Source organism: Malania oleifera, chromosome 8 (genome assembly GCF_029873635.1).
Source record: "Malania oleifera isolate guangnan ecotype guangnan chromosome 8, ASM2987363v1, whole genome shotgun sequence".
Classification (NCBI taxonomy): domain Eukaryota; kingdom Viridiplantae; phylum Streptophyta; class Magnoliopsida; order Santalales; family Ximeniaceae; genus Malania; species Malania oleifera.
The window spans coordinates 106,048,377-106,192,555 of record NC_080424.1 but is presented as its reverse complement, the minus strand read 5'-3'; the positions used below and the strand labels follow the sequence as shown (position 1 = coordinate 106,192,555).

The following is a 144,179-nucleotide window of genomic DNA, read 5'->3' as shown; positions in this document are numbered from 1 at the left end:
ATTGAGCTAGATAGAAAAGCATCCAGCTCAGATATTGTAATGACCCCAATTTACTACCATTTTTTATAATCCAAATACTGCAAAACTATAAAATTACTCTGATACCCATAATAATATTCACTATAACGTCTCAGACCCAAAGGGGTACCGAGGATACCTGTTCATAAAACATACCATCTATTTAGCGGAAAACATAACATACTTAAACCTTATTTACAATACCAGAGTTTTAGTATTTCCCAAAAATATACATGTACATCTCCCAAAAATCCACAAGAACTCCTAGGGACTACTCAAAATACATATCCTAATATAACACTTACCTTTCAGCTAGGGCAGTACTAAAGTCCCCTCTATCTTGGAGCTCGCTCCGCACGTCGGTCGGGATTTCCCGAAATGCTTGGAATTCTAGGATGAGACACCTCTCAGTAAGACGGAATAATTTATTACCAGTGTGTGACAAATGAGTTTTACCTGAATAACATATTTATTAATTAAGTTGTAACTGAGATAGCATTACAATGTAAAACATATCATAACTCACACCTATGTCATTTAAAATACAAGCTTTCTATTTGAACATACTTTTAGCTGTAATACATAATTCCTATTTACTGTAAATCTGATTATGTATACATAATATATATATATATATATATATATATATATATATATATATATCTGTGAAAACTTCCCTGGATGGATAACTGTAATTATGAATTAATCCTGCATGATCGGGTTGTGCGGCCCGTGGGCTAGACTTAACTATGGCTAGCCTATTAGGTTAAGTCAAACTATAAATCGTCTGTAGTACGATTGGCTTGCTCAACTTGGTCTGGACTGCCAGGGAGCTCCTCGACTCTCCTTTAAGGCACCATCGACTGTCAACACCACACTATATCTAAGATGTGTGGTTGCACTATCTATATTGTATTAGCTACGGTACCGTGCTCTATAATCTGTTCTGGTTCATCAGGGTTTTGATACTGTATAATACTATTTCTGTATATTACTGTTTTACCATGATTATGTATAAACTGAAATACCATGATTCCGTATAAATTGAAATATCATGATTCTGTAATAACTGTAATATCATGGTTCTGTACAAGCTGTAATATCATGGTTCTGTAAAAGTTGTAATATCATGGTTCTGTAAAAACTATATAGAATTATGTATTAAATCTCTGTACTATACCTGATATTTCTCATGCCACACAATTTAAATGAAACTCATATACTATAATATGTACAAGTAAAACTGTATTTTCTGCTATATGAAAATAATACATATCATTTATAAAATTTTTCTTGAAACCCAAATTTCTGAATTTTCCAAATGTATAACACATGAAAAATCATAATCTCATACTATAAATTTTATATCCTAAAATATCCAGAAAATCATATGCTAAAAATCCCATAATCACATGTTATACTTTAATTTGATAAAATCTCTAAAATTAACTAGCCTAACTTATTCTCCTTACCTGATTTCCTAAGGAAACCCACGCAGGAATCCTAACCTGTGCCTACAGCGTTCGCACAAAACCCTGTATTCCACAAATCCCAATTCATCGGCTCAAACCCAAAATAATAATCCCAGTCACATTTTCAAGGCCCAAATACTCCAAATTACCAATTAAACCCTAAAATATCTTACTTACCCTAGTTTTGGAGTGGTGCCCAGGAACCCCAATTCAACAATTTGCTCCAATTAAATTGTAGAGAATTGTCCCTAGATCCTCGTGGTGGTTCCTAATCATCAATTCGGGCTAAAACAGAGTCGAAATTGAAGAGAGAGAGTTAGGGCCGAACCCTAGAGAGAGAGAGTGAAGAGAGAAATTTTCTCTTGCTAAAAATGTGATTTTAGCCTATATATAGACAGTTGTCCACGTGTACTCATCGACGAGTACATAAGATTCGTTGATGAGTCAATGAAGAACACTCATCGACTAAAAAAGCGGGCTCGTCGACGATCCTTAAATACTCTGAAATTCCATGACTCTCGGGATCTCCTCGTCGACGAGCGCCCTCGAGTCCCTGCTGTTTGCCCCTTCAAATTTTCTTTTCCTTCTTTTTATTTTCCTACTTTTTCCTTTTCCTTGTTTTCTCATAAATTAAAATTTTCGGGTCTCTACAGATATAGTCATGAGCTTAGATTGATCCGAATAATCTAGAAATCGGCTCGAATTGAGCCAAATAGCATACCATCGAGCTAGAATTGAGCTGAGGAGTTACACCAACGGCTTGGGTAAATCCAAATCGCTGAGTTTTTAGCTCATATTAAGCCAAACTTTTCTAAGATCAGCTTAAACCGAGTTACCCATTAATTGGCTCAAGTTAAGCTGATAGGTTTTGTAATTGGGGAAGGCTAGGAAGTCCCATGGTTGGCTCAGATTGAGCTGAAACACTTGAGGACTGGTTCAAATTACTACTCTTGAATAAAGGAAATTTACTTCAAATATTCGAGATTATTTTAGGGGTGGGGGGCAACTGATACACCCAAAATTGGTACGCCCAAAGTTGATAAGTGTGCTCATAGAGGCGAGTAGTTGTAAAGCCAACATTTAATAGCATTTGGTGTCTTGCATAACCGCCTTTAGGTTATCCATAACCCATGATGCAGTTACAAGAGTTGCTATTAACCTTTAGGTTATCCACAACCCCTGATGCAGTTACAAAATTTGCTTTCGATGTTCTACATAACCACTATTGAGTTACCCATAACAGCCCAAGACATAATGACTTGTCATAAATCCCAAGCTGAAGGAGAGTCTACCTTCACCACTATAAAAGGGGATCCTAGGAGGAGGTAAGCATCTTATTCTCTCTCACTTTTCTATTACTGTTGTATCCTAGAGCCTCCCACAGTTCCTAACTTAGTCATCAAAGTGGTCCCTCGGAGTGAGTCCTCCAAACCATTATTATTATTATTATTTTTTTTTTTGAATATCGCCGGGTATCCACAACCGTCAGCGCACGTCCATTTTACGGTCCGCACGCACCGGTCGTGACTAATCCCACTCCCTGTAACAGTGCCCCACCCACCACAGAGAGGTTAATTCAGGAGCCCGCCGTAGGAATCGAACCCGGAGGGGGGGAGGGGAGAAATCCCTGACCTCGTTAAAGGCACCCACCGAAATTCGCCTTGCCAACTGAGCTACAAGTGGTCACGGTAGAAGGACGATCCACAAAAGTCATTCAATATTTGGTAGCAACAACATATTTTTTTAAGCCAAACAAATATAAATTGAAGACTTCTTCCAAACAAAGGGAAAGTGTTTTAATTTACTGGTAATTATAAATATCATACTGCTAATCCAATTGCTCCCAGGCCGAATATTGCAACTGTTGATCCTTTTTCCACATTTGCTGTTCTCCAAGCAGCTCCAACTCCTACACAAAAAAACAAAAAAGAAAAACAAAAAAGACATGTTATTTGGTATTTAATTTTACAAATTAAACAGTTTTGTACATTTTTAATAAAGAATAATCATTAAATTACCATGTGAATTAAAAAAAACAAAAATAATTCTTTTTAAAAAAAATCAAAAATTATAAGTCATCCAAAAAATATTTTCACTATTTTAAACCTTGGTATAAAGTAGAAGTGTCCTTGTAATACTACAAATTGAGTTCAAAATTTTAAATATTTAATTGAAATAATCGTAATTAATTTTAATTTTAATTTTAATTCTTTCAATGATATTTATAGGTGATTATTTAATTTAACGGTGAAAATAAATACGACTTTAAGGGATATCACACAGACTATAATTTATAACTTTTATATCAGAGGTGTCCAGTTCGAACTTGGGAAGGGCGGTTCTCCTGTACGGAAACCGAAACTTAATGGACCTCTAATAGACGAAAAAAAAAAAAAAAACATAGGAAAGGGTACAGATGGGAGATCAGTTACCTCCATGGTGTAGCCCAATCTTGATCCAGAGAAAAAAAATAAAATAGAATAAAACAGTGTGGTTTACCCGTCGAGACGCCGCAACTGAGGAGGCATGCCATGTTGGGCGGAATTGCAGGGTGAATTTTGGTGACATTGGCGATGTCGACTACCGTGTACTCGCTAAAGCTGGAGACGAATAAAAAATGGTACAACACTTCTCCATTCATGTCCCTGAATCTGCTACTCTCTTCCCTCGCCATCCATGGCGACACCTTGAAGGGCAGCTTTGAGCACAGGTTGCTCTTCTCTGACACACAGTCTTCGCATTCTCTGCATTCTGCTAAGAACGTTGGGATTACTACGTCTCCTTCCTCCACCTCTTCCACCTTCTCCCCCACGCTCTCCACTACCCTGCATTAACTCCACATTTAACATTGTAATATGTCATTTAAGTTGACCTAAAAATGGACTATGTTCGTTCATATAATTTTAATAATCTAACAAAGTAAATTGAATTACAAAGCAACAACAACAATTCTTCGAAAGAAAAGCTAGGTCGTAAATTAATCGACTGTACTTCTATTAAGAAGTCCTAAGAGGAGGGGGCAATTCAGTAAATAAAAATAATAATAATATTAAATAAAAAGGGACTAGAATTGTGTCTCTAAGTCCGTGAAGAAGAAGATAATGTTGTAATATGTCATTGAGTTAATCTAAAAATAAATCATGTTGGTTCATATAGTTTTAAAAATCTAAAAAATTTAAATTAAGCAGCAAAATAGTAATAATTATAATAATTCCTTGAAAGAAAAATGGGGTTACAAATTAATCAACCATTTACGTGATTCTTAATGCATCAACATCTGTTATATAGGTTTAGTCAACATTTATAACAGGCCATTTGAGTTAACCTAAAAATAAACCTATGTTGGATCATTTAATAATCTAACGAGAGTAAATGAAATAACAATAATAATAATAATAAAAAGTTTGACTAAAAAGTTCGATAAAAAATTAATCGAGACTATCTGTATAATAATTAAGGCATCAATCATGAAGATTTTTATTTTATTTTTTATGATTCAGAACTCTAAACTAGACAAGCTTTTCGAATCCACTCATATAATACCAAATCAAGAGATGAAAAATATTGTAATCCATATACTCAGACATCCTCAATAATTCGATATACAATGACAAATTGAGTCTAAAATGCCTGATTTTTTTTTAACTAAATTAAATTTGTTATCTCGTGGTTGGTAGTCAATTTAAATTTTCAAAAAGGCTACTCATTATGAAGCTAGTGATGATTTTTTTGGAGGCAGAATATTTCTTCATCCTGTTCTATAACTTTATCATGAGGTCACATTTTCCTTTATGGGGATAATAATTGAAACGTTGAAAGCCCCCACGTTCTCCTTTTTCCCCTACATATATTATCTTTAAACATTTGAAAAGAAAATTTTTTATGATTCCAAATAAGATAAAATATTTAAGTGCCTTCCGGGTATCGTGCTCCCTCTATTAAAAAATACACAAAATTTTAATTGAAGTCGAGATGATTTTATTTCTTAATTATTTATTTTATTTTTTATTTTTTTAATTTTAAAAGTAAAAAAAAAATAAAATGGAGGCAAATTTGTTATCACATTGTGTGGGAAAAGAATAATAGAATATTAGTAATATTTTTAGAGTGCCAAAAGCATCACATTAATATATTTTAGAGTAAAACTCGCAAGTTTTTACTATAGAGGCACATGGTACTCATGAGCATGCATTTTACGGTTTGAATTTAGGTCTATATGAACTTAGAATTACATTTTTACTGCATTTCGAAACATGAATTTTAAATTTTAAATTTGAATTTGAATAGATTTGAATAAATTCTAATATAATTTTATATTATATTTCATTCAAATCAAATATATATTCAAATTTAGTGTTTGTCTAAACATATAGTTTATGCAAATCAAAAATTTAAATTACATTCTTCCAAACGTGAAATGAGAAGATTTAAACGTGAAATGAGAAGATTTTAAAAGATAAATACTTAAAAGAATGGTATGTGTGTTTGAAATTTTATGTGCATAAATGGTAGTTATAAGGATTTCTATTTTTGGAAAATATCATCACAAGATATCAACCGTGTGCTTAGGTTTCTAATTCTGATACGTCGTTGTTTGTAGGAGTGTATAAAAATTACCGAAAAATCAAAAATCAGACCGAAACCAAATTGAAATCACAAGCGGTTCGTTTTTTTGGTATTTGGTTTAGGTTTCAATTTCGATTTTTAAAGTATAACTAAAACCGAAAAATCAAAAATTTGATTTTAATTTAAATTATATATATAAATTAATATAATTACTTAATTATGCTTGGTCTATATAATAAGTTAATTCAGATTACTTAATTGTGATTAATTTTTATTTATTTTTAAAAATTATAGGATTTCTAAAAACACATTTAATTTGCTCTGAATGATGCAAAAATGAAATTTTTTTTTATTTTTTTTATTTTTTGCAGAAATTGTTCTTCAGAATCTACAGTTCCAATTTTTTTTTTAGTAAAAAAAAAAACAGCCAGAGAGGAAATTAAAGTAAAACATTAAGTTGAAAATTCGAATATCAACGGGTAAGGAAGTCACGCTGTATGGAATTGACTTGCTCTAATGAGAACAAGTCTCCCCCGACCAGATCCACAGTCGCCAGAAGAAAAAAAGGAGGAATGGAACTGGAAGGAAGGACTAAAGAATTTGCAATTACCCAACAGCTTCATGGCCGAAAATTCTAGGAAAACAACCAGGAGGATCCTGCGAATGTCATAAATGGATTGAATGATTCAGTAATTAATCACAATTTGTATAAATAATGAATGGAGGGATTCAGATTTCAGAGTGTGAAACGATAGAAGAAAATTGAAAGAATGCATTACTTTCATTTTCCAAAAAGTGACGTCGCTGTGACATAGAGATGTGCAGATGATTCGAATCCGAACTTCGTGAGGCATCGGCGGCGCCACCTCCACCTCTTCAATCACCAGAGGCTCCCCCGCTCCCCGGCACACGGCGGCTGCAAATTATTTTGCGCATTAAGAAACAGTTGAGAGAAAACAGAACATCGATCCAGAGAGAAATCCAAAAAACAGAGCATGTTTGAAAAACAAACAGATTCGGACTTCGATTACTCACCCCTGCATCGTATTGGCTTGGCCTCTGTTTTCCGGCACACTTGCTTATCCATGGTGACTCTCTCTCTCTCTCTCTCTCTCTGTGAAGTTCAAGGCTTTTTTTAGGCAGCCGCCAGCGAAGGAAACGATGCGGTGGAGTGGTTGAAAATATGAAGCATGGAAGAGCCAAGGGGCCAATTTCAGCAAATAAAGAAATATAACTGGACCAATAAAACGGTGTCGTATGAAACAATAAAATGACAGGATGAATGAAGTATTGGTTGTCACGACTAATCACGGCGCCAATAGTTAATAGTCCTATTGCGTGTGAGTTAGTTGGCAACCATTTAATTAATCATTTGAAAAAGCAAGTTTTGTGATTAATTATTAAGCTTAATGAGCTTTAACAAAATTGGGGTTTACTTGTCATTTATGTAAAATTCTTCATGAATTTTTTTTTATGACCTTAAACTTTAATTTGGGAAAATCTTTTAAATTCATTCAAACCGCACCAAATTGGAAGATGAAAACATTATTGTTTGTCATTTATGTACTCTTAATAATTCAGTAAGTAAATCATAAGTAGGGAATTGAACTTGAGATATTGGAATTACTAAAGTTCAACTTTACCCTTATCACATGAGTTTTGAAAGACATTTGTCATCCTTACCAAAAAAAACAAATACAATTACAAATTTCTTCTTGTATTTGATAAAAAGTTTGGTTCAAGAAAAGATATAAGTGTCACAAAAATTAGGTATTAATGAAGGTTCGTCAAAATTTAAAAATTTAAATTGAAGTCCACATTTTTTGTCAAATTCTTTCTCATGACTTTTTTATAGTAAACAAAGTGTCATTAATGCAACTTCAAAAAGGGTTAAAAAAAAAGAAAAAAAAACACTTACCTGTATTGATATTTCAAAAATTCAAGAAATCTTTCCTAAGATTTCGAAAGGTCTTCCTAAAGTTTACCAAAAAAAGACACCTCATTAGGGTAACTCAATGGTAAGAGGAAATAAAAGTTGAAAGAGATCTTGAATTTGATTCTCCTCTAGGTCTCCCTAACTTGCTTGGAGGATGAATTTGCAGGGCAATCAGTTTCCTCGCGAGATTTTGGTAAAGAGAGAAGAGCTTCGATGACATTCCATGTTTCCGAGGGTATTAAAAAAATAATTAAAGACACAAACCACTTTTTATATTAATATACAGTCAAGCCCCAGAAGAAATATAAGTATTGTTGGAGTGTCAAGCTTAGAGAAAGGAAAACAAAGGAATCTGAGTCGTCCATTTTATGGAAATCCAACGGCTGCTGTTCCTTCCACATGTGTCCATTGAAAAACTGGTTTGAGTCCTTTACATGCTTAGAAGAAGGTCATGTTATCCTAGGAAACAATAAGTCATGTAAAATACAGGGTATTGGGACAGTGAGACTTCTAATGCGTGATGGGATTGAAAGAGTGTTAAGAGATGTAAGGTACATACCTAAGCTGAAGAGAAACTTGATTTCTCTTGGTAGCTTAGATAAGACAAGGTACACGTTTAAGTCTGAAGGAGGTAGCCTAAGAGTGTGTAGAGGTTCACTGGTAGCGATGAAAGGGGTGCTAAATAATGGGTTGTACACCTTGGTAGGAAAGACAGTGACTGGTGAGGCTTTACCTATCAATCACAGGGTAGAAAATTAGGTTTCCTTGTGGCATAAGAGGCTAGGACATGTTAGCCAACAAGGCCTAAAGAAGCTAAAGAAACAGGGGCTGCTTAGGGATAGGAAACTTGAGGAATTGTCATTCTATGAGGAGTGTGTCTTGGGTAAGTCTACTAGGGTTAGTTTTAAGAAGTTCACTCACACCACAAAACAGACTCTCGATTACATACATTCAGACTTGTAGGGGCCTACTACAGTTAGTTCTCGTGGTGGTTCTAGGTATTTTCTGTCAATTATAGATGACTTTTCTAAGAAAGTTTGGTTTTATATTCTAAAACATAAAAGTGATACTTTTGATAAGTTTAAAGAATGGAAAACCTTAGTTGAAACTCAAGTTGGCAGAAAAATTAAAACACTGAGAGCAGACAATGGATTAGAATACTTGTCAAATGAATTTTCTGAATTTTGTAAAGCTGAGGGCATTGCTAGTCATAGGATTGTTAGGGATACTCCCCAACAGAATGGACTAACTGAAAGGATGAATAGGACTATTCTGGAAAGGGTAAGATGTAAGTTAGCCACTTCAGGTCTGCCCAAGACCTTTTGGGCAGAGGCGGTGACCACTGCTGTATACTTTATTAATAGGTCTCCTTCCTCACCTTTAAATTTTAAAACTCCTCAAGAAATCTGGTTAGGTAAGCATGCTAATTATCAAGGTTTAAAAGTTTTTGGGTGCGTAGCCTATGCCCACATTAGAACTGATAAATTAGAGCCTAGGGCTATTAAATGCATTTTTATAGGATACCCAGAGGGGGTTAAAGGCTATAAGCTCTGGGTTGTAGAACTTGGAAAACAAAAATATATTATTAGCAGTAATGTAGTTTTTAATGAAACTAAAATGGGGGGAAAACCAGAAAATTCAGATGAAAGTGTTAGGCACTCTAATACTAGTGACCTGCAGCTTGAGGTGGAGCAACCCTCCACTTCTCATAGTTATTTAGAAACAGATGCTGCAGATTTTGAGGAGCAAAACTCAGAACCAGAAACCTCTAAATTAAGTAAAACCTACCTTCTAGCACGGGATAAAGAGAGGAGGGTCATAAGACCTCCTCAAAGGTATGGGGAAGCTAATATGACAGCTTTTGCTCTTTCTGTTGCTGAAACAGAAATTGAGGTGGAACTTAGGACTTTTAGAGAGGCCATGGATAGTAAAGAGGTTGAAAAATGGATTCTTGCAATGTAAGAATAAATGGAGTCTCTAAACAAGAATAAGACATGGGTGATGGTACCTAGACCGGAAAAACAAAAACTTATAGGATTCAAGTGGATCTTTAGGAGGAAAATGGGAATCCCTGGAGATGAACCACCTAGGTATAAAGCTGGGTTAGTGGCTAAGGGATTTACACAAAGAGAAGGGGTAGACTATAATGAAATATTTTCCTCTATTGTGAGACATAGTTCAATTAGAATTTTATTATCTTTTGTTACTATACATAACTTGCATTTGGAACAACTTGATGTTAAAACTGCTTTCTTGCATGGTACTTTAGAAGAAAAAGTTTATATGCAACCTCCTGAGGGTTTTGATACAGAAATGAATAAAAATCATGTATGTTTATTAAAAAAATCTTTATATGGGCTGAAACAATCACCTAGACAATGGTATAAACGATTTGATTCTTACATGATTCAAAATGAATTATGTAGAAGCAATTATGATGGTTGTGTTTATTTTAAATCATGTGATAAATGTCATATATTTGCTATTATATTTTGATGACATGTTGGTTGCTTGTGGAAACTTGATATGTTAAATCAAGTTAAGTGCATGCTTTAATCTAAATTTGAAATGAAAGACGTAGGACCTGTTAAAAGAATACTTAGTATGGAAATAACTAAAGAAAGGAATAAAAAGCTTCTTTACTTGTCTCAAAAGTCTTATATTTCAAATGTGTTAAAAAGATTTGGAATGAGTCATGTTAAATCTACTTCTATTCCTATTGCACAGCATGTTAAATTGTCTAGAAAATAGTGTTCTCAAACTGAAAATGAGTCATTGTCTATGAATAGAATACCTTACGCTAGTATGATTGGTAGTGTAATGTATGCTATGGTATGTTCTAAACCTGATCTATCTCATGTTGTAAGTCAAGTGAGTAGATTTATGAGCAAACCTGGAAAACCACATTGGCATGCTTTGAAACAAATTTTTCAATACTTGTTTGGAACAAAATAGTAAAGATTAATATTTGGAAAAAGGGATATGCATTGTGAAATAGGGTTAAAAGGATATGTAGATTCTGACTATGCTGGAAATCTAGATACCAAGATGTCTTTGTCTAGTATGGTTTTTTCTTTTTTAGGTAGTGCTATTAGTTGGAATCACACATGCAGTCGGTGGTAGCCTTATCTACCACGGAGGTTGAATATATTGCTATGACTGAAGTCTTCAAGGAGACTATATGGATAAAAGGACTGTGTCTAAAGTTAGGAATGTATAGTGGAACCGTTATAATTTATTGTGACAATCAAAGCACTATTTATTTGGCTAGGAATCATGTTTACCATGATAGGTCCAAACGTATAGATGTTAGGCTGCATTTTGTGAGGGATATTATTTCTAATGGTGAAATAGAAGTAAGGAAAGTTCCAACAAAGGATAACCCTTCTGATATGATGACTAAAGCAATACCTAAATCCAAGTTTGTTCAAACTTTGTTAACTTCGGAAGTTGCTAGTATTTGTTTTGCAAGAAGCGCCATAGGAAATGCTAAGGAGGTGCAAGGGTCACAAGCTTGCCAAGGTGGAGATTTGTTGGAGTGTCAAGCTTAGAGAAAGGAAAACAAAGGAATCTTAGCCATCCATTTTATGGAAATCCAACGGCTGCTGTTTCACTTTTACTATGGGGGCATGGGTGTAATTTTCCTTTTAATGATTGTAAATAGAAAAGAAAACAGAGGGGCAGGGTTTTTTTTCATCTTCTATTTTTTCAACTTCAGAGGGCAGCCGCGAGAGTCTTCTGCTTCACCTGAGCATGATAGTCTTCAGCGCACAAGGGAGACCTGCAACCCAAGGAAGCCATCACCCACTGAGAGAGCCTTTCAGCAGCAGCGCACAAGAGAGGGAGATGGCAGGAGGTGGGTGCGGCGCTGGGGATCTCCAGCCTCCAGCGGAGGTCCACGCAAAGGTAAGGGAAGGTAATGCATATATCTATTTCTTGGGAGGGTTTCTTTTAGGGAAATCAGGGAGGAAGATAGGAAGAAACCTACGGTTCTTCACAGGTGCGAAGAGGGGTTTTCTTAAGTTGTTCTTGAACTGATTTCCAAAGGAGATTGGTAAGTCAAGAAAGGGTAAATCTGTGTACTTGTATTTATTTCCACCGATTTAATATAGTGTCTCCGAAGGTGAGTTTCTGCCATGGATGTAGGCCAATTTTTGGGCCGAACCACATAAATGTGTTCTTGTGATTGTGTGATTGGCATGTTTATGTTTTGTTAAATAATGGATTGGTGAACATATATTTTTCTTGATCAGGCTTGGTACACACGCACACATTGAAATAAACAGGTTTTCATTTAGGTGTGATTTTGGTTGATGTTTAGATAAAATTATATTCTTATTGTGGTTTGTTGATAATTGAATAAAATCTGAAAATTAGAATTAGCAATCAGCTTATACACACAACAAGTATCACATGATTAAATGTTAGGGAAAGTTTGTACAATTTTTGAAATCTCAAATAATATGTCACTAAGTTTTTGCCAAATTTTAAGAAAGATTGTGAAAATTTTAAAATTTTAAGAAATGTCTTTTTTTTTTTCTATCAAATCTTATAAAGAGTAATTGCGCGTGTTTTGAAAGTATACTCAATGAAACGTTGAATCTAGGAAATTTTTTATATAATAATGGCATGGCTAAAAGAGTACAAGTCAATTTTGTTGGTTTATCAAATATTTCAACCTTTTTTTAGTATTATTTAAATTGATTTAATATTCCCATGAGCTAATACAATTAGAAAATCATCCATAAACAAACCCTTTTAGCCGCATGATTAGAATATCTTGTAGAAACTTCTATGACCATAACAAAGATATAGAAGAAACAGTCTCCTTACCTTTAAAAAAGCCCTAAGGAGATCCATTAATTACAATAAAGTAAGGAGTAATAATGCATTCTTTTATCCATTGAATGAACTTAAGAGTATCGATGCAATTTAGAATTTGAATAATAAAATCCTAGCACGCTGAATCAAAAACCTTCCTTAGATCAACCTTTAAAGCAAATTTGGAGGCTTATTATCAAGATGATTAAGATGAATAAGATCTTGTGTAACGACCTACCTAATTTTCCACATAATCAATCATATTAAATATCATTAACTTAAAACATAACACAGTCAACCCGAATCCGTGGGTAACAGGGACACACCTGTCATACACAGTGGAAACCTAAGCAGCAGTAAACATAAATTTCATTCATCCAACCATAGAATACAATATACCAGAGTTACCTACATTCCACCATATACTGTATATATATACAATCCTCAAAACGTTGAAAGATAAAACTAGGATATAGTACCAAAAACCAACTGATCCTAGCTCAAACTCACCCTCTTAGCGGGGTAGTAAAAACTGTCTCAACAGCGGGCTCAATGTGCTTGTCTTTTTGGATTCCCTGAAATGGTTTAAGTTAGGCTAAGACACCTGTCAGTAAGGGAAATAAACTAAATACAGTTGTGCGGCAAGATGAATATTTACATGCTATAATAAATATACAGTACATATTACATGCTTGGAAACACTAATAATATCATAGCTGAATAAATATACCATTTCATAATTATACTAAATCATATTGTATTTCACTATTCATAAAATCATTTGATATAACTAGTAATTCTAAAATTTACCTAGGATGAATAGCTGGTTGATGTCATGTATTACCCCCATGACGGGTTGTGCAGCCCGAAGGCGGGACTCGACAATGGTTGACCGACCACTTCCGAGTAAAAAATGTATGTAAGTACGATGGGCCCACCACACCCTTGTCACGCCCCGAACCCGAAAATGGGACCCGGGGGTGAATTTAGTAACCTAAACTATCTCTGTATCAATTTAAAACATACATGATACAATACAAATGGAGGGTCCAACCCCTTGGGGTGAACGGATGTTCACATACATACACACAACCATCCATACTCATCCAAAATACACAGCGGAATACGGTCTTTCTATACATAAATTGTACCATACCGGAGTTTATACCCTACAAGGATATACATTCCTATGAATACCATACATACTACGGGCGTCTACAAAATCCATCATGACAATCCGTTTACAAAAACTCGTACCTATCAAGCACTAGTAGTAGCTAAACAACACACCTTGCTTCCGGATGTTAGGATGCTAGTTATGGCTACCCAGAGGACCTGAAAAAAAAAAAAATTTGTCTATATTCGGGGTGAGACACCTCTCAGTAAGGAAGAAAACAATTTATATCAGTGTGTGGTATACCAGTGTCATTTTACACACTTCATGACACTATACATATGATACAGTTTGAAACAATTTGTACAGTTTCATACAATTCCATACAGTTCCAGTATTTTCACAAAAACCATTCTAGTCCATACGATACCCAAATATACATACATACATACATACGTTCAGTGTCGTCACACTAGTACTCAACTACATAAGGTCACCCCGTCTCACAGCGATTACATTACTACATACACAACTACGTTGCGACGCCCGAGGCCCAATAGCGATTACATTGCTCCATACGCAACTACACAAAGGTCACCTAGTCTCACAGCAATTACATTACTACACATGCAACTACGAAGTAACAACTCAGGCCTACAGTGATTACATTGTTACAAATGCAACTACATAAGGTCACATAGTCTCCCAACGATTACATTGCCACATGCACAACTACGCTACGACAACCTAGGCCCAATAGTGAATCCATTGCTTCATACGATGTAGCATATAACTCACACCACTGCGGTGACCAACCGAAATTAGACTGGTGATATTTCACACTCTCGGATATAGAGACGGTCCCTCTCGGCATACGGTAATTAGCCGCCCCTAGCCGATTTCATAAAACCTGGATGATTTTGGAACTCACGTCCCTATACATTTCAGCGTATGGTAATTAGCCGCCACATAACTGTTTTACAAATACCTGGAACAAATACATACATTCATATATACCACACTTATTTGCTTTATGGAAAATTATATCGTTTACAAATTCAAGTATACAGTTTATGCAAATATGGATTACGGTCACCTCAGTAATACAGTTTTAACACATCCAACAGTTTTCCAAACAAAATAGAGATGATACCTGAAATCCCCAATTTTTTCGAAAACTGTAACCCGGAAATCCCGTATTTTACCCTATAGATTTCTCCAAATAAGTAGCCAAAACATACATACGATCGTAGCCTATAAGCTTACCGATCCTGATTTCGAAAATGGACTGATATAAACAGAATCCCCTTACCTTAACCCAAATTCCAACTACGAACTCTATGGTCCCCAAAACTACGAACCGAGACTCCGAAACCTACAAACCATAGTACAGTACATGCTTACAATACGTACTACTACACATATACTGAATCAGAAATGAAAACCGAGCCTTACCTCAATTTTTGCCTGAAACCCAAAAATCTCCGAAACGAGATTCCGATCCGCTAGAAACGTAGAGAATCCTTCATTGATCTTTGCAGTAACTTTGGATTTGCGATTCAGGCGACAAACGACGAAGAAATTGAGGAGAGAGAGAGAGAGAGAGAGAGAGAGAGAGAGAGAGAGCTTGGAATCCTAGAGAGAGAAAGAGAGAGAGAGAAAGAAAAAAAAAACCAAAACTTAGCCAAGAAGCAACTGAAAATATCCTTATAAAGACCTTTGACCCGACGGGCTTCGTTGACTAATTGGTGTCCTCGTCGACGAAGTCTTCAGATATTTCGTCGACGAGACAGCGATTTCATCGAGGAACTCTGATATTTAAATTTTCCTGAACCTCTCGGCTTCTCCTCGTCGACAAACCTCTGAATTTTTTCGACAAATTCTTCACTAGCTTCGCCAACGAATTATGGCTTCGTCGACGAAATCCGTACAACTCAAATTTTACCCCTCTCTTTCATCTTAAACCCATATATTATAGTTCGGGTTCTTACAATCTCCCCTCCTTACAAAAATTTCATCCCCGAAATTTGCAATCTCTCTTTACAATCACATTCATACTACTACATACATACATACATACTCTAAAGTGAAACGGTGACTATCAATACGCAGTCCTTTTACGATACCTACATACACACTCTAAAGGACACAGAGGTCGTTTACACGCAGCCCCGTTACAATACATACATACACACTTTAGAGAATACAACGGTCATTTATACGCAGCCCCATTACCATACATACATACATACTCTAGAGCATATGGCGGCCATTTATATGTAGCCCCGTTACGATACATACATACATTCCCTCACTTATGGTGGAGGAATACCATGGTTACATACATACACGGTCTCGGGAGCTTACAATACAACATGACTCTCCCAGAGACCAACCACTAAATACAATACGATAACAGAGGTTTACATACATACATACATACTTATACCACCCTGCTATCCAAGTACTACTCAAATAACTGCGGATACTTCCGGCGTATTTCCGTTTCCAGTTCCCAAGAAGCTTTCTCAACCTCGTGGTTTCACCACAATATCTTCACGAATGGTATCTCTTTGGTACGAAGCTTCTAAACTTTACGGTCCAAAACCTGAACAGGTATCTCCTCATACGCTAAAGTATCCCCAATCTCCAACTCACCATAACTGATAACATGAGATGGATCCAACACGTACCTTCTCAGCATGGATATGTGAAATACATCGTGGACCCTCGAGAGTGCTGGGGGTAATGCAACTCTGTAGGCAACCAGACGTACTCCCTCAATAACCTCAAATGGTCCAATATACCTCGGGCTCAACTTGCCCTTTCTTCCGAATCTCATCACTCCCTTCATCGGAGCGATTCTAAGAAATACCTTACCCCCCACCTCAAACTCCAACTCACAATGGCAAACATCCGCATAACTCTTCTGCTGACTCTGAGCCGATCTAATCCTCTCCCGGATCAAGCCTACCTTCTTAGACGCCTGCTGCACGTGTTCAGGTCCTAAAACCTGACGTTCACCGACCTCATCCCAATACAAAGGTGATCGACACCTCCGACCATATAAAGCCTCGAAAAGTGCCATCCCTATACTAGTTTGGAAGCTATTGTTATAAGCAAACTCTACTAGAAGTAGAAACTGAATCCAACTACCACCGAAGTCCAATACAAAAGCCCGTAACATATCTTCCAAGATCTGTATCGTCCTCTCCAACTGTCCATCATTCTGAAGGTGGAACGTTGTACTGAAAGTAAGCTTCATCCCCAATGCTTCCTGCAAGCTTTTCCAAAATCGAGAAGTAAACCTCGGGTCTCGATTTGAAATAATGGACACCGGGACTCCGCACATATAGGTCTGCTAGTCTACTTAAAGGGTAGCTGACCTTCATAGGTACAAAGTGAGCAGATTTTGTCAATCTATCCACGATTACCCAAATAGCATTCTGCCCATGAAGCGTTGATGGTAATCCAGTAACAAAGTCCATGGAAATGTGCTCCCATTTCCATACCGAAATAGGCAAAGGTTGCAACTGCCCTGCCGATCTCTGACGTTCAGCTTTCACCTACTGACACGTCAGACACTGCTCCACAAACCGGGTAATATCCCTCTTCATACCACCCCACCAGAAAGACTCGCGCAAATCCCTATACATCTTCGTACTACCCGGATGTACCGTATACAAAGAACGATGCGCTTCCTCCAGAATCATCTTTCTAATCTCATCGTCGCTTGGAATGCACAGCTTGGTCCCAAATTTCAACACACCTCTGTCAGAGATTTTAACGTCCACAGCCAAACCCTACTACACTTTCTCCACAATATCAGCTAACTCCGCATTACTAGCCAACACTGCTTAAATACGCTCAAACAAGGTCGGTTGGATCACCAAACTAGCAATGAAGGCCTAATGATCACCAAACACCAACTCAATGCCAAGGCTTTCCAGATCTCGTCTGACATGATGCTGAGCTACAACTGCAGTTACTGTGGCATGCTCTGACTTCCGACTCAACGCATCTGCTACCACATTAGCCTTTTCCGGGTAATAACTGATTGTGCAATCGTAGTCCCTAATCAATTCTAGCCACCGCATCTGTCTCATGTTCAACTCCTTCTATGTGAAGAAATACCTGAGACTCTTATGGTCAGTGAAGATCTCACACTGCACCCCATACAGATAGTGTCGCCAGATCTTCAATGCATACACCACGGTAGCCAACTCCAAATCATGCGTAGGGTAATTCTTCTCATACTCCTTAAGTTGCCTAGAAGCATAAGCTACCACCTTACCCTTTTGCATAAGCACACATCCCAAACCCTTCAGAGACACGTCCCCCATTCCCTGAAGGAATGGTCAATACTGGTGCAGTAACTAGCTGGTGCTTCAACTCAAGAAAACACTGCTCGCAATCACTAGTCTAGTCAAACTTTACTCCCTTCTTAGTCAATCGTGTCAGAGGTCCAGAAAATTTAGAGAAACCCTCCATGAACCAACGATAGTAACCCGCCAATCCTAGAAAATTTCAAACCTTTTGTACACTCTTCGGTCTAACCCAGTCGACCACAACTTCAACCTTACTGGGATCAATGGAGATACTGCCCCTAGACACCACATGGCCTAAGAACGCAATCTAATTCAACCAAAACTCACATTTCTTCAGCTTAGCATACAGCTTCTTCTCCCGTAAAATCTGTAATACTAACCTCAAATGTTCCATATGCTTTTTTGTACTCCTCAAGTATACCAGAATGTCGTCAATGAATACCAATACGAATCGATCCAAGTACTCATGGAAAACCTGGTTCATCAAATCCATGAATACTATCGGTGCATTGGTTAACCCAAATGGCATAACCAAGAATTCATAGTGGCCGTATCTGGTTCGGAAGGCAGTTTTCGCTACATCCTCATATCTAACCTTCACCTGATGATACCCTGATCGTAAGTCAATCTTTGAAAAGACATGTGTTCCCTCCAACTGGTCAAAAAGATCATCTATACGCGGTAAAGGGTAACGGTTCTTCACCATCACTTTATTAATCTCACAGTAGTCAATACACATACGCATCGACCCATCCTTTTTCTTCACAAATAATACTGGAGCTCCCCAGGGCGAAACACTTGGTCGAATAAAACTCTAGTCCAGTAGTTGCTGCAACTGCTCCTTCAACTCTCGAAGTTCTGCTGGTGCCATCCGGTACGGAGCTATAGAAATCGATACCTTGCCAGGAAGCAACTCTATCATAAACTCTACCTCACGATTCGGACGTAAACCAGGTAAATCATCTGGAAACACATCCAGAAACTCGTTGACCACCCGAATATCTTTGAGTCTCAACTCATCTCGCGGTGGTTCCTTCACGCAAGTTAGGTACCCCTGACAACCATCCAAGAGTAACCTCCTCGCCTGTAAAGCCGATAGAATCTGTGGCGTCAAATGCACACACGATCCCACAAACTCATACTCCTGTTTCCCAGGAGGTCTGAACACCACTACCTTCTTCCGACAGTCAATCACCGCATAACTAAAGAACAACCAATCCATTCCCAGTATGACGTCAAAACCCGACATGTCGTATACTACAAGATTTGCCGGTAGCAGTCTCTCCTGAATCACAACTGGGCAGTTTCTTAACATCTTACTACAAGTCATTACACTCCCAATTGGCGTAGTCACAGACAACATTTCGTTCATCACACAGGTTTTCGCCCCACACAATTTCACAAAACTAGCAAATATGAACGAATGGGTTGCCCCCGAATCAAATAAAACAACAGCTCTATTCGAAAGTAATAACATGGTACCTGTCACAACATTCCCAGTGTGTTCTACATCTGCTGGAGCAAGTGAATATACTCTCGCTGGAGTCGTGGTTGCTTGGTAATTCACTCGAGGAACTGGATTACTTCTATAGTTCTGGCTCTGTGCATTTTATAATCTTCCTTGGTTCCTGACAGCTCTTCGCCATGTGGCCTAACTTGCCACAGTTGAAGCAAACACCCCAAAATGGCTGACACTCGCCCTAGTGCGATTTACGGCACTTAGCACACGATGCGGAGGATGGATCCCCCTGAAAACTCGGCTGCTCGGTGTTCTACCGATAACCATAACTATAATTCTTCTTCTTCTTCCACTGACTCTGCTAAGAACCACTCTAAGGACCAGAAGATACTGGCCTCTTTCCCTAAACCTACACCACCTCATCTCCCTGAAGGTCGGTCTCAACTATGGTGGCTTTATCCACCAGAACAGAGAACTCACGGATCTGCAGCATCCCCACAAGATGGCAGATGTCCTTCCTCATACCCCTCTCGAACCTCTAAGACTTCGCATGCTCATTTGGGACAAAGTACGGCGCAAATCAAGATAACTCGATAAATATGGCAGCATACTTCTACACCGTCAAAGTACCCCATATCAGACCCAAAAACTTATCGGTCTTCGCATCCCGAGTGGAGACCGAAAAGTATCTTCCGAAAAATACCTCCTTGAAATGGCCCCACGTCATACTAGATGGACCAACTCTCTGCCTCTCCAGTAGGCTCACTGTCGTCCACCATCGCCCTGCCTCTCCAGTCAACTGGAAGGTAGCGTACAAGACCTTCTGCTTCTCAGTGCGGTGGAGGACTTCCAAAATCCTCTCGGTCTTCTCGACCCAGTCCTCCGCCACTATGGGATCAGATCCTCCCATGAATGTTAGAGGGTGCATGCGTGTGAACCTCTCGATGGTACACCCCGCATCAGTAGGAAAGCTCTCGCGTCTCCTAACACTCCGCCCAATCTCTCGTATCACCTGTCTCGCCAAACCACGAAACACAAAAGGAGACTCATCACTTGTCGTCTCCTCGGAGCCACTCTCCAAGTTATTATCGTTGGGCTCGATTCTGAAAACAGAATAGGAATCGGTTAGAATTCCTATATCGTACACAGTTAACACAATCATAGACCTAATCATGTCAACTATTACTCTCACAGGTCAAAGCCTGTCCCGTCACTCCGACACGAGAGTTGTCAATGATCTATCCTGCCTTTACTGGAATCGTCATCCTAGGAAAAACACGGAATACCGCCAACAAATCCCAATCTAGCAACAGAACAACCCTCAACCAATACTACCCATTTCCTACATCTTATACTCTGGTATGTACACATTAATACTCCTAACCAAGTCTACAAGACCTAACAACGGTTAGCTTTGATACCAAGCTGTCACGCCCTGAACCCGAAAATGGGACCCGAGGGTAAATTTAGTAACCTAACCTGTCTCTGTATCAATTTAAAACATACTTGATACAATACAAATGAAGGGTCTGACCCCGTCGGGTGAACGGATGCTCACATACATACACACAACCATCCATACTCATCCAAAATACGCAGCGAAATACGGTCTTTCTATACATAAATTGTACCATACCAGAGTCTATACCATACAAGGATATACATTCCTATGAATACCATACATACTACGGGCATCTACAAAATCCATCATGACAACCCGTTTACAAAAACTCGTACCTATCAAGCACTAGTAGTAGCTAAACAACACCCCTCGTTTCCGGATGCTAGGATGCTAGTTACGGCTACTCGAAGGACCTGAAAAAAACATTTGTATATATTCGGGGTGAGACACCTCTCAGTAAGGAAGAAAACAGTTTATATCAATGTGTGGCATACCAATGTCATTTTACATACTTCATGACACTATACATACGATACAGTTTGAAACAATTCGTACAGTTTCATACAATTTCATACAGTTCCAGTATTTTCACAAAAACCATTCCAGTCCATACGATACCCAAACATACATACATACATACATACATACATACATACATACATACGGTCAGTGTCGTCACACTAGTACGCAACTACATAAGGCCACCCTGTCTCACAGCAATTACATTGCTACACATGCAACTACGTTGCGACGCCCGAGGCCCAATAGTGATTATATTGCTCCATACGCAACTACACAAAAGTCACCTAATCTCACAGCGATTACATTGTTACACATGCAACTACGAAGTAATGACTCAGGCTCACAGTGATTACATTGCTATATACGCAACTACACAAGGTCACCTAGTCTCCCAACGATTACATAGCCACATGCACAACTACGCTACAACGACCTAGGCCCAATAGTGAATCCATTGCTTCATACGATATAGCATATAACTCACACCACTTCGGTGACCAACCGAAATTAGACTGGTGATATTTCACACCCTCGGATATAGAGTCAGTCGCTCTCGGAGTACGGTAATTAGCCGCCCCTAGCCGATTTCACAAAACCTGGAATCATTTTGGAACTCACGTCCCTATACATTTCAGCGTATGGTAATTAGCCGCCACATAGCTATTTTACAAATACCTAGAACAAATACATACATTCATACGTACCACACTTATTTGGTTTATGGAAAATCATATCGTTTACAAATTCAAGTATACATTTTATACAAATATGGATTACGGTCACCTCAATAATACAGTTTTAACACATCCAACAATTTTCCAAACAAAATAGAGATGATACCCGAAATCCCCAATTTTCCCGAAAACTGTAACCTAAAAATTCCATATTTTACCCGATAGATTTCCTCAAATAAGTAGTCAAAACATACATACGATCGTAGCCTACAAGCTTACCAATCCTGATTTAAAAAATGGACTGATATAAATAGAATCCCTTTATCTTAACCCGAATTCCAACTACGAACTCTACAGTCCCCAAAACTATGAACCGAGACTCCGAAACCTACAAATCACAGTACAGTACATGCTTACAATATGTACTACTACACATTTACTGAATTAGAAATGAAAATCGAGCCTTACCTCGATTTTAGCCCAAAACCTAAAAATCTCCGAAACAAGATTTCGATCCACTAGAAACGTAGAGAATCCTTCACTGATCCTCGCAGTAACTTTGGATTTGCGATTAAGGCGACAAACGGTGAAGAAATCGAGGAGAGAGAGAGAGAGAGAGAGCTTCGAATCCTAGAGAGAGAGAGAGAGAGAGAGAGAGAGAGAAACCAAAACTTAGCCAAGAAGCAACCGAAAATATCCTTATAAAGACCTTTGACCCGAGGGGCTTCGTCGACGAATTGGTGTCCTCGTCGACGAAGTCTTTAGAGATTTCGTCGACGAGACAGCGATTTCATCGACGAACTCTGATATTTAAATTTTCCTGAACCTCTCGGCTTCTCCTCGGCGACGAACCTCTGAATCTTGTCGATGAATTCTTCACTAGCTTCGTCGACGAAATCCGTACAACTCCATTTTTACCCCTCTCTTTCATCTTAAACCCATATATCACAGTTCAAGTTCTTACAACCCTAGTTCGGACTGCTAGGTGGACATCTACAACTCTACACTGAAAGCCACATCGACTATTCATCTCCCAGCCCCTCTACTAGCAGGGGCGGTTAGCACAAGTTTAAACTAAACTGAACTGCATAGCTACGGTACCGTACTCCTGAAACTTATCTGAACTATCATCCGGGTCCTGATAACAGATAATACATGATAATATAATGTTTTAACATAAATAGATTGATAGCATTTCTTGAATTCTCTATTAACATAAATAATCACGGCTTTGCGCCGGATAACATATATAACTGCGTCCTTGCGCCGAATAACATACATAACTGCAGCCTTGCACCGGCTATCAATCACGGCCTTGCAACGAATATTTCTAAATACTCAACTGAGCATATGTATTATTTATCATATATCTTGAAATCATAACTTCCTGTATTATCATGTTATTCCTGAAAATAACTGTAAACATGTTTTTCCCTATTAATCTAACTTAACATAATATAATATTCATAAAATAATATTCATGCCACACAAGTTAAATAAAATCATGATTTCTGTTCTGAAATCACATTTCTTGATATTTCATACTAAAAATATATATTCCTGTGTAACAGCAATATTTTCTCAAACATACATTTTCTCAAATAAACTCATATTTAATACATGCTTTCTGAACATAGATCTACTAATAATAATTTTCATGGAAAATTACTGCTTTAATTTATTCCTTTACCTAACTTGTAAAAACTCCAAAAAGAGATATAAAAGATTAATAGAAGGATTCAAAAAAAAATAAAGATAAAAATAAAAACTTAAAAAAAATTAAAATTAAAATTAAAAAAATAATTAAAAAATATATATTAATTAATTAATTGGATATTAAAAAAAGAAAAAATAATAATAATAATAATTAAAATTTATTTTTTTATTTTTTTAAATAAAATATATTATTTTTAATATTAATTAAATATATATTTATTATTATTATTATTATTATTATTATTATTATAAATCTAACATCCTGAAGCTTCAAAGAAGCTTCAGGATGAAATTTTTTTTTAATAAAAAATTTGTTTCTTCTCTGCAGCCACCCCCCCACCTTTCTTCTTCTTCTTCATTCTTTTCTTTTCTTTTCTTATTCTCCTGCAACCTGCAATCTCTCTCTCTCTCTCCTCACGTTCTCTCTCCCTCTCTCCTCGATTTCGTGGCGGATTTTCACCCGATTGAAAATCCGAAGATACCACTGGACTCCATTCGCCGCTACCGTCATTTCTACCAGAGCGGATCTGTGGTAGGAGTGGCGTAAGCATATTCCCTGGGATAAGCCATTTTTCCCTTTTTCCCTTTTTCTTTAATTTCTTACAAAATATAAGCCCAATTGACGAACGGACACCATCACGAGAATCTAGGGATGATTCTCTACAAGACTAGTGGGACGGAATTCTCGTGGGGGTGTCGGGCCAAAACCCTAAATTTGGGGTGCGGCAATTATTAAGGGGCTTATTTTTAATTAATTAGCATTAATTTAGAAATATTAAAATATTAAGTATTTGGAACTGAAGTAGGATTTCTGAAATTTAGGGTCGGGTGAGCGTCGTGGGTGTAAATTTGGGACCCGCAGGCAAAATTCAGAAAAATTAAGTGGGGATATTAAATAATAGTTTAAATATAAATTTGAGGTATATGGAGCTTAGGGAAGGCTAGATAAGTATTATTTTTGAGAAATAGATTAATTAATCTGTGAGAAATGTAAATTGCAGGAATTAGATTTCGGGCGCCAAGGGTGTGAAATTTTGGGTCCTAAGGAATTTTTCAATAGCCAGGTAAGGGAATAAACTAAAGCAGTAATTTTCCATACAAATTATTATTGATTATGAGTAAATTTATTTTCAGAAAAGCATATGTTATATTGCGTATTACGAATGAAATGTACAATTGGGAAAATACTGCTATGATAATTAAAATATATATGTATGTATGAGGTGCCAGAAAATCATGATTTTAAAATATGAAATATGACTTTTAGCAGCATGTGTGTGGCATGAATATTATTTTATGTGAAATGTATTATGATGTGAAAGATTTTACGAACAAAGCATGATTTTAGGTATTATGAAAATATGAGTTATGTTATGATGGTTTTGACGATTATGTGATAAATAATGTATTTTCAGAATATATATACCTGAAACAATTTTGGCGCGAGGCCATATATTTATGTTATCGGCACGAGACCGTATTTATGTTTTTGGTGCGAGGCCATATATTTATGTTATCGGCACGAGGCAGTATTTATGTTATTGGCGCGACGCCATATATTAATGTTATCGGCACGAGGCCGTATTTATGTTATTGGCGCGAGGCCACGTATTTATGTTTTTGGCACGAGGCCGTAATTACTATATTTTCGGCACGAGGCCGTAATGATGTTATATATATGATCATGTATTATATGTTATCACCACTAGGATGTTAGTTTAGTTCAGTTCAGGGGCTCGGTACCGTAGCTATATGTGTAGATCAGATATCTACGTCAGATTAGTGCTAATCATCCCACGAGGGGATGGAAGATGGATAGTCGATGTGGCTTTCAGTAGAGTGTGGACGTCCACCTGGCAGTCCGGACTAGGGTGTGGCGGGCTCATCGTACTTACAGACATATTTGATTTGGCAGTGGTCGGCCAGCCATTGTCGGGTCTCGCCTTCGGGCTGCACAACCCGTCATGGGAGGTAATACATAACACCAGCTAACTATTCATCTTGGGTTTGTTTTCAGTGTTACAGTTATAACAGATGATTTTATGTATGTTATGATTTATTAACAAATGTGAAAATATATGTTTACCCAGTACGATATGATGATGTTTATAGAATTATGAAATGTACTATATACGTATAAATACATTAAATATTCATCTTGCCACACAGCTGTATTTAGTTTATTTTTCCTTACTAAGAAGTGTCTCACCCCCGAACATTAAATGATTTTCAGGAAATCCAGTGAGACCGGCGGGTTAGAGCCGCCATTAAGTGATCAGAGCTTCCCTACTAAAAGGGTAAGCATTGAACTAGGACCAGGAGATTTTTTATGTATAGAGCTAGTGTTATTTTGACTTTTTGGAGATTGTACATACAAACAGTACATTGATGTATAAAAAGCTCTGGTATTATGTTTTATATTTGGATGTTTGAGATTTTATGGTTACTGCTGCTAGGTTTTCCGCTGTATTTGACAGGTGTCCCCGCTACCCACGGGTTCGGGTTGACCATTTTATTTATTATGTGATAATTTATGTTAAGAAATTGAGGGACGTTACATAACTACTGAAAAGCCCCTAAAACCTTTAGTCCTACACCTGCAGGGTTCTCCATTCAACATCCCAAAAACAACATTGCCTTGAACAAAACTTCAATATTTCTTTGAGTACTACATTTTCTAAAATTGTAGGAAAGTCAAATATTAGATAACAATCCTTACCCTGAACTTGGAATGAAGTCCAAGTTAACCCCACCAATGATCCACTCCAGCAGACTTGAAGGGAAACTTCTCAAGTGTGACGACCTGCTTAATTTTCTCATTTTTTTTCATAATATAATAAAATAAATATCACAAAACTCAGTAGATCATAATCCACCTGGACCTGTGGGTACCAGAGATACATTAGAACACATAACGAAAGCCTAAGTAGCAGGAAACATGCAATCATAGTATCATAAATATAAAATCATTCATCAAAATACCAGAGTTACTACATCCACTATTTTTATATACACACGGTACACAACCCAAAAGATATCTTAGGGTCATCATCCAACCCTATCAAGACACTTACCCTTCTGGAAGGGCAAATCCACAGTACTAGATCAGCGGGGCTTTATCCGCTCTCCTATCAAGGGCTCTTGAAATGTTTATAAAATTTTGGGGTGAGACACCTCTTAGTAAGGGAAATAAACTAATACTAGTGTGTGGCAACATGAGTATTCCGTGTTATACATATATCATATAAAAACATATTTAGTAAACTGTCACGTTATATTTGGGAAAACGTATATATCATCATAGCATGACAAAATATGCTGCATTTTCATAATCATATTTCATCTCATAAAATATAATACAAAAACATCCCTGATAGGTTAACTGACTGTTGTCATGTATTACCCCTACATGACTGGGTTGTGTGGCCCGAAGGCGGGACCTGACAAAGGTTGGCCGACCACTGCTAAATCAAAAATACAATTTGTAAATCTGATGGGTCTGCTAGACCTAGTCCGTACACCAAGGGCACTCACACACTTATTATTATTATTATTATCATTATTAGTTTACTAGTATTATTATAACTATTAGTATTATTATTATTATTATTATTACTAATCTTGGTATTACTACTATTATTTATTATTATTATTATTATTATTATTATTATTATTACTAATCTTGGTATTACTACTATTATTATTATTATTATTATTATTATTATTAGTAGTAGTAGTAGTGTATTATTACTATTATTATTACTACTATTATTACTATCACTACAAAATAAAAGCACAAAAAGGGGAAAAGAAGAAAAATCAAAAAATAATGTAAAACTATAGGGCATATAAAATAAAATAAAATTGTGCAACCTTTTGAAATGGGTCACCCCACTTTTCCCCAGCGGACATGCAAAGGCCAAAAAAGACGAGAAAAAGAAGCTTATAAAAGGGGAGGGGTATACACTGTACACACACGATACAGCCTACACCCACAAACCCACTACCCACCTCACAGCCTGCTCTCCTGTCTCCTTGACCCCTGCGCACAGCCACCCTCGCCACTCTCCAGCAGCCCATCAAGCTCTCCCATCTCACTCTCCAGAAGCTCAGGCCGTACCTTCTTCTCCCTCTTTTCCCTCTGCTCACGCGCAGCTCCGGTGACTCGCCTCCATGGCCACCATCTCCTCACGACAGCCCCCACCACTCTCTGAACCTCCGTTTTCCCCTCCTGCAGCCACCTCACTTCCCCAGCAGGCCAGCAGTTCCACCACACCTCCCTTGTTCACTTGTATTTCTCCCTCACCATAGCCACACACAGAAGCTCCACCTCACCTCCCTCATTCACTCATCTCTCGCCCTCACCATAGACATACGCAGATCCGTCCAGACCAGCAAGCGACCATCACTGCTGGCACGTCGCCCACGCCGCACAACGTTGCCCACACCCCATGCTGTCATCGTCATCCACGGCCTCTCATTCTCCTTCGCCGGCTCTCGGCCATCCACAGTCCCTGTCTCCCGCTACTCCAAGCCACTTCTGTGTATAAGAAATCAATCAAAGCTCTTCTCTGAGTTGTCTCTTTAAGGGTCGAAGCAGCTGGGTCTTTGCTCAACTCATTCGGGATGGTGGTTTTGTTGATTTTCCGCATTATACGTATTTTGCATGAGGTCACTTTGAACTTAAACTCTTTGTTTTGGTGTTGTGCCGAGCGGAAAAAAAAAATAGTTGCAACAGGGGTAAAGTTTTTTTTTATTGGCCATGGATCAACCAAAACAGCAGCAGCAGCCGCCCACTTTCAGTGTCAAATCCTGGCCTTCATATTCAAGTTGATCTTATTCTGAAGATTTTCCAACTAGGTTCACCGAGATTTGTGAAGTTCAGATCGGTTGTTCCGCTCCGGTTATGGTGTGCGATGTTATTACGATCTGCTTGAAAATTTTCTTTGGGAGTTGGATTTAATTGGTTTTCCCCTCGGGCGTTCGTTTGGTCTCATCGGTTCACTGGAATAGTGAATCGGGCCCAGATCTGTTGTTCGTGATTTGTGACAAGGCACCGTGCTGGCTTTTTCGTCTTTGCCGCTGTGCTTGGCTCATCGGGGATATTTTTGCTCGCGTTGCTGCTGTGAGCTTCTCCCTCCCTCACACCTGCACACACACTGTTTCACGGCAATGCACACGCACACACAATAGAACACACACTCATGCGCACACACCCGGAGAACACTATACGCACATAGAACACACACTCAAATACACGCCCATGCACACAATAACACAAACACACACTGCTATACGCACACATCACACACACATTCACCCCATGCACACACTGTTACACACACTAAAACACATGCAAACAGCACATACACACCCACACAGTGCACACTAAAACACACACAGTACAGTCACTGGATGTAGCACTATTGTTTGTTTTCACTTTGCTTTATTATTATGTTTGTATTTTTGTTATGGTCATCTTTGTATTGTGGTGTTTTATTATTTTATTTATTGTTATGTTGTTCTATTATATATTGTGATATTCATGTTTGGGTTTAATATTAGGTTTACCATTAGGTTTATATGTTATTTAGTTTTTGTGTAGTTTATAGTTATTATTACATTAGTATTTTAGTTCATATTATATGCTTATAATTAGTCCATCCTCAACAAATTCTGAAAACCTCCCAAAATATTATTTTTCCTACTTAGAAAAATCTTATGAGATTTCAAAATCCGAGAAAGTATTTTGTACTTTATTTTCTCAATTTTCCTATCCCGATAATTGCAACAAAGGGCATAAACTCTTCGGGGTATTAGATTACCCCGATTCTAAGGGAATACCTATATAGTATCTGTTTTGTGCATTTTCTTTGATTTTTGGAAGGGAGTAATTTTGAAAGACTTATTATATTTATTTTAGAATAATTTTCGATTAATCTGGTACCAATCGTAAGAACGAGTGTGTAGGGGGTGCTAATACCTTCCCCTTGCGTAACCGTACTCTCGAACCCGAATCTGGTGACGCAGACCGATTCTTCCCTTAATGGGGTAGCAATCAAGTGTTCTAACCGCACTTCAAAAGGTTAGTAGAGATTCCATACACCATGTTTTCCATGAAAATCACATTTTCAAAATCACACATTCATTTTTTCCCATTCGCAGCCGCACCCATTGTCAGAGTGGTTTCTGGCGGGTCTAGATGTCGTGACAACTTAGCAACTCCGTTGGAGATCGTTGAGAGTCGAGTCGACGACTAATTGAATATTATCCCAAAATTCAAATCTAATAAACCTTCTTGATTGCTCCTTCCCTGTTTATTACATATAGCTCATATGATTATTTTAATTGCAGGTACTTCACAAATAACCATAGTAAGTAACTGAATAAATGCTTCACTTTGCTTGTGTTTTCATTATTTATTGAATAAGCATGCAACTAATTATGAATATAACGACCTGCTTATTTTATTATTTTTTTTATAATAAAACTGATATAATAGCCCAGCATATCATAATCAACCTAGACCCGTGGATACCAAGGATGTATCAAAAATACAACACGGAAGCCTAAGCAATAGGAAACATAAAATCATATACATCTCATATTACTATTCAACACAATACCAGAGTTACTACATCCATTGCAAAGTATATATAACCCAAAAGAGTCCTAGGGTCTCCTCCCACTAAATCCATCTAACCCTATCAAAATACTTACCCTTCAGAAAGGGTAGATCAGTTGTAACTACCTCTGCGGAGCTTTATTTGCTCTCCTATCTGGGGCTCCTAAAATGTTCATATAATTCGGGGTGAGACACCTATCAGTAAGGGAAAATAAACTAATACCAGTGTGTGGCAACATGATTATTTCTGTGTTTTACATAAAACCATTCCTAAACATATTTGGTAATAATGTCTGTATAATATCTGAGAAAACATATACAATCATAACATGATAGAACATACTGGATTTCCATAAACATCATTCATATCATATGATAATAATACAAAAACAATCCTGGAAGGTTAGCTGGCTGGTGTCATATCATACCCCCACATGACTGGGTTGTGTGGTCCGAAGGCGGAACCTGACAATGGCTGGCCGACCACTACCAAGTCAAAAGTACAGTCTGTAAGTACGATGGGTCTGCCACACCTGATCCGTACACCAGGGGTGCCAACACTTCATTAAACCACATCGACTATCCATCCTCACGCTGCCCCGTACGACAGCGATAACACAAATATCACAATGATCGTGATCACATAGCTACAGTATCGTGCACGTGTAAGCCTAAACCAAGTCAACCAGGTTCTGATAACATATAACATATTTCAAATTGTGATACATTGCTATTCCATAATAATAATAGTCATATCAACATAATTTTGCATATATAACATGAAAATCATCGGCCCGTACGTCGACATTTCATATTTTACCTTTCACGCCCTGTACGCCATATTACATATTAGATTAAATTCTTGGCACATATGACGTTGTATCATATTCAAAGCTCGGCTCGTACGCCGACATATCACATAAACCCTCAGCTCGTACACCGGTATATCATATCAAAACTCTCGGCCCGTATGCCGATATATCATAATAAACTTTGTAACATTTATTTTATTCCTAGAAATCAGTAAATCAAAATAAATTCTACTCATGCCACACAAAATGGGTATTACACATATTTAAAACATATTCTCATTTACAACTGTATTTTCCCAAACATAATGCTAATATATATTTATTTTTTTTGAAATTAGATGTTGTAAAATTTTACATACATTTTTATGAAAACAACTACCTTAGTTTATCCCCTTTTCTGATTCCTAAAAATCCCCTAAAGTAATCAGTCCTGCACCCGCAGGGTTCCCCGTTCAATGCCTTGAAAATAATATCTCCCAGAACAAAACTTCAGTATTTTCTTAACTACTACAATTTCTATAACTGCAGGAAAGTCAAATATTGAATAAAAACCCTTACACTAAATTTGGGATGGAATATAACCTAACCCCACCGACGATCCACTCCAGCAAACTTGTAGAGAATTTCCCCAGGAGTGTCGTGGTGGCTTCAGATCGTCGATCCGACGAAGAATGAACCCAGAAATTAAAAGAGAAGGGTGAGGAACTGAAGGGGAGAGAGAAAGGAAAGTCTGCGCGTAAATTTTTGGCCAAAAATGAAGTTTAGGCATATTTATATACTGACCTCCGTCAACGAGCCACGTAACCCCATCGACGAGGTCAAGAAGGATGTTCGTTGACGAACGTTTGTTTCTCCTTGACGAAATTCAGAGATGGGAAAAACAACCTCTCGATATTTTCTCGTCAACGAGACATGTCCCCGTTGACGAGCCCCCCATATGTTCTCGTCGACGAGGCCTTGTTTAATTTCCCAATTTTAGTTCTTTTCTCTCCTTCTCCCATTATTAAATTATGAAAATTATTCGGGTCTCTACATTCTCCTCTCCTTATAAAAATTTCGTCCTCAAAATTTGTTATTCATATGATTCACCATCCCTTAAAGGCAAAATGGTATACTTATTTTATTACTTACCCTCATTTATGGCGGAGGAATACCGTGGTTACATCCCAAGTCCTGGGAGATTACATAGATCAAATAAAATTCTCCAAAAACTAAAAGACTACTTATTAATTAAACTATTACATGTACCTGCAAAAGAAACATTACCTACTATTATACTTTCCTAAATAATTGTGGATATCTCTACCTTATCTTTTCCTTGAGCTCCCAAGAAGCTTCTTCTATTGTATGATTTCTCCATAAGACTTTCACTAGAGGAATCTTCTTATTACGTAATTCTTGTTCCTTCTTATCCAGAATCTGTACTGGCACCTCCTCATAAGCTAGTGAATCACTGAGCTCTAATTCACCATAACTGATCACGTGAGAAGGGTATGGGACATACTTCCTCAACATGGAAACGTGGAACACGCCGTGGATCTTGGACAACACAGGTGGCAAAGCTAGCATGTAGGCAACCGGCCTCACTTCCTCAAGAATCTCAAATGAACCGATAAACCTAGGGCTAAGTTTACCCTTCTTCCAAAATCGCATGACCACTTTTAACGGAGTTATTTTCAAAAATACATGATTACCGATGTCAAACTCCAATTTCCTGTGGCGGGTATCAATATAACTCTTCTGTCGACTCTGAGCTACACTGATTCAATCTCTGATAAGCCAAACTTTATCACACACTTGCTAAACAAACTCTGGTCCCACAACTCGCCACTCACCCATTTCATCCTAAAATAAAGGAAAACGACATCTCCTATCGTAAAGCGCCTTAAATGGTTCCATGCCAATGCTGGCCTGATAACTGTTATTATATGCAAATTCCACCAGTGGCATAAACTGAGTCCAGCTACCCCCAAAATCTAGCATGCACACTCGAAGCATATCTTCTAATATCTGAATCGTCCTCTCAATTTGTCCGTCTGACTGAGGATAGAACGTCGTACTAAAAGATAATTAAGACCCTAGAGTCTCCTGCAAGCTCCTCCAAAATCGTGACGTGAAACGTGGGTCTCTATCTAACACTATAGACACTAGCACGCCGTGAGAATGGAATATCTCCTGAATATATATCTCTTCCAGTCTGTCCATGGAGTAGATGATCTTGATGGGAATGAAACGAGCAGTCTTGGTCAAACAATCCACAATCACCCAAATTGCATTCTGGTCATGCAACGCCGACGGCAGCCCTGAAACAAAATCCATAGATATATGATCTCACTTCCACTCTGGAATAAATAGCGGCTGTAACTGACCTGCCGGCCTCTGGTGCTCAGCTTTTATCTACTGACACGTCAGACACTGGGCTACATACTCAACAATTTCTTTCTTCATACCACTCCACCAATAAGACTCTCGCAGATCTCTATACATATTTGTACTGCCGGGATGAACTGTGTACAAGGATCCGTGAGCCTCCTCTAAGATGGTCTTCTTGATGTCAGTATCGGCAGGAACACATAATCTGGAATGGAATCGCAACGCTCCGTCATCTCCAATACAAAATTCCTCCCCCCGACCATTCTGCACTTTGACTAATATCTTTGCTAATTATCGATCGTCTTTTTGAGCAGCTTTAATTCTTTCTTACAAAGTAGGCTGCACCACTAGATTAGCAATACAAGCCTGAGAACCACTCTCAACCAACTCTATGTTGAGTCTCTCCAGATCCATTATAATCGGATACTAAATCTCCACAGCTGCCAACGCTGGTCCCATAGACTTCCTACTCAACGCATCAGCCACCATGTTCGCCTTCCCTAGGTGGTAACTGATAGTGCAGTCAAAATCTTTAATAACTTCTAACCACCTTCTCTACCTCATGTTTAGTTCCTTCCGGGTGAAAAAGGACTTTAGACTCTTGTGGTTGATTTTGCACCATTCACCATACAGGTAATGCCACTAAATTTTCAATGTGTGTACTACTGCAGCCAATTCAAGATCATGGGTAGGGTAGTTCTTTTCATACTCTTTTAATTGCCTGGAAGCATACGCTACCATCCTACCATGCTGCATCAGTACACAGTCAAGTCCCTTCAAGGACGCATTACTATAGATAACATAACCCTCACCCCCTAACGGGATGATTAATACTGGTGTTGTGACAAGTCTTCATTTCAATTCCTGAAAAATCTACTCACAGCTATCATCCCACTCAAACCTAACATTCTTCCTAGTCAGTCATGTTAGAGGTCCTAATAGTGCAAAGAACCCCTCAACGAAACAACGGTAATACCCAGCTAAGCCCAAGAAACTCCTAATCTCCTGAACGTTCCTCGGTCTAGCCCAATTCACTACCACATCAATTTTATTAGGATCCACAGAAATACCATCTTCTGAAATAACATGCCCAAAAAACAGAACCTTCTCAAGCCAGAATTCACATTTTCTGAACTTAGTGTACAACTTATTTTCCCGAAGCTTCTGCAGAACCTACCTCAAATGCGTCACATGCTCCTCATAGCTCCTCGAATAGACTAGTAAATCATCAATAAAAACAACAAAAAATTGGACTAAATATTAGTGGAAAACTCTATTCATCAAATCCATAAATACCACAGGAGCATTCGTCAGACCAAACGGTATAACGAGGAATTCATAACGCCCATATTTGGTCCTGAAGGCTGTCTTCGATACATCCTCTGTTTTCACTTTCACCTGATGATAACGTGATCTGAGGTCAATCTTAGAATACACTCGTGCACCCTAGAGCTGGTCAAACAAATCATCTATAGGGGGTAGAGGATACTTGTTCGTAATGGTCACTTTATTACTCTCCGTATAATCTATACACATCCTCATAGACCTGTTTTAATTCTTCACAAATAGAACTGGAGCTCCCCACGAAGATACATTAGGCCATATAAAACCCTTATCAAGCAGATCTTGCAACTGATTCTTCAATTTTGCTAACTCTGCTGGCGTTATTCGGTAAGGTACTTTAAAAATTGGCGTTGTACCTAGAAGCAGATCAATAGGAAAATCTACCTCACGATCAGGTGGCAAGCTTGGTAACTCATATGGAAAAACATCTGTAAACTCCTTTACTATTGGTATACTAGTAAGTTTTGATTCATTCCCTGACATTTCCTTCATAAAGGCCATGAATACCTGACAACCACTCAGTAGTAGTCTCCTCGCCTGAATAACTGAAACTATATGATGCGGGGATTGTACCCGCGACCCTACTGATGGGGATCAACATTCCCCAAACATAACATTCACTGAGATGGTGTCACGTTGATGCATTCGCTGGGATGAAGGCAACTGCGCACCTATACAAAAAAAATTCATAACTTCATCTACAGAGGCCCAAATAACCCGATTCCAATTAGGTTGGAAAGAAAACTCTCATACCTTTCTTTGGGTATAGGGAAAAACATGAATTTAAAATTAAGCAATACTTGGCAGCCCAATAACAGTACCCATTTGTTCAGAAATTCTGCATCACATGGACAGCTGCACACCTTCACCAAATATGCCATAACTTTCTCAAGAAAAGTCCAATGGAGTGGTTCAAAGTATGTTGCAAAGAAGACTTCCATATATTTAATTTGGTATATGGTAGGTGAGCTAATTCAAAGTATGGAACGTATAGAAGGCCAAAGAATGAGACTATTTGTTTTGAAAATTCTACATTTTTGACTTTTTGGTTTCACTTTATCATTTTTTCATTCAAAGTTTGCTATATTTTATTTACTTATGGTTGGAGGGTTGTTCCAACATCTCTATATATAGCTGGCCATGTAAGTTATTAGGGATGTCGCGACGTCCCGGCACGCATGTGCCCCGGGGTGGCGAAATAAAAATTAATTTTAATTTTCAAGGAAAAATAAGAATATCAGAGTCGCCACTAACCTTTTAGTGTGGTTAGAACACATGATTACTACCCCGTTAAGGGTAGAGTGGGTCTACGTTACCAGAGTTGGGGTCGGGAGTTCGGTTACGCGAGGGGAAGGTACGAGCACCCCCTACGCGCCCGTTCTTACGAACGGTACCTTACTAATTTGGAATTATCCCTAAGTTAATCTAAAAAGTCTTTAAAATTACTCCTCTAATAAATTTATTAATACACGTGCAAAGTGAATAAATAAATAAATAAATGAGTAAATAAATAATACAAAAATATATGTAAAATCTAAATATTTACATATTCCCTCAGAACTAAAGATATGTGAAGCCCGAAGGCTCATACCCCAGCATTAAAATCATAAGGATAAAAATCAAGAAAATACTTAGGAAAGTATACTCCCAAATTTTGGAAATTTATAGGATTTTTTATAGGAAAATACTAATATGGGAGGTTTTAATATATGATAATAGGATAATCAGCAACTACTTAAAATATTACAAATTTCAAAATAGGTAATAAAATATCATATATATTACGATACTAAAGATACTATCAAAAAAATAATACCTTATATATTGAGAATACTAAAACTACCCTAATAGGTAATACTAAATATCCTAAAGATACTATATTAAGTAATATTCTATATGTTAAAATACAAAAAAAAAAATACCCTAATAGGTGGTACTAAATATAATAATAATACCATATAATTCATAATAATAACAATAAACATATAATATGAACTTAAATACTAAAAATACCATATAAACTAATAATAATACTAAAATGCCATAATAATAAACTAATAATTATAGACTAAAATATAAATACCACCACAAAAGTAATGTAAACATAATGATAAAGATAAACCTAATAAACTACGCCTAAAGATAAAAATAATAATATACGAACATAGTAATACCTATAAATACCACAATATATATAAGATGAACATAGGAATAATATAAACATGATAACGAACAAAATACCAAAACATCACCCAATAATGAAAAATCCCACAATAAGTAAAAAGTAATGATAATAACTCCCCAAATGATACGTAACTCTAATATTCTATAAACACTACTACACAAATAAGGAAATAATTAATAAATGAAATAAACCAAGTTTAGAATTAAAACATGGGAAATAATGAAAGGGTAAGAAATAATGAATATATTACATTCTAAAATGTGCATAATCACAAAAATTAGCATACGACCCTAAGAAGAATGAACTTAAATCCTACAAAAAAAAAAAAAACACAAATAGCATATTATCACATTAAAAGACAACAATATTCATTACTTAACATGCATTAATATAAACAATAAAAATTTAAATCTAAATGAATACTATGACGAAAACGAACCCTACAAAAAATAAGTCGAAGCCAACTATAAATATGAAACCTGAATTAATATTACTGCAAAAGGTAGAAAAAAAAAATCCTGCGAAAAATAGATTAATGTTAGATATACACATATATAAAACACCAATTAAATGTACAATTAAAAAAAAATTTAAATTTATATGTCAAAACCCCAAACAAACCCAAAAAAAAAAAGAAGATATGTATACATGCATGCATGTGACAGTGTGAGTGCGTGTGTGCTCTGTCTGTGTACAGTGTGTGTGTTTGTGTGTGTGTGTGTAAATACAGCAGAGGGAGGCAGGTGACTCACCGTGGGTTCTCATGGAGCTGCCGGAGGTCCTGGGGAGACTGTCGGAAGTGGGTCGTGGTCGCCGTGCGGGTCGCTGCTGTGGGAGGAAGCAAGGGGTTGGAGTTGACGGACGGTGACGGTAGTTGCTGCTGTGGCTGGAACAGGGGAGAGGGGCACAAGAGATGAACTAGCATCAGCGTCTGGCGGAAGAGGAGAGGAACAGGGTGGCCTGGCTGGTTGGTGGCCGATTGCAGAGGTCCGGTGGCTTACAGAAGGCTTCGGCTGGTGCTGTGGAGTTGTGGTTGGCCGCTTGTCTACTGAAACAGGGGTGGCGGGAGGAGTGTTCGGCTGGAGATGCAGAGGAAGGGGTGGCCTGTGCTGGAGAAGCAGGTTCGTGGACGGCGCTACGGGCTGGTTCGTGGTTGAAGCACCCAGCTGTGCTGCGTCTGGCAGGTGGTAACGGCATCGTAAGTGTTGTGGTCTGGTGCTGGCCGAGGGGAGTTGTAGGAGCTGTGACGATTGGTGGTTTTGAGGCTGAACGTGGGCGTGATGGGGAAAGGTAGAGGCTTTGGGTGTGTGGATGGAGAACTCGGGTGACTGGTAGGGAGTATGAACAGGGGGCTACCAGAGTGGTCGTGAGATGCTAGCTGGAGCAGCGGTGCGGAGCAGCAAGAGGCTGCTTGGGTAGAACGAGAATGAAGAAAAGAATTGTGCGCTGCGCTTTGGCCTCCGCCCTTTCTTTGCCTTGGCTGTGCCCCCTTATATAAAAAAATTCTAAAAACCCTTAAAAAAAACTTTCTTTTTGATTTTATTTTTATTTTTCTTTTCTTTTTCTGCTTTTACAATTATGGTAATAATGAAAATAGTAATAATAATAATTATTATTATAATAATAATAAAATCAATAAGGTAATAATAATAATAATAATAATAAATTGTAGTAAAATTAAAAATAATAAAGATACTATCAATAAAATAATAATAATAAGACTAATAATAATAATAATAATAATACTAATAGTAATAATACCAATAATAATAATAAAATAATAGTAATAATAATAAATTACTTATATCAATATAGGAAAATAATTAATAATAATAATAATAGTGAAAATAAAAATAATAATAATAATAATATAAATAACAACAATAAAAATCATAGTAATAATAATAATAATAATAATAATAATAATAATAATAATAATAATAAAATAATAGTGATAATAAATAATAATAATAATAATAAAAATAAGGTAATAATAATAATAATAATGAAAATAAGAATATACCCCTTGTTCTATCTGGTTAGGGTAAAAATAGGGTGTCTACAAGGGACATTAAGTATTTTGAATTGAATCAAGATTCATTGTCTTGTGCTTAAGCTTTAAGCTTGTTCCCTCTTTGTGAGTGAGTGGTGAGAGACCACATCCCTTCTCCTTTGGAGATTGAGTGGTGAGAGGCCATGAGATTATCATTCTTCATTTTCCATATTACCATTCCAGTAGCTATTGTGTGAGATTATTACTTCAACAATCAAGCAGATCAACCACAACCCCAAGAAGCACCGAGAATCACCATTCAGGATATTGAGCAAGGTTTGAGTGTGTTGTGTTCATCATTCCGAATAATTTTAGTAAGCTCATTTCAATCACTTCCAAAATAAACCCTAGATAGCCAACATGATATTTACCTTCCATTAGCCTTTTCAAAATATCCATTGCATGTCTTTGAATAATCTCTGCAGACAAACTCTTCAAAGCCCAAAAGGTTTTCATACTTGAATGCTTGATTGTGTATTATTTTAAGGATATATAATTTGCATGTTTAGGCTTAATTCTAAGGCTTGAATTTACCATCTTTCAAGTAATTATCTTATCCTACTTGATTAGGTCCTTAAGGACAAATCTACATGAATCCTATAACTTTTTGAATTTTCCACAACCTGTAGTTTTCGCATATAATTTATATTGGTCATTGTGGTTAATTAAATTCTCATCTTAAAGTGTATCTGGTGCGTGCACATTTGTGAGAGGGTCTTTGGTAGGACTAGGGTTCCTAGAATTGTCCTACATCATATTGGTATCAGAGCCTAGGTTTGGCTAGGTTGGCTAGTTTACATAGCTCGACTAGTGGATTGACCCTACTTTTCATTTTGGCTGAATGTCGTGTTCCTTGTGTTGGCCTAATACCCTTTAGATGGCAACTAGGTTTGGAAATACATACCGAGGACGTTGATCTGATTATGAACGGGATAACATCCTTAATGACCTCCAAGAACAAGTCCTTAGATTGAATAGGGACCTAGAAGATGCCTTAACTAGAATTGAGAGGTTGGAAACTCAAAACCCACAAGACCCACCTCAAGGAAGCATAGAGCAACCCTTAGAACAAGAAAATGAAGGCCAAGAGAGGCCTTCATCTAGGGAACAACCTCTATCCCCGAGGATTCGATCTCACTCTCCAAGAGGACGACCTCCTCCTCCACCAAGACGACCTCCTCCCAGAGCTAATTATGGGAGACCCTAACATCGTAATCCTTATGACCCATACTAGGATGATGAGGAATATGACTTGGATGAATTTCAAGGTCGGAGACCACACCATAGGGACCGACATGATCCTTACGAGGACATGACTAGGAAGGTGAAGATAGAAGCCCCTACATTTGATGGTCAAATGAATCCCAAACTTTTTCAAGATTGGTTAGCTGAGATGGATGCCTACTTTGAGTGGTACAGGATGATTGACCCTCATCGGGTCAAATTCGCTAAGATGAGATTAATTGGACAAGCGAAACTCCATTGGATGAATGTGGTGAGGCAAGAGGCTCGCCTACGTCATAGGCCCATTGAGCATTGGGATTTGATGAAAGATAGGCTCATTGAAAAGTATGTGCCTATTAGCTACCAAGAGCGCCTTATGGATCTGTTAGCTTTGGTGCAATCCCAAGAGGGGGGTGAATTGGGTATTTAAAAATTATCACCTAGGTTAAACCAGATAAGCAGTATTACTTAACCTAGGGTCTATCTATGAAAATGTAAATCTAATCATTTACAAAATAACATACACGTGCAGTAAGTAAATTGCGAAAATGTAAAGAACACGCACGATATGTTATCGGGGTTCGGCCAACTGTGCCTACGTCCCCGCCTCTAGCTCGCAAGCAGGAGGATTCCACTAATAGCTCACTTAAGGGTGGAGCAGCGCCGTTTACAATCAGTTCAAATTAACACAGGGCTGACCTCAACCTTAACCAGGTCAATTAGCGGGGCTGACCTCAACCTACACGCCTTAACAGGACGACGCACCTAGCTTTCCTAACTGGGTCTAAGCCAATCCGGGACTATTCCAGGGCTAGTCTCCCTCTTCAGGCCCGTGCTTGGAAATACAACAAATGTGTATAAAATTTGTACATGGAAATATGCTTCTAGAAAAGCAGATGTGTGCACCAATACAGCTCAATCAATAAAGCAAGCACGAATGATATGTAGATATGCTCAGTTCTCTAATGTGTGCTAAACATTCAATCAAGTATGATAATCAATCAAGATCTAGAGTGTGTATCTAAGAAAGATTTGAAACACAATATTCGAATATCACAAAATCAGATCAGGGTTTCAAATATGCTAAGCAAGATAGATCAAACAAACTCAATATGATATTTCAATTTCTAAAGCACAATGGAGTTGTTTGAAAGATTAGCTTTTCACAAAAGGATTTTTGCACACAAAATCTAGGTTTAGGTATCTTGCAACAACAATGCAAGAACCACAACCCTCAAAGTCTTCCCACACAAGATTTATCAAATGAAATCCGTGGAAGAACTTTAGGTTATACTCTCAAATAAAATCAATCAACCTTTATACCAAAAGAGAGTATTAGCTAGAAAGATTACGCACAATAGCCTTATAGAAATACTCACAATGCTTAGAGAAATAAAGATTTAAGAGTATGTGAGTGTTTGTAAGAAGTTTTTGGCTAATATAGGGTTTTAAGAGTTGAGAGATTTTGCCATAGTCAAGTTTGCTAATGTTTGCTAATAATGATAAATGAGTGGGTATATATAGGCAAGGAGGTATTTTTGACCGTTGGGGACCTATTGGGCATTATTAAGAAAGTTTTAAATCATTTTAAAATAATTAACCCTATTTAAAATATGTTTATCCACGGTAAAAATCAGGACAACCCGAGAGGTCCGGTCGACCAGAAATGGTTCGGTCGACCAGGACTCAAATGGCTCGGTCGACCAGGAGACTTTTGAACTGAAAGGCTCGGTCGACCAAAGAGGGCGATTTCCCAATTTTTCGAGTTTTGGTCAACCAAGGCATTTTGAACTGCCTCGTTCGGTCGACCAGACCGCTGGAAATTCTCCCGAGTACCTTCCGGTCGACCAGGTAGTTGTAGTTCAAAAGCTCTCGGTCGACCGAATGGTCAACTGTTGACCTAGGAGGGTTTCGGTCAACCAGGGCCTTTTGAACTACAAGTTTCGATCGACCGGGTAGTTAAAATGTTGAAAAAAAGGAGTTTCGGTCGACCGTAGTGAAGGTTCGGTCGACCGGGGCTGAAATCAACGAGTTTCGGTCGACCGTAGTGAAGGCTCGGTCGACCGGCCTTTACTTTTCTGCACAGACACTGTTTAGTGTTTTGGCCATAACTTTTCCTATACAACTCAAAATTGGATGTTATTGATACCAATAGAAAGGTAAGAGAAAATACCACAACTTTTATGTTGAACACATTTTAAGAAAATGACTTTTGGCTTGAGAAAAATGTCCATCAATGAGATGGAAGAAACATGAAGGGAGTTTTTCTCTTACGGACACGTTTCAGTGTTTTGGCCATAACTTTTTCTGTGTAACTCCAATTTGGACGTTCTTGGTATCAAACTCAAGCTATGGTAAAATGGCACAATTTTCATTTTGAACATGATTTGATATGACATCCAATTGAGTAAGAAAATTGTTCATTTCTAACATTCGGTCGATTGGCCGGTTGACTGACCCCTTTGAAAATTTTAGTTTTTGCCTTCTTTTAACTTTAGAACCATTTTAAAACCTTTGTATAAGTTAGGCATTTTATGACAAAAGTTTTTCATGTTATTTGGAGGTCCTATGGTCAATCTAAGGTCAATTTGAGCATACCTACCTATCATGCATGATACAAATTATTACAAGTCATATGAGTGTACAGTCCATAATAAAATTACATCCCAGAATGAAGAAACTGAAAAATAAATATAAATGCAGCACAAGGTTCTTCATTCATCGGCACGAACACCGCATGCCATCATAATAAGTCTTTTAGTCCTGAAGTGCACACAAGGTGAACCTGCATGCAATTCTCAGTACAACCATTAGTACCAAGAGCATTTGTCATAATCAAAACTGGGTGTGACCAATCAGGTCAACAGGATCAACTCTACAGCTTGCGCCAGGGTAATATGACTGTTTCTGAGTATATGACCCAATTCGATGAGTTGCCTATTAGGTGTGGAGTTGATGAGACAGAGAGCCAACAAATGGCTAGGTTCTGCACTGGGTTAAGGCCTGAACTAAGGAGAGAGATGTTTCCCCATCATATAACATCTCTTGAACAAGCATTTAATCTAGCTCATGACTTTGAGCAGATGAACAAGGGGCAAATGGGAAGGCGGTAGGGCAACCCCTCAAATGAAACCTATCCTAGGAAAATCCAGGACACTAACAAGTCTAAACAAGCAACTGCAGGGCAAGTCACTTCTCGTGGGAGCAACCCCACAGTCCAACAACCAGTGGACAAAGGGATAGCCCCGATAACGGGATCCTCTCGCCAAAATTCTGGCACATAAGTATGTTTCAAGTGCCACAAAAAAGGACACTTTGCCAGGTAATGCCCTAATAGGAATTTAGTAATTGAGAGAGAAGAGGAAGAGGAAGAAGATGATGCACCATATGATGCTGCAAATGAAGCGGGTGAAGATGTGCTAAGTAGTGAGGATGATGAGAATGCGCAGCTAAGTGTGATAAGACGCCTTATGGTAATGCCTATGGGAGAGGAAGATTGGTGTCGTACTTCTATTTTCTACACTTATATCAAGTGTGGGAGTAAAAGTTGCAAGATGATCATAGATGGTGGGAGCTGTATGAATGTGATTTCAAAGTCAGCAGCTGAAAAGTTGAGATTAAAAACAAAGCCTCATCCCAACCCATATAATGTTGCATAGGTCAATGCAACCACCATGCCAATAAGCCATAGGTGTTTAGTCCCCATTAAAATTGGAGAGTATCAGGACCAAATTTGGTGTGACATGCTCCCTATGAACGTTGCTCATATTCTATTTGGGAGACCTTGGCTATTTGACATGGAGGTCTCACATAATGGGCATGCCAACACCTACTCTTTTAAGTGTAATGGCAAAAGAATCATTCTCAGTCCACTTGAGCCCAAGAGTGGGAAAAGCAAGAGGAAAGAGGAGACGAAAGGAAAACAAGTTGGTCGACCCTTACATATTCTGAACAAGAAGGACTTTGAGTTTGAGAGTCAAGAAACTCAGGTCGTTTATGTGGTTGTTGCTAAGGAAGCCGAGCAGAAGAGTCTTGAGCAGGAGACACCTCCGGAAGTATTCCCCATACTTTCTAAGTTTGAAGATGTCATTTCTGAGCCATCGAGTGAATTGCCTTCGATAAGAGATATTCAACATGCTATTGATCTTGTTCCTGGTTCATCTTTACCTAATTTGCCACATTATAGAATGAACCCAAAGGAACATGACGAGCTAAAGAGGCAAGTAGATGAACTAAGGGAAAAGGGTTTTATTCAGGAGATCATGAGTCCATGTGCATGTCCTGCCCTTCTCACTCCCAAGAAGGATGGCACCTAGAGCATGTGCATTGATAGTAGAGCTATCAACAAGATCACCGTCAAGTATCGATTTCCCATACCTAGACTTGACGACATGCTTGATCAGATGGTGGGATCCAAAATATTTTCCAAGATAGATCTTAAAAATGGAAACCATCAGATTAGAATCCAACTAGGGGATGAGTCGAAAACTGCTTTCAAGACAAAGGATGGGTTATATGAGTGGTTAGTGATGCCCTTCGGCTTAACTAACGCACCAAGCACTTTCATGAGAGTTATGACCCAAATTTTAAGACCTTTCATTGGGCACTTCCTAGTAGTCTACTTTGATGATATCTTGATCTATAGTCAGACTAGGGAGGATCACCTTCTCCACTTGAGGAGCATCTTTGAGGTCCTAAGCGAAAAGAAATTGTATGCAAACCTAAAGAAGTGTGTCTTTATGACCACCCAAGTCATCTTCTTAGGGTTTGTAGTCTCTGACAAGGGAGTTTCTGTTGACCCTGAAAAGGTCAAAGCCATCAGGAATTGGCCCACTCCTAAAAACATTCATGAGGCAAGGAGTTTTCATGGGTTAGCCACATTCTATAGAAGGTTCATTAGAAACTTCAACACTATCATGGCTCCCATTACAAACTCTCTCAAGAAAGGTGATTTTTCATGGTCAAAATCTGCAACTAAAGCTTGTTTGGATATTAAGGATATGATGACTAGAGCACCAGGGTTATGTCTTCCCGATTTTCAAAAACTATTTGAGGTTGCATGTGATGCATCGAGAGTTGGCATAGGAGGAGTGCTTAGTCAAGAAGGTCACCCAATTGCCTTCTTTAATGAGAAGTTGAATGAGGCAAAACAGAGATATTCCACTTATGACGAAGAGTTTTATGCTGTAGTGCAGTCATTGCGACATTGGAGACATTACCTTCTTCCCCAGGAGTTTGTCTTATACTCTGACCACCAAGCTTTTAGGTATTTGCATACTCAAAGGAAGTTAGGGCATAGACACATAAAATGGGTTGAGTACATACAACAGTTCACCTTTGTGCTCAAACACCGAGCTGGTGTCGAGAACAAAGTAGCTGATGCTTTGAGTCGGGTCGTAGCCACATTGCAGACACTTCATATTAAGGTTATTGGCTTCGAAAGCATCAAACATGAATACCCTCAGTGTCATGACTCTTCTGATATATTCTCTGATCTGCTTCAAGGTACTTCTATTACTCACCCTAATTTTGTCATTCATTATGGGTTCCTCTTCAAGGGAACAAGACTATGCGTCCCATCCAAGTCTCTACGTGACCAGTTGATTGAAGAGTTACATGCAGGGGGTGCCGCAGGTCATTTTGGTAGGGACAAGACAATTGCTATGGTAGAAGATAGGTTTTATTGGCCTAGTATCAAGAGGGATGTTGCTAGAATTGTTTCCCAATGCCGCACATATCAGACAGCTAAGGGCAGGAAACAAAACACTAGGTTATACACTCCATTACCAGAACCACACGTACCTTGGCATGACATTAGCATGGACTTTGTGCTAGGACTCCCTAGGACTGTGAGGGGAAATGATTCAGTATTTGTTGTTGTGGATAGATTTTCCAAGATGTCACATTTTATTCCATGCAACAAAACACATGATGCATCTAAAATTGCAACCATATTTTTTCGAGAGGTGATGAGACTTCATGGTCTTCCTAAGACTATTGTTTCTGATAGAGATCTTAAATTTGTTAGCTACTTCTGGAAAACTTTGTGGGCAATGCTAGGTACCAAGCTCAAGTTCTCAAATGCATACCATCCCCAGACCGATGGACAAACTGAAGTGGTAAATAGGAGCCTTGGTGACCTACTGCGCTGCTTGGTTGGAGAGCATATCACCACATGGGATTTATGTCTTCCTATGGCAGAGTTTACATTCAATAGCTCAGTGAATAGGACCACAGGACTTAGCCCTTTCAGAACGTCATTGGTTATAGTCCCAGGAAGCCTATAGACCTCATTCCATTGCCACCAGAGTCTAGAGTTAGCGAGTCAGCTGATACTTTTGCAAAACACATACATAACTTACACTTTGAGATCAGAATGAAAATTAATTTGAGCAATGAGCACTATAAATCTATTGCTGACATACATTGCAGGTTGCAGGAATTTTCAAAAGGTGATATGGTTATGGTTTGAATTCGTCTCGAACGAATTCCTTCAGGAAGGATAAGAAAGCTTCACTCTAAAAAGATGGGACCATTTAAAGTCCTAAAGAAAATAAGCTCTAATGCATACATTTTAGATATTCCTCTTGATTATGGCATAAACAATGTATTTAATGTTGAGGATCTAACCCCTTTTCTTGAAGCCAATTCTTTTTCAGAGCCTAGCCATACTAACCCTGCAGGTGATCTTTCCCCATTTATAGACACAGATACTATGAAAAAGCCAAAATTGCCTTTGCCACCACCATTAATTCCACCCAAGAAACCTGAGCAAATTGAAAAGATTTTGGATGATAAAACAACACACACACGGGTTGGATCATATAAAAAATTCTTTGTCAAATGGAAAGGCAAGCCCCTATCAAAACAAAGTTGGATCTTAAAGGAAGAAGTTCTGCGCCTCAACCCAGAACTATACACCGAGTATCTTCAACAAAATTCTTCGGGGCAGAATTCTTCTCAGCCAAGGAGAGATGATGGGGGTCAACATTCCCCAAACATAACATTCGCTGAGATGGTGTCACATGGATGCATTCGCTGTGATGAAGGCAACTGCGCACCTATATAAAAAAATGCATAACTTCATCTACAGAGGCCCAAATAACCCGATTCCAATTGGGTTGGAAAGAAGACTCCCATACCTTTCTTTGGGTATAGGGAAAACCATGAATTTAAAATTGACCAATACTTGGCAGCCCAATAATAGTACCCATTCGTCCAGAAATTCTGCATCACATGGACAGCTACACACCTTCATCAAATATGCCATAACTTTCTCAAGAAAAGTCCAATGAAGTGGTTCAAAGTGTGTTGCAAAGAAGACTTCCATATCTTTAATTTGGTATATGGTAGGTGAGCTAATTCAAATTATGGAACGTCTAGAAGGCCGAAGAATGAGACTATTTGTTTTGAAAATTCTACATTTTTGACTTTTTGGTTTCACTTTATCATTTTCTATTCAAAGCTTGTTATATTTTATTTACTTATGGTTGGAGGGTTGTTCCAACATATCTATATATAGCTGGGCATGTAAGTTATTAGGGACATCAAGTATTTCGAATTGAATCAAGATTCATTGTCTTGTGCTTAAGCTTTAAGCTTGTTCCCTCTTTGTGAGTGAGTGGTGAGAGACCACATCCCTTCTCCTTTGGAGATTGAGTGGTGAGAGGTCACGAAATTATCATTCTTCATTTTCCATATTACCATTCCAGTAGCTATTGTGTGAGATTATTACTTCAACAATCAAGTAGATCAACCACAACCCCAAGAAGCACCGAGAATCACCATTCAGGATATCAAGCAAGGTTCAAGTGTGTTGTGTTCATCATTCCGAATAATTTTAGTAAGCTCATTTCAATCACTTCCAAAATAAACCCTAGATAGCCAACATGATATTTACCTTCCATTAGCCTTTTCAAAATATCCATTGCATGTCTTTGAATAATCTCTGCAGACAAACTCTTCAAAGCCCAAAAGGTTTTCATACTTGAATGCTTGATTGTGTATTATTTTAAGGATATATAATTTGCATGTTTAGGCTTAATTCTAAGGCTTGAATTTACCATCTTTCAAGTAATTATCTTATCCTACTTGACTAGGTCCTTAAGGACTCCTATAACTTTTTGAATTTTTCACAACCTGTAGTTTTCGCATATAATTTTTATTGGTCATTGTGGTTAATTAAATTCTCATCTTAAAGTGTATCTGGTGTGTGCACATTTGTGAGAGGGTCTTTGGTAGGACTAGGGTTCCTAGAATTGTCCTACATCACCTACAAACCTGAATTATGCTTTTCTTGGAGGTCTGAATATTACTTCTTTTAAATGACAATTTATGCTGGCATAATTGGCTGCTAACCTGTCCATACCAAATATTACATCGAACCCATACATATCTAGTACTATCAAATCGACAGACAAGATTTTCCCCTGAATGTCAACTGAACAACCCCGGAGCACCCTACTACACCTCACTGTTGATCTGGTCGGTGTAGATACCAACAATTCAGTGTCTAATAACTATATTTCTGCCCTACATAGTCTAGTGCACTCCAGAGACACAAACGAGTGTGTGGCTGCTGAATCAAATAATATAATAACTTTAAAGGAAAACATGCTAACCATACCTGTCACCACGTCGTCGGCTGTCTCAGTATCACCCGACGTTAAAGCAAAAACTCTGGCTGGAGCTATATTTCTCTACTAGCCTCTATGTGGCGTTTGATAGCCTCCTCTGTACGGTATAGGAGTAGGAGCGATATCTAGTGGTAAAGGGCAGTCTCGCACCATATGTCCCTGTATACCGCAGCGATAGTAGACAACTCGTCCCAGTTGACACTCTTCCCAGTGCCTCCTCCCACAAGTCTAACAGACAGGAGGATTCTGCACTGTCTGAACCTCATGATCCCCAGCTTCCTATCTTCGTCCTCTGCCATAGTTTCCTCTCCTTCACTGAACCTACCTAGGACCCTGGTGATAGCCTAAAGATGCAGATCTCTTCCTTTGCCCCTGATCCTTTGCATCCATAGGCTCACCAACCTTTGCCAAAGCTGCTCTGTTGACTAACTCAGCAAAATCCTGAACTTTTAGCACCACCACCTGTTGTATTTGCCTCTCCTCAATCCTTTTTCAAACTGTCTCACCTTCTTTATCTCATTAGGAATAATATACAGAGCGAAGCAAGAGAGTTCTATAAATCGCGCCGCATACTGCTAGACTGACAATTGTCCCTGCTTCAGACTCAGGAACACTTCTACTTTTAGCCTCCCTGACAGTAGCTGGAAAATATCTGTCAAAGAATAATTATTTAACTCAGTCTCATGCCATAGAATAATTATCTCCAGAAGTCTCATAGCATTCCACCACCTCTTGACCTCTCTTGTCAGTTTTTAGGTGGCGAAAAGGACCCTCTGTTCCTCCGTACACTGTAGTATAGCCAGGACTTTCTCTATCTCCTGCATCCAATTCTCAGCAGCTGCATGATCAATTCCTCCTGAAAATGCCAAAGGATTGATCTTGGTAAACTTCTCTATAGTGCACTCAGGGCCTGCAGACGGACCTCCCTGCTCTCTAGAGCTTCTAGCGATCTCAGTCATAACCTGCTAAGCCATGCTGCGTAGTACTGCGTCGCAATCAATCCCGCCTGCACTCGAGGGCCCTACTCCATCACTGCCACTCGCATGGGCACTACCTCCTCCTGGATCCATCTTGAAAAACAATAAACGTAACTTAAGAATCCTATATTTATAGCTTATACACCTAACATAGTTCCTTATCCTAACTTCCTCAATTCATTCCTAACTCCAGTCCTACATTCTAGGAACACAATCCAACAATAGTTTACTATGGTTTTCCTGAAATCGTCACCCTAGGAAAAACACAGAAACCACCATAGAAGTCCTGCCTCTAGACTGTAGAAAAAAACTTCAAATCATTTTCCTATACTCTGGTATCGTTTCTGCTGCACTCTAAAGTCTACAAACCCTAGCAACCTAGGTTCTGATACCAAACTGTAACGACTTGCTTATTATTATTATTATTATTATTATTATTATTATTATTATTATTATTGATAATAAAACTAATATAATAGCTCAGCAGATCAAAATCAACTTGGACCCGTGGGTACCAGGGATGCATCAGAAATACAACACGAAAGCCTAAGCAGCAGGAAACATAAAATCATATATATCTCATATTACTATTCAACACAATACCAGAGTTACTACATCCATTGTAAAGTATGTGCAACCCAAAAGAGTCCTAGGGTCTCCTCCCACAAAATCCATCTGACCCTATCAAAATACTTACCCTTCAAAAAGGGTAGATCAGCTGTAACTACCTCTGCGGAGCTTTATCCTTTCTCCTATCTGGGGCTCCTGAAATGTTCACATAATTTGGGGTGAGACACCTCTCAGTAAGGGAAAATAAACTAATACCAGTGTGTAGCAACATGAGTATTTATGTGTTTTACATAAAACCATTCATAAACATATTTGGTAATAATGCCTATATAATATCTGGGAAAACATATACAATCATAACATGATAGAACATACTAGATTTCCATAAACAACATTCATCTCATATGATAATAATACAAAAACAACCCTAGAAGGTTAGCTGGCTGGTGTCATGTCATACCCCTACATGACTGGGTTGTGTGCCCGAAGGCGTGACCTGACAATGGCTGACCGACCATTGCCAAGTCAAAAGTACAGTCTGTAATTATGATGGGTTTGTCAGACCTAGTCCGTACACCAGGGGTGCCAACACTTCATTAAACCACATTGACTATCCATCCTCACGCTGCCCCGTACGACAGCGATAACACAAATATCACAATGATCGTGATCACATAGCTACGGTACTATGCACGTGTAAGCTTAAACCAAGCCAACCAGGTTCTAATAACATACAACATATTTCAATTTGTGATACATTGCTATTCCATAATAGTAATAGTCAAATCAACATCATCATATCATTTTGCATATATAACGTGAAAATCATCGACCCGTACACCAACATTTCATATTTTACCATTCACGGCCCGTACACCGTATTACATATTAGATTAAGTTCTCAACCCATATGCCGTCATAGAATATTCAAAGCTCGGCCCATACGCTAGTATATCATATCAAAACTCTTGGCTCGTACGCCGATATATCATAATAAAAACTCTCGGCCCATACGCCAATATATCATAATAAACTTTGTAACATTTATCATATTCCCAGAAATTAGTAAATCATAATAAATTCTACTCATGCCACACAAAATGGGTATTACACATATTTAAAACATATTCTCATTTACAATAGTATTTTCCCAAACATAATGCTAATATATATTTATTTTTTTGAAATTGTAAAAGTATACATACATTTTTATGAAAACAACTAGCTTAATTTATCCCCTTACTTGATTCCTGAAAAGCCTCTAAAATAATCAGTCCTGCACCCGCAAGGTTCCCCGTTCAACGCCTTGAAAATGATATCCCCCAGAACAAAATTTTAGTATTTTATTGACTACTACAATTTTTATAACTGCAAGAAAGTCAAATATTGAATAAAAACCCTTACCTTAAATTTGGGATGGAATTTAACCTAGCCCCACCGACGATCCACTCCAGCAAACTTGTAAAGAATTTTCCCAAGAGTGTCATGGCGGTTTCAGATTGTTGATCCGGAACAAACCCAGAAATTAAGAGAGAAGGGTGAGAAACCAAAGAGGAGAGAGAAAGGAAAGTCTACGCGTAAATTTTCGGCCAAAAATTAAGTTTAGACATATTTATATACTGGCCTTCGTTGATGAGCCACGTCACCCCATCGACGAGGTCAAGAAGGGTGTTCGTCGACGAACATTTGTTTCTCGTCGACAAAATTCAGAGATGGGAAAAACAGCCTCTCGGTATTTTCTCATCGACAAGACAAGTCCCCGTTGATGAGCCCCTCGTATGTTCTCGTCGACGAATCCCCTGTGTTCGTCGACGAGGCCCTATTAATTTCCTAATTTTAATCCTTTTCTCTCATTTTCCCATTATTAAATTATGAAAATTATTCGGGTCTCTATAATGAACACCTTGATTCAACATGAGATGATAAGCATGTGATCACTTGTTGCAATGACTTATGTAAAGCATGTGTTAAACTATGAATAATAGATGAATGAATGTGGGGTAAAAAGTATAGGCTAAAAATGATAAACTCACACACTATCACAACCCTATAACCAGGTTTTTCCCTTGCTAGGATTAGAAAGGAGTGTAACAGTGACAGCTCCCACGTGGGAGGGCCTATGGGAACCCGCGACCACTCCACTTAGTGCGAGCTTTGTCCGGAGCTCTGTGAGGGAAGACGGAGTTTCAATTTGGGAACCTGTTGTTTATAGGGATTAGAGCCTACCCACACATGTTTATCCAAAATCCCTTTGCCTAGGGTAGAGCTTCAGAGAACCCTGTGTATAAAACTTACCTTGGGGTTATGATAGGAGCCAAATCCCTCTCCACGTGTTGTAATCCGTGTTTTTTGTACATATGATTAGAAAATGCTTTGTGTTGTGTACATTTGGCATCCATGTTAGGCATTCATAGCACCTGGCCAATATTTCAAAAAAAGCCTGATTCATTTGTGAAAAAGTCAAATTTTTATCTCCTAATGTACCCTGTCATGAGGAAAATGGATCATTCCCAGGATCATTAATGGGTATGGTTTTTTTCAAAACTTTGGCCGAATGATTATCTAGGTTGCATTGCACGCATCCATGCATAATCCATGCATGAGATCTCCTCTCCGATGGGTCGGTAATCATGTTCCAACTTCCTATCAGGCCAAAGTAAAATCTAGAATTTCAACATTGAACCCACCTTTACCCACCCTTACAAAAAGTAAGGCGAAAGTTATGGCTAAACAACTGGAAAGCTGGATCATAGGCATAGAGCAAGGGTAGGAGGAATTGAGTAGTATTGTCACACCCCGATCCCGTAAATGGCCTCAAGTGTGAATATAATAACCTAACCTGTCTCTGTACCAATTAAAACATACATGATACTATACTGAATCAGGGTCGAACCCCGTGGGATTCACGTACACCCTATACACATTCACATACATATCCATACTCATCAAATACGCAGCGAAAATGTTCTTTCTATATATATATGATACCATACAATGTACCATACCAGAGTCTATACATAACTAGAATCTACATTCCAAATACCATACATACCCCGGGTGTTTACAAAACCTAACAATGACAACCCGATTTCAACATCCGTACTTACACAAGTACTCTACGTAGCTAACCGACACCCACGCTTCCGGACGCTAGGATGCTAGTTTTGGCTACCTGAAGGACCTGAAAAACATTTGTATATTCGGGGTGAGACACCTCTCAGTAAGAAAGAAAGCAGGTTATATCAGTGTGTGGCATACAAGTGTTATTTCAACATAAAACATAACACAATACAATTCCAGTATTTTCACAATCCAGTTCCAGTACATACGATACCAAATATACGATCAGTGTCGTCACACTCAAGCACTCGATACCCTGCAATAACCAAAGCCTCACAGCAATATCGTTGCCAGTACGGTGTCCACTCACACCCATCGGTGACCAGTCAGAACAAACAGGCGATATTTCACACCTTCAGATATAGAGTCGAATACTCTCGCCCATGGTAATTAGCCAAGACATGGCGTCAGCGTACGATAATTAGCCGCCCCTAACTGATTTACAAAACCTGAAACAATTTTGGAAATCATGTTCCTATACCCATCAGCCTACGGTAATTAGTCGCCTATACAACAATCATATCGTTTTCAATTTGAGAATATAGTTTAATACAAATACAAGTACGATCATCTCAATACCACTGTTTTATACCACATATAGTTTTCCAACAGAAATAGAGATGATACCTGAAACCCCTAAATTTTCCCAAAAACTGTAACCCGAAAATCCCGCATTTTCACCCGATAGATTTTTCCAAATAAGTAACATAAACATACACACAATCGTAAACTACATGTTTACCGATTCTGATTTCAAAAATAACTGATATAAACTAAATCCCCTTACCTTTCCCCGAATACCAAAAACCCAAACTCTGTGACACCAAAACTATGAATCGAGATCTTAAAACCTAAACAACGAAAAACAATACTTCCTTACAATACTATTCTCTACAGATCTACCAAAATGAAAATGAAATCGGACCCTTACCTTGTTTTTGGGTCAAAATCCAAAAATTCCCGAAACAAATTTTTGATCCACTATAAACGTAGAGCTTCTCCTCCTGATCCACGTGTTAACTTTGAATCATTAATTCCAGCAACAGACAACCTGAAATCCTAGAGAGAAAGAAAGGAAGGATTCAAGTTCTAGAGAGAGAGAGAGAGAGAGAGAGAGAGAGAGAGGTTTTTTGGTTTCTTAACCATTGAGCAAGTGAAAAAGATATTTATAAGCCTTTGACCTAGCCAGCCTCGTGGACAAGACGGCGTCCTCGTCGACGAGCTGTAGAAGGAAGTTGGTTGACGTCAAGGTGGCCTCATCAATGAGCCTGAGATTTCAGGATTTCCCAAAATCTCTCGGCATCTCCTCGTCGACGAGCTACTGAATCTCATCGTTGAGCTAAACAAGAGGTTTCGTTGACGAGCAAAGAAGCCTCGTCAACGAGCCCTACAAATTTTTACCCTTTAAATTTTCCTGCTCTTTTTTTGTTTATTTAATACACTTATCTCGGGTCGGGTTCTTACAAACTCCCCTCCTTACAAAAATTTCATCCTCGAAATTTGTAATCTCTCATTTTCCAACTCAACTACATACCCAAATGCATACCTGACTCTAGAAAAAGTCGACGGCCACCCACATAGCAACCTCATCCCAAATACATACATACCTTCACTTATGGTGGAGGAATACCATGGTTACATACATACATTGTCTCGAGAGCTCACAATATTACACACTCCCCTAGAGACTAACCACACAATGTTACTACAATAGTAGAATATTAAGTACATACATACCTATACCGATCCTGCTACTAAAACTACTACTCAAAACAACTGTGGATATTTTCGGTGTATTTCCGTCTCCAACTCCCAAGAAGCTTCCTCAACTGCGTGATTTCGCCATAGTACCTTCACTAATGGTATCTCATTGGTGCACAGCTTCTGAACTTTATGTCTAGAATCTGAATGGGTATCTTCTTATACGCCAAAGAATCCCCAATCTCTAAAGATTTGTAACTAATCACATGCGACGAATCCGACATGTACCTTCTCAACATGGATACGTGGAACACATCATGGATCCTTAAGAGTGCTGGGGGTAGTGCAATCCTATAGGCCACCAGACCCACTCGTTCTAGTACCTCGAATGGTCCGATATACCTCGAGCTCAGCTTGCCCTTCTTCCCGAATCTCATCACCCCTTTCATTGGAGTGATTCTTAGGAATATCTTACCCCCAACCTCGAATTCCAACTCATGACGGCGAACATCCGTGTAACTCTTCTGCTGACTCTGAGCTGATTTAATCTTATCCCTTATCAATATGACCTTCTTAAAAGCTTGTTGTACGAGTTTAGGACCCAATATCTGCCGTTTACCAACCTCATCTCAATACAGAGGAGACCGATACCTCCAACCATGCAATACTTCGAACGGTATCATCCCAATACTAGCCTGGAAGCTGTTGTTATAGGCAAACTCCACTAATGGTAGAAACTAAATTCAACTACCACCGAAGTCTAATACATAAGCCCGTAGCATATCCTCCAAGATATGTATTGTCCTCTCTAACTGTCCATCAGTCTGAGGGTAGAACGTTGTACTGGAAGTAAGCTTCGTCCCCAGTGCTTCCTATAAGCTTTTTCCAAAATCGAGAAGTGAATCTTGGGTCTCAATCTGAAACGATGGACACCAGTACCCCGTGCATTCTAACTATCTCTTGCACGTACAAATCTGCTAACCTACTAAAAGAGTTGCTAACCTTCATCGGTATGAAGTGACCATATTTAGTCAACCTGTCCACGATTACCTAGATGGCATTCTGCTCATGTAGTGCTGGTGGTAACCCGGTGAAAAAGTCCATGGAGATGTGCTCTCATTTCCACTCCGGAATACTCAATGGATGCAACGGCCTTGTAGGCCTCTGATGTTCAGCCTTTACCTGCTGACACATCAGACATTGTTCCATAAATCGAGCAATCTCCATTTTCATGCCACTCTACCAGAAAGATTCACGCAAATCCCGATACATCTTCGCACTACCCAGATGTACCGTATACAAAGAACGATGTGCCTCCTCCAGGATCGTCCTCTTTATCCCCTCGTCATCTGGAACACGCAGCTTGGTCCCAAACCTCAGCACACCTCCCTCATAGATGTTAAAATCTGCAGCCAAACCTTGCTACACTTTCTCGACAACCTTGACTAACTCCGCATCATTGGCCTGTGCGACTTTAATCCTCTTAAATAATGTTGGCTGAATCACCAAGCTAGCAATATAATTCTGATGATTACCATCCGCCAACTCCACACCAAGACTTTCTAGATCCTATCCGATATGATGCTGACCTACCACTGCAGATATTAACGCGTGCTCTAACTTCTGACTCAGCACATCAACTACCTCATTAGCCTTCTCTAGATGATAGCTAATGGTGCAATCGTAGTCCTTGATCAGTTCCAGCCACATTCTCTACCTCATGTTCAACTCCTTCTGTGTGAAAACGTATCTGAGGCTATTGTGGTCCGTGAAGATCTCACACTATTCGTCGTACAAATAGTGTCTCCAGATCTTCAACGTATATACTACCGTTGCCAACTCCAAATCGTGCGTGGGGTAATTCTTCTCGTACTCTTTGAGTTGCTGAGAAGCATAAGCAGTTACTTTCCCCTGTTGCATCAGCACACATCATACCCCTTCAGTGATGCATCGCTGTAAATTACAAAACCACCATCCCCATATGGGATGGTTAAGATCGGAGTAGTGACCAGTTGATGTTTTAACTCCTAGAAACTCCGCTCGCACTCGTTAGTCTAATCAAATCTCACACCCTTCCTTGTCAACCGTGTTAGGGGGCTAGATAACTTAGAGAATCCCTCCACGACCGCCGGTAATACCCAGCCAATGCTGGCTTTGCCGTCTTTGCCACCGTGCTTGGCTTATCGGGGATATTTTTGTTCGCGTCACTGCTATGAGCTTCTCCCTCCCTCACACCTGCACACACACTGTTTCACGGCCATGCATACGCACACACAATAGAACACACACTTATGTGCACACACCCGGAGAACACTATACACACACAGAACACACACTCAAATACACACCCATGCACATAGTAACACAAACACACACTGCTATACGCACACATCACACACACATTCACCCCATGCACACACTGTTACACACACCAAAACACATGCACACAGTACACACACACCCACACAGTGTACACTAAAACACACATAGTACACTCACTGGATGTAGCACTATTGTTTGTTTTCACTTTGCTTTATTATTATGTTTGTATTTCTGTTATGATCATCTTTGTATTGTGATGTTTTGTTATTTTATTTATTGTTATGTTGTTCTATTATATATTGTGATATTCATGTTTGGGTTTAATATTAGGTTTACCATTAGGTTTATATGTTATTTAGTTTATGTGTAGTTTATAGTTATTATTACATTAGTATTTTTGTTCATATTATATGCTTATAATTATCACGGTATGCTTAAGTCTTTTAGATCATATTATATATTTAGCAGGTTAGGATTCTAATTATATGATATGTTAGTAGTATATATTTAGTATGTGAAAATCTTGGTCATATTATATATTAAGTATCTTAGTATTTTGACAACATTATATACTTAGTATATTAGGATTTTACTTATATCTTATATTTGTTACGTTAGTATTTTAACTTGAAATGCACATTCACCATTTATGTAGTATTACCTACATTGTACATTATTGTATATTTATAAAACGTGAAAAATCATAAAAAAGAGAAAATTAGGAGAAAATTCTGAAAATATTCTCGGTTTCACTTTCATCTTTTCGATAGTTGAGATTAGGGAGATATGAAAAATAAAAAAAATAAAAAAGATAAAAATTAGAAAAAATGTTTGGGGAGCATGTAGATTATTCTTGGTACTTTGTCACTCTCACAAAACTCACCGCGTGTTGGCTTGTTGGTCTCGACCAAGACCTTAAACTGGTTTTTCCTCGAAACCGATCAACGTTTGACCGGTTCATCATTTTCCGAATCGGTTCGCGCTGGTTTTCTTCCCTTCACTTGTTTATTACTTTAATAATTCCAAAATCCACAAAAATGTCATAAAACTCACAAAATTTTTTAAAAACTCCAAAAAAATATTTTCTGACTTTGATTTCCATGGTTTTTGTCTTAATTTTATTTGTGTTATTTTGAGGTTCAGGAAAAATATTAAAAAATCACCAAAATCACAAAAAATATTTTCACACTTAGAAAAAATCACAAAAATATTTTTTTAGGCCCTAAAAATCGTTTCCATCCGAACAAATTCCGAAAACCTCTCGGAATATTATTTTTTCTACTTATAAAAATCCTATGAAATTTCAAAATTCAAAAGAGTATTTTGTACCTTATTTTCTCGATTTTCCTATCCCGATGATTGTAACAAAGGGTATGGACTCTTTGGAGTATTGGATTATCCTGATTATGAGGGAATACCTATATAGTATCTGTTTTGTGCATTTTCTTTGACTTTTGGAAGGGACTAATTTTGAAAGGCTTATTATATTTATTTTGGGATAATTTTCGATTAATCTGGTACCATTCGTAAGAACGGGCGCGTAAGGGGTGCTAATACCTTCCCCTCGCGTAATCGTACTCCCGAGCCCGACTCTAGTGACGCAGACCGATTCTCCCCCTAACGGGGTAGCAATCAAGTGTTCTAACTACACTTCAAAAGGTTAGTGGCAACTCCATAGACCATATTTTCCACGAAAATCACATTTTCAAAATCACACATTCATTTTTTCCCCTTCACAGCAGCACCCATTGCCAGAGTGGTTTCTGGCAAGTCTGGAATGTCACGACAATAGCTAATGGTGCAATCGTAATCCTTGATCAGTTCCAGCCACCTCCTTTGCCTCATGTTCAACTCCTTTTACGTGAAAAAGTATTTAAGGCTCTTGTGGCCCGTGAAGATCTCACATTGTTCATCGTATAAGTAGTATCTCTAGATCTTCAACGCATATACTACTATTGCCAACTCTAGATCGTGTGTAAGGTAATTCTCCTCGTACTTCTTGAGTTGCCAAGAAGCATAAGCAATTACTTTCCCCTGTTGCATCTGCACACATCCCAAACCCTTAAGCGATGCGTTGCAGTAAATCACAAAAACACCATCCCCATATGGGATGGATAAAATCGAAGCAGTGACCAGTCGGTGTTTCAACTCCTGGAAACTCTGCTCGCACTCGTCGGTCCAATCAAATCTCACACCCTTCCTCGTCAACCGTGTCAGAGGGCCAGATAACTTGGAGAATCCCTCCATGAATCACCGGTAATACCCAGCCAGTCCTAGGAAACTCTAAACATTCTGCACGCTCTTCGGTTTCAACCAGTCAACCACTACTTCTATCTTACGTGGATCAATTGAGATACCACCTCCCGACACAACATGGCCAAGAAATGCGATCTGCTTCAACTAGAACTCACATTTCTTCAACTTACCATATAACTTCTTCTCCCGTAGAACTCGAAGTACCAACCTTAGATGGTTTTCGTGCTCTTCCGAACTCTTAGAATATACCAGAATATTGTTGATGAATACCACTACAAACTGATCCAAGTACTCATGGAAAAACCTATTCATTAGGTCCATAAATACCATTGGAGCGTTAGTCAACCCAAATGGCATGACTAGAAACTCGTAGTGACCGTATTTGGTTTGAAAAGCAGTCTTCGCAACATCCTTAGTCCTAACTCTCACCTGATGATATCCTGACCGTAGATCGATCTTAGAAAAGATCTGTGTTCCCTATAGCTGGTCAAACAAATCATCTGTACAAGGTAACGGGTATCGGTTCTTCACTGTTACCTTATTGATCTCGCGATAATCAATGCACATTCGCATCAACCCATCTTTCTTCTTCGCGAACAATACTGGAGCTCCCTAGGGCAAAACATTAGGTATGAGAAAGCCCTTGTCCAATAGTTCCTGCAACTTCTCCTATAACTCTCTAAGTTCAACTGAAGCCATCTGGTATGGAGCTTCAGAAATCAGCGCCTTGCCTGGCAGCAACTCAATAGCAAACTCCACCTCCCAATTAGGAGGTAAACCAAGTAAGTCTTCCGAGAATACATACGAAAATTCATTAACCACTCGGATATCTTCAAGTTTCATATCATCCCGAGGTGGTTCCTTCACGCAAGCTAGATACCCCTGACATCCATTCAAAAGTAGCCTTCTCGCCTATATAGCCGATAGAATCTGTGGCGTCGAATGCACACACGATCCTACGAACTCATACTCCTACCCCCCAGGAGGTCTGAATACTACTATTTTCCTATGACAATCAATCACCGCATAACTAGAGAATAACCAATCCATCCCTAGTTTGACGTCAAATCCACACATGTCGTACACTACTAGGTTCACTAGTAGCAGCCTTCCCTGAATAACCACTAGGCAGTTTACTAACATACTACTTCATATCGTCACGCTCTCAGTCGATGTAGCCACAAACAACTACTCATCCATCACTTGGGTTTCAACCCCATACAATTTCACAAAACTTGCAGACATAAAAGAATGGGTTGCTCCCGAATCAAATAAGATAACAACTCTATTCTAAAGCAATAACATGGTACCTATCACCACATTTCCAGCATGTTCCGCATCTGTTGGAGTAAGAGAGTACACCCTCGCCGGAGCTGTGTTTACCTAATAGTTTCCCCAAGGCATCTGATTACTTCCACGGTTCTGGCTCGGTGCAGGCATATCGCTCCTCTGTGCCTAACAGTTTTGGGATATGTGGCCTGGTTTGCCACAGTTGTAGCAGTTACTCCAAAACAGCTGGTATTCACCATCATGCCATTTACAGCACCTGGTGCATTGCACGAGAGATGGATCCCTCTGAGGATCCTATCATTCAGTATTCTGGAGATAACCCAAACCATAGCTCCTCTTCTTCCATGGTCCTTGCCGAGAACCAGTCTGAGAACCAGAAGATACTAGCCTCTTCTTCTGTTCTTGTACCACCTCGTCCCTCTAGAGGTCAGCCTTAACTATGGTGGCTTTATCCACCAGAACAAAGAACTCTCGAATCTGCAGCATACCAACAAGCCTGTGGATGTCCTTCCTCAGACCCTTCTCGAACTTTCGAGTCTTTTTTACTCATTCAAGATCATACACGGAACAAACCAAGACAACTCGATGTATCTAGCTGCGTAACTTTGCATTGTTAGGGTCCCCTGAGTCAGACTCGATAACACGTCTGCCTTCGCATCACGGATGGAAGCCGGGAAGTATCTTTTGAAGAACACCTCCTTAAAGCGACCCCACGTCATCCCAAGTGAATCGGTTCTCTACTCCTCAAGCAAACTCACAACCACCCACCACCACTCAGCTTCTCCTGTTAGCTGAAACGCAGCATAGAGAACTTTCTGCTCGTCGGTGTAGTGCAGAACTTTCAGTATCTTTTCTGTCTTTTGCATCCAGTTCTCCGCTACAATCGGGTCGGATCCCCCAGTAAATGTTAGAGGATGCATGCGGGTGAACTTCTTAATGGTGTAACCCGCAACTGTGGGTGGATGCTCCTGTCCCCTAACACTTCGCCCGATTTTTTGCATGCTATGCTTGGTCAAACCCCGATGCATGGAAGGGGACCCTTCACTTGCAGCCCCCTCCGAACTACTATCCTAGTTGCTATCTTTGGGCTCCATATTGAAAATATAGGAATATATTAGCATTCCTATATCGTAATACAATTAACACAATCATTGTAGAATAATCATGTTAAACTTTGGACTCTTAGTCTTAGGTCTGCCTTATCGCACAAACACGAAACCATCAATGGTTTGTCGTGATTTTATTGAAATTGTCATTCCAGAAAAAACATAAAACACTGCTAATGAGTCCCCGTCTAGCTACAGGACAACTCTCGACCTACTCTACCTATTTCCTACATCTTATACTCTGGTCTGTTCACATAACTACGCCTAACCAAGTGTACAAGACCTAACAACCTGGTTAGCTCTAATACCAAGCTATCGCACCCCAAACTCGCGGATAGGTCTCAAGTGTGAATTTAGTAACCTAACCTGTCTTTGTATCAATTAAAACATACATGATACTACACTAAAGGAGGGTCCGACCCCGTGGGGTACACGTATACCCTATACACATTCACACACACATACATACACATCACATACATAGTAGAAATATTCTTTCTAATACATACTACGTACCATACCAGAGTCTACACTCCAAAATATAGTATATACCCCGGGTGTCTACAAAAATCCAACAATGACCACCCGGTTACAAAAATCAGTACTTACTCAAGTACTATACGCAGCTAACTGACAACTACGCTCCTGAACGATAAAACGCTAGTTTTGGCTACTCGAAAGACCTAAAACACATTTGTATATTCAGGGTGAGACACCTCTCAGTAAGGAAGAAACATGTTATATCAGTGTGCGACACATAAGTGTTATTTCGATATAAAACATAACACAATATAGTTCCAGTATTTTCACAATCCAGTTCCAGTATATACGTTACAAAACATACAGTCAGTATCGTCACACTTTTCAGCCAAAACCAATTGCATTACATGGAGCACCTGATACCCTGACATTAGCCAAAGCCCCACGGTGATATCGTTGCTAATAAGGTGTCCACTCACACCCATCGGTGACCAACCAGAACAAACAGGTGATATTTCACACCCTCAGATATAGAGCTGGACACTCTCGCCCACGGTATTTAGGCGAGACATGGCGCTTGCCCACGGTAATTAGCCGAGACATGACAATTTCACAAAACCTGGAACATTTTGGAACTTATGTTCCAATACCTATCAGCTTAGAGTAATTAGCCGTCACGTCTGTTTTCACAAACCTAGAACATTTTACATACAACAGTTCATTCCACACTTATTTGGGTATACAACAAAACATATCGTTTTCAATTCGAGAATACAGTTTAATACAAATACAGGTACGGTCATCTCAATACCACAGTTTATACAAATATACAATTTTCTAACAAAAATAGAGATGATAACCGAGACCCCCAATTTTCCCCAAAAACTATAACTTGAAAATCTCGTATTTTCATGTGATAGATTTTCCCAAATAAGTAGCCAAAACATACATACAATCGTAAACTATAGGTTTACCAATTCCGATTTCAAAAATAACTGATATAAACAGAATCACTTACCTTAACCCGAAAACCAAAACACGAACTCAACGGCTAAAAAACAACGATTCGAGTTACCAAAACCTAAACAAGAAAGAACAATACTTTTTTGCAATCCTATTCTCTACAGATCTACTAAAATGAAAACGGATTCAGGGTCTTACCTCGATTTTGGGTCAAAACCCAAAAATCCTCGAAATGAAAATTCGATCCACTATAAACGTAGAGATTCTCTTCCTGATCCATGTAGCAACGTTGGATCATTGATTGGGTAACGAACGGCCCGAAATCTTAGAGAGAGAGAAAGAGAGAGAGAGTGTTTGAGTTCTAGAGAGAGAAAGGGAGAATTTTGGTTTCTTAACTCTTAAGCAAAGCCAAAAGATATTTATAGCTAAGTTGACCCAGGCGTAGAAGGAAGTTCGTCAATGTCAAGGTGGACTCGTTGACGAGTCCAAGATTTGAGAAATTTCCAAAATCCCTTGGTATCTCTTCGTCGACGAGCTACTGAATTTCGTCATCGAGCTGCACAAGACACTTCATCGACGAGAAAAGAAGCCTCGTCGATGAGCCCTACTGATTTTTATTTTTTAATTTTCCTTCTCTTTTCTTATTTATTTAATATACCTATCTCGGATCGGGTTCTTATAGGGCCGACTTTTCTTTGCCTAATGAGTTGTGCTCATCTTTTGGGCAGTCTTCGGGCCTTATGAGCGTTGCTTGTCAGTTGGGCCAGTTTTTCTTTGCCTAATGAGTTGTGCTTATTTTTTGGACAGTTTTCGAGTATCATGAGCGTTGCTCATCAATTAGGCCGGTTCTTCTTTGGTAATTTATCTATTAGAGAACCTTATTATGATATTCAAATGATAAAGCAAGTATCTCCCATTATTTCATTATTTAATCAAAATAAAAGCTGACACCAACCTGCCAGTTGTGGGTTCCACAGTGCTGTTTTTATCTTTTTTATGAAAATTATAATATTTTCTTCATCATGGTTTTGATTGTATGTAAATCTAGCATAAGAAATTAGGTTCTTGCTAAAAGAAACCATCTCAAAGGAGAAAATTCCATACCTTGAGAGTCAGGCAAGGATAATTGGTCCATTCCTGATATTCTTTGCTAACTTCAAATCTGGATCTCCATTCCTGGCATTTTTGATAGCTTTGAGGGAAAGAGTTTTTGCACTTTGTTGTTTACTACATTTGTTTGGATCTAGATTTAGACTACTCAAGCTTTCATGGACATCATGCCCATCGAAATCTATCTTCCCAATCTTTGATTTGCTATAGGGGGTTTCATTCAGCCCCATACCCTTCTGCAACTTCAAATCATGGCCAAAATCAAAATCATTTCCATTTCCTTTGAGTCATTTCAGCCCTGTAGCTTCCTCTTTAGTTGATATCACAATCTACCAAAGTAACAACCTGGTATGAATCCTTTAGATTTAGGTAAACAAAAGACAACACTACAGCTCTGTTGGTGCCTATTATTAGTAAATAATTCCTTCCAACAAACTTTCTTGTCCCCTTTCATGAAGAATCAATTTTCCATATCCTTTGTGCCATTTTGTCGAACACCTCAGGCACGACCATCATCATTCTCCAAAACACTTGGATCTGCCCCATCCTTATGGATTGATTGCGATTGCTGCCATTGTGCATTAGGTAGTTGCTATCATTGCCTTTGTGATTTAATTACAACATATGCAACTCTGTAGTTGCTGCACTCAAATGAACACAAGCAACCATTTCCATCTCCTTCGTGCTATTCTGTCAAGCATATAGTGCACGGTTGCTTTTCCCAATACTAGCAATAGCAACATTGTTATGACCCAAAGAATAATAGTATTTAAATGATGATTAAGAGGGTGGAAAATGAAGACAATACAAAAGGAGGAGGTTGACTTCGTCGACGACATTACACTTTCGAAGGAATAACCGAGAGAAGTTATCAGGGCCTCACCGACGAACACAGGGGATTCATCGACAAGGGTATAAGAGGACCTCGTCGACGAAGGCAAGATTCGTTGACGAGGAGATATCGAGAGAGGTTTTGAGTAGTTTGAATTTCGTCGATGTGGAGTGGGTTTCGTCGACGAAATTATTGAAGGACTCGTCGACGAAATGACGTGGCTCGTCGATGAATCCAGTCCTATAAATATCAAAAATCCATATTTTAACTTCACCATTAAGAAATCTCTCTCTCCCTCTCCCTACGATTTCTCTCTTCTCTCTTCAATTTCGGGCTGGATTTCCACCGGTTCGACAATCTGAAGCCACCATGACGCTCCTGGGGAAGTTCTCTCCAAATCTGCCGGAGCGGATCGTTGATGAAAACCAGTTGGAAATCATCCCTAAGTTGAGGTAAAACTTTTAAGTCAAATTTGATCTTACGATAGTTATAGGAAATGATATACACGTGAAAATACTGAAGTTTAGTACTAAGAGTTTTCATTTTCAGGGTATTGATCAGGAAACCTTACGGGTGTTAGACCAGGATATTTTAGGGGCTTTCTCAGCAGCCAGGTAAAGGAATAAACTAAAATAGTTATTTTCACACAAATTATTATTATTTATGAGCAAATTGATTTTTTGAAAATATGTACGATATTTGAATATTATGGAGTAAATGCATGTTTAAAGAAAATACTACTGTTGTATGAGAATTATGGTTTTTGAACGAAATGTATGATTTACCCAACTTTGTGTGGCATGAATGTTATTTTTCATGAAAAGTGTTATGATATGGAAGATTTTACGAGCAAAACATGTTTTCAGGTATTATGAAAATATACGTTATGTTAGGATGATTTTGACAAATACATGATAATTGATTTATTTTCAGTATGTATATACCTGAAATGATTCTAGTGTGAGGTCGTGTATATATGAAATGATTCTGGCGCGAGGTCGTGTATATATGAAACGTTTTTGGCGTAAGGCCGTATTTATGGAATGTTCGGCACAAGGCCATATTTATGAAACGATCGGCACGAGGCCGCTATAATATCATGTAATATATGTTATTAGAAACCGAATGTTAGTTTAGTTCAGTTTCAGGAGCTCGGTACTGTAGCCATATAGATAAGATATTTATGTTCAGACTTGTGCTAACCACCCCACGAGGGAGTGGGAGATGAATAGTCGATGTGGCTTTCAGTGTAAAGTTGTAGACGTCCACCTGGCAGTTCGGACCAGGGTGTGGCGGGTCCATTGTACTTACAGACATTTTTGACTCGGCAGTGGTCAGCCAACCATTGTCGGGTCCCTCCTTCGGGCTGCACAACCCGTCATGGGGGGTAATACATGACATTAGTTAGCTATTCATCCTGGGTATGTTTTCAGTATTATTAGTTATAATAGATGTTTTATGAACGTTATGATTTATTAATAAATATGAAAGTATATAATGATTCAGTATGTTATGACGAATGTTTAAAGATATATGAATTGTATTGTATATGTATAACTGCATTATATATTCATGTTGTCACACAACTGTATTTAGTTTATTTTCCCTTGCTAAGAAGTGTCTCACCCCTGAATGTAATTAATTTTTTAGGAGACCCTGAGAGACCGGCGAGTCATGGCCGTCATTGAGCTTATTAAGTTACCCCACTAGGAGGGTAAGGTTTTGTACTAAAATCAGGATTATTTTTGTTGTATGATCCTAGGGTTATTTTGATGTTTTGGGGGTTGTATATAAATATAGTATTTTGGTGATGTAGTAAACTTTGGTATTATGTATATTAAGGTTTTTAAGAATGTGATTTATATTTACTACTGCGTAGGTTTCCGCTGTGAATAAAAGGTGTCCCCATTACCCACGGGTTCGAGTTGAGATTATTATTTCTTATGTTTCATTTATGTTAAATTAAGCAGGTTGTTACAAACATCACCATTGTTACAAATTCTGTGTTGGCAATGCTATTATCCGACTTGCAATCTCGACAAGCATCACTATGGTTTTCTTTCAAACCTAAAACATTATGCTTTTGAAGATTTTTGACAAACCTGAACTTCGTCTTCTATACCTAGCATTGTAGGGATTTTGACAAACATCTGGTGTGTCCTTTGTTCCGTTCAAACGATCCCTAGAAGTGCCCTTTGCAGCGGTTGAGGTAGAACCCTTTGTCGCAATTTTTCGAACACCTGAGGTGCACCCTTTGGTATCAGCTTCCTTTGCAGCACCTTCACATGCATCTCCTTCGAATTCACAAACAACTTCAATTATATCTTTTGTTCTAACGGTTTCTGAAGCTTCAAAATCATCTTCCTCTTCGTACTCCCCATTAGTTCCATCTTCCCCATAATCATTCTACTATGGTTCACCATCTTCTTCATCATCAATTTCTTCCTCCGATGATTCACATCCAACCTCCCACATTTGAAATCGTCTTGATTCACAATTGATTTACGAAATCATACTTGATTTCAATGTTCAACGCTTGATTTTGGCCATAAGATCTCAAGATTTGAGTGTGGACATTATAGAGAGCTTGTCTCATTTGTTATGCAAAGAGGAACATTCTAGGCATCTCTTGTTCCGGTAGGAAACCGTCATCATCTTTGACATCGTCAACATTTGTAGCTTGAGAGACTAAATAGAGAGATATGTTGGAGACGATCATTACGAGTCTTCCGCCAGAGAAGAGCTTGAGATCTGCAGCGATGACGAGGTTTTTGTTCGAATTATTAAGAATGGTGAACATTTTGCCAGCGTTGAAAGCACGTTGAGCTACTTTGGAGAAGAAGATCAGGTCGCAATTGGAGCAAGCAACATTGGACGATCTTCTAAGTTATTCATATCTGAGCGAGACGCTCGACGACATCGATTGCGTGGAAAGGGTTTTAAACTACTTCTTGGAGGAGTTGGAAAAGAGATCTGCTGCTAGAATCCAAGACGATGAGGGTTCTAGATCCACGGAGCTGATGTTCGTCAAAAAATTGATTGATAGATACCTATCGGAGATTGCTTCTGACGCCAATTTGAAGCTGGAAAAGTTTTACGAACTAACCATCACTCTTCCAGAACATGCTTGGCTCTTCGATGACGGCCTCTACAGAACCATTAATGTCTACATCAATGCGCATCCATGGATATCAGAAGTAGAGCGGCGATAAGGACCTTTGTGATAGTAAAAATTTGATTGGAGTCTTCCAAAAGTGATTCCGTCTCTTGGGCCAGGACAACAAAATCTTTAGAGCCGCCGTGTTCGCGATTGTGCGAGAGCTTCTTTGCGATGCCCAGAAGGCATTCGACTTCAGCATGGTTGGTGTCGGGGGCAGTGGATGCAGCGGCAACGGTAGCAGCAGAGGCGGAGGTGCCTTGTAGCATTTTCAAACGCTTCTCCTCACTCTAGCTCGTAGGGAAACATAGGGAGAGATAGAGCCAATGCATCAACTCCTTTGAGCTGTAAGAGAGATCAAGCCAATGCTTTGATTTTGAATTATTTGATGTAGTTGTGATCAAGGATCGAAGATTATTTGATGTAGTCGTGATCAAGGATCGAAGATCGGAAGTAGGAAGAAAACCTGTCAAAAGCGTTTCCACAGACGGCGCCAACTGTTGCAGCAAAAAATGTCGATTAACCTCCGACGAGCTTTTCGATCCCAATCACCCGAAAAAAACGAAAACAAACATGGCTTGAGGGACTCATAATGTACTCCGAGGGATCTCTTCGATGCCTAAGTAAGAGATTGCTCTAGAGAGGTTGTAAGCAACAATAAAGATGAGTTAAGAATGAGATACCTTAGCCTTTTCTCTAAATCCCCATTTATAGCGATGAAGTTTGACTTAAGGGTGATATGCCATTTATTGATAAATTATGGTGCGAGCATGAATTGCTCCGGTTATTACAGCATTGACGTAGATTGCTCTGATTGTCATGGCGTTGACGTCTATTGCTCTGATTGAGTAGTTGACTTAGGTGGTAACTGCACTCATAAATGTTGAACTCTAATCTCCTTTGAACTGATGGTAAGTGATATATTTGGGGTATATCAATGTAATGACCTTTGGTTCACTTAGATATTAGGTATTCACTAGGGTAAGGCTCTACGGGGGAGAGGTACAATCTAAAATTATTAAATTTTAAATTATTTGTAATATTATTTTTTGTAGCAAATAAAATTTAAGTTTATATACCACGCACATGCCTCAAACTAGTTTAGACAAAAAGACCAAAAACAAAACATAAATCCCAAATTCCCCGTTGGTGAAGCGCAAATGGACGAAACGGCGCCGTATGACCGCCTGCACCCCAGCAAAAAGGCCGAGCTACGCGCACAGAGGCGCGTTCTAGATCCTTCCGGAACTCCGAGTTCTTAAAGTCCTAGACTCCGCGCCGGACGCCGGAATCGTTCATTCGCTCTACCGTTCGAAAACAGAACAAACCTATATAACAGCGGAGACAGCGCGCGTGCGGCCGTCTTCCCTTCTTCATTTGCTTCTCCAACCCGCAATAAACCTCATAAAGTCTCGTTTGCTTGGTCGCTGGGTCGCCTCTCAGGTCTTCGACGGTCGCGGATACAGTTCAACTCATCGAAGGTTCCTTTCTTTGCAACTACGAGTTCCAATGAACTGGTTCTTTTTTCCTGTATTCCTCTTTTTTGTTTCTGTATTTTTTTTTTTTTTCTGATTTTTGTCCTTTTTCTCATTTCCTTGTTGCAAACCCTAAGGATTTTGTTTTCAGTTTTTGTTGCTGTAATTTAGTTTAGTTCAGAAAATGAATTGCAATTTTCGATTTTTTTATCGTTTGCAATGTTAGGGTGAATTTGGATCACATCACGGATTGTCGACGATTTATGTGAGATTTGTCACATCTTTTCTCGATTGTCCTTTATTGGGTTCATTTGCTTGTTTTAAAACATTTCATATTGGAGTGGTAATGGTTCAAATGTGTATAGTTGTGTGTGTGTGTTTGTGTTTTGTATAAGTTAGTTTTGTTGAAGAGCTCACCGGAAATTTTCAAAAGCATTTTTCCCTGCTCCTCATGATACTTCATTGTTCTTCTAGTTGCAAGGAAGCTCCTTGAAACATTTCTTTGCTGTGTTTGTGGGTTTGATCTTTAATTTTGGGAATAATAATAAAACCCTGGAGAAGATGGTGCTTCTTTGTGATTGGTTCCAAATATAATTTGTGCTAGGTACTTAGGGTTAAAAATCTAAAATATTATTTCAAAGCATTATCACACGCTTTATGCAAAGTAGTTGGATTTCCGAAGCTTCTTTGTGATCCTGATTATAGAGTTTTTTGTGGGAAATGGGGTATTACTGATGGGCTGTGGAATCATAGGGAAAGAGTGAGAAATAGAGAAATAAGGGAGAGAAAGAAGAAGAAAGAGAGGAAGAGAGAAAGAGAGAAAGAGAGAAGGCGGGATGAAGAAGAAGAGGGAGTGATAGGGATGTATGCCTCTATGCCTATTTAAGTATAAGTAGAGGAGTAGAGAAACGAAGTTTTGAATTCAAATTTGATAACTATCCCTCCCTATATGATAGACAAGCAAAGAACATTATAACAAGAACAAGTTACAAAAAATCCCAAATTACTTAAACTACACAAATAGCCATAAATTGACCAAACTTCTACAACAATATTTTCTAACTAAAATAAAATCCTTAATTTCTAAATCTATAGCTACAATATGAGAATCTAAAGTTCTTTGGTGGTCCTCTTTCAACCCCCCTGGGGGTAGAAATCATAACACAAACACCACACTTGACTTCAGAATGACGGAAAATCCATCCTCGCTTATTTTCCATGGCAGTTGGTAATGAAAGTGCAATGTGCTTTCCAAACTAGATTTGTAATTGTATTTCCAAGCGTTGAGATCTCTTTGTGTGCATTGATTTCATATTTTTTGTCAGTGTTGGGGTGAGGAAGGCTCGTGGTGGCATTCTAAAAAAGAATATATTTAATATTTTACCTTGACCCCTTCGACAATTGCACATGGGCCTATTATTTCTTTTGAATATCTATATAGTACCCTTATTTTGCTCTCCCTCCTTTTCAAAGAAAACTTTCTATCCGTGTCACTGTCTGATACTCATGTAGCAGCAGCTGAAATGACTGGGACATTGAAACTTGACATGAAATTATAAACCATGTTTTGACGAGACACAAAAATGATGCTTACCTTAAAATTTGTGATTGGAGTTCATCTCCTGCTTGCTATGTTCACATGAGGAAAAAGAGAAGAAATAATTGGTGATGAGACTCTTCCCTCCCCTCCCCGCCTGCACCCTATTTTTTTTTTTAAAAAAAATAATCACTCGCTAAATCCTGTTTCTTTTTTGCCTTTGGTTTTCTGAAGTATTCTTTTGTTTGTCTTGGACAGAGATGTTTTCATTTTAATGATATTGATTTGTTCCCATCTATACCAGTGTTTTAGCCGCTTCTTTCTAATAATATGGCGGATCAGCATGCTGCCGAGGGTTCCAGTACGAGCAGAGTTCTTGGTGAAAGTTCAGACTCCACCGTTGAGATTAATATCAAGACTCTAGATTCACAGATTTACAGCTTTCATGTGGACAAGAATGTAAATACGCGATTTTTCTCATCCATGTTTCTGCTTTTGGATTATCCTCATAGTTTTTATGGTTATTCATATTCATCTTCGGGGACTTTTGTTTCCAGTAATGGTGATGATTTCAGTTGCAGTGGTTCTTGAAAGTTACTAGATGCCTAGCATATGTTTCTGACATTTTCAAATCTAAACATTTTTTGTGTTGAGCATTTATACCTTTTTCTAATTTGAATGATCATTGGGCTCTTTTTTAACGGCTTTGCATCTTGAAAATTTTCAGATGCGAGTTTTGTCATTCAAGGAGAAAATAGCCAATGAAGTTGGTGTTCCGGTTGGGCAACAACGGCTGATCTTTAGAGGAAAGGTTTTAAAGGACAATCACCTTCTTTCAGAGTATCGTATCCTTGCCATTCCAAATCTTAATAATACATTCTTATCTGTTCAAGATTTGAGCTCTCCACATTCTCTGTCTATTGATAAACATAAAGGGCAACTAATCATTGCAATGTTCATTATTTCCACATTGTTGACTAGTTTATTAAGTCCTCTGGCATTTACTTCTTGGTGTGGTTATGCCTTATTTATGTCAACAATTCTGAAAATAATAGTTGCAGGAAGATTCTATGTGTGCTTATAATAGTTTAAATAGGGTTGCTTAGTGAAATAACATGGGTTCAGGATTTACCTTGTGGGTTGGACATCTATTTATATACCTTACAAACTGTATTAGTTGCTTTAGTTAATTGAAAATTGTATTTTGAGTTTTGCCTAAAATATTGGGCTTTTGTTTGATGGGTAATATCTGATATTCTGATTTTTTCAACTATATTAAAGTTAAACGGTTATGGGCTATGCTGTAATGTGTTGTGGAGTAGTCATAAGATACATAAAGCAGTTGAAGAATTCAAGTTGACTATGTTTCAGGTTGACATGCGCTTCTCTTCTAGCAGCCACAGTTATTAAATTGGGTTGGTTTGATTTATTGGACAGGAACTGTCTTCTTCTTCGTCCACTTATTATTATTCTTTTCATATTGTCAAATTAGTTGTGTCAACATTATGTGATGGTTCTTGTTCATTGAGACCACCTGTTCCATGTTCTTAATTTGTCTTTAGGTTCTATTCATGAACTTCTACTGAAATTTTATTGTCAGAATGCCATAATTAATTCTGTTACTTTGGTCCTTCAGTGGATTGGAGTATATACTGTTGTTTTTGTGCTGCAAATACCTTGACTAGGTTTAGATGTGGAAAACGGGCATACATTACATTTGGTTGCAAGGCAGCCAGCCCAATCACAAGGTACCTCCAGTAACAGCTCAGGAGAGACAAATGAGAATAACAATGGTCAAGGTAATGATTCTTGATTAGCTTGACACATATTAGGTTTTGAGTGTTGTTTTGTGAAATTATCACTTAAGCAAAGAGAGTTTGAGGGTTGTTTAATATATATATGTGTGTGTATAAATGTATGTGTCCATTTTGACAGGAAGCGATGCCAGTGCTGGAGGCCCTCGTAATCGTGTTGGTCAAATTTCACACAGTGTAGTTCTTGGGACCTTTAATGTTGGTGACCAGGTTGAAGGTGTTGTGCCAGACCTCACCAGGGTGAGTTTTTAAGGTTTCTTGACTGATGAGCATCTATCATTTAGTATAGTTTTGGGTTGGGGTGAAATGCATGGATTAATATGGCTGAAGCTCCTCAAGTGTTGTTTCTTGATTTGTAGGTGATTGGGGCGGTTTTGAATTCTCTTGGAATTGGGAACCAGATGACAGCAAATGGTGTTGGTGGCGGACAAGCTAATGTGCAAGTAATATTTCTTTATCAATTCTATTGATTAATTACTTACTTCTTTTTTATCTGCCACAACAATTTATACTGCATGCATTTGCACATATACAATTTGGCAGATATATGTGGACTTGCATAGACATGCCTTGGTCATCCATTATAATTTTCATATTGACTGAATATTGTTAACTTATGACCTTGGCAGGACATTCTTTTTCACTGTAAGGTTGTGTTTTTTGTTTTTTCCTCCTTCAAAAGGACAAAAAAAATTGCAGCTTTCCCCCCGTGTATGCAACTCCAACTTCAATATTGATTTCACATTTTGAGTTAGCTGAACGGGTCTCATGCCTCTGGGGATCCTCGTGTGCTGGGTTCTTTTTTAGGTTGTTCTTTTAGTGCATGTCCTCTTTAATCCATGAAACATGATCTGATTTACAGATTTTTATTTTTTTTTCTTCTTCTTTTTTTAGCTAGCTACTAACACTCGTTTTCAATTGGCTTAATATTTTCGGGTGACACTACTCCAAATCTACTTCTGTTTATTTGCTATTTGACAACCATTGCATTATACAATTCTCTCAACACACTGCTTTGCCTCCTTCTTGTCGTGCTCATTCTAAGGATTTAAGGAAACATTCTCTTGTTCACTCTGTGCATTGTGGTGTGGATGGTTGAAATAAGTTTTGGTGTCTTTTTTTCATTGCTACAAATTATTCTTAATTAAGTTCCTTGTTTCTCTCGTTATGTATAGAAATTATTTATTTATTTAGTTTTTAATGAATTAGCGAGCTTTACTTTAAAATATTATTATTCTAATGCTTCTATTCAGTAGTGTAATTGACATTTGCCTCTAACACACACCCCCCTGTCTGGCCTACTTTCTGCTTCTATGGAAAAACATTTTATTTTATTACACTGCAATTGAGAACACAGAGTTGGAACTTTGGATTTGGATTTGTCTGAAGTTGAAATAACTCCATATACAAATCCACACATTTCCATTCTGACCAAAAAAGAGAAAAAAATACATTATTCCAAATTCAAGTCTTGAGTTCATGTTTCCAAATGCAGTGTTAGGGAAATATATTGTTGGAGATTGGCAATCATTGGGTGTTCAAAGTAAACTTTAGTTGCGTTAGAGAAATAAAATTCAAGTCTTAATTCATATTTTGTTTTTTCCTTACAGGCAAATGCTCCAGTTCAGGCTCCTCAAGGGAATGGAGCAGATGGAACACGTGGTAATGTTGGTGGTCAGAGCCAAGCAGGAAATCAAGCACAGGGTCCACAGACAATCCCATTGCATTCTTTGCCTCAAGTTATGCAAATCCCCCTTTCAGGATCAGCTGTACCGATTCCTTCACTTCTTACGGTATCAACAATTCTATTTCAGTATTTCATTACATTTTTGCTTGTTAACTTGCTTCTGAATATTCCTTTTTGGAAAATCATTCTGTCTCTGTTGCAGCCAATGCCTGATTCTTTGCACACACTTTCTGAGTTTATGAACCGCATGGAGCAGGCGTTTTCACGTAATGGTAATAGTGTTAAGAGAATTACATTGTTATTCATGGGTGGAAGTAAGTGCCTAGAATGGCTTTTTTTCTACTTGTAGGTTATCAGTCAAATCCATCACCAACCAACACAGGAGACATGCCTACGGTGGAACTACCTTCAAATGCACGAGGCATGCCGACACCTGAAGCATTGGGCATTGTTTTGCGGCATGCTCAGCGGATTTTGAATGATCATGCTATTGCTGCACTTTCTGTATGCGCTCTACTCATTATTAATTTTTTCTTCAATGAAAATTTTGTGTCATTTGTGTTTTGGTGTTGTTATTGTAAATGTTTCTTATTTGAATGGATTTTATTTCTCATGAAGGGTGATGATAATCGGTATTAAAAATATTTTGATATGCTTTGTTTATTTTCGAAAATTCCTGTCTAATTGTATGATGGGATCTATTTATTTATTATTCCATGCTGAATTAATAATGTTCTCATTTTTTGTGATTTTGATTTACAAATCAATGCAACAGACTTGTGAAGTAGAATGGGGAGTGGGTAATTGGATGGATCATTTTGACCCAATTTGGAAATCAAGTTAAAAGTATAGATTCAATGGACTGTTGGGTCCTAATCCTAAATATGTTTGCTTGGCTTATGTGTATTTGGGGGTTGGTTTGTAATAGATGTGTCCTTTAGGGGGTTCATTTGTAATTTTTTTTTATCTCCAAAGGTTTATGTGTAATTATTTTAATATAGGCTTTCTTATAAATGGGGTGCAAAAGCCAGCTATGTTTTAGTTTGTGTGAATCTGGGTAGTCTATCCACACCCCCCCCCCCCCACCCAAAAAAAAAAACAAAAAAAAGGAAAATATATCTCCTTATTCCTCCTCTCTTGGTACACTTAACGGCTGTTCTGTATCACCCTTGCTGGTGCTGCATCACTGGTATCAGAGCCAACCATGATCTCCATTCTTCCATTTTCAATACCCCGTTTTCCCTCACCCGTTCACCTTCTTCCTCTATTTTCTATTAAATTACGACAATTTATGCAGAATTATTGAACTAGTTTTCTCTTCTCCATATCTTCTTACTTTCCTTTTCTTTCTCCTTCCCTCGCCTACCTTGAGTCAATGTTCTCTTTGTTTATCGTCAACACTAATTCCAGAAGCAGAAAGTAACCGGCGAAAAAAAAACAAAATTTACAGCTGCTGCATGTCAATTTTGAGCACTACTTTCCAACTATCGCACCATCACAGCCATTGGAAGCAGACATTGCTGAGTAGCCCCTCCCCCAAATTTCATTGCCGTCTCTACATGCATGCTGTCCTATGCACAAGCAAAAGATTCCTCAGCCTTCAGCCCTTCAAAATCCCTAATTTCCTGCTCTTTTCTCATTGCATCACCAACTGCAGTCACCTTCATCTGATCTACCTTCGTTCCAAGTTTCGTTGCCGGAAAGTTACTGCCGTTGATTTGCATGGGAGATCTCCTCCCTCTTATACAGTTTCCAGAACTGTGTTTCCTTACAGCAACATTATTTTGATTTTTCCTGCAAGACCTGCAAATATGTGAAGTTGTTTGATAGGATGCTGATTGTTTTAGTTTAGAAACACATTTTGAGGGATCTATCAGTACTATCAGAACCGGATTATATTGCTGCAATTTGTAAGGTGTTATGAGAGCTTGTTTAATTACCAAGACAGCGGTGCTCATGATCGTGCTAGGGCGCTCTGAAGTGGCGAACCTAACCCTCAGTCCTCTCTCTACTTCCTCTCTCTCTCTTGGGGGGGGGGGGAATTGTGTAGCAGGGCCAATGAAGGTTACAAGATGCTGAGTTTTATGTGTCAGTGCTGTGATATGACATGTCCAGGTGTCTTAGCTGTGTCCAAGAATATGAAAAAATCAAGTTAATTTCTCACACATCAGACACATGGGCGTTGAGTAGGAGTTGGGGTTCGATACATGATGGATACTCACACTTAATCCTCCTAGAAGTGTTGGTGTTTCCTAGCCACCAAGATTGTTGCATGTTGTCTCATTATAGTTGGAGATGTAGTGCAGGACAGATACATGGGGAGATGCTGCATAATCCTATGAGCGCTGCATCTACCCTGTGGCTTCTCAGACTGATAGTGGAGTTTTGCATGAGAAGTCAGCTGAGCTGTTGGGTAAAGGAGTTAAGACCGCTACCCCTTGGAAGAATCCTGTGCATTCAGGAACAGCTTGTAAGGTCCAGCCAGCAATGACAGTATCAACGTGAAAAACTGGTTGACATTATCAACCAGCAATGCTTCAATGTCAGGGTTCTGGGCATTGAGGTGAACAAAGTCCTAACCAAGTCATGGCTATTGCAGAAAATGAAGATGATGATGCCATCCAAGTACTTGAAGCTGAGACAGAAGTCCCAAGTGACTTCAATGACATTATCAACTTGAAAAACTGTTTAAGTACTTCAACCTATACTCTCTTCCCACAAGATTGAAGAAAGTGAAGACCGGAGGCAATTAGACTTTGAGTGAATTTTTGGTTGATCCTGGTTGTTCATATCTAGTTTTTGAAGAAGCTGCAGAAGTGGTTATATTTGGAGATTGGACCATATCCCAACCCATATAAAATTTCTTGGGTGAACAATATCAACTTGAATGTTCAAATTGTTGCTTTCTTCCCTTCAAGATTTGTTATTCTTTTTGGAAGGACTATCGATGGAGGTTGGGAAGTGGGTAAACGGATGGATCACTTTAACCCAATTTGGAGACCAATATCTAAAAATAGGGTGAAGGGAGTGTTGGGTCCTAAATCCAAATGTGTTTAGTTTATTTGTAGTAGGCTTATGTGTATTCGGGGGTTGGTTTGCAATAGATGTGTCCTTTTGGGATTCATTTGTAATTTCATGTATCTTTAGGGGTTTATATGTAATTTCTTAAAATTTAAGTTCTCTTAGAATTAGGGTGTGGAAGCTATGTAAGAGTTAGTCTTTTTGCATTGGAACTGAGGAGTGAGTGTGTGTTTTCCCCCCATTGTATCTCTTCTTGCCCTCTTCTTCTTTCTATTTCTCTCCCCTCCTTCTTCCTGTGCTCTTCTTCAGTACCCTTACTGCTGCTCTGTTCATCATCCTTGCTGCTGCTATTGCATCATTGGCACCTAGTCAAAGTGATCTTGGAAACTCCATCTTGCCTGGTTGAGTGGAAACATCTCATTGATATTTTTAAAACCTACACCATCAGATGATGCCTCTGATTGAGTTTAATATAGAACCTGAGATCAGAAGCCTTGTCAAGGTTTAAAGTTAGCTGGCAATGCAGTTTTGCTAGATTGCTGCCACTCCTTATATAGTGCTGGATGTACGTAGACTAGTTGAGTACAAAATTATTCAATTCAATTAGCTTTATTTTTCTGTATGAATCCGTTTCTAGTTTACTTTATGTAATTGTAAAAAGGCGTGGGTGCTATGCATGTCAAAAAAATAAATTGACATTGTTGTTCTCGTAGTTTTCTTTATGTGATTGTGAAATTTTAATATTTTGCGTGTTCCAATCCTTCATTGAGTGTATGCTAGCGAGATCTTGGCCATATAACAATGGAGTAGGCTTCAACTTTGTGAGGTGTCTTTTATGGGGCAAAATGGTTAGGCCAATGAGCCAAAGTGGATAATGCCTCAATGGACTTGGGCTGAAGCTGTTCATTTGGTATCAAAGCCTCCCAAGGGATAGTGCCATGTGGGGTGTGGATCACTTTGACTAGGGTATAAGAGATGAGATGGGGATCATGTGACGATCCTGCATCAGGCATGTACTATGGAGATCTTGGCCTATGGGGATGGAGTAGGCTTCAAGCTTGTTAGGTGCCTTTAATGGGGCAAAACTGAGAGGCTGAATGGGCTCATGTGGGTGCTATCTTTTTGGAGATGAGCTAAAACCATTTTATTGTATGCCCGAAAAATAATTGACATTGTTGTTCTTGTTCCATATCTATAAAATCAGAACTTCAATCAAATCACATGTCACAACATACTACGCCTTCAAATTCTTTAAAAGGTTTATCTAAAAGATTTTTGATATAACTAGGAAGACGTTTCAAATACCACAAATGGTTATTGGGCATGCTAGTTTGATGTAGCCCATCAGATATATTGGAAAAGTAGATTGAAGGATTGGTACTTATATACATGGTTGGGCCCAAGGGGTTAAGTTTTTGAATTAAGTTGGTACTCACCCATGTATATGAAATCCGCCCATGAGGACTCCCCCAATCCTAACAAGTGGTACCAGAGCCGATGGTTTGACTTTGGACTCGACTTTTCACGTATGTGTTCTTGTGGATGTTGATCCTATAGAAGAGGAGCGATGGATCCTATGGCCTACGGGTGCTAATCTTGTAGATGAGTGAACTCCCATGGTTTTGTTTCCTTTCTCATGGTTGAGCAACGACTCCTAGTTGGTTGCATGACATGGAGTGATCAATAATGACTTTTGTTCAAGGGGGAGTGGTTGGAAACTTGGAACACACAAGTGTGGGGGTGACCATTGAGGAGAATTTTACTTGTGAGTTTGTCCCATTTTGGAAAACTAGAGTAAAGGATGGGTGCTTATACACATGGCTCATCCCAAGGCCTAATGTTTCAAGCTTTTGGGTCAAGTTGGTGCTCATCCATGTATAGCCTGCCCATGAGGGCCACTTCAGTTCGAACGAGACAGTTCAATTTTTTTAGATGAAAACACTGCACAATTTCACTTCTCAGAATTTAGTTTTGGAAAAGAAGAAGAAAATTCATGATGCTGGAAATTTAAATTTTCTGCCTTCATATGCAGTTGACTAGGCCTTGTCTAAAAGAACAAATAATGCTTAGTTGTGTACTTTCTTCTTCTTCTTCTTCTTCTTCTTATTTGAGAATAATAGAAAATGACATTTCACTGTATCATATTTTATAGCTTATTATCTGATTTTTTGTTACTTGTAATTTGCTGCAACTTTGTAGCATATTTCAGGGCGTTTAGAGAGAGGGGCTTCCGAAGCTGATCCTAATATGAGGAGCCAAATTCAGACAGAATCAATGCAAGTAGGGCTTGCAATGCAACATCTTGGTGCCCTTTTTCTAGAGCTTGGTCGCACAATTCCGACACTACGTATGGGACAGTCTCCTGTAAAGCTCTGAATCCTTCTGTATGCTTTGGTGCAGTTCTCAGTGAATACTATTTACATTTGATTGGGTGCAAATTGCAGGCTGAATCTTTTGTTAATGCTGGGCCAGCAGTTTTTATATCTCCATTGGGGCCTAATCCTATAATGGTTCAGGTTTGTGAATAATTTTTGAAGTTCTACTTCGAGGTTTTAGTATTAAAGATTTTGGATACATTCAAGACGTTGAAGGCATTGTAGTGGCATTGAACCAGTCTTAAGTTGATGCTGTAGCATACAAGTGGATGTGCATTGAATCAGTATGGTGCAAATTGAATGTTAATCCAGCACTGCAAAGAAAAAAATCGTCTTGGGTCCATGCTCTACAGTCTCAATTATTGAACTTGATATTTTGATACATCACCATTCGCCATACATGGAGTTATTTCAATGTCAGCCAATATGTGGCTTTGTAGCTTCTCCATATGTTGTTATGTATTCAAATATTAAAATTAAACTGTAAAAGCCTATGAAGGTTGAAGTGTGCGTGTAATTTTACATGACAATATATTTTTTTGCAGCCATTTCCTCCTCAAATGAGCCCCTTTTTTGGCAGCCCTGCTGTTCCTCCATTGAATCCTGGAATTTTTGCTCCTGTTGGTATTGGAAGTGGTCCAAGGCATATAAACATTCATATACATACTGGTGAGGAATATATAAATTCTCACCTACACCATGCACCTAATTGCACAGATTGACTCAATGCTATGTGTTATCAGGAACCTCACTTGCACCTATTGTCTCAACAGTTGGTATGAGGGCAAGTAATGGGGAAGGGACGCAGGGTGAAAATGCTAATGGAACTGGTTCCACTGAGTCAGGTCCGGCAAGGGTACTGCCTGTTAGAAATGTAATTGCTGCCACCATCCCATCCCGCCCGTCTGGTGTTACGGTTTCAAGTGCAGCACAACCCGGAGTCCCTGTTTCACAGGCCCCTCCTGACTCAGCTTCCCTATCAGATATTGTTGCTGAGGTCAATTCACGAATTAGAAATTTTGTTGATAACATTAGGGGAGAGAACCAGGGTTCAACAGGTAACCAATTGCTAAGTGCCAATTATTCATATTCGTTTAATGTAATTGTAGTTTGATTCATTAAATTGCTATCCTGTAAGTAGGGAGAACAGAGACTTCAAGCGTTCAGAGTCTGCCTATTGGATCTGTTTCAGGTAATGATGAAGGGAGTCTTCAGGTTGGCAGCATGTCAGTTAATGGAGATAGAGAGACCAGTGTATCTTCCCCCATGTGTGAAGGGGAAGGTAAGAAGGTATTTCTTTTCCTCTGTTTTATAGTTTGAGCTATCGTTCATTAGTGACTGTTGTTGACTTGATATTTGATCATTTTAGCCAGTGGTGGATCCAGGATTTTGGGGGACGGGGTGTGAGACTAGACTTATTAAAAAATTTATAATGCATGTATCTTGTACTTCTGTCACCTTTTTTTTTTTCGGGAAAATTTGATGAGCTAATTAGCCTATTTTTTGGCTTAGTTTAGTACATAAATTTTTTGTATTAAAAATTTTAGTCTTAAAATCTTATTTATTAAAAATGTTATTGTGATCATAGAAATGTTAAATATCTTTATAGTATTAGTTTTTAACATGTACTAATTTTTCATATTCAAAAATGGGGGTGTGAGACTAGAGAAATTGTTCGTATGTACTATGTACTATATATACGAAAAAAACAAGCATATACCTATAAACAAAAATAAAATAGAACTGATTCATTAAAGGGAAAATCATGTAGAAGCATAGAATAAACATGTTACTAAAATATAATAGCGTTATTCATGTTAAATCCAATTTCTAAAACTCAATCTTTGAGGAGAAACAAAGTAAATATATTAAATTTATTTTTATTAATTGTTAAATTTGTATTTGTCTTAACTGTAATTTATCATGGTGTCATTATAATACTTTTTTGAAGAATGGGTTAAAGTACTAAAGCTTAAGTAAAGGAGAAGTTGTTAAAGTAAATTATATTTTTGTGATTTGGATATGGATTTTGGTTTCAATATTTTATGCAAGGGAAAGAGACAAAAATAAGTTTTGAATATCTTTTGTGAGTTACTTCAGTTATATTCTTACAATATAAGTTGGTCCTTGGCCCATAAGAACATTGCATAGATTAAACTTATGTGGCATTTGGTTTGTGGCATCTAAGATGTCCTTCAACAGCGTTGTGTTTCTAGGAATCTTGATACCAGGGATACATGATAGCTGCGAATATAAGGTTTCCATGTTTTGGTGCCAAAATCAAGTCTCAATGTTTGTGTCCACAAACAATGGTGATCACCTTCAACCAATAAAAAAGAAAGAGTTTAGGAGACCCCCAGTGGCCTCCAAGGACCAACTCTACACAAGTTAGTATCGGGGTAGCATATAAGTGATGTAATTATATGGTTAAGTAATTTATTTAATACAATTGTAAAAACTAAGAAAATGCTAGATGAATGGAGGAAAAGCACTTTAATACCTATATACAAAAATAAAGGAGATATTCAAAATTGTAATAACTATCATGGAATTAGACTTATGAGTCATACGATGAAACTATGGGAAAGAGTAGTTGAACAAAGATTAAGGTTAGAAATGAAGATCTCAGAAAATCAATTTGGTTTTATGCCTGGGAGATCTACCACAGAAGCTATTTATCTTTTAAGAAGATTAATGGAAAAGTTTAGGTAAAAGAAGAGGGACTTGCATATGATATTTATTGACCTTGAGAAAGCATATGATAGGATACCTAGGGAAGTTCTATGGTGGGTTTTAGAAAAAAAGGGTGTATGTTGTAGGTATACCGATGTCATTAAGGTTATGTACGATGGAGTAATGATTAGTGTAAAGACTATAGATGGAGAAACTAGAGAATTTCCAATTACCATAGGTGTACATCAAGGATCTGCTTTGAGTCCTTATCTTTTTGCTTTAGTGATGGACTAATTGACTAAGAGTATTCAAAAGGAGGTTCCATGGTGTATGTTGTTTGCAGATGATATTGTATTAATTGACGAAACTAAAGATGGAGTAGAGGCTGAGTTAGAATTATGGAGAGAAGCTTTGGAATCTAGAGGCTTTAAGATAAGTAGAAATAAAACAGAATATATGAAATGTAATTTTAGTAATGATAGGAGGAATATTGGAGACAAAGTTAAACTTGATGATGAAGAAATAAATAGCACTTGTAGATTTCGATACCTTGGATCTATTATGCAAGTTGAAGGAGAAATTGAAGATGATGTAATGCATAGAGTTAAAGCAGGTTGGGTAAAATGGAGAAGTGCTTCAAGTGTTCTATGTGATCGTAGAATACCCTTAAAATTGAAAGAGAAGTTTTATAGGACAGCTATAAGACCAGCTATGCTATATGGATCAGAATGTTGGGCGACGAAGAAACATAATATCCAAAAAGTAAAAGTTGCCGAGATGAGGATGCTTAGATGGATGAGTGATATAACATTGAAAGATAAATTAAGGAATGAACATATTCGTGGTAAGTTAGGTGTAGTTCCTATAGAAGATAAGATAAGGGAGGGACGACTCAGATGGTATGGACACTTGCAACGTAGGCCTTATAGTGCACCTGTGAGGAAGAGTGACTTAGTTACTATGGGGGGCAGTAGAAGGGGTAGGGGTAGACCTAAAATAACTTGGGAGGAGATAGTGAGTAAGGATTTAATATCTTTGAATCTATCAAAAGAAATGGTCCATGATCGCATAAATTGGTAGAAAAGGATTCATATAGTCGACCCCACTTAGTGGGACTAAGGCTTGGTTTTGTTGTTGTTGTTGTTTATGTCGTGGTGAGTCCTAAAGAGTCGCTTTTTTAAGTGAGCATCTCTTGCCTTAAATGCCCAAACAAATAAATGCCCTTATTGATTTGGGTTATAACCTCTGCATTGGGGATACAACCGTTACTATCCTCCATCACTCTTTTTTTGGGCTACACAAGGACCCTATTACTCTTGGGCAACTAATGCTGAAAATGAAAAAGGGCACCTCAAGGCTTGTCCCTTTGTGAGGGTAGGGGGAGGGCTGCTAGTTGTCAGTGTACGCAGCTTTGCCTTAGCTTTTATGCAGAGATGCTGTTCCCTTGGGCAGCTAATGCTATTACCAATGAATTACCCTTGACCTTAGATCATGCTTGGGTGTATTTTTGACCCCAGTGGATGCCCCCCACTCTCGAGCCTTGGAAGACACTTATTTTTTTGCTAGGTTTGGGAGTACGTTTTTTTATCGCTTAACTTGTGGAATAAGGTTGTGTTTTTTCTCTTCATAGTATATTTTTTGAGGTCCTTAGATGCTTGGATAGTTGGACCGAGGTGGCTTTGAGTCTTTCTCTAGGGTATTTCCCAAAGTTATCCCTTCACCTTTTTCGTTATGTGTTGTCACCAAAATCCACAGGACCAACTTGCAATAAATGGTCAAAAAGCAAAAAAGAGCTTAGGAGGACTTGCAGTGTATTCTAGGGATCACTCCAATAATTAAGTTGGGGGATGGAAAGAGATAATGGTAGAATGGCAAACAATAAACAAAGTTGAGTCTGTCGTCTATCAATCAAGACCTTCCCCTTTCATAGACAAGCCTTTTCAAAAATAGTATATTATATCTCTAATTCTAGGAAGGTTATAGGGCTTTTATGAGGGGTTTCTTCCATCTCCAATATTACTCCTAAGGTTGCAACCCCCTCCCCCCCTTTCACCTCCCAAAAATGCAAGGGTGACCCTCAAACTTTTTTCTATGCTGATGCCCCCATTCCTAATCCTTGAAAAAAACTTTTAGGCTTGGAAGTATTTTGGGGAAATCTTTTCTTTTTATACAATCAACTTGGGTTTTGCCCTTTCTTTTTGCTAGGCTGGAGGTTGGCTTTCTTCTCAATTCGAGCAGGAGCTTGTCCACTTAACTAGAGGAAGAGTTTGGTTGCTTAATCGGAGGAGGGGCCTAGCTGCTTAAATGAGGAGCTTGGCTCCTTCAACCAAGTAGAAACTCAATTTTGTCAATTGAGCAGGGGAGGAGCTTGGTGTCTTCATCAAGTTGAAGCTCTAGCCTGTGAATTGAGAAGAGGAGCTTGGTGTCTTCCTAACATTGAAGCTCCGGTCTGTGATTTGAGCAGGAGCTCCGACACCTTCAATCAAGTAGGAGCTCAGCTCAATCAAGAAAGTAGGAGCTTGACTGTAAATTCAAGTGGAGCTTCGCTTTCAAATCCAAGTAGAAGCTCTGTTGTCCAATTCAAGTAGAGCTTGGCTGTTAAATTTGAGCAGGTGCTCGGTTTTCGAATCCAATTTGAGATCGTCTATTAAGCGTGTGGCTTCATGGATACTTTCCAAAATCATTACTTTGATAAATGCCTTGGGTGCCAAGTCTTTGATATCTTATCCTTATATTTCAAAGGAGCATGAGAAATCGTGCAGGCACACTCGTATAGATATATATATTTCAAAATTTCCTTCTCCAAGGCCATCCTTCAACTATGAGAGGACCTCCTTGGCCTTGCCCTTTCCACCCTACTACGAGTGAAGGATTGTGAAATTTGCAGATCTTCCCTTGGTATATCTCACTTTTCTCTTCTCCAAGTAAAGGGTCATGAAGAATGTTTGAAAAACTTTTCATTTGCATATTGTTAGTTTTTCTCTAAAGGTTCCCCGAATGTCTCTTGAATGTTCCATTCGAACATTCTTTGATTGTTCTTCAGATGTTCAAATATTCCTTTGAATGTTCTTCAAACATTCACTCGTTTTTTTTTTGTTAACCTTTGAATGTTCTTCACCAATATTGCCTTGTAGATCCAATTTTGTATGGGTTTCCACCCGCTTCTTTGTTTTCCATGGCACTCTAATTTCTCCCTACTTCTTCCCATGGACCCTATAGAACCACACCACTTCCCTTGTGTGTGTGGTTGATGAAATTTGCTCCCTGGGCAGGGAAGAATTGATCCATTTGTGCCACTTACCATGTTACCCCTTTGATTAGCCTTTGCTAGCTAATTACTAAGGAGGATGCCTGTCCCCTAGCCTCGAGAAGGTGAAAAATGTCTTAAGTGAAATTTTTTCAAAGTGGGTTTGAGAAAAAAGGGTGAAGGGGAAAGTGCAGTCTTGAGAAGGTGAAAAATGTCTCTATGATGATCTAATCAAGGGCCTTTGATTGAGCCCAAAGGAAGTGATGTTGGATTTTTTTGATGAGCTCTTGATAGGGGACAAGTTCCTTGATGAGAAGCCTGGTGCTGCGAAGCAACTATCGCCGTCACAGTCGTTTCATGAATTGGGATCGAGAATTGAGAATTTGAGAGTCAAATTGATTCGAATCTTACAAAATTTGAAAATTTGATTCCAAATGACACGCATGTGTACAACAAACAAAATGGTCAAAAAACATTGAAATTTTAATATGGATTGATACACTAAAAGCTTGAGGAGTCAAAACTAAAGCACCAAGTTTAAGATATACTAAAAAATAAGATAAGGATTCAAGAAAAGTTTTGAAAAAAAATAAAAAAAAATAAATTCTATGTTTTTGTGTAAGTTTGACATGTTTTAACAGTAAAAAAAATCATTTACATGCTTTTTAAAGAAAAATAAAAATAGGGAAGGAATCAAGAAATTATAAAAATTGAACTTAATGATTTTTAAGGGAATGAGTCAACAAAAAAAAAATTGAACTTCATGCTGCTTAATATTAAAAAAAACCCATTTTTAATGCATGGGCTTTTTCTAACAGCTAAAACAAGAAAAAGTAAACAAAGGGCATAGCAAAACTGATAAAATTTTTAAAACTAAAAGCAAAAACGTTTAAATCTGGAGAAGCTCACCCAACCTAGATGAACAACTTTCTTCACAATTGCAGAAAGGGTAGGCTGGTTTTCTTCTCAATGACATCTTGGCGGAAAACGAAGGTGCAAATTGAAAAGGTACGAACTTTTTTCTTCTCTTTCAAACTCACATAAACCACAAATGGAATGTCATTGTGCCAAAAAAAAAGGTTTAAAGACTTTGAGTGAATTTGAAGCATTGGGATTTGACTGGATCAAGAAACATATGGAATCATATGATTTGATTCGATTCGATACGATTCGATTCTATTCCATGATTTACCAACTGGACCTTGTAATTCGCCTATGATTCACATCATTCTACGATTCGCCATGAGACTCAAATCAACTTTAGCTGTAATTTAGAAAAATAGACTGGAAAGGCTGGTTTGACCCGGTTGGACCGGAACCGGTCAACTCACAGGTTTGGGTGAGGGTATAAAATCGGTGATTGACTGAGCTGGGTGAGTCAGCTGGGTTTCTTTATAGCAGAAAACATAACAAAATGGAAATGTCGTGCACCTGGAGGGATTGAGACCACGACCTCCCTCCTGTGTTGCAGGCAGCTCACCAGGATGCCTAAATTGCTTTGATGACTTTTCTGCACGGTAAATCATAACTCAATCTAAATTTTAAATAGATGGATGTATATAATTGTAGAATTTATCAAATTCTAAACTCTATTATCTTGTTTGGAATGAGTTCAAATTTTCATACATGATTATTGAGTTAAGTATAAAAAATATATATAATTATAAAAAAATAATTAATAAATTTTGATTTTGCATGTAATAACATTCAATTTTTCTTAATTTTGAATCAAATAAGAACAAGTTTTCATTTTTAATAAATTTCTTTCTTTTTTTTCTAATATTTTCTTGAACAAAATATTTGTCCGAAATGGAATGTAAATAAATTTTAACTAAATAAAATTAGATCTTATTATTATTAGTTAATATTTATTCATTAACCAAAATTTTTTACTCTTTTGAATAATTTTTTATAGTCAAAATATTAAATTCACTCTATGTAATATACACATACATGCGTATATGACATACATACATATGCATACTTATATATATATATGTGTGTGTGTGTGTGTAATATATGTAATATCACTGGTCCAACTGACCCGGTGGCTTCACTAGGTTGATGCGGTCGAGTTTTTAAAACTATGATTGTAGCTTTACTCGATATTTATGATTCAAGCGATTTGTATGATTCTAACTACTATAAATGGTTCTTCTACTAATCTATAGAGAGGGGAAGAGTCAAACGCGATGGTGCATTAAATGAAAGAAAGATGAATAATAGGTGATCACCTTGGGGTGAAGTAGTCCAAGCTAAAGGTTCTTGGAAGCCAATTCCTCTTTAAGCAAAGAAGTATCTACTTTTCCATTGAAAGAAGGCACTTTTGAGAAAATTTCTTGCATAATGGTCTGCAAGCGAAGTACCATGCTTCACCTTTGCATGGGTGCTTCCTCTTTTGAAAGTAAGCTATATAAATTCAGTGGGAAGGCTTGGCCACGCCATTGGAGTAGTGAGGCAAAGCACATGATAGATAACTAGGAATTTGGGGTGAGCTGGCATTAGGACAAGTTATAGAATTTAGGGTGTCCCCAAAAAAGGGTAAAGGGGAAAGTGCAAATACACTTTGAAAAGATCCTTTTAAAGACATGCTCCCCTTCTTGGGGCTAGGAGGGATTCTTCTTAGCAATTGGCAAGGAAAGGTAATTAAAAAGAGGGGGGGATTCTTCTTAGCAGTTGGCAAGGAAAGGTAATTAAAAAAAAAGGGAGGGGGGGGGGGGACCCGGTAAGTGGTATGCAAATGTATTAGGTCTTCCCAACCTAGGGAGCACATTTCATCAACCGCACTCGTGAGCAAGGTGGTGTGTGATTTTATAGGGTCTAGGGATGATGGGAAGAAGTAAGGAGAAGGAGAAGAGTAAAATGGAAAACAAAGAAGTTGGTGGAAACCTATAAGAAAGTGGATCAATTGGGCAATATTGGTGAAGAACATTTATGCTGTGTTTGGGAGTATGGATTTCGAGTCTCAGATTTGTTCTGGGTGGATTAAGATTTGAATAGAATTCAAAATCCACACAAATTGAAAGCCTCTCTCGAACATAGGGTTAGAGGTTATCTTAAAAATGAATTGAGTTTTGGAGAACATTCAAAAGGGATGATCGAATCTTTGAAGAACAATCAAAGGATGTTCAAGAAAAATTCAAGAGACTTTTAAAGAACCTGTGGAGAAAAATTAAAAAATTAACAAGAAGCAAAGAAAAAGTATGAAGAGTATAAAAATTGAGACATATGTCGGGAAGATTTGCAAATCTCACAACCTTGGGAGTGGGGCAGAGGGGTTGAGGCCAAGAAGATCCTTTTATAGTAAAGGGGCGGCCTTAGGAAAGGAAATTTTGAGATACGAAGATCGGAGTGTGCCTTCACGGTTTCCTATGCTCTTTGGAAAGTATAAAGATAGGATATCAAAGACTTGGGGACCTAGCTTGCAGGGTACTTCTTGAAGTAATGATTTTGGAAAGCTTCATTTGGAAAGTATCAATGAAGCCACCTTAGTCAAAAGACTGATTAAAGAGTTGAGCTCTAGTTGGTTTTGAAAGTTGAGCTTTGCTAAAATTTGGCTGTAGCACTCTACTCAAATTTGTGATCCAATGTCCTCCTTGGATATGTGAGTCGAGCTCCTACCTGGTTGATGGAGCCAAGCTGCTGCTTGGTTTTAATATATGAGCTGCTGCTTGGTTGAAGGAGCTGAGCTCCTGCTTGGGTGGACAGGCTGAGCCCCTGCTCGTGTTAAAAGCAGTTGTGCCCCTACTCGGATTGAGAAGAAAACCAAGCTCTAGCTTAGCATAGAGAACGGACAAACCACAAGTTTATTAGGTAAGAAGAAAAGGTTTTTGTGGGGGAAAATAGTCTGAAAGTATCTTCCAATGTTTTTGAGTGAAGGGATAAAATAAAATGTATCATTACTTGGCCAAATGAAGTTTAAGTCACCCATGCATTAAGAGGGGTTGGTGTGCAACATAAGTAGTAATAGTAGAATGAACAGGTGTGACCCTTGACTCACTCTGAAATGCGCAGCGCAAAGGCTATCCCAAGTATAGGAGTTTTGTCTTGTAATAATTAGCCCAAAAGAGCATATCATCTCCTTAGGGAATGCAGATTAATTTCAAACTCACGTTAAAACAAAAAGGAGAAAAAAAAAAAAAAAAAACAAATTTCTGAACACGATTCAGATTTGATTTCTTGGGGTTTTTGAGGGTTTGTGATGAAATTAAAACAAAGCGAGTCCTAAACTAGAGCCATAACATGCTTTAACAGAAAAATAACTAACATGAGATTAAACAAACCAACCAACTATGCCAACCCAGTATAATCCATTCAAGGACTCATTCAACCATTCAAATAAACAATACGAAGTTAAACAAGCAAAATAACCAACTCTTTAAACATCCGAATAATGAACTAAGAAAGAAGACTTCATTAATCTCATAAAGGCATTCAACAATTAGGTAAACCTACTCCACAATTTCTTAAACAAAAATAAACTACACCTAAGGCCTAAACAAAAATAAACTATACTTAAATAAAATCTTAAACAAAAATAAACTGACATAAACAAAGTCTTAAACTCAACCAAACGCTTAAACAATTTAAATCCACATTAAAATGAGCTTAAATGAAAATCAATCCATCAATAATAAGTTCCATTAAATATTAAAATGACATTTAAGTTTAAACAAAATAATTAAAGGAACAAGAGAGAGGGGAGAGAGAGAGAGAGAGAGAGAGAGAGAGAGAGAGAGAGAGAGATTAAACATAAATTTATCTAATAAAAAAAATTCTTTAACAATGAAATAAACTCAACACACTAATTAACTTAAACACAAATTTAATTCCAACAATAACTTTAAATAAAAACAAACTAAACTCAACAATAAAAATAACTCAAACAAATATTAAATTAAAACAAGGTAAGAGAGAGAGAGAGAGAGAGAGAGAGAGAGAGAAGAAGAAGAGATGGCCGAACTCCCCTTTCTTGTTTCCTCCTGCGGCCCTGCCTCCAAGAAGCCCTACGAGCATCCCTTGGTGAACACACCCAAAAACCCTATTGTATTCTCCTTTTAATTAAAGCCCCCCAAAACCCTAGCCGCATGCCACCTTTTTGCCTTCAGCACGCGGCTCCCAAAAAGCCCTCTCTTGCTTCTTTCCAGCGCACGGCCCATGTTACATTGCATGGGCCATGCAATTGTTCACGCAATTGTTCACGTGAGGCCCCTTTGTGAAAGCTCCTTTATTTTTCCTGAAGCTGCTGCTTCATCTCTCCTAAAGCTTGCCTTGCCTTTTTAATGCAGTGCATGGCCTCTTCAAACATTGCATGGGCCATGCAATTAAATCCAATTGCCCGGCCCATGTAAAATCCAATTGCATGCATGTTTTTTGTTTCTTTGTTTTGTGCTTCACGGCCCACATGCTTGGCTGCTGCAGCAGGTGCAGCAACTTCAAGCCCGATTTCGACATTGATTCATCTAGTATCTTTCAAAACTCAACACATAAAAGTTGTAGAGCTTTTTCTTGGTGTTGCACAGCATCTTGAATCATCTCAATCGTAGCTCGGATGAGAGTTATGCCCAAATTACGAAGCAATATCAAAACTGTCCATAATCGCCCATTTAGCTTCGTTTTGCACTTAACGCCTCCATTTGCATCATTTTGCATGACCTGCTTCACTTCTTGAATTTCCAAAATGCCCTGTAATAATTAAATACAAAAATTCGTAATTTTAAGGCAAGTATAGGATAAAAAATTCAAGTATTATAAATTTAGCTCAATATTGAAATATTGGATGTAATTAAGCATTTAATCAAAATTGCACTATTTAATTAATGCTTTTTAAAATCCTAATTGCGCAACTTTGATGTGTAATCAACCCCCTTGAAAAAGCCCTATAATCTCTGTAAAATAAAGGATAATAGGGCACTGATTCTGGTCGAGGCTCACCTATAAATGGGGAAAGTCTTGGTAGCAGTAGGACACACTGAACTTTGTTTACTGTTGTCATTCCATCATTATCGTTTCTATCCCTAACTTAAGCATTGGAATGATCCTTGGAGGACATCCCGGGTCCTCCCTAGTTCTCTTGATTTTTGTTGGTTCTTGCAAGCTGATCCTGCAGATTTTGGTGTCAACCCCACGTTTGTTTTAAAAACATATTATTGTTAGATTCCTAGGCATATGTATTCACATGTTTAGTTTTAGTACAAGGTACGATGATGAAATTACATTCTAGTCCCTTGATATCATTAAGATGTACAAGTGATTAGGAAAGACTTGGGCATGATATTTTAGCATAAAATTCAATGGATAAAAATTGCTACTCATTGAAAACACTGTAACAAATGCAATAATCGCCTTTGACGTCCGGGGGTCATGGACTGATCATGGAACCCTATTCAATAAGTGGAACGCATTAGCTGTCTGCATTGATTATAAATTACTAATAATTCAATGTCTGATTTAGTAGTGCAACTATTTTTTAAACAAAAACGATAAAAATGATACTCAACACTTATCATTGTCAAGCTATGTTGTTTAACCGTGTGCATGCCACTTCATAGCTAAGAGAATTTTTGGATTTGTAAAATATGAATAGGGTCCTTTCTATCACTTTATATTTTTTGTGATACCCTTAGGCTAGGAATCTGGATACCCCTCCTGAAATGGGAATGATGATGCTGGTGTTGGAGAGCTTTATGGGGATATTTACCACTCTGTGGAATGAGACTCCCTATTATGAAATGTGACCCAAATGTGGGAATACTCTGGATCATCATTGGTTGAATCTGCTACCGAATGCCTTGTTAAAGGCGTCAAACTCAAAATTTTGAATAGGAGATGAAATGATTTGGAATGAGGATGCACATCTTCAATTTTGCTGCTCAATCTTAATAAACATCTAAGTGAACTCTAAAAATTTAAGGGGGCTGCAGTATAATATTAATGAAAAAACTAAAAATGTATTTATATTTATTGAAAAAATTTGGGAGTTCCACCCCCCCCCCCCCCCCCCCCGCCCCCAAAAAAAAAAAAGAGGATCCACCACTGATTTGAGCTACCAAACTTTGCTAGTGTTGTTTCTTGGGAATCATATTGATCTATTGATTTACAGCAGGTTTCTCAGGAACACTCCCAGGTCAGCAATAATGATGATGCTGGGCTTGCTTTAAGCTCAATTAATGTGTCATCAAGTTGCACAACAGGAGAATCTCTGAGCTGTTCTGGTGGTCATAATTCAATGAAGTCTGTAAATGCTTCGGAAGATGCTCTGAAGTCCATCCAGAACACTGATGGTTCTGAGAGCACTGAAGCAGTTCCTCTTGGATTGGGGTTGGGAGGTTTACAACCTAAGGTATGATGACTGTTACCAATTCTCCCTTCATATTTTTCTGTAAGCATTTCTTTTGGAATGTAGTAGTCTTTTATCTTTCTGTGGAAGACGCTTTATGTCTTGATACATGTGGAAAGTGTCAGGTTAAGTGACATCTGTGTGTAGGGGTGGCAATGTGATGTGTTTAGGCAAAATGGTATTGGTTAAGCTCCCCCATCATTTGCTAGGCTTGGCGTCTGTTGCAGACCAAAAACAGACACCGTTAACCTATTAATCATTGCTTTCTAAATGTTACTCTTATCCTTTTTTTTTTTGGTTTTTTTTCTTTCATGCTTAAGTTCAAAACAAATGCATTACGTGCAGTTGCATGTATGACAGTTAAGAAGAAGAGGAGAGACGGGGGAATGATGGAGGTAAAACTAGATATTAACCCACGGTTTGCGCAGGACTTATAAAATAAAAAATATCTATTATTTTATTTTTCTATTTAGAGATGAAAGTAATGAAATTGAATTACATTGAGAATGTTGATTTTACTTTTTGAAGTAATTTCAAATAGTAAATAGAAATTGAATGAGTTGGTATATTGCATACTTTTCACTCAATCCATTTGTATAACAAGTAGATTTTAAATACATAAAATCATCAAGTATGAATGTCTACTAAAATATTGTTCTAAAACATTTATCCTTTGTAGGTGAAAATTTGCACATAATGAAGCTATATAGTTTTGTTAATAAAATGAAAAAATATTTGTAATTTTATTTTTCTATTTAGAGATGAAAATAGTAAAATTAAATTACCTTGAGAATGCTGATTTTACTTTTTGAAATAATTTTAAGTAGTAAATAGAAATTGAATGACTTGATATATTGTATACTTTTCACTTAATCTATTTGTATAAATAAGTAAATTTTAAATGCATAAAATCAGCAAGTATGAATGCCTACTAAAATATTGTTCTAAAACATTTATCCTATGTAGGTAAAAGTTTACACATAATGCATCTATATAGTTTTGGTAATAACTATTTACAAACAAATAAAAATAAATGTTTAAGAAAATAAGTATTTTACCATAAACTATGCTTGTCTTTCTTTTTATGTTTTAAAGTTTGGGTTTGAGATTAGTGATCAAAATAAGAGATCATGTTGCTTGGGGGAACATCTTCACAATAATCTAACTACAAAGCTATAACAAAAAAGGAAGATAACATGAACATTAATATATGCAATATTAATATACATCAATTAGTCATGAATGAAATTTACAACTAATAATATAAGATCTATCAAATCCATCTCAATTGTTAGTCTAATCTTTGAAAAAAAAAAAAAAAAATCAAATTAACCTTAATGTGTATTTCTTTTCTTTTAAAAGTAAGGTAAAAGATTTCATATTGGAATTATTTTAGCTGATTGTATTCATAGCATAAATATAAATATCATATATTAAATAAACTACAATCCTTATATACTATTCATAAACTAAAATTATTATTATAGCACAAGACTATAGTTAAAAAAATACAATTCAAATTCATATCTAGCATAATATCAATATTTTTTTGGAGTAATATAAAATGAAGGAAGGGAGATGTCAAAATGTAGCATAAATGACAGACGTGAATCAAATTATATTTTAAAATAGAAAAATTCATTTGTATTTAGTGTACTACAAATACTTAAGAAATGAATTGAGAGAATTGAAATTGGCAAATTCTTTATATATCTAAATATTAATTTTTTAATGATTATTTAACAAATACAACAACAATAACAAAACCAAGCCAATTTATGCGATCATGGACCATTTCTTTTGATAGATTTAAGGATATTAAATCCTTACTATCTCTTCTCAAGTTATTTTAGGTCTACTCCTACCCCTTCTACTGCTCTCCACAGTAACTAAGTCACTCTTTCTCACAGGTGCACTATGTGGCCTACGTTGCAAGTGTCCATACCATCTGAGTCGTCCCTCCCTTATCTTTTCTTCTATAGGAGCTACACCTAACTTACCACGAATATGTTCATTCCTTAATTTATCTTTTAATGCTATACCACTCATTCATCTAAGCCTTCTCATCTCGACAACTTTTACTTTTTGGATATTATGTTTCTTTGTTGCCCAACATTCCGATCCATATAGCATAGCTGGTCTTATAGCTGTCCTATAAAACTTGCCTTTCAATTTTAAGGGTATTCTACGATCACATAGCACAGTTGAAGAACTTCTCCATTTTACCCAACCTGCTTTAACTTTATGCATTACATCATCTTCAATTTCTCCTTCAGCTTGCATAATAGATCCAAGGTATCGAATTCTACAAGTGCTATTTATTTCTTCATCATCAAGTTTAACTTTGTCTCCAATATTCCTTCTATCATTACTAAAATTATATTTCATATATTCTATTTTATTTCTACTTATCCTAAAGCTTTTAGATTCCAAAGCTTCTCTTCATAATTCTAGTTCAACCTCTACTCCGTCCCTAGTTTCGTCAAGCAATACAATATCATCTGCAAACAACATACACTATGGAACCTCCTTTTGAATACTCTAAGTCAATTGATCCATCACTAAAGCAAAAAGATAAGGACTCAAAGCAGATCCTTGATGTACACCTTTGGTAATTGGAAATTCTCTAGTTTCTCCATCTACAGTCCTTATACTAGTCATTACTCTATCATACATATCCTTAATGACATCGGTATACCTACAACATACACCCTTTTTTTCTAAAACCCACCATAGAACTTTCCTAGCTATCCTATCATATGTTTTTTCAAGGTCAATAAATATCATATGCAAATCTCCCAGGCATAAAACCAAATTGATTTTATGAAATCTTCGTTTCTAATCTTAATCTTTGTTCAACTACCCTTTCCCATAGTTTCATCGTATGACTCATAAATTTAATTCCACGATAGTTAATACAATTTTGAATATCTCCTTTATTTTTGTATATAGGTATTAATGTACTTTTCCTCCATTCATCTGCATTTTCTTAGTTTTTATAATTGTATCAAAATAAATTAGTTAACCATATAATTTCGTTATCACCCAAGCATTTCCAAACTTCAATTGGGATGTTATCTGGTCCCATAGCTTTCCCATTTTTCATCTTTTTTAGTGCAAACTTAACTTCGTTAACTCTAATTTTGTGAATAAATCTTATATTTTTAGTCTTTTCCTCATTTGCCAATTCTAAGTTTAAGCCTTCTATTTAGTTTTCGTTAAACAACTTACTAAAGTAACTTTGCCATTTTTATTTAATATTTTCGTCCTTAACCAAGACAATATCATCCTCACTTTTTATAAATTTTACATTTCCTAAGTCTTTGCTCTTCCTTTCTCTAGCTTTAGCAAGTTTAAATATATCTCTTTCCCCTTCTTTTATACCTAATATATCATACAAACTATTAAAAGATCTATATTTAGCTTCACTAACGGCCCTTTTTGTATCTTTTCTTGCCTCCTTATATTTTTCAAAGTTATCTATTTTTTTACATTTTTGCCATGTTTTATACCAAATTCTTTTTGCCTTTTTGATTTTTTGTACATCTTTATCCCACCCCCAACTCTCTTTGCTATTCGAGAATCTTCCCCTTGATTCACCTAAAATCTCTTTTGCTATCTTTTTAATAGAGCTAGCTAACCTATTTCAAAGAGTATTTGTATCTATCCCATCCTCTATAGTTCAATCACCATCTTTGGTCATTTTATCTTTAAATTTTATTATATTTTATCCTTTTAGGTTCCACCATCTAGTTCTCCTACATTGGTTTATTTTATCTTTTTTTTTTTTCATTTTTTAATACATATATTTAACATTAAGACTCTATGTTGTGTGGTTAGGCTTTCACTTGGAATAATTTTACAATCCTTGCATGATAAACGATCTACCCTCCTAGTTAAAAAAAAAATCTAGTTGACTTATATTTTGTCCACTTTTAAAGGTTATTAAGTGTTCTTCTCTCTTCTTAAAGTAAGTATTCATTATACTAAAATCATATGACATAGTAAAGTCTAAGATCATCTCTCCAGACTCATTTTTGTCTCCATATCCATATCCTCTATCTATCCTCTCATAATTTTTATTATCTCTACCAACGTGTCCATTCAGATCTCCTCCTATAAATATTTTCTCAGTCCCTGGTATGCCTTGCATAATACTATCCATATCTTCCCAAAATTGTCTCTTAAGATTTTCTACTAAGCCAACTTGAGGAGCATAAGCACTAATGATATTTATTATCTTTTGTCCTAATACCATCTTGATTTTTATAATTCTATCCCTTATTCTAGCTACATTTACAATGCTATCTTTTAAGTTTTTGTCTATAATAATGCCTACTCCATTCTTATGTTTTTCTTTTCCTGTGTACCAAAGTTTAAATCCTAATTTATCGTTTTCTCTAGCTTTCTCCCCCACCCACTTAGTTTCTTGAAGGCAAATTATATTAATTCTTTTTCTAATCATTGTATCCACAATTTCCATGCTTTTATCCGTAAGTGCCCCTATATTCCAAGTTGCTAATCTAATCCTAGTTTCCTGAACTAATGTCTTTACCTGCCCGCGTCCAAAATGATGCAGGAATTCTTGTATATTTGACACCGTACCCGGGCGCCGACACGGCGCGTCGCTTCAGGGTGATGAACTAGCCCACTCTCACCCACTTTTCGCTACACCCGGGTGATTCAAGTGCAACGCGTCGCTCGCAGGGGATGCCCCAGCAAATATTCGGTAATGATTCATATCATAGTGATCTAACAAATTTTACGCTGGCTGTCAGCTACCTAACGCAACCCCCCTCCTTTACCCGGGCTTGGGACCGGCTGTGTGTGAAAAATTAGGACATCAAGTGCATCACATGCAGAGTTATTATTTAACAAATAAATATCACATATAAAGATAAACTAAGTCAAGTTTGAGAGGGATGAATTTCAAGGCTCGAATTTGAATGAAATTTTTTATAATTTTTTTTTAACAAATCTTAAATAGATAGACGGTAAAATTTTTAAGAGGGATTATGCAACTATATATAATTAATATGATAAATAAATAATGCTAAACCAAATGCGGCAATAGAACCTTAATTATTTGTGTTTCAATTAACATAATTTAAGTGTAAAAAATACTTAATAATGTGTAATTATATGTTAAAAATAAAAATGAAAGGCATTTTGTCAAGTTGATTGCAATCAAATGATGGCAATAGATAAATAAATAAATTGACATATAAAGAAATGTAAAAGATGAATCGAAAGAGAAAGAGGGAGGAGAAGAATTAATTGTTCTAGTGCATAGTGGACTTGAATACTACTATAGTAGATTGGTAGTTCTGTTTTTGCTAAAAACTGTAGATCTAGCAAACATGCATGGAATCAGGGAGATATATCAATCATTTTGGGAACAAAGTCACTTCCATGATGAGTAGCTTAACATTAATATGGTTTAATGATGGTGGGGGGAGAGATGATTGGGTGAATCATGAGTGGGCTGTTCGTGCCTATGAACAACACGATGTAAAGTACAAATTCCTCCATAATGGAGCACTCAACTGCCCATGCAGCGGCTCCCTCTCTCCTAGGGGAAGGGATTTAGATACCTCTCCTAAGTTTCTTTGTGTTCAGGCCTTTTATATGTATATGTATATATATCTTGAAGTCTCGGAAAATGAAAATATTTTGCTTCATGAAGAGACAAGGTCTATTTAATTAAATGGTGTCATCGAGAATTGAATAGGCAAAAAAGTCTGGACACATGTCTTAAAACAAAGAGAGACCATGCTTTGATGTAACGGTAGACATAGAGGCGGAGAGAGGAGCAATAACACCCAATCGCCCATGTTGGGAATGCTGAAATTTTTTTTAAAAAAAAAGTGCCACATGGACACACAAAACAAATTCTATGTGGCACCCACGTGGACCTTGAGGAAGCTCTAAAATCCACCATTATAAGTTGTTTTTTATTTTTATTTTTATTTTTTATTTATTTTTACACAAGCACATGTACACATATGCGACAAGTTTTCCTTTTAATATTTACAATGAATGTTATTCTTAGTTTTGCTATAAAAATTTAGGCAAAAGACACTAACCTCTCCTGATGTTTGACAACGAGCTGCATACCTCACTTGAGGTTTTAAAAAATATTCCGTAGATCTCAAAAATTTCGTAGACCTCGCCTGAATTTTTACCTTTGATATTTGCTAAAGAACAAGTCTGTAGAGGGGGTATTAATGTCCCAAAAATCATATGTGAAGGGAGGCCAATGTCTTTTGCCAAACTAGGAGAGGTTTGTGGAATTTTTGAAACCTCAAGAGAAGTTTGCATCTTTTTGCCAAACTTTAAGGGGAGGTTACTGTCAGTTGCCCTTAAAATTTCAAATATAATGTGTTTTTGGCTTGATGAGACATAACTGATATGTAAATTTTAAGTTGTCTTCCTCACCCCAGAGAGAGAGAGAGAGAGAGAGAGAGAGAGAGAGAGAGTCAAGTGATTTTCTGGTGCTTTTCAAAAGAACAAAAATAAAATAGGAACTTTATTGGAAAGGCAAATGGAATATTGAGGAACAATCATTCTCCCAAAATACACAATATATATATAAAGAAGGCCATCTATCCCACAAAGCTCATAGTTAAAACAAAACTCTCCAATCACATTAAAATGAGGGAAGCAAGCTTCTTTAAAAATTTTTGAAGCACAAGTGCTCAAAGAGGTAAGTAATTCTCTAGGATAATAATCCCAAGTTTTGAATAAAGACGCTTGATCCTTGAAATTTAAAGAATTTTCTCTCTTGCCAAAAACACCAAAGCTCCAGGACAAAAAAATTACTTTTTCATAGTCTATTAGCTCTCTTCTCCCTCCCGAAGAACATCCTATTTGTAAAATCTAACTTGCTACCTTGGAGCGACGTGACATTCTTGGTGTTTGAGAATTTGAGGCTTAACTTTTGCAAATTTTTTTGTTTGGTTTGTTTATAGAATTGTTTAGAATCTACAAGAGATTCCCATATATGTGTTTGTTTCAACATGGTTTCATTAAGGTTACTAGAATACCCCTTGAGTAGTGTATGTTTAAGCGTAGGAAAAAGAGTCATACTAGGTTGTTGCCTTGAAGCGATGTGCCTTGTCGGCGCCTAGATACGGTGTTAAATATGCGAGGGTTCCTGCATCATTCTGGACGTGGGTAGGTAAAGAAGTTAGTTTAGGAGACTAGGATATGATTAGTAACTTGAAATATAGGGACACTTATGAGTGAAAGCATGGAAATTGTGGACACAATGATTAGAAGAAAAATTAATCTAATCTGCCTTCAAGAAACTAAGTGGTGGGAAGAAAGCTGGAAAGTTGAAAAATCAAGATTCAAACTTGGTACATTGAAAAAGAAAAATATAAGAATGGGATAGGAATTATTGTAGACAGAGACTTAAAAAATAGTGTTGTGAATGTCAAAAGAATAGGAGATAGAATTATAAATTATAAAAATCAAGATGGCCTTAGACAAAGAGATAATATGTAACGACCCAGCCCTTTATGCGGACCTAGATTGCTACCACACATACAGAATACCTGTACCTGATAAACATACATAAACAATCCGCCCTAAACAGGGACATACGAGTGTATCTCATACATAATTGTAATTTAAATGTTACGGAAAATATAAACATCCATAGGGATTCTATTAGACAAATACCAAAGTTCTAATTGTATATTTAATACATAGGATCCATACTTAAAACATAAACTGTATTACATCCCCAAAAGAAACTAACCAGGTTAACAACCTAGTACTAGTACAAAAACTTACTTCTATCAATCAGATTTTAAGCTCCAAAGTCTCACTAAAAGACTAGGATCGATGCCCTCAAGGACCTGAAACAAAGGTTGTAAGATTGGGGTGAGACACTTCTCAGTAAGGTGGAAGATATTACAACAGCACGTGATTACATGAGTTTATTCTAATTAAAATAGTTGCGCACAATTCCACATTCATATTACTGCACCATAGGAGATATTCAAATATAATTAAGCATCGTTACAAGCGAGAGTTCCTGAGGTTAGGGTAGAGTATAGGCCCATACACTGTACGATCCCTCCACACGGTACTCAACCTTGTGACCTTGCCCATTTTAGTTTTTAAATTGTGTATATGAATATTTAGAACGACGACCAGCTTTGAAATGTCATAATATGTCTATTTACCCTGTGGCACGGGTTGTGCACTGATAACTCTGACATGCCCTGTTCGTGCAGGCACTGTCTAGCCTCTATTATATAGTCCAACTACCTCACCTGGTCCATTATTTCACCAGTAGTCCCAATTCCCAATACTCCTGCAAGCCGACTATCTCTGTACCCACACTGATTCACATGTGTGGTTAAACTGTGCTTTACTAGCAACGGAACTGCGCCTTTAGAAATTGGAGTATCTTTCAACTCCTTTAATCTGAAGTATCTTTCAACTCCTTTAGTAACAAGTTGTGGGCCCATTTATCATATATATAATTTACAATGAAAACATAATAACCTATGCATTTTCAGTATTTTCACAATCTCATTAATGAATTAAACAAATATTCTTTTTCTTTCTTTCAAACTGAGGTATCAACTGGCACACGTACTCTCGTTTTACCCCTTTTCGCATATAAAGTTCGGTATTTAACCGGCACCTGTTTTCCACAATTTCAGATAGTATAATGGAACCTTTGTTCCTATAGTTCATAATTGTATATACCAATGCATTATAAGTCCATTTAACGGCATATATCACGTTCGTTTCGTCAAAAACTGGTTTAAGGAGTAATCGGTTCAAAAAGTCATTTAAATGAAAAATGAGGGTTCAAGCATCTCCTACTAGTAGTTTAAAGCAATTAGGTAAGTTTTTAAAACGTTTGGAGATCATATCCAAAATCCCTAAATTTACCAAAACCGTAAAAATAATTAAACCAACACTTTTACTTGGTAGAATTTTGCAAACGAACAGCCATAACGTAGATAATAGTATACTACAGTTTTACCAGTTTACTTTCAATATAAACTAATGTAAACAAATCCCCTTACCTTAAACCTGAAACTAAAATACGAATGAATCGTTCCAAAACAACGACTCGGGGTTTCCAAAACCTAAAAACCGAAGAACAATACTTAAATATAATTTCCTAAACTACCGATCTACGGAACCGAAACCGAAACCGAATTCAGACCTTTACCTTGATTTTAGGGAAAATCCTGAAATTTCACAAACGAAGATCCGTTCCACAATAAAAGTAGAGGTTCTCCTCCTGATCCATGTGGTAACGACGGATCGTGGATTCCGGCAACGAATGGCGCGAAATCCTAAAAAGAGAGAGGGTTGGTTTGAGTTCTAGAGAGAGAGAGAGAGAGAGTTTATAAAATAAAATCTAACTTAGCCTTTAAGTAATCAAAATAAATATTTCCTCCAAGATATTTATATATAAATATTTCAAAATATATCCTTCCGAAATATCTTCTCCAAAATATCTCTTTATTTATTTATTATTATTTATTTTTTTTATTTTTTTGGATCGGGTTACTACATAATAAATGTCATTAATGCTTATGCTCCTCAAGCAGGCTTAGCAAAAAACATTAAGAAATAATTTCGGGAAGATATGGATAGTATTGTGCTTGGGATATTAGGGATTGAGAAAGTATTCATAGGAGCATATTTGAATAGATACGTTGGAAGGGATAATAGAGGTTATGAGAGTATACATGGAAGATATTGATATGGAGACAAAAATGAGTTTGGTGAGATGATCTTAGACTTTGCCATGTCATATGATTTTATTACAAAGAATATTTGCTTTATGAAGAGAGAAGAACAATTAATAACCTTCAAAAGTGGACAAAAAATAAATTTTTTTCTTAACTAGGGGGTTAGATCATGAAGGGGAGCTTAGGCGCAACAGTAAGGTTGTCAGCATGTGTCCCTGGAAGTCATGGGTTCGAGGCGTGGAAACAACCTATTGCAAAAATGTAAGGTAAGGCTGCGTACTATAGACCTATTTTGGTCCGCCCCTTCCCCGGACTCGCATATGCGGGAGCTTTGTGCACCGGGCTGCCCTCCTCCCCTCCTCTTTTTAGGAGGGGTAGATCATCTATCACGTAAGGATTGTAAAGTTATCCTAGGTGAGCTTAACCACACAACATAGAGTTTTAGTGTTGGATATATGTATTAAAAAATGGAAGGGAAATGACAAAATAAATCACTGCAAGAGAGTTAGGTGGTGGAACTTAAAGGGAGAAAATATAATGAAATTTAAAGATAAAATAATCAAAGATGGTTATTGGACTATAGAGGATGGTATAGAAACAAACACTCTTTGGAGTAAAACAGCCAGCATTATAAAGATATGACAAAAGAGATTTTAGATGAATCAAGAGGAAGATTCTCGAATAGTAAAGAAAGTTGGTGATGGTATCAAGAAGTCCAAAAAGCTGTAAAGACAAAGAATTTGGGATAAAACATGGCAATAATATAGAAACATGGAGAACTTTGAAAAATATAAAGAGGTGAGAAAAGATGCAAAAAGGGCCGTTAGTGAAGCTAAAAATTGATCATTTAATAATTTATATGCTAGATTAAATACTAAAGAAAGGGAGAGAGATATATTTAAACTTGCTACAACTAGAGAAAGAAAGACTAAGGACTTAGGTAATGTACGATGTATAAAAAATGAGGATGATATTGTCTTGGTTAAGGAAGAAGACAAAAAAAGATGATGAAGTTACTTTAATAAGCTATTTAATGAAGATCAAGTAGAAGACTTAAACTTAAAATTGACAAACAAGGAAAATACGAAAATATGAAATTTATTTGCAAAATTAGAGTTAACGAAATTAAGTTTGTACTAAAAAAGATGAAAAATGGAAAATTTATAGGACTAGCTAAATCCCAGCTGAAGTTTGGAAATGCCTAGTTGATAAGAGAATTATATTGTTAAACTAATTTATTTAACATAGTTATAAAAATTAAGAAAATGCCAAACGAATGGGGGAAAAGCACTTTAATATCTATATACAAAAATAAAAAAGATATTTAAAATTGTAATAACTTTTATGGAATTGAACTTTTGAGTAATACAATGAAATTGTGGGAAAGGGTAATTGAGCAAAAATTAAGGTTAGGAAAAAGAAGAGGGACTTGCATATGGTATTTTTATTGATTTAGAGAAAACATATGATAGGGTACCTGGAGAAGTTATATAATGGGTTTTAAAAAAATAGGGTATATGTAATAGGTATATTGATGTCATTAAGAATATGTATGATGGAGTAAAGATTAGTGTTAGGACTATAGGTGGAGAGATTAGAGAATTACCAAGCACAATAGGTGTACATCAAAGATCTGTTTTGAGCCCTAATCTTTTTTCTTTAGTGATGGATGAACTGACCAAGAGTATTCAAAATGAGGTTCCATGTTGTATGTTGTTTGCAGATCATATTGTCTTGATTGATGAAACTATGGGTGAAGTAGAATCTAAGTTATAATTATGGAGAGAAACTTAAAAATCTAGAAGATTTAGGATAAGTAGAAATAAGATAGAATATATGAAATGTAATTTTAATCATAGTAGGATGAATATTGGAGACAGTTATACTTGATGATGAAGAAATTAATAGCACTGGTAGATTTGATACCTTGGAACTATTATGCAAGTTGAAAGAGAAATTAAAGAAGATGTAATGCCTAGAGTTAGAGCAAGTTGGGTAAAATGGATAAGTGCTTTTGAGTGTGTTGTGTGATCATAAAATACCCTTAAAAAATTAAAAAAGTTCTATAGGACAGCATTAAGACCAACTATGCCATATGGATCAAAATGTCAAGCGTCTAAGAAACAACATATCAAAAAGTAAAAGTTGTCGAGATGAGAATGTTAAGATGGATGAATGGTATACCGTTAAAAAATAAATTAATAAATGAACATACTTGCAGTAAGTTCGGCTTAACTCCTGTAGAAGATAAGGGAGATGGCGTGGACACTTACAACATTGGCCAGATAGTGTGCCAGTGAAGAAGAGTGAGTGAGTTATTGTGATGGGCAATAAAAGGGGTAGGGATATACCTAAAATAATTTGAAATGAGATAGTAAGGATTCAATAGCCCTGAATTTGTTGAAGTAAATTGTCCATCTTTGTGTAAATTGGCGGAAAAAGATTCATGCAGCCGACCCTACTTGGTGGGACTTAAGGCTTGGTTTGTTGTTGTTGTATTTATACTAATATTATACTATTATAATTTTGCTTTATATTTTATTATGCAATTTAGTAATATAAATAGCACAATAATGTGTGATTTCAATATTTTTATTGAATAATTTAGTAATATAAATATCATGATACTATGTGGTAATAATACATTGTAAGGTAATAAAATCACTGTATTTTACATTTTATGAATATAGTAGGAAAAATATATAATTAATATTTAACTATAATATTATAGTAGTAGTATTGTATTAATATAACATAATTATGATTCCTTTTTTTTTTTTTAAATATTATAATAATGTGTTATTATAAATCAACTTTTTAAAAAGCTCAATTGAGCTTCACTTCGAGATGTCCAAAAAGGCTAGCACATTACACACTTTGCTTGCTCCTTTTAGTTGAGGCTTATGCGTTCTAGGTGTGTACATTTCTAGTTAGATTTGGTTAGAAAATTTAACTACATGCTATATGAAATATAAGGTAATTTCTAAAGCTCTTGAACTTCATCTTTTCCAAATAGTTGAGTTACAACATCATCTTGAAAATAATTTGAACTTTATAATGCCATAGCTATCTCTTGGCATTATTTTCTATGATTAATTCAAATTTGTATTTCTCGGATTGCCTACAAGTAGTTTACAAATTATATTTAATTTTTTTTTTTACATTTTATTTGAATTTTTCTTAAATTTTTTTTAAAAATATATGTAATTTGTTTACATTTTTATTTATTTATTTATTTATTTGAAACTAGAATTCTCAAAAGGTTTACATGGCCTTAAGGCATGAGCCTCACTTCTTAAGGATTGAAACACCTTGCCTTAACCTTCCTTTTTGAATCATTGTTATAAATAGCATAATAGTGTGTAACAACAACAACAAAACCAAGCCTTAATTCCCACTAGTTGGGGTCGGCTATATAAATCTTTTTCCACCAATTTATGCGATCATGGACCATTTCTTTTGACAGATTCAATGATATTAAATCCCTATTCACTATCTCCTTCCAAATTATTTTAGGTCTACCCCTACCCCTTCTGCTGCTCCCCATAGTAACTAACTCACTCTTCCTCACTGGTGTACTATGTGGCCTGCGTTGCAAGTGTCCTACCATTTGAGTCTTTCCTTCCTTATCTTATCTTCTATAGGAGTTACACCTAATTTACTTTGAATATGTTCATTTCTTAATTTATCTTTAAATGTTATATCACTCATCTATCTAAGCATTCTCATCTCGACAATTTTTACTTATTGGATATTCTGTTTTTTCATCGCCCAACATTCCAATCCATATAGCATAGCTCGTCTTATAGCTGCCCTATAAAACTTTCCTTTTAATTTTAAGGGTATCCTACGATCACAGAGCACACTTGACGCACTTCTCCATTTTACCCAACCTGCTTTAACTCTATGCATTACATTATCTTCAATTTCTCTTTCAACTTGCATAATAGATCCAAGGTATTGAAATCTACAAGTGTTATTTATTTCTTCATCATCAAGTTTAACTTTGTCTCCAATATTCCTCCTATCATTACTAAATTTATATTTCATATGTTTTGTCTTATTTCTGCTTATCCTAAAGTCTCTAGATTCCAAAGCTTCTCTCCATAATTCTAACTCAGCCTCTACTCCGTCCCTAATTTCATCAATTAATATAATATCATCTGCAAACAACACACACCATGGAACTTCTTTTTGAACACTCTTAGTCAGTTGGCCCATCACTAAAGTAAAAAGATAAGGACTCAAAGTACATCCTTGATGTACACCTATAGTGATTAGAAATTCTCTAGTTTCTCCATCTATGGTCCTTACACTAGTCATTACTTCATCGTACATATCCTTAATGACATTAGCATACTCACTACATACACCATTTTTTTCTAAAACCCACCATAAAACCTCTCTAGCTATCCTATCATATGCTTTTTCAAGGTCAATAAATATCATATGCAAGTCCCTCTTCTCTTCCCTAAACTTTTCCATTAATCTTCTTAAAAGATATATAGCTTCTGTGGTAGATCTTCCAGGCATAAAACCAAATTGATTTTCTGAGACCTTCGTTTCTAACCTTAATCTTTGTTCAATTACTCTTTTCCATAGTTTCATTATATGATTCATAAGTTTAATTTCACGATAGTTATTACAACAACAACAGCTAAACCAAGCCTTAAGTTCCACTAAGTGGGGTTGACTATATGAATTTTTTTCCGCCAATTTATGCGATCGTGGATCATTTCTTTTGACAAATTCAAGGATATTAAATCCTTACTATCTCCTTCCAAGTTATTTTAGGTCTACCCCTACCCCTTCTACTGTCCCCTTCACAGTAACTAACTCACTCTTCCTCACTGGTGCACTATGTGGCCTACGTTGCAAGTGTCCATATCATCTGAGTTGTCATTCCCTTACAATTTTGAATATTTCCTTTAATTTTGTATATAAGTATTAAAATGTTTTTCCTCCATTCATCTGGAATTTTCTTAGTTTTTATAATTGTATTAAATAAATTAGTTAACCATATAATTCCATTATTACCTAAGCATTTCCAAACCTCAATTGGGTTGTTATCTGGTCCCATAACTTTCCCATTTTTAATCTTTTTTAGTGTAAACTTAACTTCATTAACTCTAATTTTGCGAATAAATCTCATATTTTTAGTCTTTTTCTCATTTGACAATTCAAAGTTTAAGTCTTCTATTTGGTTTTCATTAAACAACTTACTAAAATAATTTCGCCATCTTTCTTTAATGTTTTTGCCCTTAAACAAGACAATATCATCCTCACTTTTTATACATTTTACTTTTCCTGAGTCCTTACTCTCCCTTTCTCTAGCTTTAGCAATTTTAAAAATATCTCTTTCCCCTTCATTTTACTAACGGCCTTTTTTGCATCTTTTCTTTTCTCTTTATACTTTTCAAAGTTATCTCCGTTTCTACACTTTTGCCATGCTTTATACTAAATTCTTTTTGTCTTTACAGCTTTTTGTACATGTTTATCCCACCACCAATCTTTATACCACCACCAAAAATAGCATAATTGTTTGTGATGGTACTATATTATCACAGGTATTTTTGTCTTAATCTGGTAAATATCGGAGGCATTTTTGTCCTGCAAATTTAAATGTCACAGTATGGAAAAAAAAAATAGATCCATTCCATGACAAACTCAAGTGCTTTCCCATAAAAGGAAAAAAATTTGCAATTGCAATGCTTGGAGGGGTGTGGACTTAAACCCACTACTGATGGTACAAGAAATTTCTGGTGCATTTTTTTTTTCCCAGTTTAATGAGAACGTCTAACATGGCTTATTTTCCAAGTTCCCAAGTGCTTTATACATAAGATTTACAGTATGTTTAGTTTTGAGGTTATGTAGCTTTCTTTGTTTTGTGCATAAATTATGAGGGAAAGAAAAGGAAACAAAGGAAAGGTTATCCTTCCATGACAGAAATTTTTTGCTCTAATCAGGGGACGAATTTGAGTGGAAAATTTTTTGGAATGTTTATATTCAATAGTTAAGAAACTACTGTTTGGGTGTATCCCTCTCTTAAGTGGACTTCTCTTATTGCAGATTTCTTTTATTTGCTATTTTCTGATTTCTGTTGTATTTTTCGCTTATTTGTTTATTCCTTCTAAATCTTATTGCTGTTATTAGTTGCTAAAACTGTTTCCCATTGATATGCAACCAGAGGCGAAGTAGGCAGTCAAAGTCACAGAACAAGAGTGGTTACCCTGGACCTTCTAGCACTCCTCTCAATCTGAACCAGCAGTCTACACCAAGCAGCCAACCACTTCTGCAATCTCTTGCATCGCATAGCTCAGTTGCAAATGGAACAGATTCAAATGATCCATCATCAGGACAAGTACCACCTATGCTTGAACAGATTATGGGTGGTTTGCCGCTTGGAGGGCAAGGTCCTGATGGTCAATTTGATGCAGCTAACGTCATGTCTCAGGTTCTCCATAGTCCTGCTTTAAATGGTTTGTTGGCAGGGGTTTCAGAGCAAACTGGGGTTGGTTCCCCTGGTGTCTTCAGAAATATGTTGGAACAGTTTACTCAGAGCCCAGTTATGAGAAACGCCGTCAATCAAATTGCTCAACAAGTTGACAGTCGAGATCTTGGGAATATGTTTTCAGGTTTGGGAAGAGGCCAAGGTGGTGGAATTGATTTGTCCAGGATGGTTCAGCAGATGATGCCCATCGTTTCTCAAGCTCTCGGCAGTGGCCCAAACTTTGCTGAACAGTTCCCAAATGTTGAAGCTGAACGAGTGTCTTGCCTTGATGAACTAAAATCAAATGGAGGTGATGCATCAGATTATCAGAATTTGCAGGTTTGTATTCCCCACTAGTAGAAGTAATTAACTCTGTTCCATGCTCATATACTGAAGTTTCATCTGTGTTTTCTGCAAACTTATTCTTGATTAATGGAGATGTGAGTTGGAAAATGCTTTGGCATTCAACTTTGTAACCCACCTTTATATAGTTTATAAAGTTGGGTAAATCAGGTGCCAAGAATTATCTCGGGAAGTTGCATGGAAACTATTTCTAAATTAACTTCTTGAATTTGTAAAAAAATGTTACAACCAGCATTTTTTATTTTTTGTTTTTGGTTTTTGAAATGATGGTGTATGAAGTCCTTTGAACACTTGTCTAATCCACGGGGATAATGGGCTCTCCCCTCTACCCTTCTCCACTTAAATACCCAGCACAATTCTTAGTGGTAAAACGTGCATCTCCTTTAACAGCAACTTCGAAATGGACAAAATCCATCCTCCTCCAACTGTTTGTTAAGTGTACACAAAGTTTTGGATCTTACCTTTAATTCACAGCCTCCTTAAATGACTGGCATGGATTTTGTAAATGAGTTCAGGAATATTTATTAGCATACCATCCATGGTCCTTTTTGCATTAGCATCCAATTTAAATGGTCTGCAAGGGGATCTGTAGAGTAGATTGTGACATGGTTTCATTTTGGTGTTTATATATAATTAACATACCATTGGTTTCTTTGCTGGAAGCTGATTGTCCTCGAGTTTTCTGTGTTTCCTCCACTGTATTGCAAGTTTCTATACATTTTTGTAGCCCGATGTCAAAAAGTTGCCATTTGTTGTGTAAAATGAAAATTTTCATTCTTGGTGATTTGGTTTTTAGTTTTACCTTTTGCATTGAAGTACTCCCAGGGCTCATGCCTGGCCCAACTTTGTCAACTATTTTCAATTACAGTTCAAATGGACTGTGTTTCAAGTCGTAAAATGCAAATTGATTGTTTAGCATGCTGTTTTGCATTCTTCCTTCCCTTTCTCTCGTGGTTTAGGACACTGGAACTGTTTGATGTGTTGTACCAATGGGTTTAAGAGGGCAAGAAAACTCTCTCATTATTTGTTTCATTTTGGAACTACTTTTCTTCTGTTCTCTAGCTTGATCTTGAACAAGTGATTCAAAGGATTGAAGAACATCATCCACCAGCTGATATTTTTCACTCAGTAGTTGAGAGTGCCGTTCGTTTCACTGGCAACAGAAATTATCCTGAAGATCTCATGAATGAGTTGTGCAGCGACGAATATCTTGCTAGTGTGAGCATCCCATTTTGTGATTTTTGTTTCCATGATGATGGTTTCATGCCATGCACTGGTTGCATTCTTTTTCTTTCTTTTCTTCATTTTTGTTTTTCAATGCTCTTGACGAGTACGCATTCATTGGCATGTGCAGGAATATGTGGAGATGCTTCGACGTGATCTAAGCCATCGGCTTCAGGGCAAATCCAGACCAGCAGACAGCTCCTGATTTTCCCCCTTGCTATGAGAGAAGATGGTCGTCACCTGGAGGTTTCAGATAGCCGCCTTTGCATGATTTGGGCTGGTTCCCTTCCCTTGTGGGTTTTTGTAAAAATCATTTTGGGACTTTTAATGCCCTCCCAATTATAGTTGGACTAAACTCAACTTATTTAGTGTATCAAAAATCAGTATCATATCTCAATTTAACTGTTTCCTTTGTTTTTTTCCCCCCTTTTCTTGTTTTCCCCATGCCTCATTTTTAGCTTTTGAACACTGGCCTTTTGTTTTCTGTTGAATTATGGTGAAATGCCAGGTGATTTTGCTTGCTTGCTTTTACGTGATCCCCCATCTTAACATTAGGCCGTGTCTGAAAAAACATTGCCCGTTTGCCCCCCTTCATCCATGAATGAGTTTATATTTTCTCATTGGCACTATTGTTCTGCCATTCTTCTTGATGTCGGCAAATTCAACCTAGTGTTTCATTGCACTGTTTAATTATAATGCTGTCGGTCACTTCTCTTCTCTTTGGTGGTGAATTCATTGTCTTATCGACGTTCTTACAAAACAACATGAGCGGAATCACTGCGTTCATCTCCGGTTGGAGGATGGGCTACCCGCTTGATCAAGGATAATGTTTGGGAAAAAGAAATGAATATAAAAATGGATTTGTCATTCCATCTTTTCTCTATATTAAATATTTTTTTTAAAAATTGTTCTTAATATAATTGAAAATTAAGAAAAAATCAATTATTAGCGATGCATAAGGTAAAGTTTTTGGTCATTAATTTGTTATATAGTTTATCTATTTATTTATTTATTTATTTTTACTTTTCTTGATGGTTAAACATAAAATAGTGAATTTTTAAAAAGTTTTTACTTTGCTTAATGTTTTCAATGGTTTTGAATGGCGGTTTTATTGTCTCAATTAAAAAAAGCTTATTGGAAAATTTCAAAATCTCCCTCATAGTGTAACCTTTTATTGTTTCAAACATAAGTAGGCATCGGAAAAAAAATCTCAAACTAGAATTAATTTAGTTTTTTGCGCTCTTTATCAAATTAGAGAATTTTTGTAGTAAAAAATGAAATAAAAATAACGAATGGCGCCAAATTAATTTTCACCTTATATTTGGAGAAGGTTTGGATTTGAAGTTGTATTCAATTTGAATAAAATATATTAATAAAGTAAAGAGTTATATTGAAATTTATTCAAATCTATTTCAATTTAAATTCAAGATCTAAAATTTATGCTCCTAAATATTACCTCAATGTGTTTTCAAAAGTTCATAAACCACATCCGAGCTGCTTTTGTTTCTATTTTCATGATCCCTAAGAAATCAAGAAAATGTGTTTGTTTGAAACAAAATATGAGGGATTATATTAACATAGTTTTAAGCATTGACGGTAGGAGGACTTGTTTATGATAACTTTGGCTAGAGGTTCAATTGGAGTTGAAAGTTACTTAATTTCCATTAGATACATCATTCAACTAGTTTGGATGCAAGAATTCAAGTTATTCTGAATCCTATTCTTGAAATATTATATTCATAAAAAATTATAAGTCTCAAACTTATCCACTATGGAACTTCATATAAAAAATTAAACATCTCAAACTGTAAAATTAGAATATAAAATTAATATATAATCTTAAAAAATTTATCATGCGTCTCGTCCAAGCAATATAAATTCTTTATTTATAAAGGTAAAAGATTTTGACCTTTCCTAAGATTTCAAAAATTTCATGGACCTCCCCTGATAATTGATTTTTGGGATACTACACCCCCAAAACTCTTGTTCTTTTACAAAATAAAAAGAGGTTTGTGTTTTATTGTCAAATCTTAGAAGAGATCTGTGAAATACAAATCTCAAGAGACGTCCCTAAGATTTTCGAAATCTTAAAAGATGTCATTATCTTTTTGCTAAACTTTAAGGGAGATTAGTGTCTTTTATCATATTTATAAGTAAATGCGTCTTAAGAATTTATATTTCTTTAAAATTTTTTTTTCATGTGTCATTATCCTATGTTTGAGAACATAGATTTTGAATTTTGAATTTAAATTTGTGTAGATTTAGAGGAAATGTTATATAAAATTACATTAACTTTGCATTTGAAGCATAGATTTCAAGCGTCAAAATTGAATTTGTGTGATTTTTTTTAATAAAACATAATATAAAATTATATTGAGTTTTACTCCAATCTATACTAATTTGAATCCAAATTCAAGAGTCCAAATCGAGTTCCCCAAACACTATTTCAAATTTTCTTTTTTTGACGCCAATCTAAATCTAAGCCCCCAATCAATTCTTTCAAATACTCCTTCTAAAGAATTAAAAATAAATATAAAAAAAAAACAGTAAACAACAAAAATAAAAATGAAATAATATAAGGGAGAATCCTTGGCCCACTCTAGAGCGGGAGCGTTGGCTTAAGCCGTAAAGACTGAGCCGCCGTCAGTCTTTGGCTGCTTAAAGCTTAAAAGAGAAGCGTTTATCGGTAATCGCCTCTTCGTTTCGTGGAGACTATGCAGAACTGGTTCATTCAGATTTCAGAACGATTCATCGAGCCAACTAAAACCCCTGCATTCTCTGGTTCTGTAACCTGTACTTGAAATCTGCAACCCGTAAGCAGTGAAAAGCATTTTAGTTAATGGAGGAAGAAGCAGATGTTAAGCCGAAGAGGGCCGTTGCTCGCAACTGCTTTATATGTAACCAGAGGAGAGCGGCTCTCAAGAGGCCTAAAACCCTAGAACAGGTATTTACTTGCAGTCCTCTCCTAAATTCCCTACAACCCTAGAAAATAATAAAAATTCTCTCTGAAGATTTGCAGGGAATGTTTCTATGCGGTCTTTGAGGAAGAGATTCACGAGGTTATCGTGGGTAACCAACTATTCAAGCCTGGTGATCGCGTAGCCATTGGAGCTTCTGGTGGAAAAGGTCAATATTTAAATTTCATTTGCAGTCTTGAGGTCTTGTGATTCAAAATTTAAGTAGCTATGCAAAAGTACTAGTTGTTGTTATCATTATGCCTATGTTTATGCTTGTGTTGTGTATGGGAGAACAAAGTTGGAGCTCTGAGTTTGAGTTTGTGTGAATTCGGATACAATTAGATTCCAAGAAACATTGCACACAACATGATACCAATATGGCAATACTGCGACATGGCTTCTTCAATATTCAGAAGCCCAGGATATGTGTCGATTAATTAATTTAAAAATTAATTTATGTAGGCATATTTAGTATTGATTTTCCTCTTATATACAAAATATTAAGGTCTAGTAAATTTTGGCATTATTAGTGTACATTGCACATTATTGTTTTTTATAGCTAAAGAAAGATATTATATTAAGAATGAATGTACAATCAGAAGGATAAGAAATCCTTCAAAAACAAAGAAAAGGCTGAAATAAAAGGAACCACAATCAAATAAGTTCCACCTTCATTGTTGTCTGCATTCATATTTGATAATTTAACACCATACATGCATGAAAATATCTTCAAATTTATAACATAATGCTAAAACTATCAACAATGAAAAATGTGTCGAGGTCGTTTTCAAAACACATCAGGTCTTGTTGGAAAATAAAATTTACTTAATTTAGGCTGTGTCAGACATGTGATAGTGTCCAACTTGTGTTGGATAAATAAATTTGGATGTTCTTGGAGTGTCAATGCTTGTAGAAAACCATTTGGATACCTTTAGTTTGTTGCAAATCGACATCTTGTAGATAGGGTTTGAGGTGGCCAATAAGATAGTTGCTTAAGTTGGCTCAATATCGAACGCTAGAGATATGATATTTGAGAAGTTTTGCATGATATAGAAAGGATTAGTGCATCTTATGAGGCATTATCTGCTGCTCTGTTGGTTTGACAATTGATGCATGCAACTTATTTATAAGGGCTGCATTGTGTAGACTGCATCACATAGTTTCGTTTCTTTCATGAAATTGAGCCATGCTGAATATTTTGTATTAACAGTTATACCAGCCCAACTACAGAACAAAATAAGTTGTAACCAAATATATTCTCTCCTATTAAATTGTAACTATTTTTTATTCTTTGATTCTTGATGAAATGTATATATAGACACAGCCTTGATAAATAATACACACAGATTACACAGCAAGTTTTCCATTGCTATCAACATGGTATCAAAGCAGCCGTGACTAGCCTGTCTTCAAATCCATGGAGTTATCCTCTTCCTCCCTCGGTGCCTTCCATTGCTTCTTCATTCTCTCACATTGTTACTACCAAACTCACCATAGAGAACTATCTCCTCTAGAAAGTTCAAATCATAGCTTACCTAAGGGATCAAAACCTCTTCTCCTATGTTGATGGCTCACTTCCTCCTCCTCTTGAATTTCTCCCTGCAACTGCAGAGCAGCCTCCCAAACCTGACACTGCCTTCGTAGCCTGGAGACGTACTGATTAGTTGGTTCTCAATGTTTTGTTCTCCTCTCTCTCTTAATTAATCCTCGGCGATGTGCTCTCTTCTTCCACATCCCGTGATCTATGGTGTTCCCTCTCCGCCATGTTCTCCTCTCACTCACAAGCAAAAGAGTTTCAGATTAGATTTCAACTCACCAATCTCTCTCGTGGTGACCAATCCATCTCTGATTATTTTGGGGAAGTTCGGCTTCTTGCCGACTCCCTTGCTGCAACTGGTAATGCTCTATCTGATATAGAGCTTGTTTCCTATCTCTTAAATGGCCTAGGTCCCTCCTATGAATCCTTCGTAACCTTCATTACAACTAGAGTTGATCCTTTGACCACCCATGAACTGTATCAACTTCTTCTCATTCAAGAAAACTGCCTCTCTCATGTTTCCAAATTCACACCTTCTTCTCTTGATTTCTCTGTAGCTCTGCTACTGGTCCACGAGGTTGTCCTCCTCACCGAGCTAGGAGACAGGGCCGTGGTCGTGGGAGATTAACCTATCACAATTGTGGTGACTGCAATAGTTCTCGCAACCCACCCTAGCAGTCCTCATTCCCTCGGCCAACTTGCCAAGTTTGCAGCAAGATTGGGCATGTGGCACTCCAGTGCCGAAACAGTTTCAACCATGCTTATCAATATGATTCTCCTTGCAATTTCTCGGCTAATTTCATTGCTCCTAGCTCTTCTTTAGACAATGTGTGGTACCTTGACTTTGCAGCTACTCACCATATCACCAATAATCTGTCGAACCTAAATTTTTTGTCCAAGCAGTACAGTGGTGATGACACTATCAAGGTTGGTGATGGCTCCGGACTTCCCATTTAGAGTTTCTGCGATTCCTCCTTTCCTACTTCTTCCTCGTCCTTTCTTCTAAAAAATCTCCTTCATGTTCCGTCAATTACCAAAAACCTAATTTCTGTTCTTCGTTTCTGCATTGATAATCACTGCTTTTTTGAGTTTCACTTCTTTCATTTTTCTGTCATGGATTCGCAGACAAAGCAAACGCTCCTCACCGAGCCAACTCGTGATGGGTTATACGTGTTTCCTTCCACCGCTCCATCCTCTCCTTCCACCCATGTCAATCGGCACGCTTCCCTTCCACAGTAGCATCCCATATTGGGTCATCCTTCCCTTGCTCTCGTCCATCGCGTTCTGCACACCAACTATTTGACACATTGCTCCTTAAATGCCTCCTTCTAATGCCCGGTTTTCCCTCTTGCAAAATCACATCAGCTTCCCTTTCCTTCAAGTCGGGCCGTGTATCATAGGCCCTTGGAATTAGTTTGTTTGGACCTTTGGGGCCCATCTTCATTTGTATCTCATTTGGGTTATAAATAATATGTCTCTTTTGTGGATCACTGCACAAGATTCACTTGGTTATTCCCTTTTATACAAAAAAATTGATGTCATTCACATATTTTCCAATTTTTTACCCTTTGTTGAGAGAATGTTTAACACCAAATTAATAACCTTACAAACTGATGGCGGTGGTGAGTTTAAACCTATCTCCTCCATGTGTCAAAAACTTGGTATTCACCAGCGCCTCTTATGCCCTCGCATCCATCAACAAAATGGACTTGTAGAAAGAAAGCAACGTCACATTGTTGAAACCGGGCTTGCCCTCTTGGCCCAAGCATCTCTTCCTTTTACTTATTAGGCCAATGCATTTGAAACTGCTGTTTACTTAATAAACTGTCTCTCCTCTCCAACTTTAAATCATAAATATCCTTATTCAATGGTTTAGAATCATGAACCCGATTCACCCATACCTTCATAACAAATTTAATTTTCGATCCACTTCTTGCTTATTACTTGGCTATAGTGTTTCTCACAAGGGATACAAATGCTTCGATCTCTCCAATAACAGACTATACATCCCGTGATGTCACCTTTGATGAAACTTCATTTCCTCTTGCACAATCTCAGCCGATAATCTCTTCACCATCTGTTCCTTCTACTTAGGCCTCTTTACCGATTTTATCCCCCTCAATACTTGGCCCAACCCCACACTTACCTCCCGCAGGCCCAGCTCCCTCCCCTTCTCCTTCCGTTCTTGTCCTAGGCCCCAGTCCACTACCACATATGTCTGCCCCTGCATCTTTGTCTACCTCTTGATCTCCCCAAACATCAAACCCCTTGCCTCTTTCACCCTCCAACCCCCCTAATGATCCTCCTATTCTTGTCCTTCCTCGTTCACCCATAATCACTCGAGCCCAGACCAATTCCTCTCACCCCAAAGTTTTTTTTTATGGTACTATGCCCTACCCAGCCCGCCAATGTCTCACCACCACTGTTCATGTTCCCGATGAACCTTCAAGCTACACAATGGCTTCAAAATTTCCGGATTGGTGTGCAGCAATGGCCCAGGAATTTGCTGCTTTGACTCACAACCAGACTTGGACACTTGTACCACCTGTTCCCTCCTCAAATATTCTTGGGTGTCGTTGGGTTTATCGCACCAAGACCAATGCCGATGGTTCATTTCAGCGATGGAAGGCCCGATTAGTGGTCAAAGGATTTCATCAACAGTTTTGCCTTGATTATCACGAGACATTCAGTCCCGTCGTTAAGCCTTCGACAATTTGTCTCATCTTGTCCATTGCTATGTCTCGGCACTGGGTGTCACAGGCCGACTATTTTCCCCCCTTTGTGAAAGGACCGTGCAGCGCTAGCTAAAGCGCTCTTGATTAACTAGCCAGCCTATCGTTTATCACAATTCATCCATGAAACACTTTCATTAACATTCAATCATATAGCAGTGGAAGCAGTAAGCAATTATAAAAGCAGTGGCAAGCAAACAGTAAACATTGAAGTAATGCAATTAATTAACAACACCTCTGTTGACATTGTGTGTTTAGCGAGGGAAGCAAGTAGGCTAAACACGTTGACAATAGCTAGTGAGTTTTGCAAGACTGATGAACACTCACCCTCCCCTAAAGAGCTTTATATGCAAATATCATCCTGACACTAGGAAACATAAAAGTGACCAAAAAGTCGTACTGCCTTATTTGGCATACAAAGAAACAAATACTCGAAAATAATCCTACACTAGTATTTACATGATGGAAACCCATCCCAAACGCACGAGGCAAGCAGTCACGGGCAAGCATAATGCCCTGAACAAGATAGGCTCGTGACGCATTGCGCCAACTAGATATTGAGAATGCCTTTTTACATGCGAATCTTACCGATGATGTCTTTATGCAGCAGTCTCAGGGCTATGTGGATCCAGCTCATCCTACTTTTATGTGCAAGCTCAACAAGGCAATTTATGGGTTGAAACAAGCTCCAAGAGCTTGGTTTGATCAACGCAGTTCCTGGTTACTTGAGTATGGATTTCTAGTCTCCAAAGCTGATCCTTCACTTTTCATTTTCAGTACTGCTGCTGTTAAAATTTTCCTGCTTGTCTATGTCGATGACATAGTGATAAGTGATAACTACGTCTAACTCCTCTGCTTTTGATGCCTTGATTGCTGCCATGAGTACTGCATTTCCTATTCGGGATCTTGGAAATTTGTCTTTCTTTTTGGGTCTTGAAATTGATCATACTACAGCTGGTTTGTTCATCTCCCAAAGAAAATATATCAAAAATTTACTCACTCGCAGCAACATGCTTCAATGCAAACCCATGTCCTTGCCTATGGCTGCATCACTTAAGCTTTCTAAATTTGATTCACCGGATTTTGATGATCCTATTCTCTATAGAAGCTTAGTTGGAGGTCTTCAATTCCTCAATTTGACCCGCCCAAATATATCCTTTGCCGTAAATAAATTTTGTCAATTTATGCACTCACCCAAACTTGTTGGATTGCACTAAAAAGGGTCCAGCGATACCTCAAGGGTACAATCAACCATGGTTTATTTTTAACTTCTCACTCAGTTTTTGTTCTTCAAGCTTATTCTGATGCAAATTGGGGTGGTTGTCCGGATGAACGACAATAAACTGGTGGCTTTTGCATCTATCTCGGTAACCATCTCATATCATGGAGGTCTAAGAAACAGAAAAAAGTAGCTAGATCATCCACTGAAGCTGAATACAAATCCTTGGCATCTTCGGCGGCTGAATTAATATGGCTTCGAACTCTTCTTTAAGGAACTTGGTCTGTTTTTACCTCGAGCACCAACACTCTGGTGTGACAACCTTGGTGCAAAATACCTTTGTGCCAATCCTGTTTTTCATTCAAAAACCAAGCACGTGGATATTGACTACCATTTTGTTCGAGATCGTGTCGCTGCCAACACACTCAGAATTTCCTTTTGCAGCTCCAAAGATCAACTTGCGGATGTTCTTACCAAACCGTTAGTTGCAGAAAAATTTAACCATTTGACAGCAAGTCTCAAAGTGGTTGACAACCCCTCAGACTCGAGGGGGCATATTAATAGTTATACCAGCCTAGCTACAGAACAAAATAAGATGTAACCAAATATATTCTCTCCTGTTAAATTGTAACTATTTTTTTATTCTTTGATTCCTCGTGAAATTTATATATAGACACAGCCTTGATAAATAATACACACAGATTACACAGCAAGTTTTCCATTGCTATCAATGCCACTTGATTCTTGCATGATCAAGTGCTACTTCGCATCCAAGATTCACCCAGTAGGAAAAAAAGAATATATGATAGTTTCTTCCCACCTTTCTTGCCTGGTTGGTCTCTAGGACTTGTCTGATGAAGGAAGTCAATGACTGACTGATAAAGAAATTTCACAGCTAGGTTGGGTCTAGCAGTTTTTTTGAACAAAGAACTTATGAAGGATAAAAGCATTCCCAAAATTTAAAAATGATGGATGTTTATTTTGACTGTAGTAGAAAATGTTATCTGTCTTTCTGCAATATGACAATGGGGATACCATCAATCTGGGCTTGGGGAATTTGCAATTTTTTACTCATTGATTAATGTCGTTGACAGCTTTGAGACATCATTATTAAGGATGTCACGATGTCACATATTGAAGTTCACTCCTGACTCCAAAGTATACCCTATGATAAGTTGATTCCTTAATAATTTTATTAAATCAACAAATAAATGCAAGAGGGAATAGTTACAAAGTTTTGTTATTCGCATCATTCTTCATGAACTGTTGCCTAGCTGTATAAATCATATGGTCTCACGCATTTAAGACTTACGAAGTTTAAAAAAGAAGGGGAGAAAAGAGATTTATAAATGTTGTGCCTTTCTACAGGTGGAGTCTTGACACATTCTTTCCAATCTATCGCCTTTCATGTAGGAGTCAAAAGCAACCCTTAAACATGAATCTAAAACTAAAGTTGTAGCAGCAAGTTACCCCCAAATGTTATGTCATGCCCCAACCTTATGGATTGACCTTGTTCAGCTTCTGTTAGTAAATAGTCTTTTTATGTGCTGTGTTGATTTGTCTTTTCACTTTTTGTTTTGTCTATTTGATGGAACAGACCCATCTTTGTTTTATTTTTTTTCCACATCCAAGTATGGTAGATACTAGATGGTGAAATTGGTTTCTTTTCTTCTTATTATCCTTCCCTATTCTATGCAGATTCCACTGTCCTTGCTTATGTACTCTCAGAATTGAACCGTCGACATAATTATGGGCTGGATCTCTTTCTATTGTCAGTTGATGAAGGGATTACGGGTTATAGGGATGACTCGCTTGAAACTGTCAAAAGAAATGAAATTCAGGTTAGTCTTAACTCTGTTATACTATGCCATAATTATAGGCTGCTGGATGCTGAGAGAGTGGTGGATCATATGGAAATCTATTTGACTGTGGGACACTTTATACACATAAATCTAGTTTGTACTGAAAAAAAAAAAAAAAAATCTAGTCTGTCTCCATTTTATAGTTTGTTGTTTTTTTCTCCCCGCAAGGAGAGGGGGGTTTGTGTTGGATTTTATTAGTTTCTAGGGAGTTTCTTGCATAACTTTTTTCATTTTTGTCTTATTCTTCATAGCTTCGTTTGTTTGAGTTAATTTCCATTCATTTTTGTGGGTCACATTAACTTTCTTATCAACTTTCTGGAAAAAAATTCATTTCTCAGCTTGATGAATGCTTATCGAAGTATATCATGTCAAAGTGTCCAAACAATCCACTACACCTCCGAAAAGGAAGGCTTAACAAACGCAACCAATTTTTTAAAAAAATAATAACAAGTGGTGAATTTTCCTGAGTTGATGAAATTATGATGGCCGGTTTTGCCTCACATATCCTAGTTTAAGCTGATTTATTATAGGAAATTTTTAACTGAAGGTATTAGGAATTAGGTATTTAGGTTTGTGTTATAGATCTAATTTTTAGATTATAACGATGCTATCTATATGTTATTTGTTCTGGTGTTGAAGATCTAAAATGGCTTCTTGATTAATTGAGGAGGTGTTGCGCGCATTATGTCGTGTACATTCTTGTGCTGGAAAGTGAAAATTTGTTATTTGATTCATTTTACCAAGTTTTGGAGAAAGCTTGGAGGGAAAAAGATAGGAGAGCTTCTAAGAGAGAGGAGTTTCTCCTTTGTCATCAAGATTGATGGCTTCAAAATTTAAGATTGCAGTTTACTTGAACAAATGCTTTAATATGCAGACTGTAGAGTTTATTCTTTGTCCTGCAAATATGTTCTATGTGTATGGGTTGGCACCTGCTTGGTGCTTTTGATGAATTTTCCTACTCTTTATAAAAAAAAAGGGATTCTAAAATGGCTTGCATTTGCTTGCTGATGGCTCTTGTTTCATATTTTTTTTTTCCCTGTCTGAAGGATGTTCTCCTTACATCAAGTGTTTGCTTTTCCTTTAAAGTGGTTTTGTCATCATAAATTTCTGGCATTAGTTTTCTTGGCTGTTGTTTTTGCTTCCATTTTTCTATATAAAACTTGAAACATTTTGTTCTGTTTTTCTGATGGAATGAATAATCTTGCTATCCTCCTCGCAGTATGGTCTGCCGCTGAAAGTTGTGTCGTACAAGGATTTGTATGGGTGGACAATGGATGAAATAGTTAAGATGATAGGCTTAAAGAATAACTGCACATTTTGTGGAGTCTTTCGTCGTCAGGTATGGGAACTAATCTCATCTGGATTTACTGTTCTTCTTTCTTTAAGATTTCACCATTTCTGCTGTATGTGCCAAATCAAAGGCATTTGGAATTCTCTCATCGCTTCTTTGTTTCCATGGTTGAAAATTAGACGACCATGTGGGACATTTATGTTTCTCATAAGGTTATTAGAAATTTCCTGTTTACCAGCCAAAAGAAGGAAATCAGAAAAGAAAGTACTAGCATTTTTTTTTTAAATTTAATTTTTGTTACGGGCACATGTGCTAGAAAACTTATTCTAGACCAAACTCTTGTAGTTCTTTTAAACTATTTTTTATTATGTTCTTCCATAGTGTGCACATAATTTGCTTTGCCTGCATGATTATTAGTTTAATTTTCACCTGAAAATCCTTTTGATCACATGGTTGGTGAAAACTCTATGTTTTGGTCTTTTGTTTTGTTTTGTTAAGTTGTGTGTGTGTTTGTGTGTGTGAAGAGAGAGAGAGAGAGAGAGTTTGTTCATTTGTTTCCCAATTTTTCACAGGCGATGGTTAGAATTTTTTTGTTTGAATTTAGTTTGGTTTTGTCAGATCCTTGTTAACTTTGATTTTGGATACTAGTTGTTATAATTTGGTCAAATTTTTGAAGCATGTTAATCATTTAATGGTAAGAAAGAGCTCACGAATTTCAATCTGATGGTACAATGGATATGCTTGCATCTAAGGCCCTTGACCGTGGTGCTGCAATGTTGAAAGTAGATAAGATTGCTACTGGGCACAATGCCGATGATATTGCTGAAACTGTTCTTCTAAACATATTACGAGGTGATATTGCTAGGTATGCATTATCTCTCAACTTTATTTTTCCTTTACTGTTTATATGTAGTGGTTGGTTAACAAAGATGATTCGAATTTGTTTGTAGATTGAATCGATGCACTTCTATAACTACTGGTGAAGATGGTCCAATTCCAAGATGCAAGCCTTTTAAGTACACCTATGAGAAGGAGATAGTTATATATCCTTGCAAGCGTTTTGGTGTGAAATTTTTTCACTATATTTTTAATTAAAATTACTAATTGTTTGTTATAAGTTGCAAATCCTTAACCAGCTGTTCACGTATGCATATTTCAAAAGGCTGGACTACTTCTCCACTGAATGTAATACTTCAATTATTTATTTATGTTATCTTTCGTTTCTTATTCAATTCAAGTTTTTTATTATATTCTTCAAAGGGTAAAATGCCTTGTTATCCCATTTTCTTTTATTTACTTTTCTTTTGGACGCCAACTACACACTTTCGGAAGGGTGGCCAAGTTATGTCTTGAAGCTTGTGACACATGAGCATATGGTAACACTTGCACATGCAGTGTTATCCTGAATAAAAGCATGATATTCTTTACTGATTAGTATGCAACTCGTATTAACCATTGTGGAGCTCGGTTGGACTTGGTCACACAAGCAAAATGTCACTTGATGTATTCTGACTCTGATAGAGTAGATAAATGTAGTGGATGGGTTCAGATTTTATGGGAGCCTTGGCTGCAAGTAGGTTGATCTTAGGGTACTGCATTAAGTAAATTGTGTTTTATTTATTTTAAAAAATGGTAAAAAAATACTCAGTAGTATTCTTGTTATGCATTTTTCTAAACATTGCTTCTAAACTTGGCTGTTCTCCAATCATTTGGCACTTGGCAGTCACGTCATTATGTCGTTTATGTTTATGGCACTTTGACTTTGAATATTTATCATAATGATTGACCCCTCAATGAATGGGGTGGATGCTGTTTTTTTAGAATTTTTTATTTAGTAAGTGCTCCATGCGCATTGTTCAAGATTAATAACTTACTTTTTCCCTTGGAATTGCAGGCATTTATTCCCCAAATGCATACCGGGGATTTGCTCGTGAATTCATCAAGGATTTGGAAAGGATCAGGTTATTGCCCACTCAACTCTGTTTCTACAGTCATTGCATAGATATATGATTATTACATTTTGTCATCTCTTGATGGCTTTTTAATGCAGACCAAGAGCTATACTTGACATCATCAAATCAGGTGAGGACTTTAGGATATCTACTTCTGCAAAAATGCCAGAGCAGGGAACCTGTGAACGTTGTGGTTATATTTCTAGCCAGGTGTGTGTTTACTTCGGTTTATGTCTTAAAAAATATGAAATTAGGTGCACATTGAATGGAACTATGGAAGTATATCTATGATGGAGTTCACCCATATGTTGATCTTTGTTTGCCCTGTTTTTCCAGTAAATAGACAAATGTTCCCACAAACAGAATAGTTGATTGAGTGTTATGGGATCATGGAACAATATGTGCTCTAAACTGTGATGTGCTTGCATATGTGCTCTAGCCTCTAAGTGAAGAATGTGTGATGGCACTAATATATTTGAGGAATGATGTTAAAGGTGTTACTAAATTTTAAATAGACTGTCTTTGGAGAAGTAGACTAATAGTGACTCGAAAGAAACTAATAAGAAATGGCAAATATTTAGGTTACTTTTTGCTACAAAATGTATATTCCTAGGAATAGGATGGTGATAATAAATGAGTTTGATAGTTTATACCAAAAAAAAAGTGTTGTAATTAGAAATCAAAGAAGAATGTAGAAATTTTTATGAATGAATAAGGAGGAATAAACCAGGAATAATTATTCTCAAATTTCAAATGACGTTACAGGTGTAATAAATTTTAAATAATCTGTCCTTGGAGAAGTAGACTAATAATGACTCAAAGAAACTAGTAAGGAATGGCAAATATTTAAGTAGCCGGGTGTTTTGCCTGTAGCATCCGCGCGCGCGCGGGGGTTTGGTGGGGGGTGGGTGGTGTATTCACATTTGACATATGCCTGCTTTGACTGAGATCTATGTAGATAGTACAACAACAAAACCAAGCCTTAAGTCCTACTAGGTGTGGTCAGCAATATGAATCATTTTCCGTCAATTTATGCAATCATGTACATCTATGTAGATAGTAATGGTGTTTAATTAGGAAGGTTTGTATATTCCTAGGAATAGGATGGTGATAATAAAAGAATTTGATAGTTCATACCCAAAAAAAAAAAAGTATTGTAACCAGAAAGCAAATAAGAATGCAGAAATTTTTATGAATTAATAACAAGGAATAGAGAAGGAATGGTTATTCCCAAATTTCACTTTGGGAATGTCTATTCGTTTTCCTATTCTATGTTGGATGGAATAACATGAACGTTTACGTAAGTGTCTTCTTTCTAAATTCTTACATCCCTATACTATTTTCATTACAATCTCATTGTGTTACCTTTTCCTAGGAATAGCTATTCCGCGTACCAAACCTTAGTTGAAACTTAGATTTAGTGTTTGAAAATGCAATTTTTCACTTTCACCAATGTGCAGTTCACTTGTATTACTTTTACACATGAAAAGGATGGAGTCCTTGAAGTTTTTCCATCTTTAACTGACTGCACTAATAGTTTATCTTTATCATAACCATATGAATTTTGTATTACTCCAGCCAAACAGCATGAAATTTTGTATCTGTGCTCCTTGGATCCTAACATGAATCTGCTTTTGCCATTTAAATCTTTATTGGACTCTACCGTCTGAGAATTTGCTCCTTCAAACCTCATTCTTTTCAATCTTCTGACCTTGTGACTTCAACTGCCCTTTTGACTTCTGCAATCATGTCATATTTGCTCATGATTTTCACTCATCCCACTTAAATTCTTTATTTGCCTTCTATTTATTCCTTTTTAAATATATGTTGATACAGCTGTCCACAGTTGATTCATTCACCTTCTGGCATGAAAGCTTAAAAGTGTGAAGGTTTTATATTCCACCTGCTTGGGGTCCCAGCTTGAGTCTGATATCCCCATGCAAATTTATATGGGGCTGCACCATATGAAAATTCAACATCTGATCTTGTTTCTTATTGCACAAAGCCTTGCTCTTTTTTTTAGCCTCTACATCTGCATGATTGCTTCGACCTGCACATGATTTTTTGTCTTGTCTCACTTTGAAAACACTTCCTTGTGTGTATTCCTAACCTGAACTGAATCTCATTATTGTCTTGCAAATATTTTCTTGTCATCACTGCACATGATTTGTCTTGTCTCACTTTGAAAACACTTCCTCGCATGTATTCCTATCTAAGGCTTTGCAATACAGGCAGTCTGCAATTCCTTTATTTGCCATCTCATATATGCTCACCCCCCCCCCCCCCCCCCAAAAAAAGAAAAATCCTATTGATACTCTAGGATTATTTTTAAATTTCCTATTTACCAAGGTTGACCTTTTTTTTTAAAAAAAAAAAGGTCAATGAATGAAACTAATACAGTGCTGTTGACAATTTTTTTTTTTCTTCTTGTTAATTCATAAAGCAAGATGAGCCATGCTATGCTTGATGACTCGAAAGAGGAAAGCATGTGTGCCAAATCTGAGCTCATTGGCTTCTTTTTGGTGGTTGTATATATATACTACTTCACCTTGTGGGTATACTCACTCATGGCATGTTTTTCCCCAATTTGCTTGGGCTCCTCATCTAACTCAATTTGCAGTAACAGAAGTTCACCTAACGAAAACTTGTCTACCATGAGCCTTGTTGCCTTTTGTCATTCATAAATAGCTCTGAGATCGATGTTCAGTAAGATGCTTTGTAATTATCTTTTTGTTTTTCAAACCTAACTGATTTGACGTACAGAAATGGTGCAAAGCTTGTGTTTTGCTGGAGGGATTGAATCGTGGTTTGCCAAAGCTGGGAATTGGGCGGAGTCGAGGCCTCAATAACCATCTTGAGAACAATAGGAAGCGAACTAATGGAACAAAAAGCATTGACAGCAAGCAATGCGGTAGTTTGGACATCTGAGGCCACAAGGGTTGCAATTCATCTAAATGCTATTTTTGAGTAGAATCAATTTGGAAGCATAGGACTTTTTGTAGGTTGCTGAGAAAATGAGGAAATATGAGAGGCTAAAAACCGTAATATATGTATGGGAAAAAATTGTACCATTAAATTCACTTTAACTTTGTCATTGTATCTTAAAAAGTTTCTTATACAGTAGTTTGTAAATCATTTGAGGATAAAACATTGTACCATATAAAATAAAAACATCCTGAAACTATGGTTCTTTTCCCAACATTAGTGTTTTGTGGTTGAGCATCATCTTTCTTCTTTTTTTCTTTTTTCTTCTTTGTTTTTTGTCTTTTTGTTTTTTGTTTTTTTTTTGGTTTTTAAGATAGTACCAAAAAAAGAGAGAGGAAGAAACGGCTTTTAAGGAAATATTTAATTCAAAAAAGCCTGCAGGTCCTTTCACAAAATTCTCAATGTTGAGAGCATGAATAAAATGTGATGTTGGCCATGCCTCGCTTCCCTCCTGAAAAATAAAATTCCCAAATGAGATTGTTATTAAATCTCACCTCCATTTTTCCTCTTCCAAAAACATGGCATTTATTCTCTTCTGGAAGAACAATGATTTCAACACGTGGTATAATCATGTTTTGAAATCACGATTTTAATAATTCCGTCCAATTATTCCAGATTTTGAAAATGATTTTTCAACCAAAAGTTGGAGCCCCGTGAGTTATCTAAGTGATCCAAAATATGTAGTATATTATTTTACAGATATGCGTGTGCAGATAAGAACTAATCTCGCCTTTCTAAAAAAAAGTCTTTAGTTGGTCGGGAAATTGTGTTTTCGAATAACAATTTCAAATGTTTCCTAAAATGATGTTTGCAAAACGAGATTTCACGAAACGGTCTCTCCTTTTTACCCTCACTGTGGGCTGTTGGTTCTGTTGGCTCTTTCGCTCCATCATCCGTCATGTCTTCTTCAGCGCCTCCAAGCTCCGCCGCCGGCGTCCAAAACCCTAGCCAGGCGAAATCGCTAGGGATTGTAGCAAACGCCATGAGGCGAAAGGACAGTTTCATCCAGTTCTTCGCCATGACTGGAATCCTCCTCCTCAGCGTCCGATCTTTGGGACAGAAGTACCGTCTCAACGACCTTCGCGAGGACACCTCCGCCCTCAAGGAAGAACAGGGTCAGCTTACCCATCGCATGAATACCATCAAGCGCAGCCTCCTCGCCGAAGCAGCTACGGATCCCACCGGTCTCTTCGCTTCTCGACTTCGCCTTCTCTTTGGCGATGAAGAATGAACGAATTTTGCAGGTTCGTTCATTCTTCATTACGTTGATATATCTGTAAGGTTTTTCTTCTTCTTTTTAATTTTATTATTACTTTTTTCTTGTATCTGATCGCTTTGAGAAGAAATCTTGAGTTTCTGCTATATGTATGTTTTCTTGATCTTAATTTTAATGAACAATGTCATATTGAGGCAAAATGAACTCAATGAACAGTTATATCTCCTGTTTTGACTGTTGGGCGTAGGCTTCTTAGGTACTGATTTTTGCCTTAACGGTGTCGATTGTGTAGTCAAGAAGTATATGTACTCATGTAGGTTAATTGTTACATTATGCCAAGCTGCGGATGATGCTGTATGTGTATACTCTACAGTAACAGTATTGAATGAACTATTCAACAGCAACAAATTCAAAAGGGGGGGGGGGGATGTATTAGAGCTTATTTGCTTCGGAGAGATTGGTGGAAGTCTTTCAGGAGTTATTAGCTTGATTAATGGCATGACCAAGGGCATCCTGAATGGTTTATGTTGTCGGTAGGACTAATTATGGTGAGTTAAGTGAGTTTCGATGTAATAAATGTGTTTGGCTTACATTAGGCATCAAATATTGATCAATTGGTTATTACTATTTGGTAGGAACATCAGATGTTTCCAATGCATCATCAAACCATTTGCAAATGGATTCTCTTGCTCCGTTTGATTCACTGTTTGTAGTTTAAGAGACAAGAAGGTTGTAGATGAGCCTGATGCGGATGAACTGCTAAAGCAGAATAATAGTGTGTTTATTAGAAGTTAAACCTGGATAAGGCAAATGAAAAGAAGAGGTATTATAATGTTTGAGATAGGAATCCTGGTTCAACAATTAATTAGCACTTTTCTCTTCTTTCTGTGTAGCGTTTTGGGTAGGGGTGAGCAAACGGTCGGTTCGGCCAAATTCGGGCAATTAACTGAAAATTTCGGTTAATAGATGCTGTTAACCGAACCGACCGAACTGCTGAACCGAACCGAACCGAACCAAACCCGACCGAATTACCTTTTCGGGTAATTCGGTTAACTGAATTTAACCGAAATTATTTGTAATTAATTGCTAAAAACAGAATACAATTATAAATTTTTTTTTACTAAATCTAGCTTAATTAAACACCATGTCTATTAATTTTATTAATAAAAATGATATTTTACTATTGAACTGTAAGAGTAAAATTTACACTGTTACAATGTTACGTTACCATAGTCAGCTTAATTAAGAGACACTTAATTCTCAAGAAAAAAAAAATTATAATGAAACCATCATAGGCTCAAATCTAGCCAGCTAGGTGTCTTATCCCTGCTTAGATAAAATCTAATCAATGTAAAAATAAAATCGTCTGCATACCAAACATGAAATTCTAATCAATCTAACCCTGAAATTCTTCCTAAAACAATCTAGAAAATCTCTTGAAAAAATATAATCACAGACCAAAGATGAAATTTAAAGGTTTGCAATGTCTACTTGGCTTTGAGTTCAAGAGTTCAAAGTCCCTAATATTATATTACAGACCAATTTAAACAGTTTTTGCAAAATAAAAATAAAAAATAAACATGAAATATAAATTGTTTTTGAAAAATTAAAACAAAGACTGGGGCTTCAATGCTTCATACATCAACTGACAGCTACAATTTCATGATTTCTTATATTAGAAACTCCCACTCTTCAGCTTCTTACAGCACAAACTACCACTGGAATGACCACACAGAATGGATCTTTGCATTGCAGCCTTCTCTGCAAGCTACAAACCAAGTTCAAAGCTGCAACTGTGCCAAGGCAATGCAAATAAATAGAAAACATAGCTTGTGACAATTTGGAGTGAGTCCTCTGTGCAACCTTTCCCTGTGCTTATTTCACCTGCAACAAACCAAAATAATGATAAATAATAGCATGTAATTTATATGACTTTCACCAAAACTCAACCCATTCATTTACTGCAAGCCCTTCCTACCATCCAACAGCAAGTTGTAACCTATAAATATATGAAAATGACAAACCATTAAAATTCTAAGTTTTCAACAATTTGTCAAAACAATAAATTATATATTATCAATAATGATAATTGATAGCATGTAATTTATATGACAAAACACTTAAGCATAATCTCAATATGAAACTAACCCTTTGTCTTTCTTTGTTTGGCTTATTCACCAATTGTGGACTCCAATGCAACCTTTGACAACTCTAAAAAATTGTATAGAAGCACTTGTAAGTTATAATAATTAATCATTCAATGAACAAATGAAAATTTTTGACAATATATAAATATAATATTACCTTTTCTAGATTTTCAAGGTCATCTATGTTTTCTTCAACCTTAATTGGAGTATATGAACCCTGAATTCAATCTTGTGTACAGATAAGAGCTTGAACAATTTTAGGAGTCAAAGAACTCCTAAAGGCATCGAGAACACGCTCCCCTATGCTAAAAAGCAAACTCTGAAGCAACTGTGGAGATGGGTACTGCTAAAACATCATGAACCATATGTGAAAGGACGGGAAATCTTTGACTATTTAACCTCCACCACTCCAAAATATCAAAGCCCTCCACGTCCTCTTCACAATCCTCCCCCAAATGCCTACCCAACTCTGATTTATTATCTCCACCTCCAATTTGAGTCTTGTATTTTTGATACAAAACTTTGAACTTTCGTTGTGCTGCTTCACCTTGACCAGTGGAGCAAGTGGAGCTTGAAGTTTGACTTATGTTTGATTCTTCATTTTTAGATTGTGACAATTTCTTATACTCAGCAAACAATTCAAATGTTGTATCCTGAACCTTTTTCCCCATCAATAAACCTTCGTCACCTTTATACATCGTAGAAAGAGCACATTGCACAAATCCCAACTTATGTCTAGGGTCAAAAACAGATGCAACAAAAATCAACATATTCATTTTGTCAATGTTTCCCTAGTACTTGTTGTATTTATCCTTCATTTTCATGCTCATTAAATTCAACTCCAGGTCATCACTACTTTCCCACTCTTTTAGAAGACAATTAATCCCACCAATTTCATCAAAAAATATATTACTTGTAATATACAAAGAATCATAAACTCATATAGTGAGTTCATAGAAGTGTTCCAAAAACATCACAAATTTTCTGACTTTTTTCCCAATCAAAACTACTTGGTATGTCATCCCTAGTCTCAAGCTCAATTCTAAATGAAGGATTTTCATCCCTAAACCTATCAAAAGTCATTTCATATCTTTGAGCTGTGTCTAGCATCAGATAAGTAGAATTTCATCAAGTGCTAACATCTAGGCATAACATCTTTTTGCATTCTACTTTTTTTACTTATGTACAACGCTTGAAATTTTTCAACCTAGCTGGTGAATGCCTAACATATCTGACTGTGTCTCTAACACGAGCAACTGAATCCCCCATTTCTTTCAAACCATCTTGCACAACTAGGTTAATTATATGTACAATGCATCTCTTGTGCAAGAATTTGCCCCCTAGAATGTCTTTTCTCCAATTTGAAACTTTTCTTTTTATGTAGGTAATTGCAACATCATTTGAACTTGCATTATTTACAGTCATTGTAAACACATTATCAACTCCCTAGTCAAGCAAACACCTCTCAATGGTCATACCTATCTCTTCACCTTTATGACTATAAATTGGATAAAAGTTAAGGATCTTTTTGTTCAATTTCCAATTATTGTCTATAAAGTGTGCCATCAAACACATATAAATGACCTTTTGCAAAGAAGTCCGTGTATCAGTTGTGAACTAACCCTTTGAGAAGAGGTTTTCAAAAACTTTTTCAACTTTAACCTCTCTTCCATGTAAAGGTCATGACAATCCCTAGAAATTGTCCATTTTGATGGAATTCGAAAACGAAGGCATGCAACTTTCATAAGATATTTGAATCTCATACTCTCTACAAATTTAAAAGGCTATTCATCAACAGTAAGCATGTAAGATAATGCCTTTCGAATTGCCTCTTGGTCAAATTTTTAATTTGTAAGAATTGCCTCTGAGCCCTCTACATTTTTTTAGGCTAGTTGATAATTTAGTTGTGTCTGTTTTGTTTCTTCAACATGTGGATTTTGTGTACATCTAACCATATGATATCTAAGTGTGCCCGTACCATTCTTTTTAGGATCAGCACAGTAATCAATATGACAATAATGACACTTACCCTTAATTTCACCAGATTCCGTCACAAATTTAGTGAAGTGATCCCACACTTTAGATCTTGGTCTCATTCTCTTCCTCATTTTTTGATTAGATTGAGTAGGAGGATTAGTAGTACTCTCACTTGTCATGCTGGGATTTGAAGGCTAATGTTGGGAACTAGCTTGCGTCATTATTGCATCCTCCAAGTTTGGCACCTCCACCTCTATAGGCAAGTCATTGCTCATTTTCCCTTTAATATCTAGAAAAAAAAAAACGTAAATTCCATCATAGAAGAGCACCATTATGGATCATAATGGGCCAAAATAAGAGCACCATGCCACCATCTAAGCTAAACACATTTCCATAATTTATGGCATTATCCATAGGAAGTTCACAGTCACGGATAAGAAAGCATAAATTTTTACCATTAAAAATTTGCACACCAAATATTCATGTGCAGAACACTCAAATTAGTATTTTCAAAACCAATTCCAGGAGGTTGACCAAGAAACAGAAAGCAACAAAATAATATCTAGCAGGCAACAAAAGGCAACAACATAATGAAAGTTCCAATCTGTTTCCACAAAAAATCAAATCAATGATCAAGAATCACATTTCAATTGACCTAATAGTATCATTTTGAATTATGTAATCAAAATCCAAAGTTAACTATTAATTTTGAATAGTAGTGACGATTACATCATTAAAACACTTAATAGGATCAGTATATTAATATTTGATATTATGCTTTCAAACAATCAAAAAGATATATAGACCTTACAATTTAAATATAAAAAAAAAACATCATATAATTCAAATATATTGAATTTTCACGTATTAGATAAATACAAGAAGTTATTCAACGATGTAATTAATATTAATAATCATGATTACATATTCACATTAATGAATTTGGGTTGTAAAGCTAAAAACCATATGCGATAATATATACACCCAAAGAAAACATGAGCAAAAAAAAAAAAAAAGTATAGAATGGACTTTTTTTCGGTTGTCTACTCTCCCCTCCCCAGTCTACCCCCATCTTTGATCTTTTCCCATATATGTTTTGGGAATTTTGTGGTTCACCAAAAATATCAAGCAACTGTGGACACTGGACAGAGAGTAGGCTCTGTCATGACCAAAAAAGTGCACCTCTGCAGTAAAAGGAATTTAGATTCTTTATGGCTTTATCTAGACTAAAATGAGGGAAGAGGGGAAGGTCATTGAAGGTACCTGAGTGGTTGAGTCACTGAGTGAAGAGTCGTCGCCACACCCACACGAGGGAAGAGCCGAAGAGGGGATTCGCCGTTCGCGAAGAACTGAGAGTGAGAATTGAGGTCTAAAAGTGAGAACTGAGAAGTGAGAAGTGGAGAATGGACTTATGGAGATGGTCCGATGGAGAGCTGCGGCATAGAGGAACAGTGAAGTCACTGAAGTGTGAACAAATGAAACCCTAGCCCTCCACTGAGTCCACTCCACCCTTTTTCCCCCAAAGCCAAGCCCCATCCTTAACAAATTAACATATCATAATTTATATTTAAAATTTAATTAATTAATAAATCGGTTGATCGGTTAACCGAATTAATATTTTCTATTAGCCGAACCGAAACCCGATTCACCGAATTATGGTGAAGCCCAACCGAACCAACCAAACCGATTTTTTTACCCAAACCGAACCGACCAATTTCGGCCGATTAATTCAGTTTTCCCCGAATTATGCTCACCCCTAGCTCTGAGGCCCCCAAACATAGACAAGGGTTGCTCCACTCGAGGTCAAGGTCAATATAATTTGACTATATAGAAACAATGTTTTAAAAGGCAAAGGTGTAAGGTGAGGCATTCCAACCCTTAAAAGGTGAGGCATAAGCCTTTTGAGAATTTTATTTTTAGATAAAAAAAAAATGTAAATAAATTACATATTTTTCAAAAATAAATAAAATGTTGTGAAAAATCCAAATTGCACAGTGGAATATATTTATGTAGGATCAAATGCAGTAAATAATGATTATATAGAACAATTCATAACCACAACAAGTAAATGAAAGCAATAGAAACAACAAATAACACAAGAAATTACATGGTTCAGCAATGCCTACATCCACGAGAGCAAACGGGAAGGATTCACTGTCTTCTTGTCCAAATTACAAGAACAATACATCAATCCTCTCAACTATTTTCTCAACCAACCTCTACAAATACATCTAAGAAGACATATAAATAGAGTTCTCGAAGGCTCTCCCTCCAAACCCCAACCAACTTAACGTCCCTCTTTCAAAATTTGAAAATCTACGTTGGGTTCTTGAGCCCAACCGTCGATGGTTTCAAACAAAATGTAATTTGTCTGAAATACTACTCCAAACCATCTACAGTTAGAGCCTTACCGTCGACAGTTTCCCCTGCTAATGCATGATTTCCTTCATGCTTTCCCTTTGTGTATGTTTTTCACTCAGTATGTGAGCCATGTTTCACAATAATCTCCACCTTGGCAAACATACGCCCCTTATTAAAATCTAAAAACATGAACCTGCTGCTCCATCTTGAACTTGGGACGTTAGGTTGGGACCGCCTCCCGTCTAGCAATTGGAGACAAACATCAAATCCAAGCAACGCTTGAACTTGCCCAAGGAAGATTCGGCTTCTACCATTAACCTCGATTCAGTTGTAGATGTTATACCCGAAGACTTTATCCTAGCCTTCCAATAAGGTCTTCCTACAACAGTAAACACAAAAGTTACTATAAGCCTTCTATCACCAAAGCCCCTTGCATAGTCTTTAACAAATCTCATAACTGATGGTCCACTCTATTGCTTGCCAAAACACTCCATTGCACTATCATGGGGGACCTTTGACATATCCCGAACATCACAGTCCATCCTTGGGTACCGAGCGGTAGACATTTCACATCAATTCTCCACAGAATCCCCCTGAGATGGCAAACAAAGTCTCCATACAGTTTCGTCCACAAAGCCACCCTAAGATAACACCAATCTCCATGCAGCCCTATCCACAAAACCACCTTGAGATAACACTAATCTCCTTGTAGCTTTATCCATGTGAATCTTCAAACCAAGACCCTTATTTTTCGTACCCAAAACATTGATGTTAAAACCTTTCAATAAAGCTCCCAACTAATTAGCCTCGGTCAAAGTCTTCCCAACTAATAACATGTTCACAAACAATAGATACATCACTCTCTTGCATTCTATCACCCTCTTCTCCACTGGAAGCCTCACCAACTCCCACATCTGATTTTTATGCAATAACTTCATCTCCTCCACCATGGCACTCATCCATCTATTTTTCTCTTTACTATGCACTGCATCTTGAAAAATAGTAGGAACCTTACTGCTGGTAATAATGGATGCATAAAACACAAGAATGATAAATTTATACCTGAGTGTGGGTTGATAGTGCACCTGGACTCACCATGATCTTGTTGGTCTCCCGAGCTGAAACTCTCTGCAATATGAATAATGTCATCTCTGCCCTGAGTCTATAGCTCCACCTGTATCACATGCCTATTTATATTGTGATACTGTTGACTCGATATAGAACTCCCTGCATTTCTGTCATGAGTATCTAACTCCACCTGAATTACATGTTTGCTACTGCCACAATTTTCTAGCATTTGTTTCTCTTTCTTTACCTAAGTACGCTGTCTTATGACTTTCTCACCTGAAGTCATGTCTCCACTGATCACTACCTTGTTTACCACAGGATCACCCAGTTTGAACCCACCTTTCTTATGCCCCATAAAGATGTACTGTTTGGACATAACACCCAGCTTAAATCCTACCTCACTAGAAACGTGCACCTGTGGACATCCACTAAATCCCGAGTAGCCTACCACAAAACGTACCCACAATTTTCCTACAACTCTCGTATCTAGTGATACTTTTGGCGATTGGTCAAACGAGAAACGCACCATACTCACTGACTTCACCAAGAAATTCCCTGTAAGCCTTGCATGTAACCTACCCTACTTACAAAACTCCTTAAGTAAAATCAGCATACTTAATCCCAATGTCTGACTTGAGGATCTCTCTCTCGGTTTGGTTCTCCATCTCAACCACAAGTTAAGCCTGGTAAACACCCCAAACTTGTGCCACATGAGATACACCAAGACCTTCCATGATAAACCCACGAAAAATATGTCTGCTCCGCAATGTTATCCTCACTGATCCCCAAACATCTGAATACATGTAGTCGCCCATATGCCCTAACCGCATATGCCATAAAACATCTGACTTAGATTCTACAGCTATAGCTCTACCTACAACAGTTGTACCCTGCAATGCATAGATATTTCCTACTACCTTTTGTCCTTTAATCACCATCAAGTCGTTTTCACACACTTTCATTTTCCCATTTTCAGACTTGTAACTATATTCGTTACAATCTAAAGTGCCTAATGAAATTACATTCTTCCTTAGATCCGGTACATGTCTTACATCACATAAGGTTCTCACAACACCCTCATACATTTTGATTTTGACATTTCAAATACCAATTATTTTGCATGAAATATCATTTCCCATCAAAACAGGACCAGTATTAATTGACCTGTAAGTTTTGAACCATTTTCTATTTGATGTCATGTGATAAGAGCATCCAGAATCTAGGATCCAAAAATCTGTGAGGCACTCTGAACCCGATGAAACACATAGCATATCATAATCACTGCTTCCTGAGTCTCCTTCGACTACATTTGCAGATTTTGACAGACCCTCCTAATTTTCAGTATTCCCTTTCTCATTCCAGACATTCCAGTTTTTTGTGTCCAATTTTACCACACCTAAAATACTTTATGTCTTTCCTCTTCCCGGATTGCAATCGAGATCTGCTCTGGGACTTACATCTTCCACGTTCTTGGTTACTCTTCACGACAAACGCTTCACCATATGAAACTTCATCGCTGGCCATTTTTCTTTAATGAAAACCGAGCAATGCGCTTGTCACCTCTCCCAAATTCAAGCTTTCTTTGCCTCATATAAAAGTTGTAACCAAGTTTTTATACCTGTGAGACGCTGGAAGGGAATTCAGTAGCATCAGCGCCTTGTCTTCCTTCTCGAACTTTACATCAACACGCATCAAATCACTTACAATCTGATTGAATGTGTTGATATGTTGTTTCAAATCCGAACCCTCCACTATCTTAAGTCAATATATCTTTTGCTTAAGAAACAATTTGTTCGATAAAGACTTAGACACATACCGACTTTCTAGTTTCCTTCAAACTACTGTCGAAGAATCCTCATCCATGACGTGATACAACACGTCATAAGCCAAACACAGTCGGATGGTTGATATTGTCTTTGCCTCCAATTCATTCCAACTTGCTTCATCCATGTCTTCCGGTTGAATTTTGTATAAAGCTTTCATCATGCCTTGCTGCACTAAAAGATCCTTCACCCTTCTCTACCACAAACCAAAATTACTAGTTTCATTAAAGTTGACAACGTCAATTTGTTGTGAAAAACCCAAATTGCATAGCGGAATATATGTGTGTAGGATCAAACACTCAATGTAGTAAATGATGAATATACAAAACAATCCACAACCACAGCAAGTAAACGAAAGCAATAAAAACAACAAATAACACAAGGAATTACGTGATTTAGCAATGCTTACAACCACGAGAGTAAACGATAAGGATTCATTATCTTCTTGTCCAAATTACAAGAACAATACATCAATCATCTCAACTATTCTCTCAACCAAACTCTACAAATACATCTAAGAAGACATATAAATAAAGTTTCTGGAGGCTTTCCCTCCAAGCCCCAACCAACTTAACATTCCTCTTTCAAAATTTGAAAATCCGCATTGGGTTCCCAAGCCAAATCGTCGACGGATTGGACCAAATCATTGACGATTTCAAACAAAATGTAATTTGTCTGAAATACAACTCCAAATCGTCGGCGATTTCCCCTGTTGCTACTTGATTTTCTTCATGTTTTCCCTTTGTGTATGCTTTCCGCTCAGTATTTGAGTCCCATTTCACAGCAGAAAAATTAAGAAAATCACAAATATAACGTAAAAAAGAAAGTCAAATATAATTTGCAAATTACTTGTTGGTCATTCAAAAATTGCTAACTTGAATTCATTGCATCAATATGACGAGATAGATATAATATTACAAAGTTTGAGGTTCAAGAGTTCTAAAATTCAACTCATATTATGACATTCCTTTTATATAAATGTGTAGTTAAAATTTTATAGCAAGATCTAGCTTGAGAATCATGCACCCAAAATGCATAAGTTAGAGATAGTTGCATAAACATTAGCGTGTAATGTGTAGCCTCGGTATTTTAGATTGAGGCCTCAAAGTGTTTGACATGCCTTGCTTGAGACAAGCCTCAAGGTGAGCATTGATTGGGCCTTTTCAAATATTTTGCAGTGTTTTGATTACCCATTTGCTTTGACATAAAATGCTTTCCTATTGTCAAAGGCTTTCCTATTGTCAAAGGCTTTTCAAACCTTGTCTTTTTGTAACCCCAGCCGAATAAATCCAAAAAAATAAAAAACAAACCCATTAGTAGGTTTGACAGAAGATGGTTATTTAGGTTTGTACCCCCAAAAATGAAAAGGTTTTGAATGTTTGGCCTAGCTTCTTTTGTGTTCCTTGAATGTTTCCTGTATCCATTTTCTTTTCTTTTTTTCCAAGTATCAAAATTCAAAGTTTTGTTTCTGGTCGTCTTTGACATTTCTCATCTTTGACAACTCCCGTATGTGTCCCATGCTGGTAGCAGCCATGCTTTGCCTTGCCTAGAGGCCAATTGCTTTGGATGTGCATTAGATCTTGCAGTCCCGCCAGGCCTGCTTATAGATACTGCCTTTAGATTTTGTGGATTTTGTTTCAGGTTTCTAGATGTTCACACTCTGCAGAGTTCTTGTCAAATTTCTGCTGTTTCCTGTTTATTTGAGGGGACTGCCATTCTGTATTACGGTGCTGGTGTTTCCTACCTATCTTTTCTTTTTAGGGTTTTTTGGTGTTCAATGTGAGTTTCATGGATGACCCATAAAACTTTAAAAAGTAAGAGACATGAGCACAAGACTTTCAGTATGTTCACTATCGATACAATATGACTTCAAAGTTATATTTGGTTTGCGGAATAGAGTGGGATAGAAAGTAATGAAATGATAATTTGATGAAGAGTCAAGTGATAAATTTGATTTCATTATGTGCAAAATATGCAGTGAGAAAAATTAATGCATCTATGGCGTGTTGGTAGTTATAAACAAAATTTTAATTTTACATATCCTCAAATTTGATTTTTTAAAATTTTAATCATGTTAGAGTAATTTTTCATTTTAAATGATATTTGATATAAGATAAATTTAGTGAAAAATAATTTTTAAAATTTTTCTTTCCTTTCCTTTTTTCAAGTAAAATCTTTAATTCAAATTGTTCCCATAGGTCCTAAACTGTGAAGAATAATGACATTTTTTGATAATCACCGACTTCAATGCTTAATGGTTTAAAGGAGATTTTTTTAGTTGACCCTATTAATATAATGTGATTTAGACTTTGTCGTCACTGTTGAGGCATGAATTTTTAGCTTTAAGAAATAGTTCGTGTTTTAAATTTTAGAAAGGACAAAATATATGAAGAAGGGGACATTGACCTGCTTTCAAATTCTGACTGAACAATATATTTGCTTTAATAACGAATTTATTTTTGAAATTGAAAGTGAAAGAATTCTTCATGTTGAAAAAGTTTATTTAACGTTTGTTTAATTGGTGTCATTATTCAGCAATTTTTTTATAATCTAATGTGATCCTGCAAACCCTAGTCGACTTCAATCTTTTTCAAGATCGGTTTGGCCGGCTCAATCATTGAACCGACGTGGCATGGGCTGGCTTCTTGCGTGGCATGCGCGGCGGTTTTTACTTATGGAGCTGAGCCGGCGGGTTGTTCAGCTGAATTGTCGTGTTGTGTTTTGCGAGTATGAGCCTCAACTGCCCCCTTTACCAGCTATCTTATCTAAGCAAATTCAAAATTTGTGATCCCCACAGGTTAAATAATAGAGGGTAGCAAATTATTGCTCTATATTTTAGGTTAGTTTGGTTTGCAAATGCTCGGAATAGATTAGGTTGCGACATTTTTCGTACCTTTACAAATCGAAAACTTATGCCCTTCTTTTAAAAAAAATATATACATAACTATTTGTACTCACAAAGCTTCGAAAATTAGATACATTGTCACATATGTGTGTATATATATATACATAAACCCAAATGCTAACTAAGTGTTGTAGGAATTTATCAAGTCATTTTCTTTTTCGAATATCTCACTAAGAGTTCTATGATTGATGTGTCATTCGAATTTTATTTTAAGAGGGTTAATCATTGAGCAGTGAAGTGAAATTGTATGGATGATGATGCATGGCCATTGGCACCCTGCGCCCAACATGCACTTCTCTAATTTTCTATATATAATGTAATAGCAGTATGTGTGTGAATATGAAACTGTTTAGTCAAAACTTTCATGCTTGGATATCAACAATATCTTCTTCTTTTCTTTTTCTTTTTTTTTTTGAATATCGTCGGGTGTCCACGTGCGTTTTACACTCCGTGACTATTTCCACGCCCTATGGAGCTAGCCCCACAATACCACAGGAAAGGTAAATTCAGGAGCCCAGGGGCGAGAATCGAACCCGAGAAGCTTTTACAAGCTGACCGTCAAGCAGCACTCTCAGGAAACGCCTTGCCACCTAAACCACGCCCTGGGAGCCAACAGTATCTTCTTTTGTGCTATGCTGGGGTTGCGAGGTGCGAGCCAATACTACAAAAATCTTAATTAATCATTTAAGAATGAATTGTTTTTCAATTGTGTGATATCCCTTTTTTGAGACAAGATTGTGACCCAATATAATACTTCTTTCTTTAGAGTTATGTCGAAGCTTTTTTACTTATATTATATCGATCTTAGCGTAGAAATAAAATGAAATGAAATCGAAGTAATGGAATTGAATTCTTCATTCATTCTATTCTTTTTCTACCACGTATATTCTGTTTCACAAACGAAACATTTTGCTTGAATGAGATTAGATTTTTCATTTGATCATTGTTCTATCATGTCTCCTATTCAAATTTTTTATCTTTTCCATACGGATTTTATTGTATAAATCAAAAAATAATTTTATTTATAAGAATGAAATATTGAGACATCTATCTTGGTACACAATTATCTTAAATATTTATCAATCAAATGTACCATAAAGATAGTATTGCAATCATGCTTTACTTAATCGTATAAAATCTATTATTCATACACGTCACCCTCTTAATCTATTAAGTATCTCATGGCACAAATTTTTTATTATAATTTATTTTAAAAGCACACTATTTGTACAACTAAAAAATAATAATAATAATTTATCCACATGGCCCAACATACATCGCTTAAAAAGACAAAATAACAAATGCAAGAACTTTGATATAAGCCGAACCCATTAATGATTATCAAATTCTTGAATATCTCAAACTCGTAAGCCTATCTACTTATTCTTTGCATGTTAAGATTTTATCACGAAATAAGAAAAAGAAAATACTTAAACAAATCACTTAATTAATCATGCTAATGTCTCATTACTACATTATAAATATGTAGGCATGGAAATTAATTACTTACTACTATTTTAGGGACATGTGCTACCACTGCTAAGCAAAACAGAGAGTAAAATTTATAAACTCTTTTAATGATTGTTTAGGAGTTGAATTTTGTTCATTAGGGTCACATGCAGCAATTGACTTCATACTTCTATAGTTTATTATTGGTTCATCCATTATGTGTCACGTCCAGTTTAAATACTTCATGAATTAGCTAGTGGGTCAATTATAGTACTCAATTTATTATTGCCCTAGAGATTGCTAGGTTTTTTCACTTGGCTCATGAACTTTGTTTGATCCTATGTATAATAAAAGTACAACATATGATGAGACACAAGTGGCTATACTATAAGCCTCGTAAGAGAAAATTGTAATGTTGGACTCTTTGAAAAAAAAAAAAAATAGTGGTATAGTCCTATTGGTTTAAATTAGGTTTTATAAAGCCGCTAGTAGGGATGAATATAATTTCGTAGACTACACGTGGCTTGTTTTTTATTTATAAATAAAAAATTAATTTTA

General features: G+C 37.1%; 5 protein-coding genes across 12 annotated transcripts in view; 4 read left to right on the top strand and 1 right to left on the bottom strand.

Annotated features, from left to right (window-relative positions):
* The window catches only part of LOC131162163 (alcohol dehydrogenase-like 7), a 12,474-nt gene extending 5,040 nt beyond the window's left edge, over window positions 1-7,434 (bottom strand). The window contains exons 1-5 of the mRNA XM_058118359.1: window positions 7,092-7,434; window positions 6,836-6,972; window positions 6,667-6,713; window positions 3,990-4,315; window positions 3,317-3,399 (exon numbers count right to left, since the gene is read on the bottom strand). Coding sequence (XP_057974342.1) covers window positions 3,317-3,399; window positions 3,990-4,315; window positions 6,667-6,713; window positions 6,836-6,972; window positions 7,092-7,143 — 645 coding nt within the window. The 5' untranslated portion in view covers window positions 7,144-7,434. The remainder of the gene's footprint in view (window positions 1-3,316; window positions 3,400-3,989; window positions 4,316-6,666; window positions 6,714-6,835; window positions 6,973-7,091) is intronic.
* A 37,007-nt stretch (window positions 7,435-44,441) lies between these two features.
* LOC131162880 (uncharacterized) lies at window positions 44,442-44,960 on the top strand. Its single transcript, XM_058119486.1, has one exon. The coding sequence runs from the start codon at window positions 44,442-44,444 to the stop codon at window positions 44,958-44,960; it is 519 nt and encodes a 172-aa protein (XP_057975469.1).
* A 25,369-nt stretch (window positions 44,961-70,329) lies between these two features.
* Window positions 70,330-112,564, top strand: LOC131162162 (ubiquitin-like domain-containing protein CIP73). Of its 8 annotated transcripts, none has more exons than XM_058118351.1 (18): window positions 70,330-70,645; window positions 72,481-72,635; window positions 72,904-73,021; window positions 73,868-73,975; window positions 74,112-74,230; window positions 74,350-74,433; window positions 75,601-75,783; window positions 75,880-75,949; window positions 76,027-76,181; window positions 80,898-81,062; window positions 81,143-81,214; window positions 81,619-81,742; window positions 81,817-82,131; window positions 82,215-82,363; window positions 94,096-94,335; window positions 110,251-110,892; window positions 111,979-112,134; window positions 112,271-112,564. In XM_058118351.1, the coding sequence occupies exons 2-18, from the start codon at window positions 72,507-72,509 to the stop codon at window positions 112,343-112,345; spliced, it is 2,904 nt and encodes a 967-aa protein (XP_057974334.1). In that variant the 5' UTR covers window positions 70,330-70,645; window positions 72,481-72,506; the 3' UTR covers window positions 112,346-112,564. The 8 variants fall into 8 exon arrangements, with proteins under 8 accessions (XP_057974334.1, XP_057974341.1, XP_057974340.1 ...); XM_058118358.1 differs by having other exon boundaries at window positions 70,349-70,645; window positions 81,847-82,131; window positions 82,266-82,363; window positions 94,099-94,335; XM_058118357.1 differs by having other exon boundaries at window positions 70,349-70,645; window positions 81,847-82,131; window positions 82,266-82,363.
* A 2,182-nt stretch (window positions 112,565-114,746) lies between these two features.
* LOC131162160 (cytoplasmic tRNA 2-thiolation protein 1) lies at window positions 114,747-130,117 on the top strand. Its single transcript, XM_058118349.1, has 10 exons — window positions 114,747-115,084; window positions 115,152-115,266; window positions 122,284-122,426; window positions 123,667-123,786; window positions 124,491-124,603; window positions 124,689-124,781; window positions 124,883-124,923; window positions 125,633-125,699; window positions 125,789-125,900; window positions 128,454-130,117. The coding sequence occupies exons 1-10, from the start codon at window positions 114,980-114,982 to the stop codon at window positions 128,616-128,618; spliced, it is 1,074 nt and encodes a 357-aa protein (XP_057974332.1). The 5' UTR covers window positions 114,747-114,979; the 3' UTR covers window positions 128,619-130,117.
* Window positions 129,517-141,201, top strand: LOC131162161 (uncharacterized). Its single transcript, XM_058118350.1, has 2 exons — window positions 129,517-129,919; window positions 140,909-141,201. Exon 1 carries the CDS (start codon window positions 129,574-129,576, stop codon window positions 129,904-129,906), a length of 333 nt encoding a protein of 110 aa, XP_057974333.1. The 5' UTR covers window positions 129,517-129,573; the 3' UTR covers window positions 129,907-129,919; window positions 140,909-141,201.
* The last annotated feature ends 2,978 nt before the right edge of the window (window positions 141,202-144,179 follow it).

Coding starts and splice junctions, on each gene's coding strand:
- LOC131162160 (XM_058118349.1), top strand. CDS start 114,980: ATGGAGGAAGAAGCAGATGTTAAGCCGAAGAGGGCCGTTGCTCGCAAC. Junction 115,267..122,283: donor TGGAGCTTCTGGTGGAAAAG/GTCAATATTTAA, acceptor TATTCTATGCAG/ATTCCACTGTCCTTGCTTAT. Junction 125,901..128,453: donor GTGGTTATATTTCTAGCCAG/GTGTGTGTTTAC, acceptor TTTGACGTACAG/AAATGGTGCAAAGCTTGTGT.
- LOC131162162 (XM_058118351.1), top strand. CDS start 72,507: ATGGCGGATCAGCATGCTGCCGAGGGTTCCAGTACGAGCAGAGTTCTT. Junction 75,950..76,026: donor GCAGGCGTTTTCACGTAATG/GTAATAGTGTTA, acceptor TTCTACTTGTAG/GTTATCAGTCAAATCCATCA. Junction 81,743..81,816: donor AAACATTCATATACATACTG/GTGAGGAATATA, acceptor ATGTGTTATCAG/GAACCTCACTTGCACCTATT.
- LOC131162161 (XM_058118350.1), top strand. CDS start 129,574: ATGTCTTCTTCAGCGCCTCCAAGCTCCGCCGCCGGCGTCCAAAACCCT.
- LOC131162880 (XM_058119486.1), top strand. CDS start 44,442: ATGGAGGTCTCACATAATGGGCATGCCAACACCTACTCTTTTAAGTGT.